This window comes from Mobula hypostoma, chromosome 1, assembly GCF_963921235.1.
Source record: "Mobula hypostoma chromosome 1, sMobHyp1.1, whole genome shotgun sequence".
Lineage (NCBI taxonomy): Eukaryota > Metazoa > Chordata > Chondrichthyes > Myliobatiformes > Myliobatidae > Mobula > Mobula hypostoma.
Window position 1 is genome coordinate 46,640,917 of NC_086097.1, and position 121,896 is coordinate 46,762,812.

General features: G+C 41.4%; 1 protein-coding gene across 2 annotated transcripts; it reads left to right on the forward strand.

The window, feature by feature from the left end:
- Positions 1-52,481: 52,481 nt before the first annotated feature.
- LOC134346335 (exocyst complex component 3-like) lies at positions 52,482-121,617 on the forward strand. Of its 2 annotated transcripts, none has more exons than XM_063047692.1 (14): positions 52,482-52,899; positions 55,839-56,237; positions 59,667-60,065; positions 68,766-69,161; positions 72,718-73,369; positions 76,829-76,946; positions 78,315-78,443; positions 89,351-89,451; positions 93,337-93,426; positions 106,372-106,495; positions 106,570-106,692; positions 106,792-106,944; positions 117,224-117,342; positions 119,264-121,617. In XM_063047692.1, the coding sequence occupies exons 2-14, from the start codon at positions 55,862-55,864 to the stop codon at positions 119,448-119,450; spliced, it is 2,967 nt and encodes a 988-aa protein (XP_062903762.1). In that variant the 5' UTR covers positions 52,482-52,899; positions 55,839-55,861; the 3' UTR covers positions 119,451-121,617. The 2 variants fall into 2 exon arrangements, with proteins under 2 accessions (XP_062903762.1, XP_062903757.1); XM_063047687.1 differs by having other exon boundaries at positions 52,483-52,899; positions 68,763-69,161.
- Positions 121,618-121,896: the final 279 nt, after the last annotated feature.

Genomic DNA, 121,896 nt, shown 5'->3' on the forward strand with positions numbered 1-121,896 from the left:
CCTTCTGGCATCTCACCGGGTACGTGGTAAGGTCCAGTACCTTGTGGACTGGGAAGGTTTACTTGGATCCTGCAAAGGACATCTTGGACAAGTCATTGATCCGGGACTTCCAGCAGATACAGGTCTGTGGTGCCTCAGGGGCTGTGCCTAGCGAGGAGGGCCCTGTCACAACCACAGATTCGGCAGCGCAGTAGATACGGCAATTACGCTTGTGAATTTGCATGTGTCTGCTAATTATTATTTAATCATGGTAGTATTTAACTCCATACTTGTTGTCATAGTGCTTGTCGAGACTTGGACAGAGCATAGCAACGCTTCGCTGCCTGTTTTGCATTCGGCCTTCCCTGAGCTATCGGACTGCAAGTCAATTGTCTCTGAAGACTAGTGATATTTGTTTAATGCTTAGATGTTCTTTTCAGCCGCAGTGTAGGCTCCGTGTTCCTTTTGAGAGTTTTAGTTAACGGCCCTGATTGGCCGAGCATTTATTGTTTTACTTTCCCTTTAACACTGTTGGTATTAAAGTCTGCAAACTATCGACCTGCTTCAGTATCTCTCACTCCGCACTTGGACCATATCCGAACTTGGTAACAGTGGGGCTATCCGATGAGATGGATGTTGTTCTTTCTTGTGGGTCTGGGAGCAGGGATTTCGCGGTCTTTTGCCAGGGAGAGATGAGGGGAGAAAACACGAATGGATAGAGTTGGTAGACCACCGGATGGAGTGGACTTGGAGCGAGGGTCCGAAGGTCAATGATGATCGGAGTAGGTCAATGGTGGAAGACCGGCTTATCAGTGAGCTCCGACGTTACGCAATAGACTGTTTCATGAGAATGGGCCTTTTTCTTTTTTTTGTTTCTTTACTAACCATATAGTCAAATTAAGAATTATAAAGCTCAATCATTTAATTGCATATTGTGTACTCTTTGTTACTTCATGGTACTGATTTGTAACAGCGGACACATCGCACAGCATCCACCCAAACAAGATTTCTTAAGTTTGGCCGGGCCGAGGGCTGTCCTCCCCTTGATTAAGCCATGAGCCGAACCGAGAGTTACAGTAGAAATGGTTCTGCTGGGCTTAGTATCTAAGCCACGTGTGAAGGCCAGTAGCTGGCCTTGGCTGTCAGAGGCCATTTGAGGCTCATGCCATTGGGGGCATTTAATAGTTAGTGGGAGTTTGTCCCCATTATCACACCCCACCCGGCTATAACCAAAGACCAATACAGGTATTACTGAAATATTAAATACCCAATACTCCTATCTCAAACAAGAGATTTTGTGTATGTTACACAACACTCCTCCCTGCTTAGCTATAAACTCCAACTCAATATAGAATGCATCTCAACTCATATAGATATATACACTGTATACTCTATGTACACAGTATACTCTATGACATCTATGTATACTCTATGTACACAGTATACTCATATAGATACAGTACACAGTATACTCTATAATGCAAGTGTTATACAAACATCCACAGCAGAGTAAATTTTAAATTGTCCCTTCCAGGCTTAAGGGTCCAATCACTGTGGAGGATTTCTTACTCTTGTGGGATAACATCTTTCCTGACAGGGAGGGGGATAGGGGGTCACTCTGCTTGAGGCTGTGAAACAATCTCAGGTTCTGGGGTTTCCTCCATGGTGGTTGTAGGAGTTGACTTTGAGACTTCAGGAAGTGGTTCTGACTGCTCTGGACACCTCTAACAATTGACTCTGCTCTCCTCAACTCAAAGTGTTGTCTCTAAATTACATCAGCCACTGTCTCCACTGTGTAGGAAACTGGTCCAATTCTGTCCTTAATCTTTGTCAGTATCCTCTATTAATCACCTCTGTAGTTCCTCGCCAGGACTGCTTGTCCAGGAGTAAAACATTGAACCTCCTCGTTTGAGGAGAACTCAATTTGTTTCAACTGTTTGCCCTGCATACTCCTTCTGAGATTGGGTTTGAACAGATCCATGTGTGAGCGCAAGGGATGGCCCAGGAACACCATGACTGGTGAGGTGTTGGTTGTGGTGGGTGCTGCATTGTGATAGAACCATAGAACCATAGAACATTACAGCACAGAAACAGGCCTTTTGGCCCTTCTTGGCTGTGCTGAACCATTTTTCTGCCTAGTCCCACTGACCTGCACCTGGACCATATCCTTCCATACACCTCTCACCTACGTACCTCAACATAACATTCCAACTATTATACTCAATACTTTGATTTATAAAGGCCAATGTACCAAAAGCTCTCTTTACGACCCTACCCACCTGTGACACCATTTTTAGGGAATTTTGTATCTGTACTGCACTCCTCAGCGCCCTACCATTTACCTTGTATGTTCTACCTTGGTTTGTCCTTCCAAAGTGCAATACCTCACACTTGTCTGTATTAAACTGATGTGCAAGAAGGAAATTGGCAAGTTTCTGATTTAGTGTCAGTGAACGCTGTCCTGTTCTGCTGACATTGCACACAGTGCATTTTTAGAATCTGGCCAAACCTTACCACCAACCCATTTGTAACTGGGTTGTACGGTGCAGATGTAATATGCCTTATTCCATTCATCTGGAAGAGGGGACCAAATGTAATGTATCTAAGTTTGCTGATGACACTAAATTGAATGGAAAAGCAAATTGTGGAGAAGATATGGAGAGTCTGCAGAGAGATTTAGATAGGTTAAGTGAGTGAGCAAGTATCTGGCAGATGGAGTACAATGTTGGTAAATGCACTTTGGAAGGAAAAATGAAAGAGCAGATTATTATTTAAATGATAAAAAAAAATGCAGCATGCTGTTGTGCAGAGGGACTTGGGAGTGCTTGTGCATGAATCACAAAATGTTCGTTTGCAGGTCCAGCAGGCTACCAAGAAGGCAAATGTTGGCCTTTATTGTGAGAGGGATTGAATTCAAGAGCAGGGAGGTTATGCTGCAACTATACAGGGTACTGGTGAGGCCGCACCTGGAGTACTGCGTGCAGTAATGGTCTCCTAACTTGAAGAAGGATATACTGGCTTTGGAGGCAGTGCAGAGGAAATTCACCAGGTTGATTCCAGAGATGAGGGGGTTAGACTATGAGGAGAGATTGAATCGCCTGGGACTGTACTTGCTGGAATTCAGAAAAATAATCTTACAGGAGATCGTATAGAAACATATAAAATTATGAAGGGGATAGATAAGATAGAGGCAGAAAAGTTGTTTCCACTGGTAGGTGAGACTAGAACTAGGGGACATAGCCTCAAAATTCAGGGGAGTAGATTTAGGACAGAGATGAAGAGGAACTGCTTTTCCATAGAGTGGTGAAAGTGTGGAATTCTCTGCCCAGTGACAAAGTTGGATAGATTTTTACATAGTAGGGGAGTTAAAGGTTATGAGGAAAAGGTAGGTAGGTGGAGATGAGTCTGTGGCCGGATCAGCCATGATCTTATTGAATGGTGGAGCAGGCTCAATGGGCCAGATGGCCAACGCCTGCTTCTATTTCTTATGTTTTTATGTTTACCTGAGACAGTGTGGGGTCTTTTCTGGTTTCCTTTGGATCAGCCCTGGCATAATTGGGAGACTTCCAATTTGCATTAGGGAGATCATGTCAAGAGGAGCGTCCTCTTTTGTAAAGTTTTTAGGTTTTCCCTTTTCCATGTATAAACGGAACAATCCATCAGCATTTCTATAATTAGTTGTCCTCTTGAATTTGATCTTGTAATTGTGTCCTCCCAGAAACAGAGCCCATCGCTGCATTCGAGCTGCTGCTGTTAGTGAAACACCCTCCTGTGGATTGAAAATGGACACTATTGGTTGATGAGCAGTAATGAAGTACTGGTTGAAATGTTTTATAGCCCAATCCAGACTCAAGGTCTCGCTGTCAATCTGTGCATAATTTTTTCTCTGCAGCAGTCAGGAACATGATTCAATGTCTATGTGGCGTTCACTTTCATCACTCATGACATGTGACATGACTTGCACCTAAAGTGAGGTGTTACTGGCAAACTTTACTGAACGATGTGGACCATTGTGTGTGACGACAGTATCTGACTTCATCTTTTCCTTTAGTTTTTTGAAAGTCACCTTACAGTGCTTTGTCCATTACCATTTCTTCCCGATCTGTAGTAATGAGTTCAAGGGGTGAAGCACAGTAGCCAGGTTTAGCAGGAACCGTTTGTAGTAATTGACAAATCCTAAAAAGGACTGCAATTGTGACACGTCTTTTGGCCACCACTGCTTGAATTTTCTCAGCACACTTGTGTAATGCTTGTGAGTCAATAGCGTCACCAAGTAAGCGATTCTTGCTTTAAAGAATTCACACTTACCGTATCATGCTCTGCACCCATATTATTTCAACACCGTTCTGAGATTTCAGAGATGTTCCTTGTCATCCATAACAGTACAAATTACCAGTAACAATTAAGCATATTACAGCAATAAAGCCCTTGGTGAGTGTTTATGGTGAAAAAAATTTTGGACTTCTCTTCCATCTCCATCTGTAAGCAGGTCCACTTTGTAGGTCTCAGCTAAGTCCACTTTGCTGAAGTATCTCCCTCTAGAAAGGTTTACAAAGATAACCTCCACCCTGAGCAGAGCCTATTGTGCTACTTTCAGCACTGGGTTGATGGTGACCTTAAAATCACCACAAATCCTGACAGGCCCATCCTTCTTGGCTACTGGGACCACTGGCGTCATCCATGGGCTCCACTCTAACTTCAAAAGAATTTATTCGGCCTCCATGCGACCTAGCTCACTGGCTATCTTATCACAGATGGACAGACTTTGTAAACCAATATTGTGGCATTTTCATTTATTATTCAAATATACCTTTGAGTTTTCCCATGCATCCTTGAACACTGCTGTGGCATCATCCAGTACCTTTCTTAACTTGCTTTCTGACTATTAGAACATAGAACTTAGAACATAGAATCGTACAGCACAGTACAGGCCCTTTGGCCCACAATGTTGTGCCGACCCTCAAACCCTGCCTCCCACATAAGCCCCCACCTTAAATTCCTCCATATACCTGTCTAGCAGTCTCTTAAACTTCACTAGTGTATCTGCCTCCACCACTGACTCAGGCAGTGCATTCCACGCATGAACCACTCTCCAAGTAAAAAACCTTCCTCTAATATCCCCCTTGAACTTCCCACCCCTTACCTTAAAGCCATGTCCTCTTGTATTGAGCAGTGGTGCCCTGGGGAAGAGGCGCTGGCTATCCACTCTATCTATTCGTCTTACTATCTTGTACACCTCTATCATGTCTCCTCTCATCCTCCTTCTCTCTAAAGAGCAAAGCCCTAGCTCCCTTAATCTCTTATCATAATGCATACTCTCTAAACCAGGCAGCATCCTGGTAAATCTCCTCTGAACCCTTTCCAATGCTTCCACATCCTTCCTATAGTGAGGTGACCAGAAATGGACACAGTACTCCAAGTGTGGCCTAACCAGAGTTTTATAGAGCTGCATCATTACATCGTGACTCTTAAACTCTATCCCTCGACTTATGAAAGCTAACACGCCATAAGCTTTCTTAACTACCCTATCCACCTGTGAGGCAACTTTCAGGGATCTGTGGACATGTACCCTGAGATCCCTCTGCTCCTCCACACTACCAAGTACCCTGCCATTTTCTTTGTACTCTGCCTCGGAGTTTGTCCTTCCAAAGTGTACCACCTCACACTTCTCCGGGTTGAACTCCATCTGCCACTTCTCAGCCCACTCCTGCATCCTATCAATGTCTCTCTGCAATCTTTGACAATCCTCTACACTATCTACAACACCACCAACCTTTGTGTCGTCTGAAAAATTGCCAACCCACCCTTCTACCCCCACATCCAGGTCTTTAATAAAAATCACGAAAAGTAGAGGTCCCAGAACAGATCCTTGTGGACACCACTAGTCACAATCCTCCAATCTGAATGTACTCCCTCCACCACGACCCTCTGCCTTCTGCAGGCAAGCCAATTCTGAATCCACCTGGCCAAACTTCCCTGGATCCCATGCCTTCTGACTTTCTGAATAAAACTACCGTGTGGAACCTTGTCAAAAGCCTTACTAAAATCCATATAGATCACATCCACTGCACTACCCTCATCTATATGCCTGGTCACCTCCTCAAAGAACTCTATCAGACTTGTTAGACACGATCTGCCCTTTACAAAGTCAGGCTGACTGTCCCTGATCAGACCATGATTCTCTAAATGCCCAGAGATCCTGTCTCTAAGAATCTTTTCCAACAGCTTTCCCACCACAGACGTAAGGCTCACTGGTCTATAATTACGCGGACTATCCCTACTACCTTTTTTGAATAAGGGGACAATTTTCGCCTCCCTCCAGTCCTCCGGTACCATTCCCGTGGACAACGAGGACATAAAGATCCTAGCCAGAGGCTCAGCAATCTCTTGCCTCACCTCGTGGAGCAGCCTGGGGAATATTCCATCAGGCCCCGGGGACTTATCCGTCCTAATGTATTTTAACAACTCCAACACCTCCTCTCCCTTAATATCAACATGCTCCAGAACATCAACCTCACGTATATTGTCCTCACCATCATCAAGTTCCCTCTCATTGGTGAATACCGAAGAGAAGTATTCATTGAGGACCTCGCTCACTTCCACAGCCTCCAGGCACATCTTCCCACCTTTATCTCTAATCGGTCCTACCTTCACTCCTATCATCCTCTTTTTCTTCACATAATTGAAGAATGCCTTGGGGTTTTCCTTTACCCTACTCGCCAAGGCCTTCTTGTGCCCTCTTCTTGCTCTTCTCAGCCCCTTCTTAAGCTCCTTTCTTGCTTCCCTATATTCCTCAATAGACCCATCTGATCCTTGCTTCCTAAACCTCATGTGTGCTGCCTTCTTCTACCTGACTAGATTCTCCACCTCACTGGTCACCCATGGTTCCTTCACCCTACCATTCTTTATCTTCCTCACCGGGACAAACTTATCCCTAACATCCTGCAAGAGATCTCTAAACATCAACCACATGTCCATAGTACATTTCCCTGCAAAAACATCATCCCAATTCACACCCGCAAGTTCTAGCCTTATAGCCTCATGATTTGCCCTTCCCCAATTAAACATTTTCCTGTCGTCTCTGATTCTATCCTTTTCCATGATAATGCTAAAGGCCAGGGAGCAGTGGTCACTGTCCCACAGATGCTCACCCACTGAGAGATCTGTGACCTGACCTGGTTCATTACATAGTACTAGATCTAGTATGGCATTCCCCCTAGTCAGCCTGTCCACATACTGTGACAGGAATCCATCCTGGACACACTTAACAAACTCTGCCCCATCTAAACCCTTGGAACTAATCAGGTGCCAATCAATATCGGGGAAGTTAAAGTCACCCATAACAACCCTGTTATTTTTGCACCTTTCCAAAATCTGCCTCCCAATCTGCTCCTCGGTATCTCTGCTGCTACCAGTGAGCCTATAGAATACCCCGAATAGAGTAACTGCTCCCTTCCTGTTCCTGACTTCCACCCAAACTGACTCAAAAGAGGATCCTGCTACATTACCCACCCTTTCTGTAGCTGTAATAGTATCCCTGATCAGTAATGCCACCCCTCCTCCCCTTCTCCCCCCGCCCCATCCCTTTTAAAGCACTGAAATCCAGGAATATTGAGAATCCATTCCTGCCCTGGTGCCAGCCAAGTCTCTGTAATGGCCACTACATCATAATTCCATGTATGTATCCAAGCTCTCAGTTCATCACCTTTGTTCCTGATGCTTCTTGCATTGAGGTACACGACCTTTAGCCCTTTTATCTGACTGTCTTTACACCGTTCATTCTGCTTCTCTTTCCTCAAAGCCTCTCTATATGTTAGATCTGGCTTTACTCCATGCATTTCTTTCACTGCTCTATCGCTCTGGGTCCCATCCTCCTTGCAAATTAGTTTAAACCCTCCCAAACAATGCTAGCAAACCTACCTGCAAGGATATTGCTACCCCTCGAGTTCAGGTGCAACCTGTACAATCTCTACAGGTCCCATATTCCCCAGAAGAGATCCCAATGATCCAAAAATCTAAAACCCTGCTCCCTGCACCAACTCCTCAGCCCCGCATTCAACTGCCATCTCCTCCAATTCTTACTATCACTGTCACGTAGCACTGGCAGCAATCCTGAGAACGCCACCCTTGAGGTCCTGTTCTTCAGCCTTCTGCCTAGTTCCCGATACTCACACTTCAGGACCTCATCCCTCTTCCTGCTTATGTCGTTGGTCCCTACATGTATCACGACTTCTGGTTGCTTTCCCTCTCGTACCAGGATGTCGTGCACCCGGTCAGAGACATCCCGGACCCTGGCACCTGAGAGGCAACAAACCATGCGGGTGTCCTTCTCACGTCCACAAATTCTCCTCTCTGCTCCCCTGACTACAGAGTCTCCAATGACGTCAGCTCTCCTCTTCTCCGTCCCACCCTTCTGCACCACAGGGTCAGACTCAGTGCCGGAGGCCCTGCCACCATGGCTCACAGCTGGTCGGTCGTCCCCTTCAACAGTATCCAGGATGGTAAACTTATTATTCAGGGGAATGGCTACAGGGGTGCTCTGCACTACCTGTCTGCTCACCTTTGCTTTCCCCCCCTCTGACTGTCACCCAATGACCTGCTTCTGACAGCCTAGGTGTGACTACCTCCCTGTAGCTCTCATCTATGACTGCCTCATTCTCACTTATGAGTCGAAGGTCATCCAGCTGCTGCTCCAGATTACTTACATGGTCTGCCCAGCTGTATGCACTTCTGGCAGATGTGACTCTGCGGGAGAGGGGCGTTCCCCCAAGACTGCCACATCTCACATGAGAGGCACATCACCGTCTCAGGAGGCATTGTAAAGACTAATTGTGAACAAGCTTGTCCTCCGCCTCTTCTTGTCAAAGCCTCTCGAGTCAAAACCTCAAAGCTCCACTCCTTCACTGGCCCACTCACTCACTGGCCGCTTTTATTGCAGGAATGGGTCTCAGACAATCAAGACCCAACAACGGTAGTCCTCCTATTTTCACCCAATGTGGCTTGCTGATTGTTATATTTCACTGTTATGGATGTCATTCCCACTGGTATTATCTTTTAACCAGTATAAGTTTTTAGTTGGATATCTCAAAGATTCAAAGGATTCAAACCACATTTATTATCAAGGAATGTATAAATTATACCTTAAAATTTGACTGCTTACAAGCAGCCACAAAGCAAAAGACCCAAATAAACCAGTAAAAAAAAGATCAAAAATCACTGCGCAAAGAAAGAGAGGAAAGAAACACACACATCATGCAAACAACAGAAGCAAGACGGCAACATCCCGAACCAACTCAGTCCCAGATCTGCTCCTGAACCATAGAACCATAGAACATTACAGCTCAGAAACAGGCCTTTTGGCCCTTCTTGGGTGTGCTGAACCATTTTTCTGCCTAGTCCCACTGACCTGCACCTGGACCATATCCCTCCACACACCTCTCATCCATGTACCTGTCCAAGTTTTTCTTAAATGTTAAAAGTGAGCCCGCATTTACCGCTTCATCTGGCAGCTCATTCCCCACTCCCACCACTCTCTGTGTGAAGAAGCACCCCCCAATGTTTCCTTTAAACTTTCCCCTCTTCACCCTTAACCCATGTCCTTTGGTTTTTTTTCTCCCCTAGCCTCAGTGGAAAAAGCCTGCTTGCATTCACTCTATCGATACCCATCATATTTTTATATACCTCTATCAAATCTCCCCTCATTCGTCTACGCTCCAGGGAATAAAGTCTGGAGTGGGCCCAAACCCTCGGTCTCCAGTTCATCACAGCAGCAGAGCAGGAACTCACAGCACCATATCAGTTCAAGGCCTCGGTGTCACAGAGAAAGGAATAAACATTTGTGGGAGAGTGAGCAAAATCAGCCCGACTCGCGGGCTTCCGGACTATCTGGACTAACGTTTATATTGTCCAAGCACTGAGTAGTGTCACGTTCTAGGACATGGATCTCGGTACCCGGATACACTTGGGCCACCCAGCCTGAAGCCATTCACGATCTCACCAAATAAACTCGGAGTTTGCAGCAATCCAGCCTCGCACCTGGGTTCGGTGGATCAGCATTGAAACTCTTCCCCCATCGACTCCTCTCCAAATTGACTACTCCATCTCCGACAGTGATACAAATTCCATCTGTGACCCCAACAGATGGAATTTTGAACAAAATACATACTTTTACATATAACACTTAATTAATATATGTATACAACAAAGAAAGCTTAATCAAACAATATATTTACAATATTTTCAAATATTACTGAAATATTAAACACAACATTTGGTGCTGCTCATCATTTTCAGGGGAGAGGGTAAATGAGATGAAGAACCCAAATAGCTAAATATTGCCATTGGAGGTGCACCACTTCTATTTTCCTAGAGGACGCAAAAAAAAACTCTTACAAATTCTTTCAGGACCATGCTGCTTTCCTGTCTCTGTAATGAGTTCAACTGATATCATGGGTCGTGGATAACCTGTGCTCCTCCACCTTTGGGTTCTAAATCACTCATCAGCTGCATTGGTCCACCACTGATGCACTGGTGCCCATGGCTTCAGTTGTCAAGCCCCCAAGAATGTGAATTCCTTCCCTAGAGTTCTCCGTTTTTCTTTTTCCTCCTTTCATACTCAATTTAAAACCTCTCTAATTGCTCCATACCAAATGTTGTACTATGGCAGTCCTGTGAAGTCACCAGAGATGGTTTGCTACATTAGAGGATACATGAAAACAACGTGTCGCTGTTGTGATGGAGCAGTTAATAGTTTAACACAAGCATTCAATTTCATGACAGCCAAAGGGAAAAATATGTAAAACACAAGCACAGTAGGTACTAAACAAATAATTGCTTAATTGTACATACAATCTGTCATTCTTCAGAAAATATATAGTTGTTCAAAAGGCAAATAAATTAACGAATTTTCTGATATAAGTTAGGTGAAACTTGATCTGCTTGCCACTTTCCCATGTTAGTAAGTAGTTTAGGGACTGTGCAACCTTTGGGCAAATTTACAGATCAAACAGTTATCAACATCTTGGGAGAGTTGGCTCTGACCAGAAATTGAAATAGAAGGTAAAACTGGATTCTATATACCTTCCCTCAAAGAACATAACCTGGTATCATGCCTGGTTCCTCAAAGCCTCGGTACCATTTTTTGGATAAACATTCAAATGTAATGGAATTCTTACTGCTTGACTGAATGGCTGCAACAACACTCATTCAGTGTCAAACATTTTGAGTGAATTATGATGAGAAACAGGTTTTTGAAAATATTTCTAACCTACTGACATTGGGTCCAGACAGAGATTTCAAGCAACTTCTCTATCATTTTGGGGAGTGGTTATGATCTCTTCTCTCTGCACTACTCATTTCCATTATTGTTACACCGCCAGACTCTGGTTTCCTGCAGAAACTGCAATAATGTTCCAAAACATTCTCAAGTATCAAATAATATTTAGTTTTCGGGTGAGTTACCACAAGAATCTCCTTTCTCGCACCAATTTACCGCAACGCATTCCAAAAGGTTTTGCAGGAAAAGAGCACAAATGCTCAAGATTATGAAGGGATATTTAGGATATGATTCTAACCAATTATCACTCAATATACTGGATTATTAACTATAGGAGTAAACCGGCAGGAACTGAGTTGAGGTCAATCTGACAGATAGATATTCTGATGATGAGAAAGCGAGGCTGATATTCTGGAGGGATGAAAATAGCGATCTCAAAGGTCTTCTTCACCTGGGTCCTGTGTCTTGTCTTGTTAGTGTGCTTTACCATGATGTAACACTTCTGATTCCTCACTTCTTTCTGATTTAGTTTCTGGGATTATAATATTGCGTTGAGGAATGACTATTCTGTTCACATTTTGCACAGCCTTGCCACTAAGTAGAAAGAAAATCTATTAAATATCAAAAGCAAAAATTCATGTTCAGTTCATTTTAAAGTGCCATAAGAACCCGAGGTAACAATGAATTGAAAAGGAAGACAATAAACTTTTCTAGCTCCCAGACTCAAGTACCAACAAGTCAGGAAATTTCAAAAGGCAATTATAGCAAGGTCAGTCAATGTTTAATGTAATTTTTTTAAAAAATCTACATAAACAACATATTTGTAACACGAGGAATTCTGCAGATGCTGGAAATTCAAGCAACACACATCAAAGTTGCTGGTGAACACAGCAGGCCAGGCAGCATCTCTAGGAAGAGGTACAGTCGACGTTTCAGGCCGAGACCCTTTGTCAGTACTAACTGAAGGAAGAGCGAGTAAGAGATTTGAAAGTGGGAGGGGGAGGGGGAGATCCAAAATGATAGGAGAAGACAGGAGGGCACGAACATTGACTTCTCTAACTTCCGCTAATGCCCCACCTCCCCCTCGTACCCCATCTGTTATTTATTTATATACACACATTCTTTCTCTCTCTCCTTTTTCTCCCTCTGTCCCTCTGGCTATGCCCCTTGCCCATCCTTTTCCCCTCTCCCCCCTTGTCTTTCTCCCCGGATCTCCTGTCCCATGATCCTCTCATATCCCCTTTGCCAATCACCTGTCCAGCTCTTGCCTCCATCCCTCACCCTCCTGTCTTCTCCTATCATTTTGGATCTCCCCCTCCCCCTCTCACTTTCAAATCTCTTACTCACTCTTCCTTCAGTTAGTCCTGACGAAAGGGTCTCGGCCTGAAACGTCGACTGTACTGCTTCCTATAGATGCTGCCTGGCCTGCTGTGTTCACCAGCAACTTTGATATTTGTAACACATGCTTTTTGGAATTTTTTTGACTTTAAGACCAGTTTGAGCAATTATTTTAACTAACCGACGCCACATTAAACTGCCAGGAAGAAGAACTTCATGAATATGAAACATGCATTAACAGATTCCACACAGTGTTGACGAAAAACAGTGCATTGTGTACTTGCGCTCTTCCAGAAAGTACAGTACAAATCGATCTGTTGTTTCTATAGGCTTTTAACCATTCGTTCAAACATTGGTAATGGTTTAGTGTTGTCACATGCAGCAAGATAGGGTGAAAAGCTTCCCTTGCATAATGTTCATTCAGATCAAATCGATACACAGCGCATTGAGATAGGACAAGGCAAAGCGATAAAAATGCCAAATAAAATGTAGGGAAAGTGCTATACAGATAAATAATGAAGTATAAGGTCATAATGAGGTGGATTGTGAGATCAAGAGTCAGTCTTATTGTAAGAGGTCATTTCAAGGGTCTGATAACAATGAGATAGAAGCTGTCCTTCAGCCTGATGGTACATGTTTTCAAGCTTTTGTATCTTCTGCCTGTTGAGAGAGGGAAGAGAGAGTATCTGAGGTCGTTGATTATGCTGGCTGCTTTACTGAGGCAGTAAGAAATATAGATAGAATCCATAGAGAGGAGGCTAGATTCTGTGATGTGTTCACAACTCTCTGCAGTTTCTTGTCATCACATGCCAAGCCATTATGTATGCATGCAGACAGAATGCTTTCTAGATAATAAGATCTAATACATCTTTCAAAAAGTCTCATTAACCCTATCAGACAAAGTCAGAAGCAGAGCACAGTAAGAGAAAGTAAATTTAATTAATTCTTTCTAATATCTGGTTAAGAATTTTTAACTTCTATTTCTACAGGTTTGCAAGATTCACGTGGATACGTTAAAGAAAAATTATACTTATTTGATTAAAAGTTTAATTTTATGCATTACTGTTGACTAAGTAATTAGAGCTGATACCAAAAGGGTCACTAAAATATTTGTAAGATAAAAAAACATTTGCTCAAAAATATTTTAGTCAGCCTTGCATAAGGAATAAACATAACTACTCGTGACTCATCATCAAATCTCTGTGATGTTGCCATGGAGTCAAACATTGGGATAACAATGCAGATTACACTGATGTTTGTACTGTGCCTGAAGATTGCATGGTCATTAGTTATAAAGCATGGATTTCATGCCGGGGTCACTGAAAGTGGGTGTGAGTGGGGAGATGGGGGGAAGAACCTCAATGCTTAGGACCTGCTCGATGCAATTTTCAGGTTATTTGTTAAGTGAGCATGTAGCTGCCCACCTGGAACAGGAACAGTCTACACTGCACGCAAATTGAATTTTACCCCAATTTAGGTAAAATTGGTACAGCGTTTAATTTGAGGGTTTCACTTAGACTCACAGTCCCACACTGTTCACCAGATCAGAAGATTGTTATAGCTTTCATATCAAAAACCAGAAGCTGTTGGGATTACATAAAGCCTTTTATGAATTATGCATGCCCACAAGGTACTCCCTTTTCACTATGACTGCGTTCCTGTACACATTTCTAACTCCATAATCAAGTTCGCAGATGACACCACGGTGGTTGGCCTGATCAGAGGGGATGACAAGACTGCCTACAGGGACAAGGTCCAGCACCTGGCCACGTGGTGTGCCGATAACAACCTGGCCCCTAACACCCAGAAGACCAAAGAGATTGTTGTGGACTTCAGGCATGCTAGGAGCCACACTCATGTCCCCATCTACATCAACGGAGCTGTAGTGGAGCATGTATCAAGCTTCAAATTCCTTGGTGTCCACACTTCCGAGGATCTCACCTGGTCCCTGAACTCCTCCATCCTGATCAAAAAGGCGCCACAGTGCTGTTATTTCCTGCGGAGCATCAAGAAAGCTCACCTCTGTCCCAGGATACTTGACGGACTTTTACCGCTGTACCATTGAGAGCATATTCACCAACTGCATCTCAGTGTGCTATGGCAATTGTCCCGTATCGGGCCTCAAAGCACTCCAGTGGGTGGTGAAAACTGCCCAGTGGATTATCGGCACCCAATTGCCCACCATTGAGAACATCTACCATAAGCGCTGCCTGGGCAGGGCGAAAGGCATTATCAAGGATGCATCTCACCCTAACCATGGGCTTTTTACTCTCCTCCCATCCAGTAGGCGCGACAGGAGCCTCCGCTCCCGCACCAGCAGGCTCAGGAAGAGCTTCTTCCCTGAGGCTGTGACTCCGCTGAACCTCTCATCACAGCACTAAGCAGTATTGCATCTGTATTGTACTGTCTCCGTACTTTTATATTTGTATGCTGTAGCACTTGCTTTTTATTCACAGTTATTTTGTAAATAATACTATTCTTTTGCACTTCTGGTCTGATGCTAATCGCATTTCATTGGCTTTGTATCTGTACTCAGCACAATGACAATACAGTTGAATCTAGTCTAATCTAACAGACCCACTCTCCCACACACCATGGACTATGGATCAAGTCAAGCCCTTCTAAATGGAATGACTGTAGATTGTAATTTTATGGTCAGCATGGACACGGTGGCTGAAAGGCCTATTACTGGGCTGTTGGACAATGACGCTTCTGTGATCTCCACTCAACAATTAATCTTCTCGCTGGTTTGTTGTACTTTAGTCTGTGACTCCTTAGACTTCTGATCCTACCCGAGTACCAGCTGCTGATTCAGTCCTTTCTAGGCAGACAGTTTGAGGCTGGCTGGTAGATGAGGCCTAAAGATCACAATACAATCCCTTTCCTAGAAAAGCCTAAAGATGTTATGCACTGGTTCTCAAGGTTCAAAGTTCAAAGTAAAACTTATTATCAGAGTACATATTGTACTGGCCACTTCATACAATCCTGAGGTTCTTTTTCTGCGGACATGATCAGCAAATCTATAGAACAGTAACTGTAAACAGAATCAATGAAAGAGCAAGAGCATAGGAGATAACAAACTGTGCAAATGCAACTATAAATAAATGGCAATAAATAATGAGAACAAGAAATAACAAGATAAGGAGTCCTTAAAGTGTGATCAATGGTTGTGGGGATAGTTCAATAGATATGTATGTGTGTAGTTATCCTCTACAAGAGCCTGGCTCAGGGATAGTAACTGTTCTTGAACTTGGTAGTGCGAGTCCTGAGCCCTAAGGCATTTGTACCTTCTACTTGATGGCAGCAATGAGTAAAGAGCATGGCGTGGGTGGTGAGCACCTTTGATTATGGATGCTCCCTTCTATGACAGCGTTTCATGTAGGTGTGCTCAATGGTTGGGAGGGTTTTACCTGTGAGGTACTAGGCCATGTCCACCACCTTTTGTAGGATTTTCCACTCAAAGGCATTGGTGGAAATGCATTACCAGGCTGTAACGCAGCCAGTCAATATACTTTCCACCACATACCTATAGAGGTTTATCAAGGTTTGTGAGGTCACACCGAATCTCCGCAGACTCTTAAGGAAGTAGAGGCATTGTCATGCTTACTTTCCAATTATATTCATATAATGGGTTCAGGACAGGTCCTCTGAGATAGTGATACCCAGGAATTTAAAGTTACCAACCCTCTTCGCCTCTAATCCTCTGATGAGTACTGGCTCATCGACCTCTCCTGAAGTCCACAATCAGCTACAAATAGCTCAGTGGGATCATAGATTTACACCTGCTCCCTGCCTCCACTCTTCTGACATATGTCTGATTCCATTCATAATCCTGCCCCTAATTCCATCCTCCTTATACTTTCCAAAAATTCGTATTTATCTATCTAAAAGATCCCAAATATCCATTTCATTTCTTCCAGTCACTCAATCTATCAGTTCATCTATCAAGTTTGATAAGCCACGGCTTCCTTTATAAAGAAATTGATGGGTGGTTTTAATTACTTTTGCTTCATCCAGATGCTTGGGAGATTGCAATCACTTAAATACACTCAAATCTGATGATGCTGCTAATACAATTCAAAGTATTCACTCAGTACCTGGAGTACCTCCAAAATCCTGCATGTGTAAAGGATTTTGATGCTTGGAAATAGGACATTATGGTTTGTATAAAATTAACTAGAAAACCTTCATACTTCCAAATCTGATAAATTTTCCTTTGGTCCTTTGTTATCCTCCTCATTAACACATAGCAATGTTGTTTTCAATAATGTATAATTGTACAATATGAACTATTATTCCACATCCATTTATACAACATTGCACAACTCCCATATAGGCACGGGTTAAATCATGAATACTTCTATTAGAGAATTAAAACACAATATTGTATGATACTGTTTTATAAGATCAATAGGGGATAGCCACTGCATCAGAGCATTGGAAACACACAAGTTTGACAGCAATGTTGAAAGCTCCTTAATGTTCTGATATGCAGGTGCGAAAACTGAATGTCTAAAATTGGATTCTCTTTTTTGTTGCTGCACTAACACATAGAATGAGCGCTATTGCCGAAATAGTTCTCCCAAAAAGATTGTGAAATTAGCTGCAAACTAGTGGGCAAGAGTGTAGGCGTGCTCCGTCCAAGATACATCAAACTGTGGCATGTGAGGAGCACTCTCAGCTTAGAGAAACTATTACCCTTTGCATTGCAACATTCAGAGGTAATTTAGCCGTAAAGATGCATTCCCTATGGCAGCCATACAGCAGCAACATACATCTGGTTGCCATGAAGGTTAGTAAAAATGATAGGCTATGCAGAGACCATCACACCAAGAGGGAAACCAGGCTGCAGGCGAATGAGATTTATCCCAAGAGGAATGGCTGAAAATAATATCACACCCTAACAAGATATGTCAAGGTGATTTAAATTGTGTTGTTTATGCTGATAACTGCTCAAATACAGCATCACCCGGCCACACAACACTCACACAAACACTGATCGAGCTTATAAATATAGAACAGGAAGGCGTCCACTGAAGCAAAAGCTGTCAAGAAGGGGAAAGTGAAGTGTTTCAACTGGCTGAAGGGAGTCCTCCTGTTCATGGCCAGAGGCAATGAGGCAAACCATTTTAATTTTGTTTTTGTTATGAAAAGATTATGTAATACAGAACATTCAAGTGAACTTTTCAAAAGAATTCATGTTTATTCATTGGTGATGTAATTGTAACCCTAAAACAAGTAATTCATGGGGTTTAAAACCATAGGCTTCAACCCAAACTTATGATCAAGTCAGGAGACACATAAACTGGGGGGAAAAAGACATTTTGCTAGTTTAAGCATCCCTGGCACAGGTTGGGAAATGTGTGAACAGTCTCTCATGATTTTTGAATCTGCTCTATTAAGTACCTCATAGGTGTCCCCTTAAAATGGCATTAGATATTGGGTTATTCTTTTCTATGCGTGACTGTCAAATAATAGACATTTAATACACCTAGAGCTCTAATTTATACAGAGAGAACTTCAAACAAGCCAGATGTTGCATACTGATATCATGATAACATGAATCCCAATCATGACTTAATAACATGAATCCCAATCAGAGGTTCTGATCCAATTCCACCCTGAAGGGATTTCTGACTCCTGTTGTTCTATGTGATCTTAGATCACATAGCTCCAGAACAGATGCGTGCTGCACGATCCAGTTTCTAGGCAACTGGCTCTTTGATGCATCGGGATTGGTAGGCATATATATAAAAAAAGATACATTCAGGAGGTCAGAAAGTGAATGAAATCAAGTTACCCTTTCTTTCTGCTTGGCGAACTTTCAGAGCTGAAACATGTTTGAAATTATATGTGGTGAGGCATGGAAAGTAAGGAGGGAAGAAAAGACCAAAGAGCAAGGTCAGTGATGGGCAGAAAGCAGGAGTGAGCAGATGACAAGTAGGATGGATGCAATGGAAATAGAGATGGTAACGGGACAACAAATGAAAGGTGAGAGTAGAAGAAGCATAAATGGGAATAGAATACTTATAAATTCCTATCCTTGTTTGTATCTCATCTAGACTTACCATTTGCTTCTATACTTTTCCTTTCAATTGTGTTGAAAATATGTTTGCCACCAGTTGGCCCAGGCATAAACATTATCCAGCATCCTTGATAAAGTCTTGATTATATACACACCATGTTTATAATAATTGCCCATCAAGAATACTTTTAATTTGCCATGTTCTCAATTTGTTCTCTTAATTGGTCTGTTTTCCACCATCCTACATCCTTTTTATTGTCTGTTTCAGCTCACCTTCCACTGCCCTCAATTTCTTCTGTAGCTACAACAGCCATTCTGAACAGATAAGATAGAAACCTGTGCCTCAAAAGATTGGATGCAAGCACCTTGACAAATCAATAAGAGGAATGGCCTTATTTTGGTCAGTTTTTTCATTTATTACAATTGCTTTGATTATCATGAAACTTTAAAGACCTTGTTTGCTTCATTCACTCCAATTTTTAAACAAACGTTTATGCTCTTGCTAAATCTGCAAGCATTTTGATCTTATTCACTTTTACTTTGTTGCCTCAGTCGTGGGAAATAGATTAAAAGTCATTCCATTATCATCTTTATTCTTCAATAATCCTTTAACAAAACAAGCTCTACAGCTTACCAGCAACATAAGACCATGTAAACAATTCTTACAAATTGATGACTAAAATCCAAATAAAGCAGCCATGTGATACACCCTGGCCGAGAGCAGAATTTTTATTGTCCATTACAGAAGAGGTGAGCCCCTCAATGCATAATGGAATCTTGTTAATAACAGAAAATTGCTTAATTACATCAAACCTTTTGAGAAAAAAGTTTTCAGAATTTATCTTGTGTAGGTTGTGATGTTGATTAATATCAGGCTCGTGTTAGAGCATGCCACACCAAGGTAACATTTTGTGCATGGTTTTACAAGTGATGGTAGAAAATTGGGAAGATTGAAAACAAGAATGAGGACGATGAAGGCTCCATTTTAACCAACAAAAATAATGAACTGCTATCAAATATTTTGGCATGCAAATACTTTTGAAAGAAGTTTTTGTAACCTACAATAAAATATTTTAAAAATATCAACCTAAATTTTGCAAGCACCAAGCTTTTAACTCGGTTTTATTTGACTACTTCAGCTCTCAAGAGGTTTTTGGTTTGCTGTATTAATTGTTTAGATGATTGAATAAATCAAATGCAGACCCATGCGAACAAAATAAATAAATTGTAGGTGACATCATCTCAACTTTAATACATTTTGTGTTTCATTTAGTTTCTGCTAACATTTACTGTATATGAACCTTCCTTGTTAGAAATTTAAATCTCATATTTTTTGGTTTAACAAAAGCTTTGGCAGAGGCAGGGAAAGAAAATTTTAAGTCACAAGAAAGAAATGCAGAGCAGAGTTTAATGCACAGGCTCAATTTTTTTAAAAATAGAAAGATAATCTTTACATTTATGGTAAATTTAAGTAGTGAGGTGCGGTGTGATGTGATGCAAATGTGGATATTTCATGGATTTTACTCCTGCTTCAGGGTTTTGGACATAAGGAAAAATATCAAGAGATCAGCTGCAGGAGATCCGCAGGCTGTGTAGGATTTTATGGAAAATCTTGCAGAGTCTATTGACTTCTGTACCTTAATACCACAAATGTGCTTCAAGCACACAAACACTGTGCCAGGAATGCAAATTCAAACACAGAAGAGCGTTTCCAGCAGCTTTTGCTTTTATTACAGCTGTTGGTGATAGCAGCAACCATGGCCAATGTATTTCCACACAAATATACCACCCACACATACATGGGCAATGAGACTCTAGCATGGATAGAGCACGGCAGTCTAACAACAAGCATTCTTAAAAATAAACGTTTTCACAGAGATTTAACCGACAGAGTATTAACTGCTTTAGTTGGAAACCTATTCTAGAAATACAGTAGTTTACTGAAAGGGTGATTAAATCTCTTGTCTTGCTTGTGGCTTCTTTTGACTTTATTGTTTTTCTGCCTCTACTGGAAACCAAAGAGAGCTAAACGTTAGAAAATTCCAAGTGTAAGAGAGCAGTGAATATTAATTTATAATATTTAATCTTGTGGGTTTCTGATTGTTACTCAAATGTTTATGTAGTCACTAGCTTTCTCAGCCTCCAAGATGACCACAACCCTGCCGTAGGGTTTGGAGGCCTCGATGACCCGGAGAACTATGTTGACTGGAGTCAGGGTTTGGCTTCGGCTCTTGGTAGGGTCACCCATGTCAAACAGGTCAAAGGGTAGAGGCCAGATTAAGAGTGGTCCACCGGTCCTCCAGGTTCGGGAGGTCAGCTCAGGGCTAACAACCCTGACTGGTAAAACAAAATTGTTATGGAAACAGCAATGAAGATTCCTTCTACATCTGAGTTTGATGGTATTCCTGAGTCTCCAGCTGAGACTTGCTTGACTGACAGTAGTGAAAACTAAGAGGAAGTTTCTGACATGATGAAGGAAGTCCTGAACACTGCCAAAGATCAAGGACTTTCATTGCTGCCCTGAATGCCAGTGGAATAATGGGCAGTAAGTAGGTAGCTTTCTCAGATTATTTGGAGATGTGCATATGTCTCCAGCAAATTCTTATAGTTAATTAATTTGTGGAGTAAAAATTCTATAGCATCAAAGTTGCTGACAATCAGAATTAAAAACACTTAGCAGGTCAGACAGCAATTACAGAGAGAGAAACATTTCAGCCGTGGATGTTTCTTCTAATCAGAGATCATTCTAATGTTTTGTGTAAATGCTGTCTACCCCATTAATATTTCTAGCATTAATTCTGATGAATCATCGCTGGAACGTTAACCCTGTTTCTCTCTCCACGGATGCAGAGAGATCTCTTGAGCATTTCCAGCATTTGTGCAGTTATTTTAGAAATTATAACTTTCGCTTTCTTCCCTTTCAATGTGTGATGCTACCAGTGGAGACTATTACTCTGCCTTTTAGTATGCTTAATACAGATTGCAAGCACCATCATGAGAAATTATATCACAAGATCAAATCAACAGAAAATTCAAAACAAGGCGCAGGTAATGGACATCGGAAATACAAACAAGTTCTGACGAAGGGTGGATTGCAAATATAACATTCTAAACTGAACACTGGATCACATCAAGGAGATTTAGTAGAAGTTATCTTCATGGCACTGCAAAATGTTATCAGACAGATGCTAACAATCAAATTACACGTGTATCAACTACATAAAAACAACTTGAACTCGATTCTATAACAAAGAATAAATAATAACTTCAATACTGAAATCAGCCTCTCGACTTACATGATGGCTGTAGCATGAAATAGAACTGTGACCCTACTCACAATGTTTTTCTTTCTCAGAGACTAGCAACTACTTGAAGACATTGTGGAATCATTTCTACAAAAACCTTATGAGCCCTTTTAAATTTAGAATTACAATCCATTTACATTTACTAGCTCTTATGCTACTCTTTTTGCTTTTCCTTTATTCTGAGGAAAATTACCCTCAAAGTCGAGGCATTGCACTGCCGCTCTGGAGGTGGGTGTGGCAGGGCAGGGTCTCTGCCTGTCTACTTCTCCTTTGCCTCAGTTCTAAACTGAAGAGATACAGAGCCAGGATCCTGCTGGATTACATGCCAGCAACTGGATCATCGAGGCTGCAGATTACCTTACCATTGAGAACAGGAAGGCCATATCTGACACTATGTCTATAGATCATGCAAATTCTTTGACTGTGAGTACACAGCAGATACCTCTCAATGTGATACCAGCGCAGTGCTGAAAACTATTCAACTGCCTCCCTTTCCTATTCTTGCTCCCACCTCCGGTCTCCAACACATAATTTTTACTACGACTCTTCGTACAAAACATGTTGCCTGGACAGCTAAATTGTTAAGTAAGCAGAACAGTAATCATGGGGAAGGTGACATAACAGTTATCATGCTATACTGTAGTAAATGGCTTTGCACACTGAATGCAATTCCAAGTAATGTGGTTCAACTAAAGATTCATGCCTTTGTCACTGTCTCAAATGAACCTAAAAGTATTTAGTTTAGGCCAGATCTCAAACACCATCAAACGATCAGACTATCATGGAATTGTCTTTTGTGCTTAACCAGAGCATCCCATTACAATTTATTTCTAACACCAATCCCTTAGCAACCAAAAATCAATCAGACTCCTAGAAAATAATAAGTGAGTCTCCAGAGCCATTGAGTATTCCTAAGATTAATTATCATCTGGGTGAGGAAGTTTCTTCTCATCTCAGTCCTAAATGTCTAACCTGTTACTTGGTGATAGTGACTCTTGGTCCCAGATACCCCTGCTAGGTGAAGTATCATTCCTGCATTTGTATTGCAAAACCACGTAAGAATTCTGTATTTTTCAATGGAAATCACCTGCCTTTCATCTAAACTTACTTAATGTCTAGCCATACCGCAAATCTGCCATTCCGGGAAACCACAGGCAAACTTCCAATACACTCCTATCATAAGTATCATCTTTCTTAAGGAAATTAATCTGTCCATGGGTGTCTGTATTACACAAGTAATCACATAATGACTTCATACAATTGCAGTAAGGTATACCTTTATCAAAAAATGATTTCTTCTTTAAATCAGTTAAACAAGCCCTGACAATATTAAAGCATGGTTGGGAATAACATTATTAAAGAAGAAGCTAAAAATTATGAAAATGAGTAGGAAATAAAACAGTATATATTGTACTTGGAAAAGCAATGTAAACATATTATTCAAAGAGAGATCAAAAGATCATAAGGAGAACATCAAGCTTTTATTCCTCAGCCAAAATAGACGAGGCGTTGAATTTTAGTAGTCAGGTTGAACAGTCTCTTGGAGTTTTAATATAACTGCCTTAGCGTTTTAATGGCATCCAACAATATGTCATTGGAAACCAACTGCCAAATAAAACAATAGTTTGCATTTCTTCATGACTCCTGACACAATAGTCCAATCTGTGTAACAACATTAAAGGTGGAAAAGGTACAATGTGAAAAGGAAGAAGCAAGTGAGAGAGGAGAGAAGAGTGAATGCTCAGAGAAAGGGGGAAGCTTTTAAGGAGATCACTAAAGTACCGGGATGAAAGAGGGAGGGAGGCAGCTATTATGTTTTGTAGTTCCCAAACCTGATCAAAAAAGACCCACGGGAACCAGCCAACCATGTCTACTTTGTTTAAATTGTAAATTCTCCCATTTAGGCCTGGGAGGATTTCTTACTCTTGTAGGATAACGTCTTTCCTGATGGTGGCGGTGGAGTCGCTCTACTTGACAGGTAAGACTTAGACTTACGCTTGTGAAATGATCTCAGGTTCTGGAGCCTTCTCCGTGCTGGTTGTAGAAGTTGACTCTGGGACGGCAGGAAGTGTTTCTGATTGCTGTGGCTGCCTCGCTTCTCTAACAATTGGCTCTGCTCTCCTCAGCTGATCAATGTGTCGTCTCCAGATGACATAAGGTGCAATTTCCACTCTATAGCAGAGCTGTCCAGTTCTGTTCATAATCTTTCCAAGTACCTAGTTTTGATCGCCTCTGTAGTCCCTCAGCAGGACTGCTTGTCCGGGAGTGAAACATTGAACCTCCTTGTTTGAGGAGCCCTCAGTGTGTCTCTGCTGTTTGTCCTGCATACTCCCTCTGAGACTGGGTTTGAGGAGATCCAAGCACGAGTGCCTGGGATAATCCGGGGCACCATAGCTGGTGAGTTGTTAGTTGTGGAGTGTGCTGCATTGTAATCTGCAAGGAGGAAACTGGTGAGGTTCTGATCCAGTGTTAGTGTGGTGTGTTCTGCTGACATTGCTCGCAGTGTATTCTTCAGACTCTGAACAAACCTTTCATCAAAGCCGGTTGTGTGTGGGAGGTACAGTGCAGACGACATATGTCTTATTGCATTCATTTTCAGGAATGATTGAAACTGTTTTGCAATGAATTTTGATCCACTGTCACTGACTAGGTGTTCTGGAACCCCAGGCCTTGAGAAGCTTCTCAACACATCAACAGCGTGCGAGGCTGTAGTGGAGGCTATTGGGATCACTTCTGGCCACTTTGTAACTGCATCCACTACCAACAAGAAATTTGTGCCCATGAATTATTCAGAAAATTCCACATGAACCCCCTGTCAGGGCAATGCAGGCCGTTCCCAGTGATGGAGAGATGCCGCTCCTGGTATCTTCTGGATGTGTTGGCATCCCAAACAGTGCATGGAAAGCTGCTCGATCCACCGATCTATCCCAGGCCATCAGACAAAGCTTCGAGCCAACACTTCCATTTTGACCGCATGTAGATGACCAGCATGTAGCCCCTCCAACATTTTAGCTCTCAGCTTGGATGGTACAACAACTCTCAATCCCACATAAAGCAATTCCTGTCAAGGACAAATTCACCACGGCGATGGTAAAAATGGGGAACTGGAATTCCTGCTGCACATTCCAGCCTTTTTGGGTGGCCAGGTAGACCTGAGACAGTGTGAGGAGTATTTTTTGGTTTCTCTTTGGATCACCTAGGTTCAAAGATTCAAAGGTTCCTTTTATTATCAAAGTATGTACATAGAGTACAACTCTGAGATTCGTCTTCTCCAAATAGCCATGAAATACTGAAAAAACCGTGAAAGTCATTGAAAGAAAAGTCAACCCATATGAAAAAGAAAAAGAAACAAAACTCACAAACCCTAAACCCCCAGACCCTCCCTCGCACAAAAAGTAACAAATTGCCCACCCAGATACAGCAGCTAAAACATCAAACCCCTAACTCCCAAGCCCCTCCAATGCAATGAAAAATCAGCGACAACATGAAAATCCCCCCAAGCCCCCTCACACACAAAAATCTAACAGATCGCTCAGACAGCAAAACTCCAACAAGAACATCAGACCTCAAATCCCCAACACCCTCCCTCACCCAAGAAAAGGAACATATACCATAATAGGGAGATTTTTGATTTGTTTTAGGGAGAATATGTCATGGGGGGGGGTTCCTCTTCTGTAAATTTTTCAGGTATTTCCTTTCCCCAGGGTAAATGGGACAATCCATTAGCATTTCCATGATTAGTTGTCCTCTGGAAACTGATCCTCTAATTGTGTCCTCCAAGAAACAGAGCCTGTCTCTGATTCGTGTTGCTGCTGTTAGTGGAACACCCTTCTGTGGACAGAAAATGGACACTCCCTTACAAATACCAGTTGATACATTTTACACCCCAAACCCGACTCAAGGCCTCTCTGTCAATTTGTGTGTAATTTTCCTCTGTAGCAGTAAGGGAACATGATGCAAATGCAATGGGGTGTTCACCTCCATCATGATAGCATGTGACAAGGCTGCACTTATACCATAAGACAAGGCATCACAGGCAAGCTTCAATGGACGACGAGGATCATAATGTGTGGGTTGTTGCCATTTCCTTTGCCTTTTGGAAAGCCACCTCACACTACTTTGTCCATTGCCATTTCCTCCAGATCTGTAGTAATGAGTTCAAGGGATGGAGCTCAATGGGCTAGTTTGGCAAGAACCTGGTACAGTAATTGACAAAAAGAACAGCATCTGTAACACGTCCTTTGGCTTTGGGGCATCCACCACTGCTTGAATTTTCCCAGCACACTTGTGTAAATGATGTGCATCAATGGCGTGACCACAGTAAGTGACGCTTAGTTTAAGGAAGGCACAGTTGTTGCATCCGGCTCTGAGCCCATTATCTTCTAATCTTTTTAAACACTGTCTTGAGCTTTTGGAGATGTTCCTTGTCATCCTCACCGGTAACAATGACATCCCTCATGTAACACTGAGTGACTGGCCAGGTTTGCAGCTGCTGATCGATAGCTTTTTGCCAGAGTGCAGGTGCAGATGCCACTCGAAAAATAACACTATTATAGTGATAAAACCCTTTTTAGGGTTAATGGTGAGAAACACTTCAGACTTTTCTTCCATCTCCATCTGTAGATAGGCCTCAGCTAAATCCATTTTGCTGAAGTGTTTTCCTTCAGAAAGTTTTGCAGATATCCTCTATCCTGGGCAGAGTATATTGATCTACTTTCAGTACTGGGTTGATGGTGACCTTAAAATCACCTCAAATCCTGACATGCCTATCCTTCTTGACTATTGCAACCATTGGTGTAATCTGTGGGCTCCATGCAACCTTGGACTGAATTCCTTCAATTGCCATGTGATTTTACTCACAGACAGTATAAGGAACCAGACAGGCTTTGTAAAACTTGGTCATGGCATTTTCATTTAACTCTATTTGACTCTTGATGTATTTGAGTTTTCCAATGCCATCCTTGAACCCTGCTGTGGGATCATCCATAGTTCGCTTTCAGCTGACTCTTGCAGGGGATGTGGCATGCAAATGGTGGATGGATTCTCTAACCAAGTTGTAGTTGACTCAGTCAATCATGGCCCCACAATACTGACCCTCCTGATTTAAACACATACTGTACAAGCCCATCGTGGCTTGTTGGTTGTTGTATTTCACTGTTACATATGTCATTCCCTCAGGAGTGATCTGTTCTCCAGTATAGGTTCTTAGGTGGATATCTGCAGGTTTCGGTTCGGATTTTTTTTAATGGCATTCAAACTAAAATAGCTGAGTCAATGTCCAATTCTATTTTAATTAATTTGCTGCTTACTTATGGTGTAAGCCATATTGCTTGTCTGTTGTTAGTTTTCATGTAGTAATCCTCAAGGCTTGTCAGTCCTGTTTCGCTCTCCTTATTATCAGATTTTTCATCAACAGCATGCAAATCAGTGCTCTTTTTGAAACTGCAACTTGACTTCTTTTAAAATCTTTTTCTCTTCCCTGTGAAGTCCACTTATTTTTGTCTGCCCAACATGCTCTTTGTATGTGTCCTACTTCATTGCATTTTCTGCAAGTTTCACATTTAAACCTGCATTAGTCTGGCATATGTGAGACCCTGTCACAACAGTAACACAAATTGTTTGGCCAGGCAGGTTTCTGTTTAGGCATTGCAATGTTGTTCATGCTCACTTTAATTGCTGACTGCAACTCAATTGCATCTCTGGCTGCTGTTTCTACTGCTCTTTTAAATGTGAGTTGTGATTCAGTTAGGAGCTGTTTCTGAATACTTTCTTGCAAGATTCCACAAACTAACTAATCTCTCAGTGTATCAGTAAGCCCATCATTGAACTGACAATACTCGGACAATCTCTTCAGTTCAGCCACATTTACTGAAATCAACTTCCCTCCCATTTGATTCCACTTATGAACCCTAAAGTGTTCCACAATTAACAATAGTTTTGGTACTGAATGTTCCTGCATTACTTTCATAATATCAGCAAAACTCATGTCAGCTGGTTTTGTTGGAGCTGTTAAATTTGTAAGCAAATGGTATGCTGTGCCAGCTAATACACTCAGCAAAACTGTCACTTTTCTCATTGGTTATTCCATTTTCTTTAAAATATTGCTTAATTCATTCAGTATACACAACTCAGTTATCTGTTGTACAATCGAACACATCTATCTTTCCAATATAGTCAGCCATTTCGCTTCTTTTTTTAATTTATTATTATTACCACCTGGTACTCATTGTTTATGAACCAGTGAATATTGTTTGTTTTCTGCCTTTTCTTTCAACTCAACCGTTTTTCTGCCCTTCTGAAGAAAAATACCTGTTGCAGTTTATTTTAACTCAAACATCTCTCTCTCTCTCTTCCCCCCCCCCCTTCCAGTGAAATAATATGCTGCACTTGAACAAGTCAGTAGTTGTCTTGGGTTCATTTTAAAACTGCCTCATCGCCGCTGTTATGTTTTGTAACTCCAGAAGATAATTGAACAAAAAACATAGGAACAGGGAAAAGGTATCCATTTCATTTTACTTTAGTGAGGTATGTACTTATGACAAGGTGGTGTAATGCCGTATGCCATTTATGCACTACTTACATACAACCTGTAATGAATTCTGTAAGCAATCAAAGAATGCTTAATTCAGCAATATATTTACAGTATTATTACCAGTAAATAATATTACTAGGTATATTACTGAAATTATTACTAGTCAAGTATTACTGAGATATTAAATACACTACAGGAGTTATGAATGATAAACCTGTAACCCTGATTCTACGTGAGTTACAAAGATACCATGACAGCTATGACTATATCCATGTTGAGAAAACTTGAGTGGCATGGATTCAAACTCCTTTACTCTAGACATCCTCGTTTCCTGGAGGTCAAAGTTCAAAAGTTCATCCATACAGGGTCAAGACGCTGGCTGTGGAAGGGGAAGCCTTTCAGTTTTAGAACTCTTTAGCTGAATGGTTTTGATGAGAGACCCTGGACCCAAAATGCTAGAAATTTCTCTTTTCACAGAAGCTATCTAACCTGTTGAGTTACTTTCTACTAGGGAATGATATTATCTTTGTAAATTTTACACTTTAATGCAAACATCTCAATTGTGTGGAATCCACGGAGTGAAAGTAACAGTCAATGTTTCAAGACAAAATGTCGTTGGTTCATTTCCACTATAGATGCTGCCCGACCTGCATTATGGGTGTGTTGCTTCAAAGTTCCAACATCTGCAGCCTCTCCTGTCTCAATTTAGTGGAAGCTACTTTCTTCAGCTGGTTACCTTTTAGAAACAAAATTGATATATTAATTATCACATATAAAGTTTCTTCACAATCTTTATATTCACAATTGTCAGATATGTTTTGCAGGAATTTTCAACCGCCTATTTTAGGAAAAAATCCTATAAACAGCAATTAAGAGAATCTAAAATGTTTCTTTTTGTGGTTGAATGAGGATTGCAGGCAGTGACAGGAGTTGACCCTGCTCCCTTTTCAGCAGTTTTATATCATCCATTGCTTTGATGTTGGACAGATGGGATCTTGATTCAGTAGTAGAGTCAAGTTACCTGACTATTTAATTGTCTTTATGGTAGACAACCCAAGAAATGTAGAACAGTCAACATAAAACAATGAAAAGGAACATTTACAAAGTGAAGGGATATCACTATTGTTTCCCACGAGTGAACTTACAGTGTAGATTCTTTCAGTGACCATAGAATCTTACTGGCATTGCAACTTTCCTCATGCAACATTACGTAATCTTGGGATAGCAGTGTCCCTACTCTGAGCATGACAGCCCAGTATGCTCCTAGTCCACATAGAATGGCATAGGATTTTGCAAGCAGTTCATTGGCCAGTCACAGAAATAATATATATAATTTTTTTCTTTTTCTTTGGACGAACTTTAACTTCAGTATTATATTGTTTTAATGGAAGCACCAATCTACGTATAACATCATTTCATTTACCATCCTTCTCCAAAGCCTCTGTGACCGGCAGCAGTTTTTTAAAATTTGGTTTTATTTTGTTTAGAGATATTGCACAGTAACAAGCCCTTCCAGCCCACCAAGCCTGGGCCGCCCAGTTGCACCTGTGTGACCAATTAAGCTACTAACCCGTAAGCATTTGGAATGGGGAGGAAACTGGAGCACCTGAAGGAAGCCCATGTGATCACAGGGAGGACGTACAAATTCCTCACAGACAGCAGAGGGAATTGAACACAGTCTGTGTTACGTTACGTGTATTGCTGCACTACCGTGCCAAGCCACCATAATCTTGGTCATTATTTTCATTTTTAATGTCGAAAAATCAAATGACCAATCTTTCTTGAAATTATTGTTTTCCATTTGTAATTATTTTAGCTGTTATGCTCTCTGATTCACACAAAATTTAATCTAATAAAGTGATTCAGAAAAGCCATTGATCTTCTTTCACTAGCTTTCATTCTCTGTATGGAAGAATAATAATCAAACTACAACATTTATTTTTAAAGCAAAAGTAGCCTCGAGCTCATTCATAACAATTTTAGGAGGTGCAAAACTTTTGAGCTATTGAACCTAATGAATTTTAACACAGTGTGGTGATATATTGCTCCTAGCTGCTGCATTGCCAGCCAAGATTAGAAAGCAACCAATAACATTGTTTGAGCTAAAAGCACAACCTTCAACACAGACACTTTCACAAAATAACTAATTTTGCAGCATACTTCGTTTTATGCTTCTGTCAAAACTGCAGCAAAATGGGAGACAGTAGCCTAACCTGAAAAAGGCCACTCTGAAAATCATTAAGTAATTGCATTATCAATGTGTTAATAGTGCAAGGTTTACACTATTTTATCTTACCATGTACAAAGTCAAAATCAATCATTACACAAATAAAAGTTACATTTGGTCATACTTAATTCCCAATTGCAACGTATTGCATTTGTCTTTGTGGTTTGTTGTTTAAAATAATGTTATTAAGGTGAATTGCAGGTTAGGTTTTTGATTAAAACAATTGCCTCAGACAGAGGCTATTTTTTTGCTTTCAATTCAGGAACATGATTGAAACAGAATAATGGCTTTTCTTAACACTGAGAGGTTTTAACCAGATTATGTCAGCTAATAATCAATACAGATAAAATGAATATAAAGAAACCTTGATGTAAAGACTTCACAAGACACACAAAACACTACTGAGCTTCAATTAATATAGAATTAAAACATTTCCCAAGATTATGCAACATGATCTACTTCTTGCTTTAAAACTGGCTGTGTGCGGCCTCTTTATAAACTGACAATCGCGCCACCTTGTGGCCTGTTTTAAAGGTACACTTGCATTGTGCAGTGCTACATTTCCTGTATACCATGTGACTTCATTTCAAAAATGTAGTCAAAAGAAAATAGCGTGCAAGATGCAAGTTCTACAAGCTGCACAATTTTTCCCTCAGTTCCACCTAATGGATGATCCTTTAAATCAACCGTGGTGTCTAACGTGTCAATCATTGTGGATGTTTCCTCAGCACATTGTTGCTACAGGACCACTCAGGCTTAACTGTGCCTCTGAGGCCTGCCTCTGTAATAACTTATAGCTGACCTGCATGAGGAGGTTTCAGCCAGGTTAGATTGTCTTCCTCCCAACTCGCCACCACTCATGATCTCATCATGCTCGTCACCTGGCATAAACCTTTACCTGGCATGCATCACCAATTGCTCAACCACCGGCTCCCACACCCTAGCTTATCAACACCCACATCCTTCCTAGCCTTTTAAAAGCCCAACCCAGTCCCAACTCCAACCACCCGCTGGTAACCCAATTCCCATTTGCTCCAAACACACTTTTACTTTGCTTTATATATACACACACACACACACATAGTTACTGTAATTCACATTTTTTCTCTATTATTATGTGTTGCAGTATACTACTGCTACAAAGACAACAGATTTCATGACATACACTGGTGATATTCAACCTGATTCTGATTCTGATATAGTCCTAATCTATTCAACCTTTCCCTATAATCTCAAGTCCTGCCAACATCCTTGTAAAGTTTTTCTGCACTCTTTCAATCTTATTGACATCTTTCCTGTAGGTGGGTGACCAAAACTATACACAATACTCCAAATTAGGCCTCACTAGCATATTATAAAACTTCAACATAACATACCAACTCCCGTATTCAATACTTTGATTTATGAAGGCCAATGTGCCAAAAGCTTTCTTTATGACCCTATCTGCCTGTGCCACCATTTTCAATGAATTATGGACCTGTTTTCTCAGTTTCCTGTGTTCTACTGTTCTCCTCAGTGCCCTTATGATCACCTGATCTGTCATCCCTTGAACAATCTTTTATTGGCTCAGTATCCATGACACAATACGAGATTCAAGATTCAAGATTGTTGAATGTCACTTCTAGTACACAAAGGTGAAGGAGAACGAAATTATTGTTACTCCAGATCTGACGCAGCACAAAAAAACACAGTAAGGTGAAGAACACAATAATTTAAAAAAACACAATAGATACTGTATAAATACACAAGATAACTTATATATATTGCCTTTATGTACATAAAGTGACGCTAGATAATACTAGATCTGTAGATAAGGTGACTGGCAGGAAATTATAAAGTAGTGGTGGGGGCTATTGTGGGTGGGTTAGAGAGTGCAGGTGTTGATTAGCCTTACCGCTGTGGAAAGTAACTGTTTTCGAGTCTGGTGGTCATGGTGTGGATGATATGTAGCCTCCTTCCTGAGGAGAATGGAACGGAAGCAGGAATGGATGGGATCCTTCATAATATTGTTGGCCTTTCTCTGGCCCCTTTATGTATATATTGTGGTGTATTTAATATTTGAGTAATATAGTAAATACATTGTTTGATTAAGCACTCTGTTGTTTATAATAATTCATTATGGGTTAAATGTAAAAGTATGTGAATGACATATGTCATTACACCACAATGTCGTAAGTCTGCGCCTCACTAAAGTAAAATGAAGTAGACACATTTTACCAGGTTCCCATTTCTCTCTTTTGATTAATTTCTGGAGATTCACAACTTAACAGTGGCGACGAGTAAGTTTTAAAACGAACCTGACATGACCTCGATAAAGGTGCAGCACCTTTATTTTTCTTCACAAGGGGAGAAAGGGAGCCATTCGAGTTTTTTTTTTAAGTGCAGAACGTGTTTCTTCTGGAAGTCATCAGAGCTGGTCAAGTTAAAAACATACAGAAAATAAACAAAATTCACAGGTTCATAAACAGTGATTACCCGGTGATAACATTAAATAAATAGAAATGGCTGGCTACATCAGAAAGATAGACATGTTCAATTGCACCACAGATAACTGGCTGATGTATATTGAACAAATTGAGCAGTGTTTTGAAGCAAATGAAGTAGCCAAAGCCATTATGATTGCAGAATAGTTTAGGAATCAAAAGCAAGGGGATTCCATTTCAGCATACATGGCTGAATTGAAGAAATTGTCTGAGCATTATGATGAACATAATGATGCAGTGAGAAATCGTTTAGCTTGTGGAATCTTACAAGAAAGTATTCAAAGAACAGCTCCTAACTAAAGCACAACTTCCTTGACTTTCAGGGTGCCTTCAAAGCAATCTTGTGCAGCACAGCTCAACGGTTATGACTAAATATTCCCGGTTCAGCCGAGAATCACAATTGCTTCCAAGGTCTGTACAGTTAATAAAAATGGCTGAATGCAATTGAGTAATCCATCGCTGCTTAAAACTGATAGAAACAATGCTGATTATGGTTGTACTTCTTGCCGGACTCCTCATATGAAACGTAGCTGCAGGTCAAGGATACAAGTGTGTTTAAGAAAACAGGGTTTTCGACTCCCAGTACCAACTATCTTGCTGGCAAAAGTAGTCTGTAGTAAGTAAAATCAAAGATCTCAGATCTAGGGTGCTGTATTGCATAAGTCCTTTGTTTCACAGAATCGTGGTTAACCCCTTCTGTACCAGATGCAGTGATTCAGATTGACGGATTCACCATGCACCGTCGGCTGTCGAGTCTCTCAAATGCAGGGCTGGAGATGTTTGCCTCATGATCAACTCTTGGTGCACAAGTCAGTGTTGTCCCAATTCTGCTCACCAGACCTGGAATACCTCACAATGAAGTGCTGTCCATTTTACTTGCCGAGAGAGATTTCTGCGATCATTTTGGTAACAGCGTACATTCCACCACAGGCCAATGTCAAACAGACTCTAGATTATCTGAGCAATGGGATCAACATGCTTGAAACAGCTGTAACGCGCTGTAAGGTTTCACTGCTAATGTAATGGCCTCTCTGTAATGTTTCACTGCTGCGGTAATGGTTTCTCTGTAGCAGCAATGTTTGGGTTATGACCAGAGGTAACGTAGGCTTTGGAATATGTGCTAACCAATGAACGAAATGTTGTTCTTTCTGGTGGGTCTGGGAGCAGGGATTTTGCGGTCTTTTGCCGGGGAGAGATGAGGAGAGAAGACATGAATGGAGAGAGTTGGTAGGCTGCCGGACAGAGTGGACTTGAAGTGAGGGTCCGAGGGTCGGCTACACTCGGAGGAGGTCGATGGGGAACAAATGAACACAACCGTGAGCTCCAACGTTGCGCAGCAGACTGTTACATGAAAATGGGCCCTTTTCTTTTTTTTTGTTTCTTTACTAACCATATAGTCAAATTAAGAATTATAAAGCTCAATCATTTAATTGCATATTGTGTACTGTTTGTTATTTCGTGGTACTGATTTGTAACAGGGGACACATCGCGCAGCATCCACTCAAATGAGATTGTTTAAGTTTGGCCGGGCCGAGGGCTGTCTTCCCTTAGATTAAGCTGCTGGCCAAACGGTGAGATACACAGCACACCCTTTCACCATCACTACGGGGGATTTTAACCAGGCCAGCTTGAAGAAGTCACTCAATAATTACCATCAACAAATCACTTGAGTACCAGAGTAAACAACACACTGGACCACTGTTACACCACCATCAAGAATGCCTATCGTGCTATTCCACACCCTCACTTCGGGAAGTCTGATCACCTGGCTGTACTTCTACTCCCTGAGCATAGGCAGAGACTGAAGACTGCAGCACCAGTTGTGAGGACCAAGAAGGTATGGACAAGGGAAGCACAGGAGTGCCTACAGGACTGCTTTGAATCAGTGGGCTGGACTGTATTCAGGGTTTCATCTTCGAATCAGGATGAGTATGCTGCAGTTGTTACTGACTTCATTAAAACCTGTGTGGTTGAGAGAAAGCCTACGAAAAATTGCTGTACATTCCCAAACCAAAAGCCATGGATGAACCAGAAGGTCCATCATCTGCTGAAGGCTAGATCTGTGGTATTTAAGTCTTGTGACCCCGGACTGTACAAGAAAACCCAGTATGATTTGCAGAGGGCTATTTCAAGAGCAAAGGGATGATTCTGAGCAAGGTTGGAGGCGACATTGGATGCACGTTAACTGTGGTAGGATTTGCAAGATATTACTTCCTACAAAGCAAAACCCAATAGTATGAATGGCAGTGATGCTTCACTACCAGATGAGCTCAATGTCTTCTATGGCCACTTTGAAAAGGAGAACATAACTACAGCCGTGAAGATCCCTGCTGTACCCAATGACCTGTGATCTCTGTCTCGGAGGCAGATGTCAGGCTGCCTTTAAGGATGGTGAACCCTCGCAAGGCAGAAGGTCCCGATGGAGTACCTGGTAAGCCTCTGAAAACTCGTGCCTACCAACTGGCAGGGGTATTCAGCCTGACATTTTCAACCTCTCACTGCTATGGTCAGAAGTTCCCATCTGCTTCAAAAATCCAACAATTATACCAGTGCTTAAGACCATAAGATCATAAGACATAGGAGCAGAAATAGGCCATTTGGCCCATCAAGTCTGCTCCACCATTCAATCATGGCTGATCCTCTTTTACCCCTTCCCAACCCCATTCTGTGGCCTTTTCTCCATAACCTTTGATGCCATGTCCAATCAAGAACCTACCAATCTCTGCCTTAAATGCACCCAATGACTTGTTCCATAGCTGTGGTAAAAATTTCCATAATTCACCGCTCCGTGGCTAAAGAAATTTCTCCATATCTCTGTTTTAAATGGACACCCCTCTATCTTGAGGCTGTGTCCTCTTGTCCTATACTCCCCAACCATAGGAAACATCCTGTCCAATCTATTCTGTCTAAGCCTTTCAATATTCGAAAGGTTTCAATGAGATCTCCCCTCATCCTTCTGAATTCCAGCGAGTACAGACCCAGAGCCATCAGACCTTCCTCGTATGATAACCCTTTCATTCCTGGAATCAGCCTTGTGAACCTCCTCTGGACCTTCTCCAATGCCAGCACATCTTTTCTCAGATGAGGAGCCCAAAACTGTTCACAATACTGAAGGTGAGGCCTCACCAGTGCCTTACAAAGCCTCAGCATCACATCCTTACTCTTGTATTCAAGACCTCTTGAAATGAATACTAACATGGTGCCACTGACTCAACCTGCAAGTTAACAGTTAAGGTGTTCTGCACAAGGATTCCCATGTCCCTTTGCATCTCAGATTTTTGGATTTTCTCCTAGTTTAGAAAATAGTCTGCACATTTATTTCTTCTACCAAAGTGCATGACTATGCATTTTCCAACATTGTATTTCATTTGCCACTTTCTTGCCCGTTCTTCCAATCTGTCAAAGTCCTTCTGCTGCCTTCCTGTTTCCTCAACACTACCTGTCCCTCCACCAATCTTTGTGTAAGACTTGCTTTGCCTAGTGGCTTAATATAGGGGGCGAGAACCCCCTGCCCGGCCAAACTTAAGAAATCTCGTTTGGGTGGATGCTGCGCGATGTGTCCCCTGTTACAAATCAGTACCCTGAAATAACAAATAGTACACAATATGCGATTTACCGATTAAGCTTTATAATTCTTACCTCGACTATATGGTTAGTAGAGAAACAAAATATAAAAGAAAAAGGGCCCAAATCTTATTAAACAGTCTGTGTACAAAGTTGGAGCTCATAGTTTCCCCTTCGCTGATCCTCCTTCGATCGTCGCTGCCCCTCGGACCCTCGCTGCGAGTCTACCCCGTTCAGTGGTCTTCCAAATCTCTCCATTCGCATCTTCTCTCTTTATCTCTCTCTCTCCCTTTGGCAAAATCAACTGCTTCCAGAATCACAAGACAGGGCAACAGAATCCTGATTGGCTAACATGCAACCACGGTCCTGTTATCTCCAGCTATAACCCAAACATTGCTGCTACAGTAAAACCATTACATTAGCAGTGAAGCCTTACAGCACATTACAAATATCATCTGCAAACTTGGCAACAAATCCATCTATTCCATCATCTAAATCGTTGATATACAGCATAAAAAGGAACAATCCTAACACAGACCCCTGCGGAACAAAACTAGTCACTGGCAGCCATCCAGCCAAGGGTCCTTTTATTCTCACTCACTGCCTCCTACCAATCAGCCAATGCTCTAACCATTCCAGTAACTTTCCTGTAATGCCATGGGCTCTTAACTTGGCAAGCAGCCTCATTTGTGGTACCTTGTCAAAGGCCTTCTGAAAGTCCAAATATACAACATCCACTACAGCTCCTTTATCTGTCCTACTTGAAATCTCCTCAAAGAATTCAAACAGGTTTGTTAGGAAACATTTTCCCTTAAGGAAACCATGTTGACTCTGTCCTATCTTATCCCATGTCACTAAGTACTCTATAATCTCAGCCTTCACAACAGACTCCAACCAGTTAAGCTTAAAAAAGGCTAAAGCAGAATTAGATAAGATTTCAAAACAAATTAAAGATTTAGATAATATTTATGCAATTTCCCCTAATATTGATTTACTCAAACAAAGGGTGGAACTTCAATCACAATATAACCTATCACTAACTCATCCCATTGAGGGCTATTTGCTTAAGTTAAAGAGCCAGTTTTGTATGTTTGGAGATAAAAATAACAAACTGCTCGCATCTCAATTAAAAACAGCTAGAGCCAAAAGGCAAATTTTGAAAATTCGTGGGAAAGATGGTACCCTGGCTTGGGAATATGAAGAAACTAATAAGATTTTTCAAGATTTTTATATTGAACTTTATAAATCTCAATGTCCAGTACATTCTTCTGAAATGAATGCTTTCTTAGGAAAGATTGCTTTCCCTAAAATTTCTGTTGAGGATCAAAAAACTCTTGATGCCCAAATTACCGAAGCCAAAATTCATAAAGCTATTTTTTCAATGCACTCTGGTAAGGTCCCTGGACTTGATGGCTATCCTGTAGAATTTTATAAAAAATTTGGAAAATTGCTTTTGTAAATGTTGGAAATGTTTAAGGGTTCTTTTGTGAAAGGTGATTTACCCTCTACTTTCTATGAGGCTTCTATTTCTTTCATTCTTAAAAGGGATAAAGATCCTACTGACTGTGCCTCATATAGACCTATTTCATTATTGAACGTCAATGCCAAGATTCTGTCAAAGATAATGGCCAATCGGTTGGAGAATATTTTGGGTAAAATTATTTTTAAAGATCAAACAGATTTCATAAAGGGTCGTTAATCTTTTTCAAATGTTTGGAGACTATTTAACATTATATATTCGTCCTGTTTTAAAACTCCACAATGCGTCATCTCTGTGGATGTTGTAAAAGCATTCGATCGAGTGGAATGGGAATATTTATTTAATGTTTTAGAGAAATTTGGCTTTGATGTTAATTTTAATAATTGGATTAGAATGATATATAAAGCTCCTATTGCTACTGTTGTCACTAACAAATGTAGGTCTCCTTTTTTTCATCTTTCACGGGGAACAAGACAAGGTTGTCCGTTAAGTCCTTTGTTATTTAATTTAATATTAGAACCCCTTGCTATTGCTCTTCGTGAAGGTAAAAATATTCATGGGATTTGTTGTGAATGAGACCATTCATAAGATTTCTCTTTACGCTGATGATTTATTTGTTCATATATCTAATCCCGAAGAATCTATTCCTGCCTTGCTAAAATTATTCAATGAATTTGGAGATTTTTCAGGATATAAAATAAATTTTGGTAAAAGTGAATTGTTTCCTTTAAATGAATCTGTCTCTATATATGATAATACTTCTTTCAAAGTCACGGATTCTTTTAGATATTTAGGTGTTATAATCACTAAAAAATATAAGGATCTTTATAAAGCCAATTTCGTTCCTTTGGTAGACTCTATGAAGTATTTATTTAATAGATGGAGTCCACTTACATTTTCACTTGTTGGTCGTATCCATATAGTTAAAATGATGATTTTACCAAAATGTTTATATTTATTTCAGAATATCCCTGTTTTTTGATTAAGAAGTTTTTTGATTGGATTGATTCTATTATTTTATCTTTTATTTGGAATAATAAAAGACCAAGAATTAGTAAGTGTTACTTACAAAAGTTGAAAAAGGATGGAGGTCTTGCTTTGCGTAATTTAAGCATGTATTACTGGGCTGTTAATGTGCGATACATGTCCTTTTGGTTATATTGGGTTGATAAGAATGATAGGCCAATTTGGGTAGACCTGGAATTGAAAGCTGTGAAACAGTTTTATTTAACCTCATTATTGGGAGTTGCTTTACTTATACAATTAGCTAAAGTTGCTAATTTAAACCTATACCCTGTGATTAAGCATTCTTTACAAATTTGGCTCCAGTTCCGCAATTTTGTTAATCTTAAAAGATTTAAACTTTGTAGGTTAATTTATCGAAATGACTTTTTTAAACCTTCTTTGAGTGATCCAATTTTTTTACTTTGGAAAAATAAAGGTATTAATTCTTTTTGGGATTTATTTAAAGGAGATATATTGATGTCTTTTGAACAATTAGTTGATAAATATTCTCTTTCATACTCACACTTTTTACAATACTTTCAAGTTAGACATTTCTTACAAAAATATTTAAGTAATTTTCCCTACATATTGGAGGCTGACCTGTTAGATACTATTATGAGTGTGAACCCTTCGAAGAAGGGTTCTATTGGAAGAATTTATAATTTATTATTACAATGGGATAAGCATCCTTTATTTAAGATTAAACAAGATTGGGAAAAGCAACTCAATTTGACTTTTATGACGGAGGATTGGACGCGGATTCTGAAGCTAGTTAACTCTTCTTCAATCTGTGCTAGTCATTCACTGATTCAATTTAAAATTGTACATCGTTACCATTTGATGAAGGAGAGATTGTCTAAAATATTCCCTAATGTTGATAGTTATTGTGATAGATGTAAAACCGAGACAGCTACACTGACACACATGTTTTGGTCTTGCTTTATACTAGAACAGTTCTGGAAGTCAGTTTTTTCGATAATTTCTAAAGCACTTAAAATTAATTTACAACCTAACAAATTAACTGTGCTTTTTGGAATAATTCCTCAAAATATCCACGGTATCTCTGTGTCTGACTAACATGTTATTGCATTTGTTACATTGATAGCTAGGAGAGCCATTTTGTTGAAGTGGAAGGATACAACGGCTCCCATTTTGTCACAATGGTTCTCTCAAGTGATGCTATGTCCTAGTTTGGAGAAAATTAGAAGTCGAACCTTTGAACCTTCATTTGATTTTGAGAAAAGATGGGGTTCACTTGCTCGTTATTATCCTTTGGGTTAATTGATAGATTTTCTCCATGATCTAATTGTAAATTTTTGGGTTTTTTTTCTTGCTTGCGGTTTGATGTTTATACTTGGAAGCTTTTTAAATGACGCATGGCTCTGGGGTTGTACACCTAATGGGTTTTTTCCCACTTTTTCTGCTTAGTAGGTTTTTTTTATTATCACCAAAATTTTTCAATCTTTAAAATAATGTTTTTTTTTCCTTGAGACATTGTAAGTGTTGCTTACTTTGATGTACTCGTGTTATTTTTGAATAATATAATATTAATAAAAAGATTGAAAAGAAATAACAAACTCCAACATCTTCCCAACCACTGAGGTCAGGTTAACTAGTCTATAATTTCCTTTCTGCTGCTTCCTAAGGACACCCATCACCCAGGGCATGCCCTCTTCTCATTGTTATTGTCAGGAAGAGGTACAGAAGCCTGAAGGCACACACTCAGTGATTCAAGAACAGCTTCTTCCCCCCTGCCATCTGATTCCTCAATGAACATTGAACCCATGAACACTACCTAATTTTCTTAATATATAGTATTTCTGTTTTTGCACTATTTTAATCTACTTAATAAACATGTATACACTCACTGTAATTGATTTACTTATACATTTTTTCCTCCTATATTATTATCTATTGCATTGTACTGCTGCTGCTAAGCTAACAAATTTCATGCCACATGCTGGTGAAAATAAACCTGATTCTGACTCACATTTAAAGAGCAGTTGAAATTGCTGTATCATTAGAAACATGAGCCAAAGACACAATTAAATTGCAGTCATTCCACAAATGTACTTGCATGGCATTTCAAAGATACTGAACCTAAACCTGAGAACTCCTGTGGGATTGACATTCATAACAGTGAAATACTAAAACCAACAAGCCACATTGGGCTTGTATATGGTAAAAACAAGACAGCCAGCATTGTGGGGCTGTGATTAGCCAGACAACTACAACTTGATTAGAGATCTATCCACCATTTACATGCCACATTCCTGGTAATAAAGTCAAAAGAAGGCAAATTAAGGAAGGTACTGCATGAACATCTCTATTTTTTCCAAAACTGATCTGCGCAATGCTTACAATCTAATTCGTATGACAGAAGAGGATGAGTGGAAAGTGGCATTCAGCCCCTCTAATGGCCACTATGAGTACCTTGTGTTGCCTTCGGTCTTGCCAACACCCCCACTGTTTTCCAGACCCTGGTTAACAAAGTGCTCAGAGACGTGTTGAACTAATTTGTTTTCTTGTACTTAGATCACATACTTATCTATTCTCAAGAACACACCCAGTATATCTGCAGGGTTCTCAGACAGCTCCTAGAAAGTAACCTGCATACCAAGCCCAAGGAATGCAAGTTCCATAAAGACCAGGTGTCATTTTTGGGCTATATACTTATCCCATCCAATGTTCAAATGGACCTGGGTAAAGTTCAGGCAGTCACAGAGTGGCCCAAACCATCTATAGTCAAACAGGTGAGGCCCTTCATGGGTTTGCAAACGTTTATCTCCACTTCATCCGGAATTTTGGCTTTATTACGGCTCCCATAAATGCACTCGCCAGGAGGTCCTTGGCAGGATTCTATTGGATGGACGGTGCCGACCGAGCATTTTTGGGGTTAAGGTGATGTTTCACCACTGCCCCAGTCTGCAACACCCAGACCCATCACAGATATTCATAGTCAAGGTGGATGCATCTGAGGTTGGCATTGGAGTTATCCTCGCTCAGTTCTCTTCTGCAGATAGCCGGATGCATCCTTGTGCCTTTCTTTCCAATCGCTTGACTCCAGATGAGAGTAATTATGATGTTGGGAACCGGGAGCTACTGGTTACCAAGAAGGCACTGGAGGAATGGCCAAATTCTAGAGCGGGCAGAGCATCTTTTCTTGGTTTGGACAGAGCACAAGAACTTCTCCTACATTCAAGAGCAAAGAGACTCAATTCCCATCAAGCTGGGTGGGCTCTCTTCTTCACCTGATCTAATTTAATCCTCACCTATCATCCCAGCGGCAAGAATACCAAGGCTGATGCTGTCTCCTGCCAATTCAACGGATCTCAAGACAATGCCAATCCAGAGCCCATCCTTCCTCGCTCGTATATTGTTGCTCCAGTGATCTGGGGAAGAGAGGCAGAGGTGTAGGTCGCCCAAAAGTCAGATCCAGGCCCGGGTGGGGGACCTCCCAACTGGCTGTTTGTCCCTACTGCAGTGCAATACTAAGTGATGGAATTAGGGTCACTCCTCCCATCTGGCTGCCCGTCCGGGAATTCAATAGACCCAGCAGTTTATTAAGAGGCAATTTTGATGGCCATCTATGTCCCAAGATGTCCACGACTTTGTAACTGCCTGCCCCACCTGTACTCAGAACAAGACGTCATGCCAGCGTCTTGTACGTCAGCTATCTCCGCCGCCTGTGCCCCACCACCCCGGTTCCATTTCTTGGTGGATTTCATCATTGGGCTGCCTCCATCCAAAGAAAACACCATCATTTTGGTCTGTGGATCGATTCTCCAAGGCTGCCCACTTCATTGACCTCCCTAAGCTCTTGTTGGCTCGTGAGACTGTCACACTCATAGCTCAACATGTGTTCAAGCTCCACATCTTCCCTCAAGACATAGTGTCTGATCGTGGCCCACAGTTTACTTTGTGCTTTTGGAAGGCTTTCTGCTCTCTTGTAGGAGCCACGGCCAGCCTCTCGTCTGGGTTCCACCCCCAATCCAAAGGCCAGCCTAAGAGAGTGAATCAGCAGTTGGAGATGACCCTGCACTGACTTGCATCTCCCTACCCCATGTCCTGGAGATCCCAACTGGCTTGGGCAGAGATTGCCCACAATAACCTCCAGTCATCCTCAACTGGAATGTCCCCCTTTGAATGCCAGAAAGGGTTCCAGCCACTGCCCTTCTCTTCCCAGCCACCAAGAGCTTGACGTAGGAGACCCTGCTGCTGAACAGCTGATCCAATGCTACAAACACACCTGGAGACGAGAAGTCAGGGCTTCTCTGCTGCGCACCCAGGAACAACATGCACAGCAGGCTGATCGGTTGGCATCAAGGGATCTTCCCCTGAAAGTCGAGAGCTTCAAATTGGCACCGCGCTACATGAGACCATTTGTAGAGGAAAAGGTTGCCAACAAGGTATCCTATAGATTATGCCGACTAGCATCACTGAAGATCCACCCAGTGTCCCATGTTTCCCAGCTCAAGCCGGTTACTACCTGTCCGCTGGCCCCACTCACCCCACCACCTCCTCCTGCCCGCCTGGTAAATGGCTTCCTGGTCCATATTGCACAGCACCTCCGGGTATCTGGCCAGGTACGTGGTTAAGTCCAGTACCTTGTGGATTAGGAAGGGTATGGTCCTGAAGAACGTTCTTGGATCCTGGCAAAGGACATCTTTGATAGGGAGGAGAAGATGGCGGTGCAACACAGCGCGCGCGGCCTCTCCGGTGAAATGATACCTATTTGTTAAATAGGGGTCGTGCACATTCCTGATTTGATGGAGATGGACGTGAGAAGCACAGAGGAACATCTGGAGAAACTTTTGAAATGCCTGGTTCGCTACTCCTGCTACTGCGCGATCAAGAATCTCCGGAGGGAAGGCCCCAAATCCTCGGCTTTGCCTGTTGCTGGTGGCTGGGGTTGGGGTCGAAGCGCTTGGCAGAGATGGTGCTCGGTGCTCGGTGTCGGAGGGCTGGTCGGAGGCTCGAAGTTTTCGGACGGACTGAGAGTCAGACTGTGGTCGGGTGCTTCCAGGATGCTGCATCGGCAAGTTTGGGGCGCTGGAAGCTCATGGCAGGGAGAGTTTTCTTCCTTCTACCGTCTGCGTGAGTTGTTGGGACTTTCGAGAGACTTTGAGTCTTTTTACCGTGCCCGTGGTCTGTTATTCATCAAATTACGGTTTTGCTTGCACTGTTGTAACTATATATTCTAATTATGTGTTTTTTGTCAGTTTTTCAGTCTTGGTCTGTCTTGTGTTTCTGTGATATCATTCTGGAGGAACATTGTATCATCTCTTAATGCATACATTACTAAATGACAATAAAAGAGGACTGCGTAATCTAATCTAATCATTTTGGATAAGCTGCTCAGGCAGAGGTCTGTGGCATCTCAGGAGGTGTGCCTAGGGAAAGGGGCCCTGTCACAATCATGGATTCAGCTGTACAGCAGTTTTGACAATTGTGCTTGAGAATATGCACATGTCAGCTCATTATTATTTCATTATGGTGGTATTTAACTCCCTTCTTTTCATTGTAACGCTTGTCAAGTTTGAGCAAAGCACAGCAACGTTACACTGGCTGCTTACATTCGGCCTTGTTTAAGAAAGTGGACTATTGAGTCAACTGATGATGAAGATGAGTTATATTTGTTTTATATTACTTTCACCCACAGTGTTGGCATTTAGTCTTCCATTTGAGAGTTTTAGTTAACAACCCTGTTTGGCCTAGTGTTTATTGTTTTTTTTCCCCCTTAAAATGCTGTTTGCATTAAAGTCTGTGAACTAGTGACCTGCTTCAGTGTCTCCCTCCCCATACTTGGGCCATATCCAAATGTACTGACACTGTGGTCTCACTTTTGATGCACAAGGATTACACAAATATCCTGAGAAAATTCAAGCTGTGGTGGATGGCCCAACACCAAAGGCCATGTCACAGTTGCTGTCCTTTTTAGGATTTGTCAGTTACTATAACAGGTTCCTGCCAAACCTGGTTACTAAGCTCCACCCCTTGAACTCATTACCACAGATTGGGAAGAAATAGCGATGGACAGAGCAATATGAGGTGGCTTTTAAAAAGGTAGAGGAAATGGTGACAACAGACACTGTACTCACACATTATGATCCAGATCATCTAGTGAAGTTTGTCTGTGACATCTCACCTTATAGCAGGGGTGGCCAACCTTTTACATTCCATGCGTCAATTCTTTACCCTCATGAGTTCAGATGCACCATACCACTCTTGTACCCCCATTCAATTCTTGTAAAAAATGTTAACATAGATCTCATGCGTGAAAAAATTGACCCATGGAATGTAGAAGGTTGGCCACCCCTACCTTATGATATAGGTGCGGTCATGACACATGTTATGAGTGACGAAACACCATGTTGCCCTACTCCTGCAGAAAAAAATTACATACAGATTGACAAGGAGGCCTTGGTTCTGGTCTGGGGTGTAAAACATTCAACCAGTACTTGTATGGGAGAGAGTTTACCTTCATTACTGATCACCAACCACGAGTGGCCATTTTCAATCTACAGAAGGGTGTTCCACTAATAGCAGCAGCAGGAATGAAGAGCAGTGGTGGCCAAAGAACATGTCACAGTTGCAGTCCTTTTTTAAGATTTGTCAATTGCTACGATCGGTTCCTGCCAAACCTGGCTACTGTGCTTTACCCCTTCAACTCATTACTACAGATCGGGAAGAAATAGTAATGGACAAAGCATTGTAAGGTGACCTTTCAAAAAACTAAAGGAAAAGTTGATGTCAGATACTGTCCTCACACATTATGGTCGACATCATTCGGTGAACTTTGCCTGTAACACCTCACCTTATGGTGTAGGTGCAGTCATGTCGCACGTTATGAGTGATGAGTGTGAACGCCCCTTAGATTTTGAATCGTGTTCCCTGACTGCAGCAGAGAAAAAATTATGCACAGATTGACAGTGAGGCCTTGAGTCTGGTTTGGGGTGTAAAACATTTCAGCCAATACTTGAACGGAAGAGATTTTACCCTCGTTACTGCTCTCTTTCTTTTCTTTTTTTATTAAATTTCATATACACACATACAGAGTTCATAAGGATACTTCTTATAAATCAAAATAAGGTAGCACAAAATGCACTATATATAAATCACACTGATACAATCACGGTATCCCATATTCATAATCAAATAAAATAAATTGAATAATGAAATACAATAATATGGTTAATTATATTATTTAAAAAATCTACACTCACTACCAAGACAAAGCCGTTTGGTAAAAAAAGCAAAAGAAAAAAAAGAGTACCATATAGTGTTTTATAATAATAGCTCAGATCTATGTTTTAATAACAATAACAATTCAAAGATTTTCAAAATAGTTCAAAAAGGGTCCCCATACCATTTGAAAATCTTGATTCGAATCAGAAATCGAACAAAGAATCTTCTCTAAATTTAAACATGACATAACATCGCATAACCATTGAGCATGTGTAGGGGGGCAACCTCCTTCCATTTAAGCAAAATCGCCCTCCTAGCCATAAGAGAAATAAAAGCCAGCACCCGCAAATGAGAAGGCTCCAAAATTATAGCTCTTTCCTCAACAATACCAAATAAGGCAGTCAAAGGATTGGGCTTAAAGTTAACTTTAAAAAGTACAGAAAAGGTTTGGAATACATCTTTCCAATATTTTCAAGGCTCAAATATGACCAAAACATATGAATTAATGAAGCCTCTCCATTATTACATCTGTCACAATAAGGAGATATATCTGCAAAAAAATAAGAGAGCTTGTCTTTAGACATATGAAACCTATGTACCACTTTAAATTGTAGGAGGGAATGACAAGCACATAATGACGAAGAATTAACCATTTTGAAAATAGCCCTCCAGGTCTCATCAGGTAATGAAGTCTGTAAATCCTTTTCCCAATCTTTTTTAGTTTTGTCTAAAGGAGCCATTCTCAGTCCCAACAACAGGCCATAAATATAAGATATTGAGCCATTATCAAAAGGTTTCAAATTAAAAATTACATCTATTATGTTCTTATCCGGGCTGGTAGGAAATATATGTAGTTTAGATCTTAAAAAATCTCTAATCTGTAGGTATCAAAAAAAGTCGGCATTTGATAGGTTATATTTCATTGAGAGCTGCTCAGAAGAAGAAAGGATCCCTCCAACAAACAGATCCTGAAATCGTTTAATGCCTAATCTATCCCAATCTCTAAACAACAGATCATTTTTTAAAAAATAGATTGTTTAAAAAAGAATTAGAAAAAATAGGACTAGAAAGGGAAAATCTCAATAAACCGAAATGTTTTCTAAACTGTAGCCAGAACCTCAAAGTGTGTTTAACCACCAAACTCTCAGTTAATTTATTTAAAGATAAAGGAAGAGAGGATCCAAGAAGAGAAATAATAGAAAATTTCATTAACAGAGTTGGCTTCCAAAAAGACCCATATTGGAGAATCCTCACAATTAACATAATATAACCAGAATGTAAGATCCGTATGTTAATTGCCCAATAATATAACCTAAAATTGGGTAGAGCAAGGCCTCCATTCTTTTTAATTTTTTGAAGGTGGGCTTTATTTAATCAGGGTTTTCTCTTCTTCCATATATAGGAAGAAAGAATCGAATCTAAAGAATCAAAAAAAGACAGGAATAAAAACAGGTACGGTTTGAAAAATGTATATAAATTTAGGTAAAATATTCATTTTAATAGAATTAATTCAACCAATCAATGATAAAGAGAGAGGCGACCAATTAGAAAGTGTCTTTTTCACATAATTCATTAAGGTTAGAAAATTTTCTTTGAATAGATCTTTATCATTCTTAGTGATTGTTACACCCAAATATGTAAGTTGTTTTCTTACAATTTTAAAAGGAAGGTTAATATCGGTTGGTATCAAATTATTTAAAGGAAACAATTCACTCTTATGTAAATTCAATTTATATCCTGAAAACTGACTAAGATTAGTCAGTAAAAGAAACATAGAGGGTATAGAAGTTGTAACATTAAATATAAAAAGCAATAGGATATCAGCATAAAGCGAGACTTTATGAATAGTACCTTTCCTTAAGATACCGGTGATATCTTTAGACTCTCGAAAGGCAATTGCTAAAGGTTTTAATACCAAATCAAAAAGCAAAGGGCTCAACGGATATCCTTGTCTGGTTCCACAGTTTAATTGGTTTAGAATTCTGGAAGTTTAATTGGTTTAGAATTCTGGAAGTTATTAAGGACCCAAGCGGAAGGAGATAAGTAAAGTAATTTAATCCAATGAATAAAATTGGGCCCAAAATCAAATTTTTCTAAGGTTTTAAATAGGTAATTCCATTCAACTCAGTCAAAAACCTTCTCCACATCCAGAGAAAGATTTTTTTTTTAAATGGATCTTCCTGGTTCATCCACAGTTTCTGCTTTGGAAACACCTGGATTGTCCTCTTTGCTACACAGTCCTCAGTACACTTGCTGATAGAATCTGTGATTGTTGAGACATAACTTGAGAAGATTATCTAACTTCCCTTTCTTTATTTCTTTAATTCTTGTTCAATGGTTCTTCATTGCTTTTTTTCAAATTTTCCAAATCTTCCAATTTCCCACAACTCTTGGTGACTTTGTACGCATGAGCTCTTAGTTTGATACCTTCCTTTGTTTAAGCCTGGCTCTCCCATCTTTACTGTCCTTTGAACTGGAATATATTTTTGTTGAGCACTGTGAAAATTTTCTTTGAATATCTTCCACTGTTCCACAATTGTTCTACAATATTCTGGCATGGACTAGAAGGGCCAGGCTGACCTGTTTCCAAGCTGTAATTGTTATATGGTTATATGGTTATAGCCTCCTTATGGAATGGACATTTTTTCTGGTCGCAGTATTACATAACAGGCAGAGTCAACGTGGATTTATGACAGTGAAACCATGTTTCAAACCTAGAGAATAGATAGGAGGAAATCAGGTGATGTGGTGTTTTGGAACATAAGAAGCTCTTTGCAAGAGTGCCACACAATGTATTATGAATAAAAATTAGGGAATACATTACTATGCATACTTATCTGGTATGAAATGAGGGTTGATTCATGAAATGATTGACTGATTAAAAAAGGCTAAGTATAGTTAATATTTTGTTTTGTGGCTGTGAATAGTGGACTGCTGCAGCCCCAGTTGTTCACAAATTATATATCCACTCTTGGTGATGATACTAAGCTAGGTGGCAGTGTGGCTGGTGAGGAGAGTTCTGAGAAGTGGAGATGGATGGAATGTATGGACAATGATGAATATCACGCACATACTTCCGTGAAAAATAGTGAGAGGTTGCAAGACATTGGTGATCAGAGGACCTAGCTGTCTTTGGGAATGAATCACCACAACATTTTGCTAGTTGGTCTTTTCACATGTTTTGGACACAAGGGATGCTTTCACTATATAGGGAGCCAGCGTCTGGCATATTGTGTGGAGGTCCTATCTCCCAACCAAATGAAGGATATATTTGTGAAGCGGGGAGTGCAGTGTAGGTACATCAAGTTGATTCCTCAGCTGGGCAGTTTATGATATGAGGAGAGATTAAGTAGGCCAGGCCCATGCTCTATTGAGTTTAGAAGGATGATAGGAGATCTAATTGAAAGGTATAATATTCATTACAATGTTTAACAATAAATAGAAGGTGACATTTGCTCTGGCTGCAAATAGGGTAGAAAATCAAGAAAAGGATGAGCAGAATGCTCTTTGTACAAAGTGCAATTAATCTTTGGAATTCTTGAGAGGGTTGTAGAAGCTCAGGTGCTGAATATATTCAAGACAGAGATTAGTAGCTCTTTTAGACATTAAAATACTCAAGGGTTATACATTAAGTGCAGGAATGTCTTACTGAGGTAAAAGGTCAGCCATGAACTCATTGAATGATGGAGAAGACATAAGTAGTGGAGAAATGCAGGTATCCTAATCTTAATTTTATTATGTTGTAATGAGTTGATTATAAGGAAGCATTACTACATGACAGTGCTTCTTGTGAGACAATTTGGCAAACTGAGGCAAATAGTGATCATTGAGATAAGCGCACTTTGATCACTTTTAACCCAACAAATATCACCTAATACCTCTCCCTGACTGGCTGCCATCTAACCACCCCAGGAGTACCCATAAAGCTGAAATCCTCAACCTGTTTTATTCCTAGCTTTGTCTAATCTCTACACCTCCGCATTGTTCTCACTGCCTTAAATCTAGCTTCTACCAGCTGTCAGCTCTACTAAGTGTCACAGTAGGTTGCTAAGAGAGTAGATACTCACTGCGACCATGTGAATTGCCTGCCAAGGTAGTGCATGTTGCTAGGTTAATTGCCATCATTGTAAATTGTCAGCAGCGTGTAGGCAAGGGATACAATCGGACAGAGATGATGAGGATGTAGGGAGAATAAAAACATAGGATTAATGTTAGTGGGTGGTGATGGCTGACACTGACTCAGTGGGCTTTATGACTCCTGTGCCCATGTCCTACCAAGTTCTTTTCATTCATCACTGCCATGCTTTCCTTGTTTTTAACATGCATAAATTAGCTCTCTGCCTCCCTCTCTCTCCCTTCTGGTGAAGATAGTGCCGAGCAGCACTCTCCATTGAGGTCATGGTTTGGTTTTAGCTGTTTTTTTTTAAAGTTTGTATGCATGGTTTTAGGGACAGAGAAGGAGTTAGGCATCAGGTTGGCGTTTCGAGACAGGGATGTGGAAGGGTTAAAGGTCAGACCAGAGTCTAGGCTTCAACTCCATGCTTGGAAGCCAGTGATGGGGATGTGTGATGAAGGACATTGTGAATGTCAGACCGTGCCAAGTCAGTGGATCCTGGAATTGCCAATGCAAGCAGGATGCATGAGGACTGGTGCGTCAACAGGCCAGGAGATTGAGGTCCCATCATCAGCTGGTCCAGAGGTTGACAGTGAAGGCTGAAGCAAAAAAGTCTTGTTTTGCAGTTGTTGCTTTATTGCTTGCTGTGTGTGTTGTTCTGCTGAATATTGGGGGCATGCTACATTGTCACTGGAATGTGTGGAAACACTTGTGGGCTGCCCTGTAGTATGCAAGACACCTTTGAGGAGCAGTGCCTCAGAAAGGTGCTGTCCATTACCAAGGACCCCCATCACCCAGGACGTGCCCTCTTCTCGTTGTTACCATCAGAAAGGAGGTACAGAAGCCTAAAGTACCTCAGTACCACACTCAGCAATTCAGGAACAGCTTCTTTCCCTCTGCCATCCAATTCCTAAATGGATATTGAACCCATGATCACGACCTCACTTTTTATATATATTGCTGGTTTTGCACTTTTTAAAATCTAATGTATAATTACAGACACACTTACTGCAATTGATGTACTTATTTTCTCTATATTATATGTATTGCATTGAACTGCTGCTGGTAAGTTAGCAAATTTCACGAAACATTTTGGTGATAATAAACCTGGTTCTGCCCCCAGAACAAACAATGCATTCCACTGTACGTGTGGTAAGTAAATGAATTGTTTGTTTTCATGGCCCGAACCTCTGCATCTTCTTGAATCTGAATCTGAATCTGCATCTTCTTGAATATTCTTCTTCTTGAATCTGAATCTTCATCTTCATCTTCATCTTCTTGAATCTGAATCTGTTTGCTTTCATGGCCCAAACCTCTGCATCTTCTTGCAGCCATTCATCAGATTTCCCCACAACCTCATCTCTGGCCTCCCGTGCATCCTTAGCTCCTGCCTGGCTTCTATTTCAGTTACCATCTCTTTTGAAATATGGTATAGATTTTGTCTCAACTTATGGCCCAAGCTGTAGATTCAGAAACTTAACAACTTGCTGTACTTAATTTTCATATCTTCTTTCTGCTTGTTACCCCAATTCAGGTGCATCTCATCAATCAACCAACTCTCTTGTTTGAATATATTTAAAATAAGGGAAGGGTTTCCAGTGTAAGTACACATGGTGTAAAAATTCTGTTTAGGACTCGGAGATTCATATTAAACTGAAGTGTACAAAAGTGAAGACATAAAGTGACTTTAATAATCTTCCATTTAAACATTATGAAATATAACAGCCCGATCTTAGCTCGGTGGTTAGCAACTCTTACAGACTTTATGGTTATATTAATCAGCATCATCACTTAGCACTTCTGTATTCATAGCTTAATCGAGTCCCGGTTCACTTCATACACGCAGGCATCTGTGCACCCACATCCAGTTTAAGTTGAGTTTGCAGGGTATTCTCTGCCGCATCGCTGGAGGGCGGGTTTAGTGGTGTTAACGATTGCCTTGTTGTGGCAGGTAAAAGTGAAAGTGAAAGGTTTACCTCTTACCTACGTAAAGAAAGTCTTTTTTTAAATGCGCATGAAAAACAAGACGGGTGTAATTACAAGTCTAATTCGGGGACTCGTCTGACACCTAGGCTCTCCGAACGGACGGTGGATAACAACGGGGACCCAAAGCAAAGCCTGATTACACCTGGACTCTGACCGGACTGCCTTTTTAAACTTGGACCCCAAGACCGGACTTTCTTTTATGCCCGGCCTCTAGAATGAAGTCCAGTCGGCAGCCGGACTTCCAGAACGAATTCTGGTTGATGTCTGCGCTTTAGAACTGGTTCTGACCATTTGGTTCTTTGAGGTGTTCTCTCATGATTATCTGGGTACTCCCAAGGATCACTTCACGGTTTGACGTTTTCCAAAGTTAGTGGCCGTACTCGATTCAGCATAACGTAGTAAGTATGTGATAATTAGTCCCGTCAAAACCAGCTCTCCACGGAAGTCATTTGTATTTTCTTTCCCTTTCTTTAATGTCTTTGTTTAAAGTATGGAGTGGAGCATTAAGCCTTCAATGTTTAATTATTGGACTCTCATCAGGTTTGGTGTATCATCAGGTTCAGATATTAATATAAGTGCGCTTCTTTATTTGTTTTTAAGCTATTTTGTTTGCATTTTCTTCTTTTTTAATGGATTCGTTTTGCATTTTCTGCCATGTTCTTTTGTTTTTGTTTCGGAACGCGATCCTGTCGATCAAGTTTTGCATGCTCAAGTTCTGTTACCAGAAATTCACGGGACTTCTGGAAAGATAGGCAAGCGAGACTGACCTTGGACTGACTTAGCGTACGATCGCCGACGGCTATTTGCTATTCGTGTTTCTGATCCTGAGCTTCTTTACTTCATGGATCAGAATATTATTTGTAAAGACAAATGTAGGTCCCCTGCAGACAGAAACAGGTGAATTGATTATGGGGAACAAGAACATGGCAGACCAATTGAATAACTACTTTGGTTCTGTCTTCACTAAGGGGTCAGGGGGTATGGAGGGAAGGCTGGGGCGGGGTTCTGAGTTGGATGATCAGCCATGATCATAATAAATGGCGGTGCAGGCTCGAAGGGCCGAATGGCCTACTCCTGCACCTATTTTCTATGTTTCTATTACATTCTATCCATTCTTCATTTCCTCAAGGACTAAAGGCGATTCGCAAATTCCTGTTACTGTTTCTTCCAGCTCTGCTTATTACTTACATTAACTTATTATTTCCATTTATTTTTTCCTTTTTCTCCTTTTCACCTATTCCCTCTCTTTATTCCTTTCTCATTTACTTCTAATTCATCCACTTTTCTTTCATTTGTGGTGCTCCCTTTTCTTTCATTGAACACAATGGTCATGAGAACAAAGACGCCACAAAGACGATGCAGTTTGATTAATGTCCATCAATTACCAATCTTACTCACTCTTTGTAAGAGCCTTCAAACTAAGCAGTGTTTCCACGTGTATCTGCATCTGCATGTCTACAAACTCCAGATATAATTTTTAAAAGCTTCTGCAGGCAACTGAAAAGAGCAACTAAATGTTGTCCCTTAGAGGAATTTGCAATGGAAATTGAAGTAATGACAGAGACTTAGAATAAACATTAAAATGAAAGCATTACAATGATAGTAGAAAATCAAAGGCAAAGAAAGGGAGGAAATAAAAAAAAACTGTCATTAGGGATTAAAGATGGATAAATCCAAGGATCATTAGAGATGGTGGTTCATTGGTTAAGATTTTCATTGGACTGAAAGCAAAAATGATAGGCCAGTGAGCTTGAAGTTTTTGAGAAAATGCTAGAAACCACTGTTAAGTGGTTGCAGGACAATTTGAAAATCATAAGACGATCAAATAGTTATTGATGTTTGCATTGGTCAATTAGTTTTCCAGTTCTTGGTAATGAATTGGATTGATAAGGATGCAGGTGCACTCACAGTCACCGGGGGCAGTGTTTCTAGAAAATGGGCCATGTCATAATGTTCTGTAATGCAGAGCTATGCCATCTGAATATGGGCCCAGAAGTACAAATTGAGAGTATAATGTTGTTTTATTTTTTCAGAAACTCCATAAGTATGCAGTTCATTCTGTAGGAAAATATGTTTATGGAATGGACATCACCCACCCACCCACCAACCACCTTCCCGTTTCCCACTGACCTGGTCTCACCTCCCCCCTGCCAGTTCGTGCTCCTTACGCATCCCCCACCCCACACCTTATTCTGCCTTCTCCCCCTTCCTTTTCAGTCCTGATGAAAGGTCTCGGCGCAATATGTCAACTGTTTGTTCTCTTCCATGGGTGCTTCCTGACTTGCTGAATTCCTCCAACATTTTGTGTGTGTTACTGGAGCCCTTCTAACTTTTTCTTGAAAACTGCTTTCTGCTTCGAAATAAATTTATCTATAATAATGGTGTGTAGTCAGCTTTTCCTGAATTGTATCTTAAGTCAGTAAATTTGGCTTTCAGTAGGAATTCTAAATTGGGCAATCTTTAGGATTATATGATGTCCTCTTGTTGTGTTGATTTGTATTTCTCTTTTATTTGAACCTGTAATATTTGCACCTAATTTGGAGAAATAACACAACATTGATATAAAATAAGTGAACAGAAAAAAGTACAGTCAGCCGGAAACATTGAATGTTTACTCTTTTCCATGGATGCTGCCTGGCCTGCTGAGTTCCTCCAGCATTTTGTGTGTTTTTCTTTGAAATGTACAGAGCATGTTGCCTTTATGGAATAGGTTGTCAGAGAATGTGGTTAAAGCAGATATAATAACAACATATAAGAGGTATTTAATTATTGTGTGCGCCTTGTCATTTAAACCCATCAGGACCCAGAGTCTTCCAGCCCACAGCTCCAACAACAAGTTCAATACAACTGCCCTGTCATCTGTAATTTTCCTACATTCATCTCTTCCCGTTCTTGTTGATTTGAAGAGGTCTGCTGTGCAGTATGTAGACAAGTACTGAATCCTTACATTGCTGTGAGACCTGTGGTAAAGATCACATACTTCTGCACAATGTGCTGAAGAAGCATCTTTGCCCAAAAAGTTGACTGTTTAGTCATTTCCACAGAAGCTGCTGATCTGCTGAGTTCCTCCAGCATTTTGTGTGTTTTTCTTTGAAATGTAGTCTGCTTTCTAGCCTTGCAGCCAAAATAATCACATTGAGCTTGCTCTACACTGAACCAGAGTAATGTAAGATTTTCAAATCCATTTCAATGTAACCATTGTCCATTTAAAATATTTTAACTGAATGATTTAAAGGTATTACTATAAATAAGCTATCAGATATATTTTAATAAAATTTTCATTTTACTTTCCTTAAGTACAGAAAAGGCACTGATTTTTTTTAAAAATTGTATTTAGAAGTACTTCCGAAAAGCAAGACAATGTCAAATACGGAAATGGTATTAAATGACAATTTACCCAGTGCTGAAGATTCACCAGGTCAAGGCCAGACTGCTGGTAATACTTCAGATATTGAAGATGGAAGAAATAAAATGAGTCAAAGATCCTTCAAGAGCAGGAAGAAAGAAAACAGCAATGCAGAAGCCAAAGTGCCTGATGAAAGTCCAAAAGAACAGAATGCATTCTTTAAAAACATTTACCGATTAAGTAGGAGGAAATTAAGTTTCTCACCTCCAAAAACTTCAGACAATGAGAAAACAAAGTTTATGTCAAATGAAAACACAGCTAATAACTTAACAGAAGAAGAAGTGTGTGTGGAAGACAAGACAGTTGAGAACACAAAGTCTCCATTGTCAGGTAAAAATATAGACATTAATTGGGGGTAAAATGCATTGAAGTGTTTTGTTTTATTGTCATTGATCTAATCGATAAACTAAACTCTTCTGTTAGCACAGTAGCATAACAGATATATTCCAAATAAGAAGAAATTTTCGAATGGAAGAAGGACACTACTGTGGCTGACAAGTGAAGTCAGAGCTAAAGTAAAAGCAAAAGAGAGGGCATACAAGGAAGCCAAAGCTAGTGGGAAGATAGAGGATTGGGAAGCTTTTAAAAACTTGCAGAAGGAAACTAAGGTCATTAGAAAGAAAAAGATGAATTATGAAAGGAAGCTGGCAACTAATATCAAAGAAGATACTAAAAGCTTTTTTTAAGTATATAAAGGGTAAAAGACAGTCAAGGGTAGATATAGGACCAATAGAAAATGACGCTGAAGATTTTGTAATGAGAGTCATAGAGATGGCAAAGGAACTGAATGCGTATTTTGCATCAGTTTTCACAGTGGAAGACATCTGCAGTATACCGGACATTCAAGAGTGTCAGTGAAGTGAAGTTTGTGCAGCGAAAATTACGGCTGAGAAGGTGCTCAGGAAGTTAATGGTCTGAGGGTTGATAAATCCCCTAGACCTGATAGAATGCACCCTTGGGTTCAAAAGGAAGGAGCTGGAGAGATTGCAAAGGCATTAACAATGATCTTCCTAGTTTCGATAGATTCTGGCATTGTACTGGATGACTGGAAAATTGCAAATATTACTCTGCTATTTAAGAAGGGTGGGAGGCAGCAGAAAGGAAATTATAGACCTGTTATCCTGACATCAGTGGTTGGGAAGTTGTTCGGATAGATTGTTAGGGATGAGATTACAGAGTACCTGGAAGCACATGACAAGATAGGCCAAAGCCAGCATGGTTTCCTGAAGGGAAAATCCTGCCTGACTATCCTACTGCAATTTTTTGAGGAAATTACAAGCAAAGTAGACAAAGGAGATGCAGTAGATGCGGTGTATTTGGATTTTCAGAAGGCCTTTGACAAGGTGTCGCACATGAGGCTGTTTAATAAGATGTGAGCCCATGGATTACAGGGAAGTTACTAGCACGGGTGGAGCGTTGTCTGATCGTCAGAAAATAGAGTGGAAATAAGGGTTATTCTGGCTGGCTGCCAGTTACCAGTGGAGTTCCACAGAGGTCGGTGTTGGGATCTCTGCTTCTTACGAAGTATGTCAATGATTTGGACTATGGGATTAATGGACTTGTGGCTAAATTTGCCAATGATACAGAGCTAGGTGGATGAGAGGGTAGTGTTGAGGAAACAGAGAGCCTGTGGAGAGACTTAGGTAATTTAGGGGAATTGGCAAAGAAATGGCAAATGAAAATCAGTTTTGGAAAGTGTATGACCATGCACCTTGGTGGAAGAAATAAATGGGCAAACTATTATTTAGATGGGTAGAGAATTCAAAATGCAGAGATGCAAAGGGACTTGGGAGTTCTTGTGCAGGATACCCTAAAGGTTAACCTCCAGGTTGAGTCGGTGGCGAAGAAGGTGAATGCAATGTTGGCATTCATTTTTAGAGGTATAGAATATAAGAGTAGGGATGTGATGTTGAGGCTCTATAAGGCACTTGTGAGACCACACTTGGAGTATTGTGTGCAGTTTTGGGCTCCTTATTTTAGAAAGGATATATTGACATTAGAGAGGATTTAGAGAAGCTTCACGAGAATGATTCCAGGAATGAAAGTGTTAGTGTATGAGGAACATCTGGCAGCTCTTGAGCTGTATTCCCTGGAGTTCAGGAGAATGAGGGGGGATCTCATAGAAACATTCTGAATGTTAGAAGGCCTGAACAGATTAGATATGGCAAAGTTATTTCCCGTGGTAGGGGAGTCTAGGACAAGAAGGCACGACTTCAGGATTGAAGGACATCCATTTAGAATAGAGAGGTGGAGAAATTACTTTAGTCAGAGGGTGGTAAATCTGTGGAATTTGTTGCCATGAGCGGGTAGGGAGGCCGAGTCATAGGGTGCATTTAAGGCAGAGATAGATAGGCTCTTGATTAGCCAGGGCATCAAAGGGCATGGGGTAAGGGCAGGGAAGTGGGGATGACTGGAAGGATTGGATCAGCCCATGATTGCATGGTACAGCAGACTCAATGGGCTGAATGGCCTACTTCTGCTCCTATATCTTATGATCTTGTGGTCTTTGCTGTGCTATCTGAATGATCAGGGTTCAATTCACCCTATGACTGCATGAGTTGCCTCCAACGTTCCAGTTGTACAAATTAGGGTTAGTAAGTTGTAGACATGTAGAATTAGGCTGTTCAGCCAATTGAATATGCTCAGACATTCAACCATAGCTGACTTATTCTCCCTCTCAACCCCATTTCACCTACCTTCTCCCCATAATCTTTGACACCTTACTAATCAAGAACAAATCAACCTATACAGAGGTTGGTTCCACAAAGAAGCATTTTTCAAGGAGTGACTTAACAGATATTGTATAATTAAATTTCTCTAGTATGCTTTGACTGTCTATTTCAGTTTTCTACTGACTTCAATGCCAGAATTATTTGCAAATACAGTTAGAAGTTCAGTGTTGCATATAAATTATTGTTTATCACAAAAAAAAATTGTTTCACCAATAAGAGTAAATAACCAAGTGTAGCAATGTCATAAAACCTGTTCTCCTTCCCAAGACCCACGGACTTGTGGTTTAGTTTAACATTCCAGCAACAATTGTGCCTGTAGTTAACTGATTGCTGGGAGGTGAAAGATTTAAAAGGGTCCTGAGGGACAATTTATTTGTGCAGAGCATGTTGCCTTTATGGAATAGGTTGTCAGACAATGTGGTTAAAGCAGATATGATAACAACATATAAAAGATATTTACTTATTGTTTAAGCCTCGTCATTTAAACCCATCAGGACCCAGAGTCTTCCAGTCCACAGCTCCAACAACAAGTTCAGTACAACTGCCCTGTCACCTGTTTTCCTACATTCATCTCTTCCAATTCTTGTTGATTTGGAGAGGTCTGCTGTGCAGTATGTAGACAAGTACTGAATCCTCACGTTGCTTTGAGACTTGTGGTAAAGACCACATGCTTGTGCACAATGTCCTGAAGAAGCGTCTTTGCCCAAAAAGTCGAATGTTTAGTCATTTCCAAAGAAGCTGCTGATCTGCTGAGTTCCTCCAGCATTTTGTGTGTTTTTCTTTGAAATGTAGTCTGCTTTCCAGCCTTGCAGCCAAAATAATCACATTGAGCTTGCTCTACACTGAACCAGAGTAATGTAAGATTTTCAAATCCATTTCAATGTAACCATTGTCCATTTAAAATATTTTTGACTGAATGACTTAAAGATATTACTATAAATAAACTATCAGATATATCTTAATAACATTTTCATTTTATTTTCCTAAGTACAGAAAAGGCACTGATTTTTTTATAAATTGTATTTAGAAGTACTTCCAAAAAGCAAGACAATGTCAAATACGGAAATGGTGTTAAATGATAATTTACCCAGTGCCAAGGATTCACCAGGTCAAGGCCAGACTGCTGGTAATACTTCGGATATTGAAGATGGAAGAAATAAAATGAGTCAAAGACCCTTCAAAAACAGTGAGAATGAAAGCAGCAATGCAGAAGCCAAAGTGCCTGATGAAAGTCCAAAAGAACAGAATGCATTCTTTAAAAATATTTACCGATTAAGTAAGAGGAAATTAAGTTCCTCATCTCTAAAAACTTCAGACAATGATAAAGCAAGGGTTATGTCAAATGAAAACACAGCTTATAACCTAACAGAAGAAGAAGTCTGCGTGGAAGATAAGACAGTTGAAAACACGAAGTCTCCATTGTCAGGTAAAAATATAGACATTAATTAGGGGTAAAACGCATTGAAGTGTTTTGTGTTCCTTGCAAAGAAAGAGCTGCATTACAGCTGTTTGATCTCTCAAATTATGCACTTTTTTTGTCATTAATCTAATGGATAAATTAAACTCTTCTGTTAGCATGGAAGCATAGCAGTTAGTGTACACTTCGCTGTGCTATCTGTCTGATCGGACTTGAATTCTCCCCATGACTGCATGAGTTGCCTCCAATGTTCCAGTGGTACAAATTAGGGTTACTAAGTTGTACACATAAGACATCGGAGCAGAATTAGGCTGTTCAGCCAATTGAATGTGCTCAGACATTCAATCATAGCTGACTTATTCTCCCACTCAACTCCATTCTTCTACCTTCTCCCCATAATCTTTGATACCCTTACTAATCAAGAACCTATCAACCTAAGACTGGTTCCACAAAGAAGCAATTTTTCAAAGAATGACTGAACAGATATTTTGTAATTAAATTTCTCTAGCATGCTTTGACTGTCTGTTTCAATTTTCTACTGACTTCAATGTCAGAATTATTTGCAAATGCTATCAGTAGTTCAGTGTTGCATATAAATTGTATTTATCACATATAAGACTGTTCCACCTGAAACACCCTGGTTTCCTCGGCTGCGTAACTCTATGGAAGACTATCTCTAGCCCCAACAAACTTGTGAGACTGTCAGCCAGTTTGGGTTATTGTTGAAGATAAAGGGATGATGTGGAATGTGTGCCATCCAATTAGCGGGAGGTTTTTCTTGGTGAGGGACAGTAAGGTTGGTCTTGGGCTTTTGTTCGAGAGGAGATGAAGAAAATGAAGAGAGATGACAATGGGGAGAACCGGTCGTAGCATACGATCTAGTGGGAGACCCATTCATTCGAGGTGGATTGCGAGCAACATTCGGAAGGTGGTGTGTGCTTTCACGTTGACCGAGGGCCCAGAGCATGAGTGACAGAGAAGTTCCAGATGAGCTCCAACTTGTGCACGTTTGACTGTTTAATTAGAATGGGCCCTTTTCTTTTTGTTACTTTTTACTAAACTCATAGGTAAGATTCATAAATATAATTCCTTTAATCGTATACAGTGTACCGTCTGTTATCTCGTGGCATTAATTTGTAATAGGGTAGCGAATTACGCAGCATCCACACAAACAGGGTTTGGGGGGCTCGAGCCCTAATCTCACACGTTTGGCTGGGCCGGAGATGGTCTTCCCGAGACTTGTGCAGCCGAGGAAACCAGTGTTTCATATGCTTCCCAGGTAGCCCCAAATTCTTTGAGGACTCAATCTCCCAGCATGAGTTGGGAGAACCTAACCTTTTGATCATAACTCTTCTTATTTCCTTGATTTTGCTTGGCAGCTGCAACTTCAGCTAATTCATAAGTCTTTTTCAGCTCCTTCTCATATCAGACAGATACTTCAGATAACTCGTCAGTGGTGGATCTCCCAAAACAAAAAGTCGATGGGCAACCTCGCCTCGCACCCAAACATCAGCTAATATGGCGAGTACCTGGTAGCTTCATTTCGTGTAGAGTTGTAACTGTGGACCAGATGTCCAATATGCAAACTCCACTTGTTCTTTTTGCTGATCTCCAAGGTTCTGAGCATGTCTAGCAAGGTGGGATTAAACCTCTCAGGCTGGGGATCACCCTGTGGGTGATCAGGCATAGTCCTTGACTTCTTGACTCCGTTCAGTAACTCATGTATGAGCCTACTCTCGAAATCCCGTCTCCGATCACTATGACACCACGTGGGGAGGCCATATTAAATGAAATGCTTCTCCCATAACGCTTTGGCCACCGTGGATGCCCTCTGATTCTTGGTAGGGAAGGTTTGTGCATATCTGGTGTAGTGGTCCGTGATGACTGAGGCATTCGCCATGTTGCTGGCATCTGGCTCTATTGACAGGACGTACATACACACCAGGTCAAGGGGACCCGCACTCTGTAAGTGGGACAATGGAGCTGCCCTCATAGGCAGCGTTTTACTCCATATGCATCGAATGCACAACTTGCTGTACTCTTTGACCTCAGACTTCATTCTGGGCCAGTAAAACCAATCTCTGAGCAATCTCGTCAACCCCCAAATGTCCAGAATCTTCATGCAGTGACTTCAACACAATCCTCCGATACTTCTCAGGCAGAACCAGCTGGGAACGTCAAGTTAGGTCCAAAAGTGACATGACTCAGTATAGGATCTGGTTCCTCAACTCCAACCTGGGCCATTCTCTCAGTAATGGAGGCACCACAGCGTGTCTCGTCTTCTCCGCTTGGGCCATGTCTCCTTTTTCGACCACTGTCCAAATGGGACTGATGCCTGAGTAATCTCGCTGAATAGCTGCCGCTTCCCCAGGACTCAATTCCAGTAACTGGTTTGTCTACGAAGCAGTGAGGTTACAGTAAACTTGTGGAATGTCGTCATTAGAAGCTCCCAATTTATCTACCGCTCAATCCTGCCCCTGCTTTCTGTCTGTTTTCGCCGTGATGGCAAACTGGCACATGGCTTTCATTCCTGGGGCGGGAACGCTCTCCCACTCTCCGTTCCTATCCAGCCCTTCATGCGCACGTCGGGACAAAGCATCAGCATCAACGTTCCTACTTCCCGGCCGGTACTTCAGGTTGTAATCATAGGCAGACAACACCGCCAACCACCGATGGCCTGTGGCATCCAATTTCACCAAGGTCAGGATATAAGTTAGGGGATTGTTATCCGCCCTCATCTCAAACTTGGCACCATAGAGGTAGTCACTCAACTTATCCACCACAGCCCATTTCAACGCCAGAACTCCAACTTGTGTGTGGGATAGACTCAGAGGGTGACAGACTCCGGCTGACAAATTCAGCAGGTCTCAACCCTGTGCCCTGATCCCCATAAGCCCTGTCTGCTGGCAGCCATCTGCAGTACATACACCAATTGGGGGTCTGCAAAAGCCAGCACAGACTCTTGTGTCAGCAGCTCCTTCAGCGATTGAAAGGCCTCTTCACATTTCGCATCCCATCTTGCTCCAAAGGACTAAGCTAATCTTTACCCTCCTCTCCTTTTGTCCTCCTCCCTTTCTTCCCCAAGAGAGGGTAACCACACAGAAGCTGATTTTAAAGGGTGACTCACTTTCACATAGTCCTTCAGGGAACTCCGATAGTACCTACAGAACCCAAGGAATGAGCACAAAGCGCTCAGTCTGGGGCCTTGGCCATGTGGTCACTGCCTCTATCTTAGATAGATCTGTAGCTACTCCATCCCATAAGACTATGTACCCAACATAGCCGACAGATGTCTTGCAGAACTGGCACTTCTCCAGGGAAAGTTTTAACCCTTCACCTTTAAGGTGGCCCAGCACATTCAGTAGCCTCGCTTCATGTTCCTCCAAGGTGGACCCAAACACTGATGTCATCCAGATACACCAATACCTCAGGCAAGTTCATATCTCCCACCATTTTCTCCATGACATGCTGGAAAGTCGCAGGAGCTCCTGATATGCCCTAGGGCATCCTTTCAAACTGGGGGAATCCCAGTGGACATGTAAATGCCATCTTGTCTTTGTCAGCCTCATGCATTTCTGGTAATATCCACTCCTCAAATCCAGCACACCGAACCACTTTGCACCACTCAGACAGGCCAGCGCGACTTTGATCCTCGGGACCGTATACTGGTCGGGGCCAGTACACCTGTTCAGAGTCCTATAGTCCACACACATCCGTACCTTCCTATTCTTCTTGCTGGCCACTACTACTGGGGACGCATAGGGGCTTCTGAACTCAGTGATGATCCCAGCTTCCTTCAGCTTCCACAAATACTGCCGAACATCTTCGATCTCTGCAGGGGCCAGTCGCCACGACCTCTCTCGGAACAGGGTTTCCTCGGTCACCCAGATAGTGTAACGAGTGCTCTTGGAACGACCCATGTCAAACTTGTCAGTAGAAAAGACACCTTCCAGCTTCAGCATCCACTCTGTCAACCTCCTCTTCCAACCTGCAGGTACCAGGGAGCCTTCAAAGTTGAATGACTGAGCAGTCAACTTTCCCTTTTTTGAAGAGAGTTTCTCCCCGGCTCATCTCGCTGGCACATTAGACATTACCGTCACCTGGAAGAGATGTGCCAGGGGCATCCCCTGCTTGAAGGTGATCTCCCTCTTTGTAGTGTTCCTGACAATCACTGCCATCCTGTTCACCTGTACCACTGAGGACTTCTGCACATCAGGCCTCACTAATACCCCAGCAGGGATGCCTGACTCCTCTTCGTCATCTTCCGGAGCATCCACCGAGAGGGGCTCAGCCTCAGGCATTCTGGGAAATTTGTGGTTTCCCATCACTCTCACTACTTCCCCAAGCTGTAACACGAGTGGTGAACCACACAGTCCCTCGTCTAAGCTCATTATCCGGCCCAGTGTGGCCATGCACTTCCTCAAAAGCAGCTCGAAACACCGTGTGAATGGACAATGTTTTCAGAAAGCTCTCTCCTTGCAGGCCCCCTCTAGCCTCCTCACAATAGGAGTATTTGTCCCCACAAGAATTGAAACTCCACCCTCCTCAACGGGGTCTGGACAAACCAGCGCTAATATATCAAGAACCTCAGCCACTCCCACATCAGCCTCCAAAAACTCCAGCTTCACTGACAAATAACCATCATATGGATAATCACCCGTACCAAGTCCCCAAGTGCACTGAGTGGCGTCAATGGTAAATACATCAATACTGGTTGTAAAACGAACAGTTCAGCAAAGTGACCTGCAAGCCTGTGTCAAGTTTGGCTGTAGCATAAATGCCCTTTATCCATAGCGAGGTCCTGGAGCTTGGCCTCATTAAGCCTTCAGGAATAGAGGTTTTTGCTTTAGAGTGTTCCGTGACATATTGCTGGGAACGTGTTCCCCCTGAGAGGACACTGGGTCTCTTCTAAGTTTCTCGACATTTCTCTCTGCTTAGGTACCCGGCGGCTCACCCTCTGATGGGTTTTCTGATGCTCACGCTCCCGCCTGAAGAGTCCCTCTTCACCACAGTTATAACAGACAACACTGGCTGCACCCCTTCTGTGTAGTCTGTCCCCTTGGGGGGTCAGCCTCCCTATCAGCTCCCAGGGGGTGCACTGTACCCGCTAATAACAGCCGGGACACCTCAGTTCTCAACTCTGCCACGATCTCCTTTCCCACTCCCCGGGGTGGGCTATCTGCACCCCGCAATGCAGTGGCTACTACCGAGGACTGTACCCTGCTAACGGAGTCCTCCTTGTGCCTCTGATGCATGCTCCTCCTCTCGTATTTCTCTGATCAACTCAACAAACCCGGGGGGGGGCATTTTACGAGACAGTCGGAGACTCCAAGCGATCAGGTTCTGGGACTGGGTGCCTTTCGCTCTTTGGTCCATTCTTAACCGATCCACCTCAGTCGTCTGAATGGTCCCTCTACACTGCAAGCAATTTAGTCACAGTCATAGTAGTCATAGTCATACTTTATTGATCCCGGGGGAAATTGGTTTCCGTTACAGTTGCACCATAAATAATTAAATAGTAATAAAACCATAGATAGTTAAATAGTAATATGTAAATTATGCCAGGAAATAAGTCCAGGACCAGCCTATTGGCTCAGGGTGTCTGACCCTCCAAGGGAGGAGTTGTAAAGTTTGATGGCCACAGGCAGGAATGACTTCCTATGACGCTCTGTGTTGCATCTCGGTGGAATGAGTCTCTGGCTGAATGTACTCCTGTGCCCACCCAGTACATTATGTAGTGGATGGGAGACATTGTCCAAGATGGCATGCAACTTGGACAGCATCCTCTTTTCAGACACCACCGTCAGAGAGTCCAGTTCCATCCCCACAACATCACTGGCCTTACGAATTAGTTTGTTGATTCTGTTGGTGTCTGCTACCCTCAGCCTGCTGCCCCAGCACACAACAGCAAACATGATAGCACTGGCCACCACAGACTCGTAGAACACCCTCAGCATCGTCCAGCAGATGTTAAAGGACCTCAGTCTCCTCAGGAAATAGAAACGGCTCTGACCCTTCTTGTAGACAGCCTCAGTGTTCTTTGACCAGTCCAGTTTATTGTCAATTTGTATCCCCAGGTATTTGTAATCCTCCACCATGTCCACACTGACCCCCTGGATGGAAACAGGGGTCACCGGTACCTTAGCTCACCTCAGGTCTACCACCAGCTCCTTAGTCTCTTTCACATTAAGCTGCAGATAATTCTGCTCACACCATGTGACAAAGTTTCCTGCCGTAGCCCTGTACTCAGCCTCATCTCCCTTGCTGATGCATCCAACTATGGCAGAGTCATCAGAAAACTTCTGAAGATGACAAGACTCTGTGCAGTAGTTGAAGCAGCTGCCTCTCTAGCTGAAATATGTAAGTAGAAAGCTCCTCCCCCTTCTCCTGACACATGTTCTGAAACCCCGTCATGAGCTCTATTGGACTACCCGTTGCACCAAACAGCTTCTCTAGTGCTTGCATGCAGGTTGCAGAAGTGAGCAAGGGGGTTCCGTGCCTCTACGGCTCCCACTACATCAGCAGCCCGCGAACTCAAGCTCTCAGCCACTCGCTAACTCTTTCTGTCATCAGGGCACTGTCACTTATCTAAAAACTGAGAGATCTTCTCCACCCAAGTCTCATACTCCTCTTCCCCCTCGGGGCTGGTCTTCACCCCAGAGAGCATTCTCAGCTTTCGATAGCTAGGACCCTCTGCCTGGGCACTGGGCCATTTATTCACCAGGGAGGTAAGGGCTGATAGTAACTCTGAAGTCCCACTCTCCGCTAGGGGACTCATTAGACATTTCAAATCAGACCACTCCTTTCCCTCGCTCCGCAGAAACGAGCGTAACCTACCTTTGAAGTCTCCGCCCTCAGCTACGGGAGACTCAGCTTGCGATTTGGCCCACCCTCCTACACTCGTTTCCCCCCGGAAAGTATGGTCAGCCTATGGCCCCCCTTCCCCAGGACCCCAATAGTACCAGGCAGTTCCACCATTGTTACGTCAGCACTAGACTGGCTTAAAACAAAGTCTTTGACCGCCATTTTAACAAACCTCTGCTCCACAATCATAACTGTTCCTGCGGCTTTAACAGTACTTAAAGTTCGAATTAACAATTCATCAGGGATACGAATGTCTACTCCACTCAACACACAAGCGTTCGTTCCCAGTAACCCCACAGATTCGCACCACCGCTCAACCCCTGTAGCATCCATAAGCACATATCGTAATCACATTACTGGACAATAGTTTAGCACAGACCCTCTGGATCAATGATCAGGGCAATCACACAGCATCCAATGAAATCGATCCCGGATGATACACCCAGAACGAAACACCCTGTGTCCCTTGGCTGCGTAAGTCTAGGAACGACAATTTCTGGCCCCACCAAACTTGTGAGATTGAGACATGAGCCCACCCTGAACCCCATTTGTGTGGATGCTGTGTAATTCATTATCCCATTACAAATGAGTGGCACAGAATATCAGACAGTACACTGCATACAATGAAAAGGTTTATCTTTATAATTCTTAATTTGTCTAAAAGATTAGTAAAGAAAAGAACAAAAAAGAAAAGGGCCTATTTTAATGAAATTGTCTGGTGTGCACTAGTTGGAGCTCACAGTTTCCCCAAGTCACCAATCCTCAATCAGTCTCACCCCGAGCTTCGTCGAATCACTGTTCCACTCTGGGTTGAATCCTACAACCTCTTCTCTCCGGCACCTTCTCCCTTCATCTCTGTCGAAACACAAAAAAAACCCCAAGCCCAACCTTAATGTCCCTCACCAGAGAAACCTCACCTCCTCACTTCATCTCTTATCTTCAACACTAACACAGACATAAGCTAAAAACAAGCAGCTCGCACAGAACAGCACGAAATGAGATAAATACAGCATAACAGTAAAAAAATATAAACCAGGGATTACACACCAATACGTGTAAATAACCAAGTGTAGCAATGTCATAAAAACCTGTTCTCCTTCCCAAGACCCACGGACTTGTGGTTTAGTTTAACATTCCAGCAACAAATGTGCCTGCAGTAACTGATTGCTGGGAGGTGAAAGATTTAAAAGGGTCCTGAGGGACAACTTATTTGTGCAAAGCATGTTGCCTTTATGGAATAGGTTGTCAGAGAATGTGGTTAAAGCAGATATAGTAACAACATGTAAAAGATATTTAATTATTGTGTAAGCCTCGTCATTTAAACCCATGAGGACCCAGAGTCTTCCAGCCCACAGCTCCAACAACAAGTTCAGTACAACTGCCCAGTCACCTGTAATTTTCCTACATTCATCTCTTCCGATTCTTGTTCATTTGGAGAGGTCTGCTGTGCAGTATGTAGACAAGTACTGAATCCTTACGTTGCTGTGAGACTTGTGGTAAAGACCACATGCTTGTGCACAATGTCCTGAAGAAGCATCTTTGCCCAAAAAGTCGACTGTTTAGTCGTTTCCAAAGAAGCTGCTGATCTACTGAGTTCCTCCAGCATTTTTTGTGTTTTTCTTTGAAATGTACAGTCTGCTTTCCAGCCTTGCAACCAAAATAATCACATTGAACTTGCTCTACATTGAACCAGAGTAATGTAACCCATTGTCCATTTAAAATATTTTAACTGAATGATTTAAAGGTTTACTATAAGTAAACTATCAGATATATTTTAATAGAATTTTTATTTTATTTTCCTAAGTACAGAAAAGGCACTGATTTTTTAAAAATTGTATTTAGAAGTACTTCCGAAAAGCAAGATAATGTCAAATACGGAAATGGTGTTAAATGACAATTTACCCGGTGCCAAGGATTCACCAAGTCAAGGCCAGACTGCTGGTAATACTTCAGATATTGAAGATGGAAGAAATAAAATGGGTCAAAGACCCTTCAAAAACAGTGAGAACGAAAGCAGCAATGCAGAAGCCAAAGTGCCTGATGAAAGTCCAAAAGAACAGAATGCATTCTTTAAAAACATTTACCGATTAAGTAGGAGGAAATTAAGTTTCTCACCTCCAAAAACTTCAGACAATGAGAAAACAAAGGTTATGTCAAATGAAAACACAGCTTATAACCTAACAGAAGAAGAAGTGTGTGTGGAAGATAAGACAGTTGAAAACACAACGTCTCCATTGTCAGGTAAAAATATAGATATTAATTATGGGTAAAACGTGTTGAAGTGTTTCGTGTTCCTTGCAAAGAAAGAGCTGCATTACAGCTGTTTGATCTCTCAAATTATGCACTTTTATTGTCATTAATCTAATAGATAAGTTGAAAACACAAAGTCTCCATTGTCAGGTAAAAAAATACAGACATTAATTAGGGGTAACACACATTGAAGTGTTTCATGTTCCTTGCAGAGGAAAAAACAGCTGCATTACAGGATCCATGGACTTGTGGTTCTGTTTAACATCCCAGCTACAATTGTGGTTGCAGTTGACTAATTGTTAGGAGGTGAAAGATCTTAGAAACCCGAGAGACAACTTCTTTGTGCAGAGGGTGGTGCCTTTATGAAATAAGTTGTCAGAGCATACAGTTGAAGCAGATACAATTACGCCATTTACAAGTAACTTAGCTAATTATTGAGTAGGCCATTTCTTTTAAGTCCCATCAGAAACACAGAGGCTAGCAGCCTACAGCTCCAACAACCTGTTCAGTACAACTGCCCTGGTAACTGTAGTTTTCCTGCATTCTTCTCTTCCAGTTCCTTTTACATTTGGAGAGTTCTGCTGAGCAGCATGCAGACATATACTGAGTCACTGAGAGTTGTTTTGAGACTTGTGGTAAGGGGCATATGCTTGCACACAATGCTCTGAAGAAGGGTCTCAGCCGAAAGGTCGACTGTTTATTCATTTCCATTGATGCTGCATTTTGTGCGTGTTGCACATGCTTGCAAAGTCATTTCCACGTAGTAACAATGGTGATCACCAATAGTTTTGTTAACAATGCAGCCTGCATAATTTGGGCCAATATTTATAATAAATTATAAACTTTTCCATAGTTAGAAGGCCCCGAAAGTAAACTTGTTGAAGATAAATAAACAAATAGTTTCAAAGCTGAGGTGGATGAAGTTAGAAAGTGATGGCGTGCAAATACATGGGAAGAGATGAATCCCACACATTAACTAGACTCAGGTACAGTGCTTAGTGAATTAGAATCATAGAGTGATACAGCATGGACACAGGTCCTTCATTCTAACTAGTGCATGTTGACTATGGTACTTACCAAGCTAGTTACATTTGCTCATGTTTTACCATAACACCATAAGATATAGGAGCAGAATTAAGCCATTTGGCCCATCGAGTCTGTTCTGCCATTTCATCATGGCTGATCCACTTTTCCTCTCAGCCCCAATTTCCTGCCTTCTCCCTATATCCCTTCATGACTGACCAATCAAGAATCTATCAACCTTACCCTAAATATACATTCAGACTTGGGCCTCCACAGCTGCCTGTGGCAAAGAATTCCACAGATTCGGCACTCTCCGGCTGAAGAAATGCCTCCTCACCTCCCCTCCACTCTGAGGCTGTGTCCTCTGGTCTTAGACTCTCACCATAGGAAACATCATCCCCACATCGACCCTATCAATTCAATAAGTTTCAATGAGGTTATTCCTCATTCTTCTAAATTCTAATGAATACAGGCCCAGAGCCATGAAACACTATTCGTATGACAAGCCATTCAATCCTGGAATCATTTTTGTGATCCTCTTTTGAACCCTCTCCAGTTTCAGCACATCCTTTCAAAGATAAGGAGCCCAAAACTGCTCACAGTACTCCAAGCAGACATCCCACCCTACAAAAACTCATTTCAGGGAGGTAGCAGCCCCGCCCCCCGCAACCCCATATCCACCCCCCCATCGTCAACCTCAAAGCATGTATGTAATACTTTGTTTAGTGATTTTGTCTAATCTGTAAACTAAGTTGGGTATATGCAGAAAATATGAGATTAAAATATGTACATATATTATATGATTACATTATATTATCATGTTTATTCTATTACAACTTTAAGCAAGTCTACGGGGAGTTTGGCCTCATCACGTAGGACATCAACAGAGTAGCTCCTTGGCAGCTAGCCAGTTAGTTTAAATAACGTTCGCTACACTAATGAACGAATAACATCTGTTAAACTCACCTCAACATGTCTTTTACTATTTAACCCACCATGGGCAATAGAAAAGTCACTGTTGCAAACAGTGTAGCGAGCAACACTGTTATTATTTTTGAGGTGGACTGTAAAGCCCGCCCACAGAGAAAACTGATAGGTCTACTCAACATGAAGAGAGACCAATTAGGATGCTCGCTCACGCTATCTCTCTCCCTCTCAAAAAATTGATTTGCGGGATATTATATATAATTTCCAGGCATCAGGGAGCCACTATCAATATGAGGGAGACTCCTGGAACTTCTGGGAGAGGTGGGATGTCTGCTCCAAGTGAGGCCTCACCGGTACTTTATAAAATCTCCTTATAAAGTTTGGCCCATATCCCTTTGGTAGGAGGGAAAGGGAGGCAGAAACCTCATATGCAGAATAGTTAAGATTAACATTTGATTCAAGGAAATGTTTAGAAGGTAGCATCAAATATATTACAGCAAGATCTTTAAAAATACAAGTTAATCTAACAGAGTAACCAGTTAACTGAAGTTGTGTGCTGTGGATGAAGAGAAACTGGTAGATGTACCATACTTGGGTTTTCAAAGTCATTTTATAAGTTATCACATCAAAGATTATTGCATAGTATTAAAGCACATCGCGTAGGAAGCACAATATCGGTGTGGATAGGAGATGGACTGGCTCACATGAAACTGGGAGGTAGGCAAAAATGCATCTTTTTCTGGTTGAGAAGCCTGGTGTACTAGAGAGATCAGTGTTGAAGCTTCAACATTTTACAATTATTATAAATGACTTGGCTCTGAGATGCCTGTCTATGTGTATCAAAGTATATGATTTGCAAAAAGCTAGTATGCCTCTGTAGCAAGTAATTAAGAAAGTTCGCAGAATGTTATTATTTGCTCCTGGGAAAACCAATAGAGAAGTAAGGTACTGTGCAAAATATTAGTCTCAATATTTAAGGAGGGAAGATAATGCAGTTCTGAGAAGGAGTATTAGACTAGTATCTGGTTGTCTTGAGGAAAGGGTGAGAGTTATGCTTGTGTCTATGAAGAATCAGAGGGGACTAGATTGAATCATCAAGTTCCTGAGGATTGTTGACAGGCTGGGTGTATAAAGGTTGTTGCTTCTTCCGGGAAAATCTCAGCCATGATCTTTTTAAAAGGTGGGGTGGGCTTATTGGGCCCAATGGTCTTTCCATGGCTCTAATTCATATGTTTGCATGACTCAAATTAGGTTAATTCAACGGACAAGAATTTAAGCTTGTTACATACTATCCCTAGCTCGAAGTACCCCAGAAACCTTCATCAAGTTTGGAAGCTTCTCTAGTTGGTCCAAGCTATAATTATTGCTCTCCAATCTCTCTCTCACTAAAACATTAATTTTGTGTATCTATGTTGTAATCTTTCATGTGCATATTTGAAAACATAAGAGTCTAGAAATTCTTTTGCCCTTAAACTTGTTTAATTCTAGGTCAAAATACTCTGAAACCCACTGGAATGAATAAAGAAAAGTTACGTTAATCATTTTAAATGTAATGCTTTCAAACAACTTACGATTAATCCTTTGAATTATTTTGCAGTAATGGAAATAAACCAGTTAATAACAAAAAAAATGTTACTGGATGCAAATGAAAATATAAATAAAATGGAAAAAGAATTGATAAACGAAGGAAAACCAACAGAACATGAAGAGTACCATCAGCAATATATGGTTAAAGTTCGAGATCTCAACCTGCTGTGTGATGCACTTATTGGGCAAATGATGTCCATAGTTGCCAATTCCCTCACTATTGCTAAAGAAAATGGTAACTATTTGTGCTGGACAATGAAAGTTGTTGAAATGGAAGAAGCAGCAGACAAAGAGTGGCAAGAACAAAAGAATCTTTCTGATATTAAGTGTTTCAGAAGGCCTCGAAAGTGGCGAGGACAGTGGAGAGAGACAGTTACCAAAAGTGTAAAAGACAGGATAGATAATGTGCCTTTACTTACAAAGAAGAAGGGTTCCTGCATGGCACAGCATTTATCAGACATTCAAGAAATTATTGTTGAAGACCTGAAAACTGTTAAGAACTTTATACAAAAATGTTATCCAGAAAGTTACAATATTCTTAGCATGTACGTGAAATGCTATCACCAAACTGTAGCTTCTCATTTGGAAAGCATCCTACAGAAACAACTTGAAGCAAGTGATCTGTATTCACTACTCAACTGGATTATTCACACCTACAAAAGGTAGAGTACCTTCTAATTTGCTTTCTTGAGATGTAAAAGGAAATTTCCAATCAGTAGGAAAAGGACACTTATCACTCCTGACCCTGAAAAAGGCTCCACTGACTGGGAAGGGAAACCAACACCAAAATCTTCCAATCAATATGGTGAGAACTTCCCCATTTCTGACATCCAATTGCATAGGTCATCAATTTCAGGAGATCCCTGCTGTCCAGCTATACTGCCACCAAACTGACTAATTAGCCAATCACATTAAATAATCCTCACAGCCAAGAATCCAGGTGATATCTTACCTAACGTTTAAATCATGGCAGAGGTTGCCAAATAATTATTTTCAAATACACGTGATTATTAATGTATTATAAATAAGGTTTTTATTATAATCATCCATGTTTTTTTTAAATACACATGTAAGGAAATTGCAATGTGCATATGTTATTCGTTTATTGGACTTGATAATTAGTAAAGCAGTAGTTGTGGTTTAGTGTGCCATTAAAATCTCACCCTGAAATTTCTCTTGGATTAATAGCCTGTAATAAGCTTAGATTCCTATCAGTGTAATGGCTGCAAACATTGCAATCCCCATTGCATCACTCAGAGCATCTTCAGGATTTGCAATGTTAAGTCACATGTATGCCAAATCCCAAAGTTACTGCCCACTGCCCCAAGTATAATGGAAGAACAAAAGGTAGGTTCATGGCCTTTTATTACTATGAATTCCAAGCCCTGGTATCTGTGAAACATTGCTTTCATCTTTTCTCTAACATTTGTTGCCATACAGTATCAATTCAAAGGATCACCAACTCCCTTCAAACTGCCTTCACAGCTAGATATGTCGAATAATCATCATAATTGTCATAAATTGAAATATGTCTCTAAGGGAATTATACTCCACATAAAATACTTCAGGTCATAAAATTAGCAAAATAAGCAATTGTGGCTTAGAATTTTTTTAATTCATCTCACTAGAGAATAATATTTTCAGAAGCTTTATAGTGAGAGTAGTTCAAATAGTCATAGTCATAGTCATACTTTACTGATCCCGGGGGAAAATTGGTTTTCATTACAGTTGTACCATAAATAATTAAGTAGTAATAAAACGATAAATAGTTAAATAGTAATATGTAAATTATGCCAGGAAATAAGTCCAGGACCAGCCTATTGGCTCAGGGTGTCTGACCCTCCAAGGGAGGAGTTGTAAAGTTTGATGGCCACAGGCGGGAATGACTTCCTATGACGCTCTGTGTTGCATCTCAGTGGAATGAGTCTCTGGCTGAATGTACTCCTGTGCCCACCCAGTACATTATGTAGTGGATGGGAGACATTGTCCAAGATGGCATGCAACTTAGACAGCATCCTCTTTTCAGACACCACCGTCAGAGAGTCCAGTTCCATCCCCACAACATCACTGGCCTTACGAATAAGTTTGTTGATTCTGTTGGTATCTGCTACCCTCAGCCTGCTGCCCCAGCACACAACAGCAAACATGATTGCACTGACAACCACAGACTCGTAGAACATCCTCAGTATCATCCAGCAGATGTTAAAGGACCTCAGTCTCCTCAGGAAGTAGAGACGGCTCAAATATCTATGAAAAGTGTCATTTCTTTGATCGCTGGTGGGAGGCTTCTGTACTTCCTTTCTGATGGTAGCAATGAGAAGACATGCCCTAGTCTCATTGATACCATCAGGAGGAAGGTGAGGAAGCCTGAAGGCACACACTCAAAGATTGAGGAATATCTTCTTCCCCTCTGCCATCCGATTTCTGAATGGACATTGAACTCGTGATCGCTACCTCACTACATTTTATTTCTATTTTTGGCACTACTTATTTAATTTAATTTAATTCCATTTTTTTAAATCTCTCTAATATTATGTATTGCATTGTACTGCTGCTGCAAAGTTAACAAATTTCACAACGTATGCTGGCGATATTAAACCTGATTCTGATCAGTGGAGGAATAGGGAATTAGCTTCAGAATGTCAGTACTTACATTGCATTTGCTTGCTCAATAAGTCCCACAGTCTACTGACAGTGAAAGAAAAGAACTTGATAGGGCCACGTGTGATATCATAATATTTCACAATAATAATTTACCTTTGAGATATTACTGTTATGGGGAAGCTGACAACCAGCATGCACACAGCACACTCTAGTGAGCATTTTCTGAACAAGCTGCATGGGTGAAGCACACTGTATATAATTCCTGAACTGTTATATTTAATGTTGTAAAGGGATAATTTGCATGAGAGTATATGGGGTGTAGGTTTAATGCTTCATCTAATAGATAATAGATATCTTTGCCGGTGCTATACTGAAGTGGCAGTCTTGAGCTTTTTTGTGCTTGAGCTCTAGAGGGCAACATAATCCTATAACATTTGGGCTTTGAAGAGTACAGGGCCCCTCTGGTAACACTGTCACCCAATAAACTGGAAGTGTGTTGAGGCATTTGATTATGTTCTCAGCAAACAATCAATTACACAATGAAGTGAAATAACTCAAAGGAATCAAATTCCTGAATGAAAACACAGCAATATTTCCCACTAAAAACTTGATAATTTTACCAGGAAAGTGTGATTAAGAAGATAGTTATCTAAGTATTTTGTCCTTAATACGGCAGTAAGCTTGATGAAATAATTCTACTCTCAACCATCTTCCCTTTGGTTGGAAATATTATTGCAGCCTGCTGTGGCTCAGATTATTTATTATAACAAAATTACAACTGTTAGTTTACAAAATCAAAATACTACAGATGTTGGAAACCCGAAATAAAAACCTTGAACTCTGGGAATACTCAGGTTGGATAATATTTGTAGAGAGCATCAGTCTTAATATTTACAGTTGTTCTTTCATCATAACAGGTATCAGGCAGAAAACCACAGGGGAAGTAAAGAACACTTGCATAATCTAATATTTAAATGATTTGTCCCTTGGGTCTCATTGCAAAAAAGATAAACTTGCATCCTTGCAGGTTCAATAAGTAAACTTCAGGATAAAATGGCTATTGGTTTATCTTCCAAGTAGCTGTTAAGTGTACAAAAATACATTTTTTTTCAATTTTTGTTCTTCTGAGATGATCACATCTATCTATCTCTTTCCTTTTTACTTTGCCATACACAACTCTGTGTCATCAAAACTAATTTCAGACTCTGTACACCTAATGCAAAAGTACGCACTATTCACATAAAATAAAGCTAGTATCTTCTCTGGTATATGCAGAAGAATACTTTTCTTTACAATAAATCCATCCCAAAATTGTACTTTTCCAAATCTATTATTGTTATGGTTTTTATGTAACAAATCTACAGCTTATTTTACAAAATCAAAATACTGCAATGCTGGAAACCTAAAGTAATTCCAAAAATAGTCAGGTCAGATAGTGAGAAGAAACTGAGCAAGATTGGTAATTATGCCGTTAATTGCGAAAATTAAATGCTTAAAGTATCCCACTTTACTTGTAGTGATGCTGTTATGAACCATCCTGAGCTTTCACCAGAAGTGAACATCGAGGGACTTGGTCCATTGTTAGATGAAAAAATTATAAAGAATATCATGGACAAATATATTGAAGCTTTGAAGGTATGAATGAAATGATAAGTACCTTTCAAGTGATCTTATCGGACAACAGACTAAGAAAAGAAATCAATGTATAGAAAAAGACTTTAATACAAGTTTAGATAAGATCCTCTCCTGTTCAGCGTAACGATGTCTGCTTCTTGGGTGCAATTTTTTTCACAGCTAGATTATTTGTTCTAAGACCTGATTCTTCATTGACAGGTCATTAAAATTTCCTGTCAGAGAGCTGTTCTGGAACTGGAACAGAGTTTGCTAGATCAATCAATAACTCACAGAAAAATAGTTTGATCACACTGTCCTGATTTGGATAACACCATTTTTTTAAAGAAAGACTTTTAAAAGGATTGAAAAATCTTTTAGTGTTTTGAAGAGGCAATCTATCGCCAGTGCAGTCCCATTTTGCCTCCATTAGGTATTAATTAATCCAAGAATCTGTTGCTCTAATGCTCTCTGAAGAGTTTGCCTCATGGCAATTTATGAAATTAGCAAAACACATAATTAGATTCTGGAGCTCCTTAATGGAGCAAATAATATATTTATATTATAATAGTGAGTACGAATAGCCTTAATACGTTCTAACATTCTTTCAACCAATTAAGAATATTTATAAGTTGTAATTTTTGGAACCAGAATATCAGCCAATTGACCAAAATGAATATACAGTAATAACAAGTAATGAATACTTCTAATATTTGCACATACACTGCATTGGATGTTTGAAGTGTTCTGAACATATCATAATGATTCACATTAATGTCACTGGAGAAGAGGAGAAAGAAACATGACCATAATGTCAGAGCCAGACTGTTCTACAAAGAAGTCAAGAGATATTAATATTGAATTCAGGAATTGCTGGCTTAATTCATATTTTCAAAATCAAAGTTCAACAAATATTTTATTATCCAAACAAAAAGGTGACAAGTATGGTGGCTGGGATTCTGGTATTAATGAATTATAACGTTGTCAAAAAATGCATTGCAGAGGCTACCAAAAATTCACATTTGCCAACCACTTCAACCCCTTGTTCTGGATTTAATCTAACATTTTCATTAAAAACTTGAGTCTAACATTTTCATTAAAAACTTGAGTCTCCTTCTTCAGGATAAAAACTTTCTCTTTTGAAAAATGTATTCAGTTTCTTTAATTCTCAAGTGCTGTAGTCCTGGGATATTCCAGAGAAAGCCATGCGATATGCATATGTGAAAACAGTGAGATGTACAAATGCAGGCTCTCTAATGTCATTAGTACCTCATCCATTTCAACATCTAGTTTTAATCAAATAAATATGAAAATAAATCTGGCATTCCTGGAAGTTTAGCGTAAAATAAGTCCAAGCTTTTCAAAATAACTTCTATCCCACTTGAATTCCAGTTAACAGTTCCACAGTGGATGAAGAATGCAGTGAAGGCAGATGAAGCAAAATGGTCTGAACCTGAGGCATATGTACCAGAAATAATGATGGGTTGTTATCAATCGCATATTGCCTCTGATATAAGTCAGGTAAGTGTCTCAATATTCTGACTGTTTCAGTATACCGGAACACAAATAGGCTCATCTAACATATTCAGCTATTCACTGACCTATGAATTTGACCTGTTTCTGTCCTTGTGTCTTAACCCTTTGCAAGCAAACAAATGTATTTCCAATTTTAAACTGAACATTAACTGAGCTTAAAGTTATTACTATTTATGAGAGAGAGTTGTAGAGAAGTGGTATTTCAGCTGAAGGATTAAACTGGAATTCTTTTTGTCAAAGCAAAGATAAATGAAGAGAGGATTTGACTGTAGTACGCCAAATGCTGACTATTTTAGATGTTACGAACAGAGAAAGTATGATTAATTCCTTCAAAACATTTTCTTCACCATCTTCCCTAAATAATTATTGTTCCAGTATAAATGAGGGTAGGAGCTACTGGAAGGTATCCTGGCTATGAATACCACATTGAGAGGTAATTTTTCCCTGTTGCTAGTCTGTCAAATTTCAACTTCTGTGGAACTTTGCAGACTTTTTTAATGTTGATTAATTTTGAGGAGAATGTCTAGGCAAGACAAGACAGGACATCAGAAGAGGCACAGCAGGTTCGAACCTATCCTCTACCACTCTTTCAGAAAATTCCCACATTGTGTAAAAATTTCCTCAGCCTTGAAAGGTCAAAGAAATATTGAAAACATTTGTAAATCTTGGAATCTCCAAGCTATTCTGACATTTCACAGTATCTAAATATTCAATCCGTAATCCCTTGCAGAATTCTGTCTTTAGAATCCAAGACTACAAAGTGTTGCCTGGAGTAGCAAAGGGATCACACCCCAATCCCCAATCTAAAGGCATCGTTTCTTCTGTTAAATAATGGAAAAGCTGGAGCCTTGACAATCATCGTTAACTCCATATTTTTGCATTATCTCTGGTTAGAGCTTAAAATGACCCAGGGCAACTTGGCAAATTGGATGTGAATTTTGCTTGTCAAAGAGTGACACTCCAAGCTGTTTTGTGGTTGACCTGTAGTATTACTGCAGGGACCCTCGCTGTTTGTAGTATTCATTAATGATATGGATGTGAATGTCTTTGGTAAGGTGACACAAAACTGATGGCATTGTGGAGATTGAGAAAAGTATTCTTCAGCTACAGAACAATATTAATGATTTGGTAAGATGGACAGAGCAACAACAGATGAAAGTTATTCCTGAAAAACGTGAGATGATGCACTTTGGGAGAACTAATGAGGCTGTACACAGTGAATGAAGGACACAAAGAAGTTCTGAGGAACAGAGAGATTATAATGCCATAACATAGAAGAGTGGAATTAGGCCATTTGGCCCATCGAATCTGCTTGTCCATTTCATCATTGCTGATCCATTTTTTTTCTCAGCTCCAATATCCTGCCTCCCCCCACCTCGTATCCCTTCATGCCCTGACAAATCAAGAATCTATCAACCTCTGCCTTAAGTATATATACAGTCTTGGCCTCCACAGCTGCCTGTGGCAAAGCATTCCACGGATTCACCACTCTCTGGCTAAAAAAATTTTCCTCATCTCCATTCTAAAAGGACATCCCTCTATTCTGAGGCGGTGTCCACAGATCTGAGACTCAATCACCATAGGAAACATCCTCTCCATATGCATTCTATCGAGGTCTTTCATCATTTGATAAGTTCCAATGAAGTCGCCCCTCATTCTTCTGAATTCTAGTGAATACAGGCCTAGAGCCATCAAATGCTCTTCATATGAAAAGCCATTCAATCCTGGGATCATTATCATGAACATTCTTTGAACCCTCTCCAGTTTCAACACATCCTTTCTAAGAAAAGGGGCCCAAAGCTGCTCTTAATACTCCAAGTGAGACCTCATCAGTGCTTTATAAAGTATCAATATTACATCCTTGCTGTTATATTTAAGTCTTCTTGAAAAGAATGCTAGCATTGTATTTACCTTCCTCACCACAGACTCAACCTGCAACTTGACCTTTAGGGAATCCTGCACAAGGGCTCATAAGTCCCTTTGCACTTCAGTGTTTTGTATTTTCTCTCCATTCAGAAAATAGTCAACATTTTCATTTCTTCTACCAAAATACATCACCATACACCTCCTGACACTGTATTCCATCTGCCACTTCTTTGCCCATTCTCCTAATCTGTCTAAGTTCTTCTGTAGCCTCCCTATTTCCTCAAAGCTACCTACCCCTCCACCTATCTTCATATTGTCTGCAAACTTTGCAACAAAGCCATCAATTCCATCATCTAAATCACGATATACAGTATAATGTAAAAAGAACCTGTCCCAACACAGACCCCTGTGGAACATCACTAGTCACTGGCAGCCAACCAGAAAAAGCTCCCTTTATTCCCACTCTTCGCCTCCTGCTAATCAGCCACTGCTTTATCCATGCTAGAATATCTTCTGGAATACCATGAGTTCATAGCTTGTTAAGTAGCCTCATGTGTGGCAGCTTGTCAAAGGCCTTCTGAAAATCCAAGCACACAACATCAACTAATTCTCCATTGCCAATGCTGCTTGTTAATTCTTCAAAAAACTCCAACAGATTTGTCAGGCAATATTTTCCTTTGAGGGAACCATGCTGACTGTGGCCTAAGTTTATCATGTGCCTCCAAGTACACCGAGACCTCTTCCTTAATACTCGATTCCAACATTTTCTCAACCACTGACATCAGACTAACTGACCTATAATTTCCTTTCTTTTGCCTCTTTCCCTTCTCGAAGAGTAGAGTGACAGTTGCAATTTTCCTGTCTTCTGGAACCATTCCAAAATTGAGTGATTCTTGAAAGATCATTACCAATGCCTCCACACCCACTTTAACCACCTCTTTCAGAACCCTGCAGTAATTACCATGTGGTCGAGGTGACTCATCTGGAAAGTCATGCCATATCTAATCTGTTCAAGCTTTTTAACATTCAGAATGTTTCTATGAGATCCCCCCCACATTCTCCTGAACTCCAGGGAATACAGCCCAAGAGCTGCCAGATGTTCCTCATACAGTAACCCTTTCATTCCTGGAATTATTCTTGTGAATCTTCTCTGAACCCACTCCAATATCAGTATATCCTTTCTAAAATAAGGAGCCCAAAACTGCACACAATACTCCAAGTGTAGTCTCATGAGTGCCCTATAGAGCCTCAACATCACATCCCTGTTGTATATATTCTATACCTCTAGAAATGAATGCCAACATTGCATTCACCTTCTGCACCACCAACTCAACCTGGAGGTTAACCTTTAGGATATCTTGCACAAGGACTCCCATGTCCCTTTGCATCTCTGCATTTTGAATTCTCTCCCCATATAAATAATAGTCTACCCTTTTATTTCTTCCAACAAAGTGCATGATCATACACTTCCCAACATCGTATTTCATTTGCTACTTCATTACCCATTCCCCTAAACTATCTAAGTCTCTCTGTAGGCTCTCTGTTTCCTCAACACTACCCGCTCCTCTACCTGCCTTTGTATCATCGGCAAATTTAGCCACAAATCCCATAGTCCAAATCATTGACATACATAGTAAAAAGCAGTGGTCCCAACACTGACCCCTGTGGAACTCCACTGGTAACCGGCAGCCAGCCAGAATAGGATCCCTTTATTCCCACCTTCTGTTTTCTGCTGATCAGCTAATGTTCTAACCATGCTTGTAACACCCCTGTAATTCCATGGGCTCTTACCTTACTAAGCATCCTCATGTGCGGCACCTTGTCAAAGGCCTTCTGAAAATCCAAGTGCACCACATCTACTGCATCTCCTTTGTCTACCCTGCTTGTAATTTCCTCAAAAAATTGCAGTAGGTTAGTCAGGCAGGATTTTCCTTTCAGGAAACCATGCTGGCTTTGGCCTATCTTGTCATGTCCCTCCATGTATTCCATAATCTCATCCCTAACAATTGATTCCAACAACTTCCAAACCACTAATGTCAGGCTAACAGGTCTATAGTTTCCTTTCTGCTGCCTCCCACCCTTCTTAAATAGCAGAATAACATTTGCAATTTTCCAGTCAATCCGGTACAATGCCAGAATCTATTGATTCTTGAAAGATCATTGTTAATGCCTCCGCAATCTCTCCAGCTACTTCCTTCAGAACCTGAGGGTGCATTCCATCAGGTCCAGGAGATTTATCTACCCTCAGATCATTAAGCTTCCTGAGCACCTTCTCGGTTGTAATTTTCACTGCACAAACTTCACTTCCCTGACACTCTTGAATGTCCAGTATACTGCAGACGTCTTCCACTGTGAAGGCCGACGCAAAATACGCATTCAGTTCCTCTGCCATCTCTGCGTCTCTCATTACAATATCTCCAGTGTCATTTTCTATTGGTCCTAGATCTATCCTCAACCCTCTTTTACCCTTTATATACTTAAAAAAGCTTTTAGTATCTTCTTTGATATTAGTCGCCAGCTTCCTTTCATAATTCATCTTTTCCTTCCTAACGACCGTCTTGGTTTCCTTCTGCAAGTTTTTTAAATCTTCCCAATCCTCTATCTTCCCACATGCTTTGGCTTCCATGTATGCCCTTTCTTTTGTTTTTACTTTGGCTGACTTCACTTGTCAGCCACAGTAGTGTCCTTCTTCCATTCGAAAATTTCTTCTTATTTGGAATATATCTGTCTTGCACTTCCCTCATTTTTCTCAGAATCTCCGGCCATTGCTGCTCTGCTGTCCTTCCTGCTAGTGTCCCTTTCCAGTCAACTTTGGCCTATTCCCATCTCATGCCATTGTAATTTCTTTTATTCCACTGAAATACCGACACATTGGAATTTAGTTTCTCCTTCTCACATTTCAAAGTGAACTCTGTCATATTGTGATCACTGTTCCCTAGGGGTTCCTTAATCTTAAACTCTCTTATCACCTCCGGATCATTGCACAACTCCCAATCCAGCACAGCCGATCCCCTAGTGGGCTCAACAACAAGCTGTTCCAAAAGGCCATTCCTGAGGCATTCTACAAATTCTCGCTCTTGAGGTCCAGTACTGTCCTGGTGTACTTAATCCACTTTCATTTTAAAACCCCAAAAGATTATCATGACATCTGACACACCTTTTCTATCTCCTGCTGTAATGTGTAATCCACATCCCGGCTGCTGTTTGGAGGCCTGTATACAACTGCCATTAGGGTCCTTTTACCCTTGGCATTTCTTAACTCAACCCATAGAGACTCTACACCTTCCAATTCTATGTCATCCCTTTCTAATGATTTAGTATTTCTTATACACAGAGCCACACCATCCCCTCTGACAACTAACCTATCTTTCTGATACACCGTATATCCTTGGACGTTCAGCTCCCAATGGCAGCCATCCTTTAGTCAAGTTTCAGAGATGGCCACAACGTCATACTTGCCAATCTGTAGCTGAATTTCAAGATCGTCCATTTTATGTCTTATGCTGCGTGCATTCAAATATAACACTTTCAGTCCCGTATTTGTTGCTTTTTGTTTTAACTGCAACACACTTCTATTGCCCTGTAACTCATCCCACTGGCTGTGATTATTCCTCACCTCCTTCCTATCATCACTGTTGCACGCTATCTTTGATTTATTTCTGTTTTCCCCTTCCTCACCCCTATCACTCCGGTTCCCATCTCCCTGACAAATTGGTTTAAACCCTCCCTATCAGCTCTATTAAACCTGCCTGCTAGGATATTGGACCCCTTTGGGTTCACGCGTAACTTGTCCTTTTTGTACAGGTCGTACCTCCCCCAGAAGATGCCCCAGTGATCCAGGAAACTGAAGCCCTGCCCCCTACACCAGTCTCTCATGCTATTCTTGCGCTTATTAGCACGTGGCACAGGCAGCAATCCTGAAATTACTACCTGGAGGTCCTGCTTTTCAGCTTCCTACCCAACTCCTTAAATTCTCTCTTCAGGACCTCCTCCATTTTTCTACCTATGTCATTGGTAACAAAGTGTACCGAGACTCCTGGCTGTTCACCCTCTCCCTTCAGAATACTCTGCACCTGATCTGAAACGTCTCGTACCCTGGCACCTGGGAAGCAACACACAATAAGGGTATCTCTATCAGACTGACAGAATCCCCTATGGCTACCACATTCCTCATCTTCTTCTCTTCCTTCTGCACCATGGAACCAGGCAGAGTGCCAGAGACCCGATTGCTGTAGTCGTCCTCTGTCAGTTCACCCCCCCCCCAATAGCATCCAAAATGAAATAACGATTACTGAGGGGGATGGCCACGGGGGTGCTCTCTACTATCTGAGCTCTTCCCATCCCTTCCCTGACAGTCACCCACTTATCTAACAACTGCAGCCTCAGGATGATTAACCCCCTGTAGTTTCTATCTATCTCCTGCTTATTTTCCCTAATAAAATGTAGGTCATCAAGCCGCAGCTCCAGATCCCTAACACGGTCTCTCAGAAGCTGCATCTCAGTGAACCTGGCGCAGGTGTGGCCAGCTGGGAGACTGGAAGATTCCCAGGATTCCCACATCTAACACCCAGAGCAAAGTACTAACCCTGCAGACGTGCTCTTTAGTCCTCTTTTCAAAAAAAAAGGAAAGAAAAAAAATTAAGTCCACTCACTCTCTTACCTCACCGAAGGCCGAATGAGCCAAAGCCCTGCCACACTGCTTCAGATCACTCCATCGATGACCACTCCGCTAGGCAGTGTCTCCCTTTTTATGCCTGAACCTTCCCTGCCATCTAACTCATAATTGGTGCTCTGGTTCTAGCCGCTAATAGGCCACGTACAATGGACAAGCACTCTCAAAGTTCCCTTTTTAAATAACCGCTGCCGACCTGTGAGAAATCCTTCTTGGTAAAGCTCTGTAGACGCTGCTGATAGGCTGTGTACAATGGACAAACACTCTTGAAGTTCTCTTTTTAAATAACCGCCACCGACCTGTGAGAAATCCCTCTTGGTTTCCCAAGAACCTTCTCCCTAGTTATGGTAACTTCACACACTTCATGACCCCTGACACTTGGAACTTCCCTCATACTGCTAGTGTCTTCCACAGTGAAGACATGCAAGATATTTATTCAGTTCATCTGCCATTTCCTTGTTTCCTCAATACTACCTCTCCAGTGTTGTTTTCCAGAGGTCCATTATCCACTATCTCCTCTTTTACCCTTTATGTATCTGAAGAAACTTTTGGTATCTTCTTTAATATTATTGGCTAGCTTACTTTCATATTCCATCTTATCCTTCTTAGTGACTTGTTTTACCTTCCTTCTGTTGGTAATTAAAAGCTTCCCAATCCTCGAACTTCCCACTACTTTTTGGCCTCTCTTTGGCTTTTATGTTGACTTTGATTACCACTGTTAGCCATGGTTGTATCATTTTGCCTTTAGAATACTTCTTCCTTCTTTGGGATGTATATATCCTGTGCCTTCCACATTGCTTGCAGAAATCTCAGCCATTGGTGCTCAGCTATCATCCCTGCTGGGGTTCTTTAACAATCAATTCTGGCCAACTCCTCTCTCATGCCTCTGTAATTCCCTTTACTCCGCTGTAATATTGATACATCTGATTTTGGCTTCTCCTTCTCAGATTTCAGGGTGAATTTGATCATATTATAATCACTTTCCCCAAAGGGATCTTTTACTTTAAGCTCTCTTATCAATTCTGCTTCATTGCACAACCAATGCAGAATAGTGGGCTCAACGACAAGCTGCTCTATAAAGCCATTTGTGGACATTCTAGAAATTCCCCCTCTTGAAATTCTGCATCAACCCGATTTTCCCAATCTACTTGCATATTGAAATCCCCCATGACTATTGTAACATTGCCCTTTAGGCATGTTTTTTCTATTGCCATTGTAACTTGTAGACCACATCCTTACTACTGTTTGGGAAGGAGGGGCCAGGCCCAGAGTCACCCCATAGTGCCCGGAACCTCCAAGTGTTGCAAACTAATCCCTCTAGCGTGAAGTCTAACAGGAGGTGGATCAAATGGCCTGCAGCTAACATGACTTCACTGGGGAAGCAGTTTGATGAAGATGTTAACCAAATTCTGGAGGCAGGACTGGTCAGCAACTGTCAGCAGGCGGATGGAGAGCGAGGTGTCTCCAGTAGAGGTTGGTTGTAGGGGATTCACAGCCAGTTCCTTAGTTAGAGCCTTCAGCATTTCGGGCATTGAGGGAGAGAGGAAGAGGAGAGCCATCCGCAGTACCACCGATGCAGCAGAGAGGGCCTCAAGACGGCTGTGGCTCAAAAGAGGGGAGCCATGGAGTCATAAGTAGCTAGCCATCTGGACACAAGCTGGAGTCTGATCAGCCCCGGCTGGGTCACCTGGAGGAGGGTGTATGATGTTGAAAGACCCGAAACACCCGATGATTCCAGGAACATCACTGAAGATGTGTCCAGAAGCATCAGTAGATGTGTGTACACAGCAGGGGGTCTGTATATAACTCCCATCAGGGTCTTTTTACCCTTCCAGTTCCTTAGCTCTATCCACAATGATTCAACACCTCTGACCCTGTGTCAGCTCTTTCTAACGATTTAATTTAATTTTTTTTACCAGCAGAGCCACACCACCCCCTCTGCCTTCTTGCTTGTCCTTTTGATACAATCCTTGGGCATTAAGCTCCCAGCTATAATGTTCTTTCATCCATGCCTACAACATCATACATGCCAATCTGTAACTGTGCTACAGTTCATTGACCTTATTCCGTTTACTGCACACATTCATATGTAACACCTTCAGTCCTGTATTCACCCTTTTCAATTTTGTCCACCTTTTACCTTGCAACTCATCCTGTTGACTGCAATTTTGTCCTATTGTTAGCCTCTCCTTGCTAGGACTCGCAATACACATTGCCTCCGTTTGTAAACCAGCTACCTCATCCTCAGCGCTATACTCTGGTTCCCATCCCGCTGCGAAATTAGTTCAAACCCACCCGAACAACTCGAGGCAACCTGCCCACAAGGATATTGGTCTTTCTGAGATTCAGGTGTCACCCGTCCCTTTATACAGGTCATACCTTCCCCAGTAGCGATCCCAATGATCCATAAATCTGAACCGCTGCCCCCTGCACCAGTTCCTCAGCCACGCATTCACCTGCCAATTCATCCTATTCTTACCCTCACTGGCACGTGGCACAGGAAGAAATCCGGATATTACTACCCTGGAGGTCCTGTTTCTCGGTTTTCTACCTAGCTTCCTAAAATCTCTCTTCAGCACCTCCTCACCTTGTCTGGTATGTTATTGGTGCCAATATGTACCAAGACTTCAGGCTGCTCACCCTTGCCCTTGGGAATGCCATGGACATGATCTGAGGCATCCCTGATCCCAGCAGCAGGGAAGTAACATACCATCCGGGTGTCTCTATTACACCCACAGAGCCTCATCTCTGTTCCTCTGACTATGGAATCTTCTGTCACCACTGAAGTCCTCTTCACCTCTCTATTCTCCTGAGCCACAGCACCAGACTCAGTGCCAGAGACGTGGTCACTGTGGCTCCCCCCAGTAGGTCGTCCCACTCACTAGTATCTAATGTTGAGGGGAACAGCCGCAGGTGTACTCTACACTGGCTCTGCATTTCCCCTCTTTCTCCTGACAGTCACCCATTTTCCTGTCTCCTGCAACCTTGGGGTGACTACCTCCCTGTAGCTCCTGTCTATCGCCTCCTGGTTGTCCTGTATGAGTCGAAGGTCATCGAGCTGCAGATCCAGTTGCTTAATATGATCTGTCAGGAGCTGCAGCTCAGTGCACCTGGTGCAGATGTGTTTACCTGGGAGACTGGAGTTCTCCCAGATTTCCCACATCCCACTCCTGCTGTACATTTACGAGGATATTTGGAGGCAGTAGCACAGGTAGTTAATGTGGTTCAGAAGTCAAACAGAATACTTGCCTATATTAGCTGAGGCACAGGGGCCTATGGTAAAGCTATATGAAACATCAATTAGTTCATACCTAGAGTACTGCATGCAGTTCTGGTCATCACATTGTAGAAGGGATGTGATTGCATTGGAAAGAGTGTTGCTCAGCAGTAAGATACAACAGCTGTGAGGAGAGAAAGATTGGATGGGCTTTGTGCTGAGAAGGCTAAGGCAAGACCAGACTCAGATGCATAAAATTCTGATAGGCACATTGAAGGCACTTTAGGAGAGCTGCCCATAACAGGAAAGCAAATGTTTAAGGAGTAAGTGAGCTGAATGGAATTTGGGAAAGATTTTTTTCGCCTGGAGTTTCGTTAACTCTGGAATGCATTGCCTGAAGAAGTTTGGAGGTCAATATTTGCTGATCTGAAAGGAAATTTAAAACCATTTCACTAAGAAGGCATTCATTTTTGGATAAACTGGCACAATGGTGCCATTTAAGATTGGGTGAAAATAACATACAGGCAGTACCCCCAACTCAGCACTCAGGTCTTTTGGGTAACAAATATTCACCTTCACAAAATTTCCAAATCACTGCCCAAAAAGTTTGAGATGCAGCACAAAATTTATTCTCAAAGAATTTATGTGGAAGATAAAGTAAATGGACGAGTACAGTATATTTATTATTTTCAACTCTCGTTTCTTGAAGCATGTGCAGATAATGTAGCTTTGTATTATAGAAAATTGCGATACCGACAATTTTCTAGGAATGCAACCATTCCCGTAATGTGGGGTTCATATGTAACTGAGTGAAAGGAGAAATTTAAGCATACAGTTCCAGATGTTCTGGGAAAAGCTTTAAAAAACTTTCAGTGATTATTCTGGCTTTGCTATTGCTCTATGATTCACATTAACCATGGGATATGAAATGGATTCCTTCACATACCAATGTAATTCAATACAGGATGTGGTTAATGACTGGAATTCACTTCAAATATAATGAACATAAACATTAAATCTGGCATTCCAAATATTATAAACAATATACAAATGTAGTTTGTATTTTTTCAACCAGCTTCATTGAGAAAATTAAATATGGATCCTCAAATAATAACCTCGGTTGTTTTAACTTTTCAGATCATTGGTGCATACCTGAATGAATCTGGCAAGATCAGCAAAGATTTAAAGGAGAAAGTTTTGTGTTACTGCCTGAAAGAATTAACAAATTTAATTCACTGGTAATTTTTTATTATTGCTTTAATTGTGTTCATGGCAACCCTGTTTACAGACATTTCTCTCTAGCCGCAGTTACCCAGGTGATTTTTGTAGCAGTGGAACTACAGTAAGTTACTGCAAATCTGAATGATTAGTGACAGCTTCTTCTGAAGCAGTTTACTCAGAGATTCAGATTTTAATGTCTATTGTATAATAAAGGATAGAAAGATAAAATGTAATCCAGCAGGGGAATATAGAACCGGGTTTAATGTTGCAGCATTTATTCTACATCGTTTGAGAGTGCTTCTCTGGTGGAAAAAGAAAAAATATTAATTATCCTATTAGGAATGTTTAATTCTGGAATATGTGTTTCCAGTCTTACTATATTTGTGTAGTTTCTCAATTTCCCTTTTGGTTTTAGAGAATGCCTTCTCTTCATAAAATGACAGGATCATGCAGGAGTGCCTTGACATAGAAATATGACATTCAGTGGAAGTCACCTCATATAACCCTAGTTATAATTTCTTCTCTTCCTTTTATCAGTAACTTCACCACGAAGGCATCAGGTTCCACCTTCTAACCAGAGTTGCAGAGAGAGAAGTGCAACATGGAAAAAGACAATTTGGCCCACTGAGTGTGTTCTGACCCTCAGCCATCCATCCTACACTGATTGTAAATTAATCCCTTTTTCACACTTTCCCTATTTTCTCATCAACCACCCCTAGATTCTGTCATTTACTTACACACGAAGTACAATTTACAGTGGCCAATTAACTTGCCAACCACTTTTTTTTTGAGGTACGGTTGGGAACAAGAGCACCACTACACGCTGCACCCGTAAAGCCAACAGCATTGTGAAAGACCCCACACACCCCTCATACAAACTATTCTCTCTCCTGCCATCTGGCAAAAGTTACCGAGGCATTCGGGCTCTCACAACCAGACTGTGTAACAGTTTCTTTCCCCACGCCATTAGTCATAGTCATACATTATTGATCCCGGGGGAAATTGGTTTTTGTTACAGTTGCACCATTAATAATAAATAGTAATAAAACCATAAATAGTTAAATAGTAATATGTAAATTATGCCAGGAAATAAGTTCAGGACCAGCCTATTGGCTCAGGGTGTCTGACCCTCCAAGGGAGGAGTTGTAAAGTTTGATGGCCACAGGCAGGAATGACTTCCTATGACGCTCTGTGTTGCATCTCGGTAGAATGAGTCTCTGGCTGAATGTACTCCTGTGCCCACCCAGTACATTATGTAGTGGATGGGAGACATTGTCCAAGATGGCATGCAACTTGGACAGCATCCTCTTTTCAGACACCACTGTCAGAGAGTCCAGTTCCATCCCCACAACATCACTGGCCTTACGAATGAGTTTGTTGATTCTGTTGGTGTCTGCTACCCTCAGCCTGCTGCCCCAGCACACAACAGCAAACATGATCGCACTGGTCACCACAGACTTGTAGAACATCCTCAGCATCGTCTGGCAGATGCTAAAGGACCTCAGTCTCCTCAGGAAATAGAGACGGCTCTGACCCTTCTTGTAGACAGCCTCAGTGTTCTTTGACCAGTCCAGTTTATTGTCAATTCGTATCCCCAGGTATTTGTAATCCTCCACCATGTCCACACTGACCCCCTGGATGGAAACAGGGGTCACCGGTACCTTGGCTCTCCTCAGGTCTACCACCAGCTCCTTAGTCTTTTTCACATTAAGCTGCAGATAATTCTGCTCACACCATGTGACAAAGTTTCCTACCAGAGCCCTGTACTCAGCCCCATCTCCCTTGCTGATGCATCCAACTATGGCAGAGTCATCCGAAAACTTCTGAAGATGACAAGACTCTGTGCAGTAGTTGAAGTCCGAGGTGTAAATGGTGAAGAGAAAGGGAGACAAGACAGTCTCCTGTGGAGCCCCAGTGCTGCTGATCACTCTGTCAGACACACAGTGTTGCAAGCACACGTACTGTGGTCTGCCAGTCAGGTAATCAAGAATCCATGATACCAGGGAAGCATCCACCTGCATCGCTGTCAGCTTCTCCCCCAGCAGAGCAGGGCAGATGGTGTTGAACGCACTGGAGAACTCAAAAAACATGACCCTCACAGTGCTCGCTGGTTTGTCCAGGTGGGCGTAGACACGTTTCAGCAGGTAGACGATGGCATCCTCAACTCCTAGTCGGGGCTGGTAGGAGGGGAGAGTGGAATATGTGTTGGTTGGGGGCCGACAACAGATGGCTCATGTGGGGGATGGGCAGGGGCCACAATGTCAAATCTGTTAAGAACAGGTTAAGTTCATTGGCCCTGTCCACACTGCCTTCAGCTCCTCTGTTGCTAGTTTGCTAGAACCCAGTGATGGTCCTCATCCCACTCCAGACCTCTCTCATGTTGTTCTGCTGGAGTTTCCACTCAAGCTTCCTCCTGTACCTGTCTTTAGCCTCCCTGATCCTGGCTTTCAGGTCCCTCTGTATTGCCCTCAGCTCCTCCCTATTTCCATCTCTAAATGCCCTCTTTTTAGCGTTCAGGATGTCCTTAATGTCCTTTGTCACCCATGGCTTGTTATTTGAATAACAAAGGACAGTTCTTGTCGGAACATTGCAGTCCACACAGAAGTTGATGTATTCAGTGATGCACTCTGTGAGCCCATCAATATCCTCTCCATGTGGCTCACAGAGTCCTCAATTCCCAGAGTCTAGACTGGCACTAACCTACACACACACACACACACACACACACACACACACTACCTGAATACCACTCCACTCCCTTTGCAATTCTTGTTCATTTCTTTCTCAATTCCTGCTAAAACATTGTTTATATTTACATTTACATCATTTACTATTATATTGTAATTTGTCCTTTACTGTGCCTATTGTCTTGTTTATTAATTATTGTACTGTCTTGCACTGTTTTGTGCACTTTATGTAGTCCGGTGTAGGTCTGAAGTCTAATGTAGTTTTGTGCTGTCTCACATAGTCTAGTGTAGTTTTGTGTTGTTTCATGTAGCACCATGGTCCTGGAGGAACGTTGTTTCGTTTTTACTGTGTACTGTACCAGCAGTTTATGGTCGAAATGACAATAAAAGCGACTTGATTTAACTTGAAGAAGAAATCAGATGGTATGCAAACTTCATACAGTCAGCCCTCAATGTCATGTTTGGACCTGGGTATCTGGCATTGTGAGCCAATGGCTCTTTTAGCTGCATCACTGGGCCACTCTCCATGTAGAGAGTTCTTCCAAATTTCCCAGTAGGTTTATTAATGTGTTAGTTTATGGCAGTTTGTATATAGCATTTCTACAAATAGAAACATCTCCCCTATATTTATAATTTTAAGGTCCTCACTATCAAAGTTTTCAAAAAAGGAATGCAGCCTCTTCTGACGTACCAACTTCGACCATCAGCTTTGTGAATTGCTTTCCCTTCGCTAGGTTTCCTGTATTTTTATATTGTGCACGACCTATGCACAGCAGCCTAGCTGTCATCAACAAAGGCTCCAAAAATATGTCAGCTTACTTCTTTATTTTCCAATTCTGCTCCCCTAAGTTTGAATGCCAGAATTTGTTTGCATTTTTATTGTTATTGTCATATTATCACAAAAAGTTGCAGTTAACCAACAATTGAGCATAGTAAAAATAATAAAAGGCTATAAATGAACATTATCATTCGAAGTTAGACACCAACAATTTTTAAAATTAAAGAACACATTTGACTGTGAAATATATTTTCATTTCTCCTTATAGTTTTAACCAGGAACTAAACATGTGAATCCATCTATCAAAATGTTGAAAGTAGTCTGTTGAATAATTGAGATATTATCAATATAAGGAATGTTTACTTGTCCATTAGACTGCTATTGCAGCAGGAGTTAACATATTAATCAGCTTCTGTTTCTGTGTGATTCAAATCCAGCTACCAAGAAGACCTGAAGGTCAGAAAACAGAATGTCCAAGACCCACTGCCACTCCTGATTGTAAGCATCAACAGCTACATTGATCTTGGGTGAGTTTTATTAATGATGAGTATAAATAATTTGAGCACTAAAATAGTATAATGATGGTTGCAGATTGAACATCACTTTCATAAGCAACCAGAAAACACTTCCTTTGTTCCTGCTCTTTGCCTCCCATCAGCCAATCCCCTGTCCATGGGTTGGTTATTTCTTCAGCGGTTTGATCGGGGTATGACTGAGCAAGCGCGTGGACATCAGCCAGTGAGAACAGCGAGAGGAGTTTAAAAGGAGACACCTTATAGAGCGGGTGCCGGAGCACCGGGCATCAGAGTAGAGGGAGACAGAGCAGAAAAGCTTTGGCTCAATGGGGCTTTGGCGATAACAGATCGAGGCGAGGTAGGTTGCATGTGTAGAATACAGACAGGAAGAATGTGTGTGAGGCTGGTGTTCTGTGCTCGGTGTCGGATGTGGGAAGTTAGGGAGACTCCCAGCCTCCCGGATGACCACACCTGCACCGGGTGCGTCAAGCTGCAGCTCCTTAGGGACCGGGTTAGGGAACTGGAGATGCAGCTCGATGACCTTCATCTAGTCAGGGAAAGTGAGCAGGCGATAGAGAGGAGTCACACTGGTGCCTGGGGTGACGGATGAGCGGGTAACAGTCAGGAGAGGGAAGGGCAGGAGTCAGATACTAGAGAGCACCCCAGTGGCTATACCCCTTAACAATAAGTACTCCTGCTTGAGTACTGTTGGGGGGGACGGCCTACTGGGGGAAGCAACAGCGGCTGCGCCTCTGGCACAGAGTCTGGCCCTGTGGCTCAGAAGGGTAGGGAAAGGAAGAGGATGGCAGTAGTGATAGGGGACTCCATAGTTAGGGGGCCAGACAGGCGATTCTGTGGACGCAGGAAAGAAGCATGGACGGTAGTTTGCCTCCCAGGTGCCAGGGTCCGGGATGTTTCTGATCACATCCAAGATATCCTGAAGTGGGAAGGAGAACAGCCAGAGGTCGTGGTACATATTGGTACCAACGACATAGGCAGGAAAAGGGAAGAGGTCCTGAAAGTAGACTACAGGGAGTTAGGAAGGAAGTTGAGAAGCAGGACCTCAAAGGTAGTAATCTTGGGATTACTGTCCACGACATGTGACAGTGAGTATAGGAATAGAGTGAGGTGGAGGATAAATGTGTGGCTGAGGGATTGGAGCAAGGGGCAGGAATTCAGATTTCTGGATCACTGGGACATCTTTTGGGGCAGGAGTGACCTGTACAAAAAGGACGGGTTGCACTTGAATCCCAGGGGGACCAACATCCTGGCAGGGAGGTTTGCTAAGGCTGTTGGGGTGAGTTTAAACTAGGATTGCTGGGAGGTGGGAACCAAACTGAAGAGATGGAGGAAGAGGCGGTTGGCTCAGAAATAGAGAAAGCTTGGAGACAGTGTGAGAGAGAGGATAGGCAGATGATAGAGAAGGGATGTGCTCAGACTGATGGTTTGAGGTGTATTATGGTAAAGGTGTATTATAACAAGGAGTATTATGAACAAAGCAGATGAGCTTAGAGTGTGGATCAGTACTTGGAGCTATGATGTTGTGGCCATTACAGAGACTTGTATGGCTCAGGGGCAGGAATGGTTACTTCGAGTGCCAGGACAAGGAGGGAGGTAAAAGAGGTGGGGGCAAGGCACCATTGATCAGAGATAGTGCCATGGCTGCAGAAAAGGAGGAAATCATGGAGAGATTGTCTACGGAGTCTCTGTGGGTGGAAGTTAGTAACAGGAAGGGGTCAATAACTTTACTGGGTGTTTTTTATAGACCACCCAAATAGTAACAGGGACATCAGGGAGCAGATAGGGAGACAGATTCTAGAAAGATGTAATAATAACAGGATTGTTGTGGTGGGAGATTTTAATTTCCCAAATATCGATTGGCATGTCCCTGGAGTGAGGGGTGTAGATGGGGTGGAGTTTGTTAGGTGTGTTCAAGAATGTTTCTTGACACAATATGTAGATAAGCCTACAAGAGGAGAGGCTGTACTTGATCTGGTATTGGAAAATGAACCTGGTCAAGTGTCAGATCTCTTAGTGGGAGAGCATTTTGAAGATAGTGATCACAATTCTATCTCCTTTACCATAGCATCGGAGAGGGATAGAAACAGACAAGTCAGGAAAGCATTTAATTGGAGTAAGGAAAATATGAGGCTATAAAGCAGGAACTTGGAAGTATAAATTGGGAACAGATGTTCTCAGGGAAAAGTACAGAAGAAATGAGGTAAATGTTCAGGGTATATTTGCGTGGAGTTCTGCATAGGTAAGTTCCAATGAGATAAGGGAAGGATGGTAGGGTACAGGAACCGTGGTGTACAAAGGCTGTTGTAAATCTAGTCGAGCAGAAAAGAAGAGCTTACGAAAGGTTCAAAAATCTAGGTAATGATAGAAATCTAGAAGATTATAAGGCTAGCAGAAAGGAGCTTAAGAAAGAAATTAGGAGAGCCAGAAGGGGCCATGAGAAGGCCTTGGTGGACAGGATTAAGAAAAACCCCAAGGCACTCTACAAGTACATGAAGAGCAAGAGGATAAGTTGTGAGAGAATAGGACCAATCAAATGTGTATGGAACCGGAGGAGATAGCAGAGGTACTTAATGAGTACTTTGCTTCAGTATCCACTAAGGAAAAGGATCTTGGCGATTGTAGAGATGACTTGCAGCTTGAGCATGTAGATATTAAGAAAGAGGATGTGCTGGAGCTTTTGGAAAGCATCCAGTTGGATAAGTCACCAGGACTGGATGAGATATACCCCAGGCTACTGTGGGAGGCGAGGGATGAGATTGCTGAGCCTCTGGCAATGATCTTTGCATCATCAATGGGGAGGGGAGAGATTCCGGAGGATTGGAGGTTTGCGGATGTTGTTCCATTATTCAAGAAAGGGAGTAGAGATAGTCCAGGAAATTATAGACCAGTGAGCCTTTCTTCGCCAGCTGGTGGCGTACTGGCATCAGCGCCGGACTTCAGAATGAAGGCTCCCGAGTTCAAATCCAGCCAGCTCCCTTGCACGCTTTTCCATCCTTGCTGGTTTGAGCATCGAGCTAGTAAAAATAAGAAAGCCTGCTAAAAAAAACGCCGTCACGACAGCATTGTGATGACTCCACTCAGAGTTAAGGGCTTTCTTCTTCTTCTTCTGAGTCTTACTTCAGTGGTTGGTAAGTTGATGGAGAAGATCCTGAGAGGCAGGATTTATGAACATTTGGAGAGGCATAGTATGATTAAGAATAGTCAGCATGGCTTTGTGAAAGGCAGGTCATGCCTTACGACCCTGATTAAATTTTTTGAGGATGTGACTGAACACATTGATGAAGGTAGAGCAGTAGATGTAGTGTATATGGATTTTAGCAAGGCATTTGACAAGGTGCTCCATGCCAGGCTTATTGAGAACGTAAGGAGGCATGAGATGCAAGGGGACATTGCTTTGTAGATCCAGAACCAGTTTGCCCACAGAAGGCAAAGAGTAATTGTAGACGGGTCATATTCTGCATGGAGGTCGGTCGCCAGCTATATTCCTACTAAACTGTGCGCGTGTGCGCGTGTACACACGTCTTCAACCAGCGTACAAAGGAAATTAACAAAAGGTAAGTTATCTAAAATAATGTAGTAATTAATAATTATACTTATTGAAAATCTTTTGGGTAAATGTTTCTGTTAACTAGTTAGTCGGTTTTTCAGCTACCACAATGCACATCACTAATTTACGTCACATCACCTTTCCTGTTCCGGTTTGTACAGCTGCATCACTTCATTTTGCGTGAGGCAAAATTAACAAGATAAGAAAGCAGTATTTGGGAGACAATGTTTTGTGGAGTGACAAAGTTAAAGTTTTGCTAAGCCAACAACGTGAAGAAAACGTCACAGTAGATACAAGTTCGCTGTTGAATTTTATAAATAGTCCTTGAATTCATTTAGAGGAAAGGTTTCCTGAAGATGAGGTACAAGATTGCTCAGCTTTTGATTTCTCCACAATTGCAGATTGTGACTTCACATTTGGCAATGAACAAGTTAATGCCTTATGTCTAAAATATCACGATTTTCTAGCTGAAAGTACTGTAATAGTTACACAGTTTAATGATTTCAAATTTTCCATACAAGAAAAAATTAAATCCAAACTGATTTTAATCTTTGCTCATAGGGTGGCATTTGTACTTCAAAATGAGCAGTTTTGCGACCTTGCACAGTTGATGGACATTGGGGGAACTTTTCTTGCGTCTAGTGTGGACTGTGAGTGAGGTTTTAGCCTAATGAATCAACTCAAAAACAAGCCGAGAAACCATTTAGGTGAATGTCATTTGGATATGTTAATGAGAATCAAAAGCTATCAATTGAATGGAAGTTCTATTAGTCTAGATAGTTTACAAAGAATGGGTAAATGCCAAAGACAGGAGAGAGAAAAATAACTGAGTGACTTAAATATATATATTATTTTGTTGTTATTCTGTGCAGTTTTATGTCAAATATTTTGTAAACCTCATAAACTGTGCCATGTGTGCATTCAGTGCGTACATACTTTTGTCACAGGAAAAAAATTTGCACAACATAAGATTTTTGTGCACGCTGACTACTAAAAATTAGAGGGAACATTGGTCACCAGTGGTGTGCCTCAGAGATCTGTTCTGGGATCCCTACTCTTCGTGATTTTTATAAATGACCTGGATGAGGAAGTGGAGGGATGGGTTAGTAAATTTACTGATGACACAAAGGGTTGGAGGTGTTGTGGATAGTGTGGAGGCTGTCAGAGGTTACAGCGGGACATTGATAGGATGCAAAACTGGGCTGAGAAGTGGCAGATTGAGTTCAACCCAGATAAGTGTGAGGTGGTTCATTTTGGTAGGTCAAATATGATGGCAGAATATAGTATTAATGGTAAGATTCTTGACAGTGTGGAGGATCAGAGGGATCTTGGGGTCCGAATCCATAAGACACTCAAAGCTGCTGCGCAGGTTGATTCTTTAGTTAAGTAAGCATACGGTGCATTGGCCTTCATCAATTGTGAGATTGAGTTTAGGAGCCAAGAGGTAATGTTGCAGCTATATAGGACCCTGGTCAGACCCCACTTGGAGTACTGTGCTCAGTTCTGGCCACCTCACTATAGCAAGGATGTGGAAACCATAGAAAGGGTGCAGAGGAGATTTACAAGGATGTTGCCTGAATTGGGGAGCATGCTTTACGAGAATAGCTTGAGTGAACTCGGCCTTTTCTCCTTGGAGCGACAGAGGATGAGAGGTGACCTGATAGAGGTGTATAAGATGATGAGAGGCATTGATCGTGTGGATAGTCAGAGGCTTTTTCCCAGGGCTGAAATGACTAGCACGAGAGGGCACAGTTGTAAGGTGCTTGGAAGTAGGTACAGAGGAGATATCAGGGGTAAGTTTTTTACGCAGAGAGTGGTGAGTGCATGGAATGGGCTGCCGGCGATGGTGGTGGAGGCAGATACAATAGGGTCTTTTAAGAGACTCCTGGATAGGTACATGGAGCTCAGAAAAAGAGAGGGCTATGGGTAACCCTAGCTAATTTCTAAGGTAAGGACATGTTCAGCACAGCTTTGTAGGCCGAAGGGCCTGTATTGTGCTGTAGGTTTTCTATGTTTTCTATGCTAGTATCTTTTCTGTAATACCATGGGCTCCTGTCTTGTTAAGCAGCCTTATCTTTGGCACCCTGTCAAAGGCCTTCTGAAAGTTCTAGTAAACAATACCCACTGACACTCCTTAGTGTATCCTGCTTCTTATTTCCTCTTCAAAGAATTCCAACAGATCTGACAGATTTCCCCTTAAAGAAACCATGCCGATTTTGACCTATTTTATCGTGTGTCTCCAAGTATCCTGAGACCTCATCCTTAACAATCGATTCCAACATCTTCTCAACCACTGAGGTCAGGCTAACTGGTCTATAATTTTCTTTCTTTTGTCTCCTTCCCCTCATGGAGAGTGGAGTGACACTTGTAATTTTCCAGTCCTCCTGAACCATGCCAGAATCCAGTTATTCCTGAAAGAACATTACTAATGCCTCCACAATCTCTTCAGCTACCTCTCTCAGAAACCTGGGGTATAGTCCATCTGGCCCAGGTGACTTATTTCCCTTTGGACCTTTCAGCTTCCAAAGCACCTTCTCCCTAGTAATAGCAATTGCCCTCACATCTGCCGCCTGACACTGTTGAACTTCCGGCACATTACTTGTTCAGTTTGCCTATTTCCTTGTCCCCCATTACTATCTCTCCAATGTCACTTTTCACTGTTCTTGCTTCTCCTTTACTCTTTACACTGTATATTTGGAAAAAACCTTTGGTATCCTTTGTGATATTATTAGCTAGCTTGCTTTCATATTACAGCTTTTTAGTTACCTTTTGTTGGTCTTTAAAAGTTTCCCTATTTTCTTAACTTCTCACCAATTTTTGCTCTATTACTGTATATGCACTCTCTTTTGCTTTTATGTCATCTTTGACTCCCCTTGTCATCCATGGTTGCATCATCCTGCCTTTAGAATACCACTTCTTCTTTAGTCAAATCTATCATCCCCATTCTGAATTGCTTCATGAAACTCCAACCATTGCTGTTCTGCTGTCATCCTGAAAGTGTCCCCTTCCAATCAACTTTGGCCAGTTCCTCTCTCATGCCCCTATAATTCCCTTTACTCTACTGTAGTACTGATACATCTGATTTTAGCTTTTCTCTCTCTCAAATTGCAGTGTGAATTCTATCATATTATGATCACTACTTCTTAAGGCTTCCTTTACCTTAATCAAACCTGGTTCATTACACGACACCCAATTCAGAATAAACTTTCCTCTAGTAGACTCAACCACAATTTGCTCTAAAAAGCCATCTTGTGGGCATTCTACAAATTCTATCCCTTGGGATCTAGCACCAACCCAATTTTCCCAGTCTACCTGTATATTGAAATCCCCCATGACTATCAGAACACTGCCCTTTGACATGTGTTTTCTATCTCCAGTGTAATTTGTAGCCCACATCCGGGCTACTGCTTGGCCTGTATATAATTCCCATCAGAGTCTTAACTCTACCAATAAGGATTCTACATCTTCCAATCCTATGTCACCTCTTTCTAAGAATTTGATTTCATTTCTTACAAAAAGAACCATGGCAAACCCTCTGCCTACCTGCCTTATCTTTCAATACAATGTGTATCCTTGGATGTTAAGCTCCCAACTATAATCTTCTTTCAGTCATGACTCAGTGATGCTGACAACATCATACCTGCCAATCTCTAACTGTGCTACCTTATTCCATATACTGCGTGCACTGAAATATAACATCTTTTGTACTCGTCACCCTTTTAGGTTTTATCCCCATGTTACACTGCCAACTCATCCCACTGACTGCAGTTTTGCCGTGTCATCTGCCTGTCCTTCCTGCCAGTCTCACTACACACTGCCTCTGCTTGTATACCAACTGCTCCCCCTTCAGCCCTATCATTCCTGTTCCCACCCCCTTGCCAAATTAGTTTAAACCCTCAACAGCTCTAGCAAACCTGTCCACAAGGACATTGGTCCCCCTCCAGGTCAGGCATAATCCATCCATTTGTACAGGTCATGCATTGCCCCAGAAGAGATCCAATTGATCCAGAAATCTGAAGCCCTGCCCGCTGCTCTAGTTCTTCAGCCACTTATTCACCTGCATCCTAGTTCTAATATCTCTTTCTTCCCCTTTATTTTAATAATCTATTCAATCTATTCCTAAATGTCAATGTGGAGTTTTGCCTTCTCCCATTAATTCTAGTTGCATATTCCTTGTTTTGTGTAAGCGGATGGCAAGATTTTTTAAAAAAAGATAAGTGATCAGGTGATATGGTAACTATGTTATTGTTGGCGTGTGGCCAAGTGGTTAAGGCGTTGGTCTAGTGATCTGAAGGTCACTAGTTCGAGCCTCAGCTGAGGCAGTGTGTTGTGTCCTTGAGCAAGGTGCTTAACCACACATTGCTCTGCAACGACACCGGTGCTAAGCTGCATCGGCCCTAGTGCCCTTCCCTTGGACAACATCGGTGGCGTGGAGAGGGGAGACTTACAGCATGGGCAACTGCCGGTCTTCCATACAACCTTGCCCAGGCCTGCACCCTGGAAACCTTCCAAGGCGCAAATCCATGGTCTCACAAGACTAACAGATGCCTATATATTGATTGAAGAATAATGTCAGCTTGGGTGCTGGTTGAACTCCCATGCTCTTCCTCAAAATCAGCCAGCAAATCTTTTATGTCCAACAGAGTGAGCAGACAAGGTCCTCTGTGTAGTATTCTAATAATTCTGCAGTGAATTGTCAGCTGAGATTATGTGTTGAAATCTCAGGAGTAAAGCTTTGGAAACCAGTATAGAAGTGTCCCAGAATTCAGCCCATCAAACCCATTCTTCCAAAGAAACCTACGGCAGATTCTGATTTTTTTTATTGCCTCAAAGATTAGCACACTGGAAAGGCATTCCCAGTTGTTAATCATTTTTAATACGAGTTTAAACATTTCCTGGTATTTACCTATTAACAGTTTGCATGAAAACTTACTTAATACATTCCATCCATTTCAAAGATTTAATAGATTCCTTGCTGCGTTTTGCTGTGTGACTACCTCCCTGAGAACTACAGGGAGGTAGTCACACCTAGGGTACTGGAAGTAGGTCGTTGGGTGACAGTCAGAGGGGGGGAAAGCAAAGTTGAGTAGACAGGTAGTGCAGAGCACCCCTGTAGCCATTCCCCTGAATAATAAGTTTACTGTGCTGGATACTATTGGTGGGGACGACCAACCAGGTGTGACCCACAGTAGCAGGGCCTCTGGCACTGAGTCTGACTCTGTGGTGCAGAAAGATGGGATGGAGAAGAGGAGAGCTGTCGTCATTGGGGATTCTATAGTCATGGGAGCAGACAGGAGATTTTGTGGACGTGAGAAGGACACCTGCATGGTTTGTTGCCTCCCGGGTGCCAGGGTCCGGGGATGTCTCTGACCGGGTGCACGAAATCCTGGTACGAGAGGGAAAGCAACCAGAAGTCGTGATACATGTTGGTACCAACGGTATAGGCAGGAAGAGGGATGAAGTCCTGAAGTGTGAGTTTCGGGAACTAGGCAGAAAGCTGAAGAACAGGACCTCAAGGGTGGCGTTCTCAGGATTGCTGCCAGTGCTACGTGACAGTGATGGTAAGAATTGGAGGAGATGGCAGTTGAATGCGTGGCTGAGGAGTTGGTGCAGGGAGCACGGTTTTAGATTTTTGGATCATTGGGATTTCTTCTGGGGAAGGTGGGACCTTTGCAGATTGGATGGGTTGCACCTGAACTCGAGGGGGAGCAATATCCTTGCAGGTAGGTTTCCTAGCATGGTTCGGAAGGATTTAATCTAATTTTCAAGGAGGATGGGACCCGGAGCGATAGAGCAGTGAAAGAAGTGCATGGAGTAAAGCCAGATCTAACATATAGAGAGGCTTTGAGGAAAGAGAAGCAGAATAAACGGTGTAAAGACAGTAAGGTAGAAGGGCTAAAGTGTGTGTACCTCAGTGCAAGAAGCATCAGGAACAAAGGTGATGAACTGAGAGCTTGGATACATACATGGAATTATGATGTAGTGGACATTACAGAGACTTGGCTGGCACCAGGGCAGGAATGGATTCTCAATATTCCTAGATTTCAGTGTTTTAAAAGGGATGGGGGGAAGGGGAGGGGGGTTGGCATTACTGTTCAGGGATACTATTACAGCTACAGAAAGGGTGGGTAATGTAGCAGGATCCTCTTTTGAGTCAGTATGGGTGGAAGTCAGGAACAGGAAGGGAGCAGTTACTCTATTGGGGGTATTCTATAGGCCCCCTGGTATCAGCAGAGATACCGAGGAGCAGATTGGGAGGCAGATTTTGGAAAGGTGCAAAAATAACAGGGTTGTTATCATGGATAACTTTAACTTCCCTAATATTGATTGGCACCTGATTAGTTCCAAGGGTTTAGATGGGGCAGAGTTTGTTAAGTGTGTCCAGGATGGATTCCTGTCACAGTATGTGGACAGGCCAACTAGGGAGAATGCCATACTAGATATAGTACTAGGTAACGAATTGGGTCAGGTCACAGATCTCTCAGTGGGTGAGCATCTGGGGGACAGTGAGCACCGCTCCCTGGCCTTTAGCATTATCATGGAAAAGGATAGAATCAGGGAGGATAGGAAAATTTTTAATTCGGGAAGGGCAAATTATGAGACTATAGGGCTAGAACTTGTGGGTGTGAATTGGGATGATGTTTTTGCAGGGAAATGTACTATGGACATGTGGTCGATGTTTAGGGATCTCTTTCAGGATGTCAAGGATAAATTTGTCCTGGTGAGGAAGACAAAGAATGGTAGGGTGAAGGAACCATGGATGACAAGTGAGGTGGAAAATCTAGTCAGGTGGAAGAAGGCAGCATACATGAAGTTTAGGAAGCAAGGATCAGATGGGTCTATTGAGGAATATAGGGAAGGAATATAGGGAATATAGGAGCTTAAGGGGCTGAGAAGAGCAAGAAGGGGATATGAGAAGGCCTTGGCAAGTAGGGTAAAGGAAAACCCCAAGGCATTCTTCAATTATGTGAAGAACAAAAGGATGACAGGAATGAAGGTAGGACCGATTAGAGATAAAGGTGGGAAGATGTGCCTGGAGGCTGTGGAAGTGAGTGAGGTCCTCAATGAATACTTCTCTTCGGTATTCACCAATAAGGTGGATTCAGAGTTGGCTTGCCTGCAGAAGGCAGAGGGTCATGGTGGAGGGAGTACATTCAGATTGGAGGGTTGTGACTAGTGGTATCCCACGAGGATCTGTTCCGGAACCTCTACTTTTCATGATCTTTATTAACAACCTGGATGTGGGGGTAGAAGGGTAGGTTGGCAAGTTTGCAGATGACACAAAGGTTGGTGGTGTTGTAGATAGTATAGAGGTTTGTCAAAGATTGCAGAGAGACATTGGTAGGATGCAGAAGTGGGCTGAGAAGTGGCAGATGGAGTTCAACCCGGAGAAGTGTGAGGTGGTACACTTTGGAAAGACAAACTCCACGGCAGAGTACAAAGTAAATGGCAGGATACTAGGTAGTGTGGAGGAGCAGAGGGATCTGGGGGTACATGTCTTCAGATCCCTTAAAGTTGCTTCACAGGTAGATAGAGTAGTTAAGAAAGCTTATGGGGTGTTAGCTTTCATAAGTCGAGGGATAGAGTTTAAGAGTCACGATGTAATGATGCAGCTCTATAAAACTCTGGTTAGGCCACACTTGGAGTACTGTGTCCAGTTCTGGTCGCCTTACTATAGGAAGGATGTGGAAGCGTTGGAAAGGGTACAGAGGAGATTTACCAGGATGTTGCCTGGTTTAGAGAGTATGGATTATGATCAGAGATTAAGGGAGCTAGGGCTTTACTCTTTGGAGAGAAGGAGGATGAGAGGAGACTTGATAGAGGTGTACAAGATATTCAGAGGAATAGATAGAGTGGACAGCCAGCGCCTCTTCCCCAGGGCACCACTGCTCAATACAAGAGGATATGGCTTTAAGGTAAGGGGTGGGAAGTTCAAGGGGGATATTAGAGGAAGGTTTTTTACTCAGAGAGTGGTTGGTGCGTGGAATGCACTGCCTGAGTCAGTGGTAGAGGCAGATACACTAGTGAAGTTTAAGAGACTACTAGACAGGTATATGGAGGAATTTAAGGTGGGGGGTTATATGGGAGGCAGGGTTTGAGGGTCGGCACAACATTGTGGGCCGAAGGGCCTGTAATGTGTTGTACTATTCTATGTTCTATGTTTTCAGATAAACTTGCAAATTTCTTCATTTCTCAAACATTTTGTTAATTTCTAAAGTTTCTGTATGGAGTAATCAAGTTTAGCACTTGATTATATCCATGATATTTGTGTTTGCTAGCTCCATGGGGGGAAAAAACTAAAAGCTCAGCAGGTTATTGGCCCACCCAGCTTGCATTGCTGTTCTTCTTCTGTACAAATACCTGCCAGAATCTCTTTTATTGACTTTGCTCCCATAGAATAGACTTTGTTTCCCCTTTCTTTTAACAACTGCTTTTGTACCACACACCCCAACCCCCACTGATTTGAATAGTAACTTCCACAATCTTATTTTTATATAGAAGTCCTGTATTTAGTTTTAACTCTACCATGTGTACTATAAGAACCATAAAATGTTGTAAAGTTCACAGTGAGTACAAACTGGTTAAAGGCAAATTCAACTTGTATTTATACTTCTCCATTTTAAAAAATCCCAGCAACTTGAAATTACAATCAATTCCATAAGCCAGCCCTTTATAAATTTAAATACTTCTATCAAAGCATCACCTATATCTTTTAGAATTAATTTTAAAGTTCTCTTATTTGTTTTTACAGCTCTTGATAGTCTAGAACTGGAGTACATCACAGAATAGTTTTCTTTTTGTAATTCTGCTTGAGCTCTCGTGTGTTCTTCCGCTGGTCTCTTAAATTTAAACAATCTCCCTGAAAAGATCATTGGCAGGTCATCTTTTTTTGACCCAATGCTCCTAAACTGTGGAATTCAATGCCTGAAACTATAAGGGACGCAGTCTCAATTGATACTGTTGAAGAGCAGATTTAAAAACTATTTATTTAACTTTGCTTTTAACCAACATCGTCTTGTCATTTATTTTCAGGTTTATTTTAATTTTTTAATTTTATTTTCATGTTTGCATTTTATTCCGTTGTAAAGCACTTCCAATTACATCATCTATATGAAAAGCACTCAATAAATAAAGTTATTGTTATAAAATATTACCTGATTGCAAAATAAAACAAACTATAATGGATTCTGAAAATGCTGTCAAAAATCGGCCAAGGAATATCTTCCCCACTGCAGTATAGTCCCAACATGATATGTACACAAGATGGGATTCCTAAACCTAGGTCCATAACAACTAAAGCTCCATGTCTACTAACTACCCTTTCATTGATGGCTATTATTTGATGCACACAATATTATTACCTATATCTTCTTTCCTATCCAACACAGGGAATTCATTAAGAACCTTAAAGAAGATAATTCTGCATCTCTCAATGAGGTAGAAAAGGCATTAAATGAAGCACGACATGAACTCAACAAAATTCTTTCAGATGATCTCCTTTCTAAAGTTTTGGTAGGTTGTCAATAGTTCTCTCAAATGTTTAAATATCAATGACTTGGTATTATACCGTTAACTGTATTTTCTAGTGTTGTTTTAAGAAGATCATGAAAAATAAGCAGTTGTCCAGCAGTGAAGATTTTGATCAGTTAATGGGCATGACTGAAAAATATTGTTACGAGTTAAAGAAAATGAAAGAGGCTAATTACCAGGTAAATCGCTTATTGCTCTTAAATAAAAAGCTTCAGTTATTTTTTTAAAGAGGTGCTTCTTATAAATAACCAAAAGTTGCATATCTATTTAAATAAAAGGTGGTGATTTCTGATCTTCACTATCAGTTTGTTAGAGAGTACATTACTGCATTCATGAAAAAGAAAATCAGCAAAAAAACATCTTCAAAGCATATCACAGCAGCTAAGATAAGAGAAGAGTTGGGAGCAATAAATAAAATGTATGAAGAATTTGTAAGTATATACCATTTTTTTTGTTTCTTCCTGTGTTTTTTGCAAATATTTTGTGTATACAAATTGATGCATTCCAGTACTAATTTCCTCTCTGAGCCAAAGCAAACACCACATAGAATTGTGTAAATATTCAGAATTAATTATGTAGCCTATATCTAGTCAGCAACTATATCTAGGTAGCAACTGTTCCTTTTAATCTTCAGCATTATTAGATGATTTTTGCATTCCCTTTTAATCCCTGATATAAAATTTAGCTAAATCTGGTGAAATTTGCAAATATTTATTTTAGGTATTACCCTAAAATAAAAATTAGCTTCCAAAAAGTTCCTGCAAATATGCACACTTCCGAGGGTGTTCACCTGAAATATCAAAAGACCATGTCAGCAACTAAGGGGAAAAAACTCATTGTTATGGACTGCTTTTCTTTACTGGTATATAAAAAAATTAAAATAAATTGGGAAGGTGTTGGGAAAAATGTAGAGGAACCTGCTGATAGATCAACAGAAATCCTATCACCTCAAAAATCCTTCTTGGGTTTAGAAGGTCCAGTTTCAAAGCGTTTGATATTTATTTTGCTTACATAATAAAGAATAATGTGGGACATAGAGATAGAAGTTATTCTTTTTAAATATTTTTATTGAATTAGTACACAAAAGGTAAAACATATAGCAACCAATACATTGTTAAGATATAAATATACAAGTAATATTAATACAAAAAAACAATGCAAACAATGTAAGTTAGTTATAAAATAACAAGGTAATATAGTTGTATACTAATTTTCCATATATATCGATAAATGAGAAATAAAACAGGAAAAAAAACCCAAAAAAAATACCTACCATGCAACTAACCTACAAAGCAAAGCAATGGAAGCAACACACATCAAAGTTGCTGGTGGACGCAGCAGGCCAGGCAGCATCTCTAGGAAGAGGTACAGTCGACGTTTCAGGCCGAGACCCTTCGTCAGGAGTAACTGAAGGAAGGGCTAGTAAGAGATTTGAAAGTGGGAGGGGGAGGGGGAGATCCAAAATGATAGGAGAAGACAGGAGGGGGAGGGATGGAGCCAAAAGCTGGACAGGTGATAGGCAAAAGGTGATATGAGAGGATCATAGGACAGCAGGCCCAGGGAGAATGACGGGGGGGAACCCAGAGGATGGGCAAGGGGTATAGTCAGAGGGACAGAGGGAGAAAAAGGAGAGTGAGAGAAAGAATGTATGTATAAAAATAAATAATGGATGGGGTACGAGGGGGAGGTGGGGCATTAGCGGAAGTTAGAGAAGTCAATGTTCATGCCATCGGGTTGGAGGCTACCCAGACAGAATATAAGGTGTTGTTCCTCCAACCTGAGTGTGGCTTCATCTTTACAGTAGAGGAGGCTGTGGATAGACATGTCAGAATGGGATGTAGAATTAAAATGTGTGGCCACTGGGAGATCCTGCTTTCTCTGGCGGACAGAGCGTAGGTGTTCAGCAAAGCGGTCTCCCGGTCTGCGTAGGGTCTCGCCAATATATAGAAGGCCACATCGGGAGCACCGGACGCAGTATATCACCCCAGCCAACTCACAGGTGAAGTGTCGCCTCACCTGGAAGGACTGTCTGGGGCCCTGAATGGTGGTAATGGAGGAAGTGTAAGGGCATGTGTAGCACTTGTTCCGCTTACAAGGATAAGTGCCAGGAGGAAGATCAGGTAGAAACAGGAAGTGCGAGGTGTGGGGACTATAAGGTTGGTATCAGTGGATGGGAGATCCCCTGAGCGGATAAAGTCGTGACCCCACTAAGGAGCAGCAGGCCATTGTCTCCCACACCATCACCGACTTTATCCGCTCAGAGGATCTCCCATCCACTGCTACCAACCTTATAGTTCCCACACCTCGCACTTCCCGTTTCTACCTCCTACCCAAGATCCACAAACCTGCCTGTCCTGGCAGACCTATTGTCTCAACTTGCTCCTGCCCCACCGAACTTGTTTCTGCATACCTTGACACGGTTTTATCCCCCCTTATTCAATCCCTTCCTACCTATGTTCGTGACACTTCTCACGCTCTTAAACCTTTCAATGATTTTAAGTTCCCTGGCCCCCACCGCTTTATTTTCACCATGGATGTCCAGTCCCTATATACTTCCATCCCCCATCAGGAAGGTCTCAAAGCTCTCCGCTTCTTTTTGGATTCCAGACCTAATCAGTTCCCCCCTACCACCACTCTGCTCCGTCTAGCGGAATTAAATTAGTCCTTACTCTTAATAATTTCCCCTTTGGCTCCTCCCACTTCGTCCAAACTAAAGGTGTAGCTATGGGCACCCGTATGGGTCCTAGCTATGCCTGCCGTTTTGTTGGGTTTGTGGAACAATCTATGTTCCGTGCCTATTCTGGTATCTGTCCCCCACTTTTCCTTCGCTGTATCGACGACTGCATTGGTGCTGCTTCCTGCACACATGCTGAGCTCGTTGACTTTATTAACTTTGCTTCCAACTTTCACCCTGCCCTCAAGTTTACCTGGTCCATTTCCGACACCTCCCTCCCCTTGCTAGATCTTTCTGTCTCCATCTCTGGAGACAGCTTATCCACTGATGTCTACTATAAGCCTACTGACTCTCACAGCTATCTGGACTATTCCTCTTCTCACCCTGTCTCTTGCAAAAATGCCATCCTCTTCTCGCAATTCCTCCGTCTCCGCCGCATCTGCTCTCAGGATGAGGCTTTTCATTCCAGGACGAGGGAGATGTCCTTTTTTAAGGAAAGGGGCTTCCCTTCCTCCACCATCAACTCTGCTCTCAAATGCATCTCCTCCATTTCACGCACATCTGCTCTCACTCCATCATCCCGCCACCCCATTAGGAATAGGGTTCCCCTGGTCCTCAACTACCACCCCACCAGCCACCGGGTCCAACATATTATTCTCCGTAACTTCCGCCACCTCCAACGGCATCCCACCACTAAGCACATCTTTCCCTCCCCCCATCTCTGCTTTCCACAAGGATCGCTCCCTACGCGACTCGCTTGTCCATTCGTCCCCCCCATCCCTCCCCACTGATCTCCCTCCTGGCACTTATCCTTGTAGGTGGAACAAGTGCTACACTTGCCCTTACACTTCCTCCCTTACCACCATTCAGGTCCCCAGACAGTCCTTCCAGGTGAGGCGACACTTCACCTATGAGTCGGCTAGGGTGATATACTGTGTCCGGTGCTCCCGATGTGGCCTTCTATATATTGGCGAGACCCGACGCAGACAGGGAGACCGCTTTGCTAAACACCTACGCTCTGTCCACCAGAGAAAGCAGGATCTCCCAGTGGCCACACATTTTAATTCCACATCCCATTCCCATTCTGACATGTCTATCCACGGCCTCCTCTACTGTAAAGATGAAGTCACACTCAGGTTGGAGGAACAACACCTTATATTCCATCTGGGTAGCCTCCAACCTGATGGCATGAACATTGACTTCTCTAACTTCCGCTAATGCCCCACCTCCCCCTCGTACCCCATCTGTTATTTATTTTTATACACACATTCTTTCTCTCACTCTCCTTTTTCTCTCTCTGTCCCTCTGACTATACCCCTTGCCCATCCTCTGCGTCCCCCCCCCCACCTCCTTGTCTTTCTTCCCGGACCTCCTGTCCCATGATCCTCTCATATCCCTTTTGCCTATCACCTGTCCAGCTCTTGGCTCCATCCCTCCCCCTCCTGTCTTCTCCTATCATTTTGGATCTCCCCCTCCCCCTCCCACTTTCAAATCTCTTACTAACTCTTCCTTCAGTTAGTCCTGACAAAGGGTCTCGGCCTGAAACGTCGACTGCACCTCTTCCTAGAGATGCTGCCTGGCCTGCTGCGTTCACCAGCAACTTTGATGTGTGTTGCTTGAATTTCTAGCATCTGCAGAATTCCTGTTGTAAGCAAAGCAATGGGCTAACTAGGTAAATAGTAGACTTGAACAAATTAAACAATCACGTCCTCAAACCCGACCTCCACTAATAGCAGATAAAATTCACGAAGGGAGTGTATGTATGATCAGAGAGAAAAAAAAGTTACATTAAATGAAAATATTGAATAAAAGATCTCCAGTTCTGTTCAAATTTAACTGAAGTATCATAAAGATTACTTCTGATTTTTTTCCAAATTTAGACATAGTATCATTTGAGAGAACCAAAAAAATGTAGTTGGGGCATTAACCTCCTTCCAATGTTGTAGAATACATCTTTTCGCCATTACAGTGAGAAATGCAATCTTTCTACTCGCTGAGGGGGATAAATTTCTAGAAGTTTTAGGTAATCCAAAGATAGCAGTAATAGGATGGGGAGAAATATCACTATTCAAAACCTTTGAGATAATATTAAAAATGTCTTTCCAAAAAGTTTCCAGATTAGGACAAGACCAAAGCATGTGGATCAAGGAAGCTATCTCCCCATCATATCTATCACAAAGAGGGTTAATATGAGAGTAAAACGAGCTAATTTATCTTTAGACATGTGTGCTCTATGGACAACTTTAAATTGAATTAAGGAGTGTTTGGAACAGATAGAGGAAGTATTAACTAGTTGTAAAATATTAGCCCAGCCATCCGCCAGGATAGAAAGGCCCAATTCCTTTTCCCAGTCAGTCCTAGTCTTATCGAATGGAGCTTTCCTAAGTTTCATGATAGTATTATAAATAATAGCCGTTACACCTATCTGACATGGGTTGAGGTTAATGATAGCATCTAAAATATTTGTAGGGGGTAACGTCGGAAAGGAAGAAAATATGGTATTTAGGAAATTTCTAACTTGCAAATATCTAAAAAAATGTGTGCTTGGTAAATTTATTTGTTAGATAACTGTTCAAAAGACATAAGGGAGCCATCTGATAGTAAGTCCAAAAACTGTGATATACCATTAGTCTTCCAAATTTGAAAGGCACGGTCCATAGAGGAGGGGAGAAACAATATATTGACAATAATAGGAATTGCTAGCACAAATTGATTAAGATTGAAAAATTTTCGGAATTGAAACCAGATGCGTAAGGTATGTTTAACTATCGGGTTGCAAACCTGCCATATAACGTTTCAAATCGGAAGGAAGAGAAGATCCTAATATAGAGCCAAGCGCATAGCATTGAACAGAATGTAATTCCAATACTACCCATTTAGGAATGGATAGTATATCTTGGTCAAGTAACCAAAATTTCATGTGTCGAATACTAATTGCCCAATAATAAAATCTAAAGTTAGATAATGCCAAGCCTCCATCTCTGTTAGCTTTCTGTAGATGTATTCTACCCAATCTCGGGTTTTTATTTTGCCAAATAAATTAAGAGAGTTTGGAGTCTACTTTATCAAAAAAGGATTTTGGAACAAAAATCGGTAATGTCTGAAATATATATAAAAATTTTGGTAGAATAAACATCTTAACAGCATTAATACGACCAGTCAAAGTTAAATAAAGTGGAGACCATTTAAAGGAAAGTTGTGTAATGTGGTCAATTAAGGGTAAGTAATTAGTCTTAAATAAATCCTTATGTTTACAGGTAATTTTAATCCCAAGATATGAAAAATGATTATTAACCAATCAAAACGGCAGGTTCTGATACAAAGATAGAAGTTATTCAAGGGGCATTTCAAAATGCTTTTTTCTAGCCAGTCCAGTTGACTTCTTGCATGGAGGATGGAGCAAACCATCAGTATGTCACTAAGAGTTATGATTAGTAGACTTAACAGCTAGAAAATGGACTATTGATATAGAGACAACACACACAAAATGCTAGAGGAACTCAGCAGGCCAGGCAGCATCTATTGAAAGGAATAACAGTGAGTCCTGCTGATGGGTCTTGGCCATAAACATCAACTGTTTATTCCTTTCCACGGATGCTGTCTGGCCTGCTGAGCTCCTCCAGCATTTTGTGTGTGTTGCCTTGGATTTCCAGCATCTGCAGATTTTCTCGTGTATTGATATAGTGGCATAGTCTTAACTCACACTGGCACTTTGGGATTCGAAGTTCATGTACTGAACTGTGTAGCTACTTATGGTAACCATGAAATTAATGGGTTGTTAAAGAAACCAACGTACATCCCTAATGACCTTATTGAAGGAAATCTGCCATTTGAACCTAATATGGCCTATGTATGATTCCAGATTCACCTATGTGTTTGTTTCTTAATTGGCTTCTTAGTTAAGGAGAACATGGTTAATCATCAAATGCCTGATACCCCACTGGTGTTTAGAGTAGCAATGAAGGTCTTCCGTCTATGTCTGTCCTTAGCCGTCATCTCTGTTGTGCTCCAGGTGTAATTAAGGGTCCTCATTTCTGCCTTTGTGACACAGTGTCAAGTTGTCCTTGGCCCTTCATGGGTCAAATGAAGTTCTGTCTTGATGATGGAGTTGGTCTGTCTTCTCATCACATGCCCAATCCATCTCCAATGTTTCCTCATGAAGATTGTGGCTATGTCCTCTTAATGACACTGAAGAAGTAGGGTGTCGTTGGAGATCTTTCTTGGCCAAAAATACAGAGGATCTTCCAGAGGTTCATGGTGTGGAATGACGACAGCTTAGCGAGGTCACTCTCTATCATGCACCAGCATTCTGACCTGTATAAAAATGTGGACGAAACACAGCTCTGGTTCAGCTTCAACTTGGTGTGGATGCTGTACCTGGTTGACCTCCTTATGGTGATCTGAAGATGTTTTAGTTTTGCTAAGTCTGCACTGAATATCATCCTTGGTCCCACCATCCTGCCGAATGATGCTGCCCAGGTAGGTGAATCTGCTGGTGCTGGGTAAGTTGACGCCATATGCCTTGATGTGAGGAGGAGACCCTATATTGAGGGTCATGTTCTCTGTTTCTCTCTAGCTGACTCTGAATCCAACCTGTCCGCCAAAGGTGCACAGGTGCTGAGTTTTCTCTTGCATGTGCTGGTGTGTATGTGACAGTAATGTGTGGTTATCCACAAAGTCACGGTCTTCTGAACTAGAGAATAGAGTCTGTCTAATGACTCTCTCTGCTTTTCTTTTGTTGTTTGCCTCGTAACCCAATCAATCACCAGGTTAAGTAATATTGCCGACATGACACTGCCTGGGCTGATCCTGTCTTGAGTTCAACTCTCAAATTGCAGTCCCCAACTGTGCAAGTGAAGTTAGTAAAGAAACTCTGGATAAGCTGGACAATTTTGGAAGGGATCCCATATGATCGAAGAATTCACCAGAGCTCTCCCTGTGGATACTAACAAAAGCCTTTTCAAAGTCCACAAAATGTACATACAGTTGTCTCTGCCACTCTGTTTACCGTCTTGTGATGCTATGTGATGTTTTGTGATGTTACGTGCATGAATATCTGGTCAACACAGCCTCTGTTCCTCAAGCACATATCGACAGCATCTATAATCCATTGAATAATGTCTTTGGCTTGAATCCTGCTGGGCACTGACAGAAGTGTGAAGCCACACCAGTTGTTGCAATCACTTAGCGCTCCTTTCATGGCGATCTTAACAATAACTCCCTTTGTCCGGTTCTTGGCTACTTGTCCCCGTTCCCAGATTATAGGAAACAGTGGTTGCAGGATGGCTGCTGCAACTTCTGGTTCAGCTGTGAGCAGTTCAGTGTTCAAGTTGTCATGTCCTGAAGATCGGCTGTTCTGTAATGAATTAATCGCAGCAACAATCTCCTTTCTTGGGTGGATCTGTGTTGATGTTGAGGTCCTCTGCTGCCTCTTGTAAGTCAGGTTCTTCATCTGGTGGTGGTCTATTCAGTAATTCTCTGAAATATTCTGTCCATCATGCTTCTTGATCTTTCTCAGTTGTCAAAAGCAAACTGTTCTTATCTCTCACGGGACCACTGGATCTGGCCTGGAACTTTCCATATAACAATTTTGAAATCTGGTATATGTTTACCTGATTACCTCAAGTGGCTGCTGCTTCAGCCTCCTCTGCAAAGTCTTTCTTGTAGACTCTCTTGTCCTTTCCTACAAATCTCTTCATTTTCTTGTTAGCTTCAGTGTATGCTAGTTGAAGTTTCTCCTTAATTCGGGTTGACTCTGCATCTAACAACTTCTTCTTAAATTTTTGTCTTTCTTCTAAGTCTGTACATGTTTCCTGCTGTATCCATTCTTTGTTCTTCTTTCCTGCTCTGTACCTAGACAAGCCTTGCTGCTCTCCTTAAAGAGTGAGGTAGTCTGTTTCCATATTGTATTGATCCTGTCTGTTGCCACGTCCTTGTCAAGGTCTTGCAAGGCCTGGAGTCTGTTCTTGTGCTGAATGGTGAAAGCAGATTTCACACTGGTGTCCTTGAGCTTCTCAACATCTTGTTTGGTCAGGGCATGGAGGGATACGAGGAGAAGGCAGGAGACTGGGACTGAGAGGAAAATTGCATCAGCCACGATGAAATGGCGGAGCAGAATCGATGGGCCAAATGACATAATTTTGCTCCAATATATTATGGTCTTATAAAACGTCTTTGTACATGTTCTCTGGCCCCAGTGCTTCTCAGCTTGAGTTTCATCACTGCTCCAACAGGGTGATGATCACTTCCTCTATCTGCTCCTCTCTTCACCTTTACATCCTGAAAGATCGTCTCCATGTAATGTTGATCATTAAATGGTCACATCCATTCGAAGAGCACCATGTCAGTTTGTGGATTTCATGGCGTGGAAAGAGGGTCCCTCCTATGACCAGATTGTTCATGGCACAGAATTCCACCAGTCATTAACCACTGTTATTCATCGTTCCACATCCATGAGTGCCCATGGCCCCAGTGGAGTGTGAGTTGTTATTTCCCACTTTGGTGTTTAGATCTCCCGTGATGATGATTACGTCTCTACCTCTGATTACAGCTGTTTGTAGAAAACATCTGTTTCTTCAATGTCACCGTTGTTAGACATTGCACTGGATCACAGTCATGTTCACTTGCTTCCCTTCCAGCCTGACTCTCATCAGCCCACTCACTGTTGATTGGTTTCCACTCCCCCAAGCACTTCTTATTGCCTTTCTTCATAACAACAGCTACACCATCATGATGCTGACCATCAGCCCTTCCTGAGTATAAAGCTGTTTCACCAGTTGCTGCCTTTAGTCTGCCAGACCCTGTCCATCTGCTTTCCCTGACACCCTGTATACGTAGGTTGTGACAACACATCTCTGCAGATATTTGTGCTAGCTTGCCAGTGTTGTACGTAGTTCGTAGATTCCAAAACCCAATGTTGGTCTTGGTCTTGGCAGTGTTCAGGGCTTCCTTCATCATGCCAGTAGCTCCCTCTCATTTTTCACTACTATCAGTCATACAAATCCCAGTGGAGACTCGGGAATACTGTCGCACACAGATGTGGAAGGAATCTTCATTGCTGTTTCCATAACAATTTTTTTGACCAGTCAGGGTTGTTAGCTCTGAGCTGAACCCCCGAACCTGGAGGACTAGTGGATCACTCTTCGTCTGGCCTCTACCCTTTGACCTGTTTGGCATGGGTGACCCTACCAAGACTCAAAGCACAAGGCCCTGACTCCAGCCAACATAACTCTCAGGGTTATTCAGGCACAGAAGCCTCCAAACTCTCCAACAAGGTTGTGGTCCTCTTGGGGGAGCAGAACATGGGGGTGGACAATATGTGCTACTTGGCAATCCCAGTTATGTCCGTATCCTATGGTAGTATGTAATAAGTCTAAGGAAAAGTTCTACTCATTTTACAGTATTGAAGAGTTTTTGTAATTAATAGGAACTGAAAAATGTGACCATGATCTGAATGTAAAAGAGCATGTTTTGAAATCTTTTTTCAATTGAATTTTTTTTCAATTGAATTGACTTTATTTCTTACATCCTTCACATACAAGAGGAGTTAAAATCTTTATGTTACATCTCTGTCTGAATGTGCAATGTGCAAATGATTGCATAGTTTTATAAAGCATTGTAATCAATATGCAGTCACTGGTAAAAATCCAATCAGAAACAAGAGAAGATCTGCAGTTGCTGGAAATCCAAGCAACACACACAAAATGCTGGAGGAACTCGGCAGGCCAAGCAGCTTGTATGGAAAAGAGTACAGTCGACGCTTTGGCCAGAAACATTAACTGCTTACTCTTTTCCACAGATGCTGCCTGGCCTGCTGAGTTCCTCCAGCAAGTTGTATGAGTCACTGGTAAAATTTACTTCTAAAATACAGTTGGTCATCATGTTCATTCAGAAGTGTATAAGTTACTGCATTCATTATGATTATTAGTCAGAACAGTGGCTGAGCAACAGAGAACCATAAAAACTTGTCTTCATGTGTTAGCATAAGTAATTTATTTTAATTACTAAATCTATTAACTGTGTCTTTTATTTCCCAGGGTAGCACTGCGTTGTGGCTTTTTCCAATAACTCAACATTTGTTCGATTTTATTAATGAAAATGAAAATGAACTTGAATCAAAACTCAGAGCGTTATTCGAGGACTGTCCAGAGATTGGGTAAATTGCATTCAAGTGCTCTAGTTTAAGAGTTTTTCATATTGAGGTTATGGAGCTAGAAATTACATTGCACCTGAAGAGGTACGGTAAGCCAGTGCTGAGTTTGAGAGTGGGGGAGGACTATGCCAACTGAGTGCACCAGTCTTTAGCAGTGACACTCTCATATGCCTGAGGCCCGGCGCACAATGACGTTGCTCGCCCTTGTAGACCATGACAAGGAAATCACAGCAAGCCAAACAGTGGTGAGGAAATGGAATGAGAGGCCTGGACAAGAAGAAGGGGAAGGTGGAGGGGCAGGTCCACAGAGGGATAGCAGAATATGGAGGGTCACATAGGGGTTTGGGCTGAGTTAGTGGTTTTTACTTGAAGAGGAAAGATGGTGCAAGCAGAGCATCAGAGCGCTGAAGAATGGGCTGGCTGAAAAGGTTAATAGAGGGTCTCAGCCCAAAATTTCAACTGTACTCTTTCCCATAGATGCTGCCTAGCCTGCTGAATTCCTGCAGCATTTTGTGTGTTGCTTGGATTTCCAGCATCTGCAGATTTTCTCTTGTTTGAGGTCAATGGAGGGGTTGGGATGATGTTATGTAATAACCACTAAGGAGATCTCTTAAAGGAGAAGTGGATGTGACCAGATTGGACCCCTTTAAGTAACTTGGAAATGGACCACTCGGTCTCCAGTTAAAGCCTATATCAGTGTGTGAGATCTGTATTGCTTCCAAGTTTTGTGTATGCAGAATGCCTTTGTGCTCTGTCTGTGATCTGATTTCACTGCATGTGCTTGGGTGCTTTTGGCTTTTAGTGATCAGGCTTTTGGTAAAATTCCACCAAATAATGTAGAAAACACTGCAGTTTCAAAAACGCAAGGACCTGAGAATTGGAAATGTGAAATGGACTTGGACTTTGGCCTTGTAATTAATTTGCCTTTGCTTAAATTGTTTATTAGTAAATTGCAATCATGGATCCAAAATTGCATGTGAAGAAATAATATTTCAAGTATGTGTTTCACAAGATGCTTTATACATTCTCTGCTTAATAATGCAGGATATTATTTAATGTTTATTTACTTTGGCCAAGTTTTAGCTTCTCTAATCTTAGCAATGTATTTTTTTATTTTTTTATTTTTTTTATATATAATTTTTATTAAATTTTCAAAAAGAATACATGAAAAGATAAAATCTACCCCCCCTCCCCTTAACCCTCCCCCCCCCCATATATAGTCCTACCTAAAAGATATTGGAAGGTTTCCACATGCTCCATGGGATTCAAAATAAATTTGGTATAATTATTCGTTACTTTCCCCAAGTAACCAAATTCTTTGTCGGAGCACTTAAATATGACATCCTATCTTTTGTAAATAAGGGTGCCAAATATTCAAGAATGTTACATAATTATCTCTTAAATTATAAGTAATTTTTTCAAGTGGAATAGAACTAGCCATTTCATTATTCCAACGATCCATACTTAAATACGAATCAGATTTCCAAGTAACTGCTATAGTCTTCTTAGCTACTGCCAATGCAATTTTTATAAATTCTTTCTGATATTTATTCAATTTAAGTTTCGGTTTTATCCCTTCAATATCACCTAATAGAAAGCAATGTATTTTAAATCTGTTGGTGAACTTGTGTATTTTGGCTGAAGTTCTGAGCCCGAGCCCTGCAATTCTGGTGATGTTTCCATTTCTAAGCTTCCGTTTTGACTTTTTCTCCTCTTGAGAACTAATTGCAATTTTCTGCAGCAACGTCGTTCTTTCCTCCTGAAGTTTAGGCTGCGCCAAATTCCTACCTCAACTATTCGCTAACTATTGTTGTGGCTATCTGCTTTCACCGTGCCTGTCTTGAATCCTCTTAAATACTTGCAGTTCACATCTCAGCGAATGTATATCTTAAATAAATTCTCATTATTAATGCTTATTTTGCAGCGAAGAACATATTTCAGCCCTCCTCCATTTACGTGGAATTTCAAAAGGACAAAAGAAAAACAATTTAATGAAATATTTCAACCAACTGAAGAAGAATTCAAAAGATCCAATAGAAACTACACACCCATTACTTTTTGAAAAAATAACCACTGGATCAGGGACCTGGTTGCCATCTAGTCCATTTTAAAGTCAAAGTGATAATCCACAAACAGAATACTTTTGCAGAATAGTAGTACAAGAAGGATAACTTCATTGTCTGATGCCTATTGATCAGACAATTTACATTGATCAGTTACTTTTAACATAAATCAGAATTGCCTTTGTGAAATTTAATGATTGTATTGAGACTATTTATAAAACCAAATTACTGCATGTCATTATAGGGATTAAGTACTTGACAATGAGATCCCTATTAATATTGAATAATAACTTCTGTTTGTGAGGGGAGACTCTACAAAGCACCCTTGTGAAATGTAGATTCTTTACTGTGTCTGCAGACAAAAGTAAACTTATACCCATGCATAACCTGTTCATAACGGGGTCCCTAGGATCATGAAACATCTGCCAAATTCGGTTGCTTCAGGTCTTTAGTCAGCTGCTTTTGAAGTGAAATAACCACAAATCTCCAGTTTAAATCAAACAAATAAAACACTAGAAATGAGGCAATAGTAGTGAGAGAAAAACAAAGTCATGTCAAAACAGGCTAGTGTAATTTCTTTCACCTTCAATAAAATAACACTATCAGATTCGTCTTCACTTCTCCTTCACTTTCAGCATTCTGAAAGGACTGTTCCTCCCCAACTCTGTCTCATCTTCCCATCTTCACATCTCACATCACCTTCCCTCAGAAGTAACACCACCCCTGTTAACTCTTCCCTTCCTATCATCCCAGTCCCCAGGGAGTTCTTCCAGGTGAAGTGCTAATGCACTTGCGATTTAAACATTGGTCCTCATTATGTTATCCCAACTGTATGCCCCTTTTCCAAATTTTCCCAATTCCAAAGAACACTATTGACCTGAAACATTGTCCCTGTTCCTCTCTATACAACTGCTGCCAAATCTACTGAGTAATCTGGCATATTTTGTTTTTATTTGAGATTTTCACTATCTGAAGATTCTTGCTTGTATGCTCCAGAGAAATTAATTCCCTTTCCCTTTTAGAAGAATCTAAAATTGTGGAATATCAAGGTGTTTAACTGAGTGGTGGTTGGCAGCAGATGAGAAACTGGTAGTTCCTTTGCAAACAGAAACCAAGCAAAATGCAGTTGATTGATCGACCATAGGTAATTCATCCTGAGAATAATTTTGCATTTATGATTGGGACACAAACCTGACTACACTGTTCAAACTCAAAAATTATATCATCCAGTAGGAAGAATGAGTGAGTGAACCATCAGCACCTGCATTCTCCTCTCTAAGTTTTACATTACCCATACTCATTGGCTCTGCTCACCTTTGCAAGGACAATTAGGGAAGCCGATAAATGCTGACCTAGTCAGAAATGCTAGTCTTAATAAATTCAGCCAGCATTCCGGATACAAACTTAATTTACATAAGAGCGAACTTTTCCCAATTAACAGAAAGAACAAATATTGGAATTAGAATTTCATAAACCTCACTTTTAAAGTAATAAATCAATTTACTTACCTCGGTATTATAGTAACAAGGAATTTTAAGCGTCTTTTTCGAGAAAATTTCACTAATCTTTTAAATCACACAAAACAGAGTTTGGCACACTGGTCACCCCTGTCCATGTCTCTGGTAGGTCGAATTAATGTTGTTAAAATGTATATCCTTCCTAAATTTTTATACTTATTTTCAATCTATACCAATTTTTATTCCTAAAGCTTTTTTTGATTCTATTATTTTGTCCTATCTATGGAAGAGCAAATGCTCCAGACTTAATAAAGTTCACCTTCAAAAACCTAAAAGGGAAGGTGGTATGGCCTTGCCTAATTTTCACTTATATTACTAGGTAGCCAACATACGTTGTCTACTTTTTGGCCTTTTTTTTATAATCAGTCTGACCGCCCAAAATGGGTGGCAATGGAGTTGAACTCTAATAAGGATTTCTCCATTTCTTGGATCTGCACTTCCTTGTCATTTGCCTAAACTAATTGTTAATCCTCTCTGAGAATATGGGCTCAGTTTAGAAAATATTATGGTCTTCACAGTTTCTCTCTCTCTAGTCCTATTTTTGCAAAACCATCTTTTCCAACCTTCTATGCAAGACTTAGCATTTCATGTCTGGTACAGAAAGGGAATTAGGTGTTTTGAAGATCTTTCCATAGACAATCGCTTTGCAATTTTTAAACAACTGCAAAGCTTAACCTACCTAATACTCATTTTTTTTTTAGATATCTTCAAATTAGACATTTTATTAACCCTTTAATACCAAACTTTCCTGAGATGCCTGAAAAAAACCTTGTGGACTTGTTTCTTTGTACAAATCCATCGGGTAAAGGTTTAATATCTACTATTCGCGATAAGTTAACGACCTTGAGGCGTGCCCCTTTTGATAAAATTAGAACTGCCTGGGAGCATGATTTAAATATTTCTCTGTCCGACAAGGTTTGGGATTCAATTCTTAATTCAGTTAACTCAACCTCTTTATGTGCTGGCCACTGCCTTTT

Coding starts and splice junctions, on each gene's coding strand:
- LOC134346335 (XM_063047687.1), top strand. CDS start 55,862: ATGTCAAATACGGAAATGGTATTAAATGACAATTTACCCAGTGCTGAA. Junction 60,066..68,762: donor CACGAAGTCTCCATTGTCAG/GTAAAAATATAG, acceptor AATTGTATTTAG/AAGTACTTCCGAAAAGCAAG. Junction 69,162..72,717: donor CACAACGTCTCCATTGTCAG/GTAAAAATATAG, acceptor ATTATTTTGCAG/TAATGGAAATAAACCAGTTA.